The following is a 121,896-nucleotide window of genomic DNA, read 5'->3' as shown; positions in this document are numbered from 1 at the left end:
GTAGGCATAAGATCTGCATACAGCGGCTTTGAGTTTACAGAAGACCAAGCATTCTCCCCATCGTGGGTACTCTGCTTTTGATCTGTATTTAAACTTGACTTAACAGAATGAATTAGTTATGTGAACATGTCTAGTTTATCTTTAAAAGTTGCTGTATGACCCATTTACCCGATGTTCAATTTGCCTTCTTCAATTTCATCTTTTTCTGATGCATTTGTCATAATACAGGTATTTTCACACTTTACAGTAACACAAGGTATTAATTTCATATATATGTCCGTGTCTACTCTAGCAGACGATCTCTGCTGTGTCTTTAGTTCTTTAAAATTGAAAATCAACTAGAATTCGTCAGGCACAGAGGGTGGGGCTTTTTAAAGAAAGGGCCGGGAATCCTCGTGCGCGCATGCGCTCATCCTTGCTGTCGGTCTGGCAAAGATGGCGGATGACAAGGTTAGGATGAGTTTGCGATGAGTGCCGCATGTTGCATAAATGACCTTTTAAAAAATTAACATTAACCTGATAAAGTGTTACGCTTGTCATTGTTTACAAGTTAAGTGGTTGTGGCCTTTTTCGAAAGACGTTAATAACTTTTTTTTTATTATACAACACTGGGGTAAAATTTCAAACTTAAAAGTTTGTGAGCCACATTATGTGAAAACGTCAGATGGCGTGTGACATTTCACGTTCAGTTATTCGAATGTGGCGGCAGAATCCACCAGTCAGACATTTCAGTACAAAAACCGAGTGGATAAGGAAGTCTTTTGAAAGTAATTACTTTTTAATTATGAATTTACTAGTGTGGACAAGCCACAGCTTTATGAGGTTTCGCCGTTTTATTTCTTACCGGGTTTGTTTCCTCGGTTTGTTCCTGTATTATTTGACAAACAAAACATTAACATTCAGTTAGTAATAAGTAAATCAATTAAGTTTCCCTTGATGACAAACAACTCCTACGGCGAACACACGACACTTCATAAAGCAGTAGCGAGTTTAAGGAACGGTGTCGACCTGTACAAAAATAACCTTGTAAAACCGTCACAAAGTAATGAAAACTACAATTAAGTTCTGAATTTGTGATCAGATAAGTTTGTTGTTCATTGAAAGCCAAAAAGGGGATTCCCTTCGAACTGTTACTATTGCAGTTCGACTTTACACACAATGTTGTGAAAATGAAGGTCTGATTGCATTTTGCCCAAGGCCAGAACAAATTTGGACGGGGTGCTGCTAGACTGTGGCAGGGCGTTGGCACACCCATTACGGCTCTTCCTGTATGCATGCCGTGGGTAGAGAGAGCCTGCAGCTCCTAGCCATCCTGAAATTGTACAAAGTGGGTTCAGTAAATGGATGAATGTGGAAGTTTGTTTCAAATCGATCGTTATTGGAGAGGTGTTACTGATACTACGTCTGATTTAGACCTCGTACAAGTATGAGCCATACCTGTCTTACAGGTAATAAGTATCGAGTATAAATTGCTACGTAAGTGCTGCATATGTATCTCGTTTAGATTGTGGTTTGGGAACTGATAAAAAAAAACCTGTTAAAGTGTCTGAAACGTGTCTTCATTATATGCTACACTGCTGCTAAATATTGCAATGGTTAAGAAAAAGAGTGATTAAATTTAGCATAAATAATGTCATTGAGAATAGTAAGGATATGAACGTTAAGACAGAATTTAAAACTTAAATTCACAAATATATACAATTCAGTTTTAGTATGTATTGAACAATGTCCCTCCATTTAAAACCTGTGTAGCTGTTAGGTGGTGATGATGATGTGTAGTCATTAAGAATTGTGAAGGTGTGAAACTGCAGTTACATTTACTTATTTGGCTGATGCCTTTATTCGGGGCGACATAAAATATGTGAGATACAACTGGTTATGTGTGTTTTGTTTCTTCAGTTGGCGCACCGGTAGGTGAAGTATCTTGCTCACAATCGCATAATGTCCAACCTCGGGATCTGAAATCCAAACAGTAATAAGCCCAATAGCCCCAAAATCACACAAGGAATTCCTCAGTGGGCTTTAACAGACCCTGTATGAGAAGCCCAAATTTCCTTAAGAAGATTAAAAAAAAACCCTTGTAGGAGGAAAAAATGTAAGGAACCACATCCTTAGCCACTACATCACACTGCCTGCATAACAAATGTTTTTTCATTTGTATATTTTTGTACAGTAATTTGAGCTCATAAGTGAAATTCCAGGTAATACATATTTAGTATTAATTTAATATTAATTGGTGTGCAAGTAAATGCAACAACTCCATCTTGTTCAATTGCCGTTTGGGAACTGATGATTAAAAAAGGAAAACTTGTAGCCATTAAGAGCTTGGCACATGTCTCCATTATACACCTCACTGCTACTAAATAATGCCATGATTGAGAAAAAAAAAATAATTTAGCAAAAATGTTAAGAGAATTGTGAAGATGTGAACTTTAGGACAGTTAGAATTAAATTTTTAAAATGAGGGGTATATATTTGTGAATTTTGTACTGCATGATGCTTAGCTGATTATGTTGCAGTTCAGTTTTCATGTTTGTATTTTTTGTATTCTTCGCTCATAAGTGAAATTGTGCCAAAAAAGAATATTAGATATTATAAAATGTGACTTAATAAGATTCAACTTGTTACATCAAAACAAAAAAAAAATTGTCACATACAGTTATCCACGGTACAATATTTAGTGAAATGCTTAGCTGTGGAACACACAATATTTTGCATTAGAAGGGCATAAGAGGGCAATAAATAGTAAATACTCAACTCTATAGATGTATCAATATGTTCAAGGTCAGCATTATACTAGTATTTAAAAAAATTATAATGTAGGCAAGTTAACAAGGCATCATAAGTCTGGCCTTGTTTAGTATGTGTGGACAGTGGTGGACTTTTTAAAGATTTTGGTACAACAGACACAGTTACTGGGAACACTGGTGCAAGCTGATCAGCACAGATTTTAAAAGCAAGTCCTGGAATGCCATATGGACCTACTGTCTTCAGGTTGTTCACTTTCCTAAAAACTCTCCTTATGACGTGTTCTGACAAAGTGAGTGCTGTTTCCTCACTGTACAGAGCTCCCATTGCACATGTTATTGGACTGTTGGCTGGCTTCAGCAGCATACACATTTTAGCACATATAGAAAATAATTTTAGGTATTATATGAGACAAGATTTGATTTGTAATCGTCCATCAAAAGAGGTGTTTTATAAAGATACAGTGGTAAACGCAACTTAAAATCACATGGTGATTTATGAACTTGATTGAGACATGTTTGAAACAAACTCAGCCTATTAACATGTGTGAATGATAAGAAGGAGTACAGGAACCCATTTCAAGTTTTAGGGTGCTAGCCAGGTCACCCCTTTTCATTTATGCAAACAAATAAAACAGGTGCTAGTGAAAGTAAAAACAGAACATAAATCAGCATCTCAGGCTCTCAAGTAACTAGTTTCTCTTGTGAGTAGGTTCGGATCTTGTGGGTTTGTCCGGGTCAAAATGAGACACGGTCCTTTTGGTAGTTTTGGGCTTTTATAGCTGGAAGCAGTGGGGTTACTTGGGCTCAAGGCGTGTGTTCTTGCTCCTGAAGAGAAGAGTAGGAAAAGATGATACTGTTGGCGGTAGCTTTTACTGTGCCATGGAGCCCAAGAGAAGAGTTGTCATAATATTCTGGAGGAAATTATGTCTGTGTACTTATAAATAAACCTAGGTAAAAATATCCATTTTCTGGTTATTTTTCATATATATGACTTGATATTGATTCACAAGGTCTCAAGATCAATCTTGTGAATCTCAATCCTGCTCAATTTATTGTACGTAGATTTTTATTAAGGTTTTCTACGGATAAAGAACTTTACTACCTCGCATAGAATGAGAAGGGTCCAGCTGCATGTAGGACTGCATAAAATGCCTTGAAATGTAATCCGTCGACACTTAAATCAGATATGTGGTCTTCCTATGGATTCAAACTGCATCAGTAAAGAAGAACTGTATGAAAACAAAGCCATGTATGTAAGCTGTGCAGCTCGGGTGTTAAGTATTTTTGTAACACCACAAATTTGAGAAATCATTTATCCCTTCGTCTCCCATAAACAATCTCAGTTGACATCCAAATGAGCAGAGCCTAAACAATCCACACTGGAGACAGCGGGTAGCTCTAAGCTTCCTTTTGATTCTCCTTGTGCCCAAAAAAATAACAATCTATGGCAGTTTTTATCTTTAAAGATATGAGGCCCTACACCCAGCATTTCAAATGGCAGCCCACAGGCCAATAATGGCCTAGCCCTTGGTCCCACCAGAAACAAAGAAGAAATGAGAAACATTTCACGAGCCTTCAAAACTCGTACTTAAATTCCTACCGTTGTACAGGCCATGAATGTAACACTCCACTTAGCCTAACAACATTCAACCCACAATGCAGTGTGTGGTGGTTGTGGTGGTAGAAGTCTATGATGCAGTGAACCAGTTATTTATTTATTTTGATGTGTGTGCGACTTATGCACCGCTTCATTGCACTGGCACCTCAGTCGCGACAGCTGGTCGTGGCATCGACTACATATTAAATGATTCTGTAATCATTTGTGTGCTAAGTCTTAGTTGTATTCCAGTTTCATCAAGTGTGTGCAAACATGGGTTTTTACAAATGAATCTAATTGTTACTTCAGCGAAGTCCTCGTTACTGATAAGCACTGTCCTCGCTTATCTCCATGTATTTGATTGGCCCTCCAATTGCATGCTTCAGTCCTGCGGATTCATGGCTGTTAGAAGGATGTCAATTAGCCATTGACACTCAAAGCAAAGAATGAATTCGAAAGACTGCATTTGATTAAAAAAAACATGCAAAAAGTTTGGCATTTTCTTTAAAACTCAGTCAAATTAAGCACCGATTGCTTTGCACGACAGCTTAACTTTTTTGTAGATTGCAGAGCGCATTATTAACTTACTGTTAATATTTTTCAATTTCGGAAATTCTTTGTAATTTTTAAATATATTGGGAATAAAATGCTAATGATGGAGCTGCCAGGTTAAGAGGAAAAGTGGAAGGCCTAAGAGAAGGTTTATGGAGGTGTTGAGAGAGGACATGCAGGTGATGGGTATGGCAGAGCAAGACGACGAGGACCGGAAGTTAGGGAAAAAGATGATCCGATGTGACGACCCTTGACAGGAGCAGCCGAAAGAAGAAAAATAAGCACAATATTATCCAGCACAGTACTCCTGCACAGGTGGCATGATGGATGTGCCACTGCCTCGTAATATGGAGATTATAGGTTTATGTCCCTGGACCTCCCTGCACAGAGTTTGCAAAGCGCTTTGAGTAGTGAGTAAAGCACTATGTAAAGGTAAAGAATTATTATACTTGACGATTTGTCAGTTTCAAATTTTAAATGTTATGGTTTTTCATCAAATAAACAAAACATGTAGTGCTTGGACTCTTGACCTGTATATACCTTCAGAGTAACTCAGATTTGATCCAAATGCAATATGTACATACTGCCACCTTTTGCTTACAAAAAAGGCTCTGCTAATCACAAATGTGTTGAGTTAAAACAAACCTGTGCAGTAGACATTGTCTTCATTTGTGTTAGTCACTGTTGTCACTTGTTATGGGTTTGTGCACTGATAGTTTTGAGTCCTTTTTTATTCTGTTAAATGCACTTTGTGATGTGCCTGGGTCATATATGACCAAAACATTTATTTTATTTCAAAAGGTAAACAAATGTTATTGCTAATATTGTGCACTGTTTTGTTTTTGTGCATTTTGAGATGTGCCTAGGTCAGATATGACCAAAATGTTTTGTTTTTTTATTTTTTTATTTGACAAGTGGGGGAAAAAGGTATTTCCACTACCTCAGATTCTGTTCAAATTATATTTTTTTATGCACTTTTTGTTGTGCCTGTGTCAGATGTGACCAAATTTAAAAGGGAAACGATGAATAAACATTACTTGTTTTTCAATACATTCATTAGAGTTGGTTTAAAATTTATTACCTGCTGCTTACCAACTGCTGCAAATGTCTGGCCCAGCTGAATTTGTAATTGAATAGCCTTGCCCTGTGCCATTGTTGAAAACGAGGGCTTTCCACAAATGATACAGGGTTTTGACCTGCGGCATGCTACACCAACCAGAAAGCAAATGAGTGAAGTTTTTGTACTTGGGTTTTATGAAGATCTTTAGCAAATCGCCACATCTCTCAAGTCAGCAGCACGAGTCATCCCAACTTGCGACAGCTGAACATCCAGGGTAGCAGATTTCTATGTCGCAATCGGATGTCACTACATTAAAAATAATCATGTTGCAGACACTTTGGCAATACCAAAGTGAGTGTGTGCACGAAGCAGCTGATGTGACTATCTCCTTTTTCCATAAGTACGGTATTGATTATATTAGAGGCATTGTCAGTCACAATGGCCGGTTCTTTTCCTTTTATGTTCCATTTATCCAATGCCGTTGTCAACAAGCATCAGCTCTAGAGTCTCATTTTAAAATGCTTTTCCTTTTGTCTGAGGATGCACTGTGTGGACACATTTTCAAGACACATTAACACGACTGGTATAAGTAGGTTACAGAACATATGTGTGTAACTTGAAGGGTTATAGAAAGACATGAGTCTTCCCACGGTATCTTTAATTTTGACTAATTCAGGATTGTTTTAAATGTCCAATAAGGGAATAAATTTGGCTAACAGTTTAGTTGAAGGGTAGTCTAAGTGGAGATTCATAACTCACGAATAGGTTATTGAATAGCATACTTATTATTTAAAAAGCAATGTTTGATTTATATTAATAATATTATTCGCAAGATGATATAGATGTTTTATAAAGCAGATGCCATTGCATTGTATTTAAACAAGGAGCCCCCCATAATATGTGTGGACTCTTGATATGGCAGTACATGTGTTAAATTATGTTGAAAGTTAAATGTCATTCTATGCTTATGTATAATTACGAAGTTGCCTTGTAGACAATGTTTGACTAAAGTGGAACTGAAATTTGTCACATCATATTAACATTCTCTATGCATGGTTAAGTAATCTCTAAAATAGCCCCACTTCTAATACAGTATATCAGTACACATTAATTCACATTGATTAATATTGATATTAAATCGGAGCATTGTGAATTTAAATCAAACCGAATTGGGACATCAGTGCCAATACCCAACCCTACTTATAAATATCTGAGGGTCCATGTGAACAATAAGTTGGTTTGGGTACAAAAGTAACCTATTGTTATATAAGGCTCCGGTTCTGTTTAACAAGGTGTTAGGGACAGTACTGTCAGTGTCTAGTAGCCAGGTTACTATTCTGTGCTGTGGTTTACTGCTTAAAAACCAAAGCCATACACTCAAATGCGCTAAATCAGGAAGGTCATTGCTTCACAGTGTGCTAAGAGGCTGCATTGGGTTATTGTGTAGCTATAACATACACTGGGTATATTGTGTGAGTAGTTCTGAATCTTGGAGTTACATACTTATTTGCGGTGCATTCCTCTTTGCTGCTGGAATAATTGAGTTTGTTTGGGTAATAAGGTATTTGTTTGTCTTTTTTTTTTTTGTGGCCCTCAAGTTCAGTTCGTGGGGGACCCCTTGTGGCTTCAGAATTTTGTTCCAACCAGTTTAACAATCAGCAAGTTAATTTTCCCTCAATCTGATCCTATTGTTTTATTAGCATGTCATCTTTTCTTTGTTCGCTTTCTCTTTTCTGAAAATTACAATAGCTTGAAATTTACATTTTTAAGAAATCCAGAGTGTGTGTTGTTTTCGGTTTCATGTTAATTCATCTTTTTTGAGGGATTTCTGCTGCCATAATCTTAATTAAATGACCCTAAATGCTGAAAGGCTACAGCTTCCTCACTACCAAGATCATGAATAAATTATTTTTTAAATAACCAGAACACTTGCAAAAGTATAATAAAAGTGAAATCATTATAATCAAAATAATCACGTGTTGGAAAACTAAATTATCATACATTTTATATGTATATTTCAACACAAATTTAGTAAATCAAATTTTGTAATTTGTCTGACACCAGAAAATGGACACTGGGAATTAACAGCCTGCTTAATTAAAGCAGGAATCCAGGTAAAAGCAGAAATGAATTTGAAATGAAAACCTGCAGACACCAGTGGCCTCCTAAGAGTGAATCTAAAATCCACAATAATGTCTCAGTAAACATATTTCTTGTGGCTCGATGGTGGTATCATAAACAGAGTATATTTAATGTAACTATTATTGATGTTGTGTTGTTAGAATCTGATTCATATTAGAGATTATTGGATGCGATACTTAATATTATCCACTTATTGTCATTCTAACGTTAGGTGTGCCAAATTACAGTAGATTTCTAGTTCATTAGTTTTATTAAGCAGCAGCTGGTTCTTTGTGATGATTTGCAGTTATTTCCATCAAAACAGAAGTTGTTTTATTGTTGAAGGGAAATGTAAGACCAAAAGTTGTAAAACCTCTGTAAAGACAACCTAATCATATTAAACTACTTAAACATTTACAGGATTCAGACATGAAATCTGTTAAACTTTATAATTAGTGCAAACAATACTAAATGAACAGACATTTTTTTCTAAAATGAAAATAAATTAATCTGGTTCTGTACATGATTCCCTTGTTCCATACTGCAAGACCTATTTTTGTTAAAACTACATTATAACGCGTGTGATTTATTCTTTTGTCTTAAGTAGTAACAATTTGACTTTCATGCCTTTTATTTGTATGTATTTTGAGTTTACAGTGTTACTGGGTTTAAATTCCGGCCCTAGCACTAGGTAGAGTGTTTGCATCCTCTCCTGCATGCTCTCCTTTTCTCTAGTTGTTTTGGTTTCCTCCTGTATTCCAAACTTGTGTGTATATCTTGTGATACTGAATTGCACCAGTATGAGTGAGTATACTGTAGGTGTATACATGAGTACGTCTTGGAACATTAGTACCCAATTCAGCATACGGGTTGCTTTGAACTTGAAGTTTCTGGGATGGCTTCCAGCTCCCTGTATCTCTGTACTGAATTAAGCAATGCATACTTTAAAATATTTGGATGGACATTTTAAATAACTTAATTTTTTTATATAAGAAAAGTGTGTATATGTGCTTTGTCAAAGATAACTTTACAAAGTTATGCAACAAGCTTGTAACGCTACTGTATTCATATTCATAATTACATTATTGTGCAAACCTGTAATTTAAACATGATTTATATTTTCAGAATTCATTGAAGAACTTGAAAGATCTAGCTTTGCTTAAGAACAAGTTGGATGATATTCAGAAGAGAGTAGAAGATGAGGTCCAAGCAGGAATTCCACAGGTAATTTAAAAAAAAAATCTAAAAACATCATTAGTTTATCTGTTTGAATGGCTAAAATATTTATATCCTAAACAGGTCATCTTGCCCATAACTGAGTTGCTCCTTCAAGAAAGCAGGTCACGGAGAACAGCCTGCCCTGCTATTGGAATATTTGCATAGCCCACAAGTCTTGTATAGATGTTATCTTGTTAGACAATTTGGCTTTTATTATTTGCTGACAAAGACCTGAACCTTATTACTTTTACTGCAGCACTGTTTAGTGGAAAGTGCACATTTCTTCTGAAATCAATGAATCAGACATGAGAAAAGTGTATGTTTTTCTATCTATTGTTTCTTTTAAAGGGCTATTGAAGGTTCATGGTAATCAAATTTATCTCATGGGTAAGTGGAAATTCTAAGATTTTAGTGGAGGACAAGACCAAGACATGTAGACACATGAAGGCACCTCTGTTGAGTAGGGACTACTCCAAGATTTTTTTTTTATTTTTTTTTTGCAGTTGACAGAAATTGTTGACATCTTACAATTTTAAGATGAATTAGTCTTTGTGTATATACATATATATGTATATACTGTGTGTGTGCATGTGTATGTGTGAATCCCGTATCATAAAGTAGTTTTTTATTCCTGAGCTTTCAGCTCCTGCCAGGAGCCGTCATCAGAGGGTTGGGGGGATGGGGGTAATGAGGTGGGGTTAGGACGGTGTTGGTCATAAAGTTTTATTTATTATGAGGATGATGTTCTACTTAAGTTTGCATATGCTGGATTTATGTCCAAGTGTCTGTTAATAGTATTTTCGTTTGATAGCCTAGATTCAGCCAGCTCTCTGGCACTTTTAGTACTGGCCTTAAATCTTACTTATCTTACTTGTACATTGTCCTAGTTAAATGTATGTTCGGTTGAATTTGTGTGTCCTTTCTTTCTGACACCGTTTTGATGCTCTTATATATGTTTTGCGATTCTTTTTGATGTTTGTCCTATGTATACCGCTGTGCAAGATCTGCATGGAATGCTATAAACTGCGTATCGTGTCTCTGCTGCTGATTTCTTGTTTTTGGCATTAAAAAGGACAGTGCGCAGATTGTTCGTAGGTTTGTGTGCTATTTTGATGCCTGATTTGGCCGGGATGCGTGCTGCACCTTCTGACACTCCGTGATGATAAGGAAGTGTGTGCCAGGTAGGATGGGGGGGGGGATCGGTTGGAGTCGAATGTTTGCTGGGTTCTCTGGCATCTCCTGTGTAGGCATTGTTTAATGAATGTCTTTGGGTAGCCGTTTGAAGTGAAAAGATGGAAACGATAGCGTCTTTTGTTCATTTTTGTCTCCTTCCTATTACAATGGGTGTGAATTCTTCTGAATAAAGTCTTAATACAGCTTTGTTTATGAGATGCTGGGTGATTGCTGGTGAAGTGGAATATCTTGTCGGAAAAGCATTTTTTTACAGTAAACATTTGTCATCATTGTGGAGTTGTAACTTCTTTCAATATACTGTATATAACTACTCAAAAACATTAAAAGAACACTTTGAAAACACTTCAGATCTCAATGGGGAAAAAAAATCCTGCTGGATATCTATACTGATCTGGACTGGGTAATGTATTAGAATTGAAAGGATGCCACATCGTTTGATGGAAATGAAAATGATCAAGCTACAGATGGCTGAATTATAAAGACACCCCAAAAATCAAAGTGAAAAAATGATGCAGCAGGCTAGTCCATTTTGCCAAAATTTCATTGCAGCAATTCCGTGCTTGTATGCATGCCTGACAACGTTGGGGTGGCATGCACCTAATGAGACGACGGATGGACCGAAATATAATGTCCCAGGGGTGTTCTATTGGATTTAGGTCAGGCGAGCCTTGGGGCCAGTCAGTGGTATCAGTTCATTCATCCTCCAGGAACTGCCTGCATACTGTCACCATGTGAGGCTGGGCATTGTCGTTCACTAGGAGGAACCCAGGACCCACTGCACCACCATAAGGTCCGACAATGAGTCCAAGGATTTCATCCCAATACCTGCTGGCAGTCAAGGTGCCGTTGTCTAGCCTGTAGAGGTCTGACCCACCACCAAACTGCTCATGCTGAATGATGTTACAGGCAGCATAACATTCTCCGTGGCTTCTCCAGACCCTGTCACATCTGCTCAGGGTGAACCTGCTCTCATCTGTGAAAAAAACAGATCCCACTAGAGGATGTCGGAACCTCAGACCACCCGCATGAAGTTTGTTTCTGATTTTTTTGTCAGAGACAATCAAACCAGTGACCTGCCTGCTGGAGGTCATTTTGTAGGCTCTGGCAGTGCTCATCCTGTTCCTCCTTGTCAAAATGAGCAAATACAGGTGGGTCCTGCTGATGGGTTAAGGACCTTCTACAGCCATGTGCTGCTCTCCTAGAGTAACTGCCTGTCTCCTGGAATCTCCTCCATGCGCTTGAGACTGTGCTGGGAAACGCAGCAAACCTTCTGGCAATGACATGTATTGATGTGCCATCCTGGAGAAGTTGGACTACTGTGCCACCTCTGTAGGGTCCAGGTATCGCCTCATGCTACCAGTAGTAACACTCACTGTAGCCAAATGCAAAACGAGTAAAAAAACAGTCAGAAATGATGAGGAGGGAAAAATGTCAGTAGCCTCCACCTGTTAAACCATTCCTGTTTTGGGGGTCATCTCATTGTTGCCCCTCTGGTGCACCTGTTATTAATTTCATTAATACCATAGCAGCTGAAATTGATTAACAAGCCCCTCTACTACTTAACTGACCAGATCAATATTTCTGAAGTTAAATTGACTTGATGCTATACTCTGCTTAAAAAGTATTCTTTTATTTTTTATTTTTTTGAGCAGTATGTAATTGTGTGTGTGTGTATATATATATATATATATATATATTTCCTTGCACAGACTTCCTTGCACGGACATATTCAGCTGATTCTATCAGTCAGATATACAGCCGAACCTCGAGATACGAGTTTAATACGAGCTCGTATAGTGAATTTCTCATATCTAGAACAAATTGAAAATAATGGAAATCCAGTTAATCCGTTCCGCACCCCCAAAAATATCAACATAAAAATCAATTTTACTAACAAATAACACTGATAAATAATATATACAAGTGGAACCTCGGTTTGCAAGTAACTTGGTTTACAAGTGTTTTGTAAGACGAGCTAAATTTTTTAATTAATTTTGACTTGATAAAACAAGCGATGTCTTGCAATACGAGTAGTATGGATACACTTTGTCTGTTGAGCGTCATGTGATCATAACTGAGCTGATGGTTCTCTCTCATGCGCGTCTCTCTCTTTATTTCTCTCGCTCGCGCACGCGTCTCTCTCTCTCCTTATCTCACTCGCGCACACGCCTCCCTCTCTCTCTCTCTCTCTCTCTCTCCCCCTCCTCTTGAGGGCAATATTCTCCGTCTGCATGTCCACGATATTTTTGGATACGCTTATACGGCGAACTGCTACAGCGAAACAATGAAATCACAAGTGCACAAACACGTAGATCCTCACGCTACAGGAGAACAAGGAACACTGAGTGGGCTGATGGGCTGGCAGCGTCAGCTTGGGTGAATCCCCGGATCGGGAAATGTGTCACGCATACCCACAGCCTGGCTCGTGGCTCTTTGCGCGAGCCAATGCTCGTATTTAGATCCAATATTTTTCGCTCATACTTTCCTCTTATCTTGAATTTCTCGTATACAGAGGTGATCGTATCTCGAGGTTCCACTGTATTTGAGAAATATGCTGGTTTTCTTTTGACATTTTTCTTCCTAACCAGACTTTTTCCCAGTGTAAGGTACAATTCAACCACTGGTGCCCTCTCCTGGATGTGCTTGACAATAGCATTATTTATTACTGGCAAAGAGAAGCAGTAATCTCTGAGCATGTTTCCAATCAAGTCCCTTTTCATTGAAGGAACCATTAAGGCATGACATTAATATTTGTATGCTGTTTTTATGTGAGTCAGCATTCAGCACAAAGTGCCTTGTATTACATTTTGAAATAGATAAAAATGTGTGTAGAACTTGAATAAATTGTTTTTTACATCATAACATTTTATTTATTTTCGTTGTGCTTTCAATTTAAAATTTTCTAAATTTGTTTTTCTTTACATCTTGTAACAAACATGGATATACTGTACATTGCCGGTTGTTTTGGAACAATTAAGTTGCCAAACATTCTGACTTCATGCTTTTAGACCAAACTGAAAACCATGAAATGCATGATTTTTTTGTCTTGTTTTCTATTATTCATTTTTGGTTAAAAAAATCATTAGATAAACTACTAATCCCATGGTAGAAATTCAGATGCATGCAGCAGCAGAACCTTAAAAAACAAATCAGGAGACAGACTCTGATGACAAGTAGTACAATCATTCAATAAATCAATCGATAAGTAATTAAATAAATAAAAATAAACTTAACAAGTACATTGGGTGGAAGCAGAGAATTGCCTTATAGCACTGGTCAAAAAAGACCCCTAGAAGTGCTTCTTAACACACCATGGTGGAATAAGCATGTGGCTAAAACGCCGCATGTAGGTCATTTTTCATGAGCACACCCACTTTTGCCATCATCCTCTTTTCCTGAACAGCTTCCAGTGTGTCCAGGGTTAGCAGGCTTTCCTGATAAGTCAGTTCAGGCATTGTGCTTCTTTTGACCTCTGGTTGGTTCCTCAGGAGATTGCAGCATAGAACACCATACTGGGGACTGGTAGAACATTTACAGCAGCTTGCTGCATATATCAAAAGACCGGAGTCTCCTTAGCAAGTACATTTTGCTCTGACCTTTCTTGTACTGCGCCATTGTGTTTTCAGACCAGTCCAGTTTGTTATTTATTTGAACCTCCAGGTACTTGTAGCTCTGGACCACTTAACTTCCACCACTCCCAAAATGGTTACTTGTCTCAGAGACTTCTTGGAATGCTTGAAGTCCACCACCAGAGAACTTTTGTCTTGCTGATGTGGAGTTCCAGGTTGTTATCCCGGCACCACAAGACAATGTTCTCTACAAACACCCTTTACTCTGACTCGTCTCCATTATTAATGTATCATGCATCTCCTCAATTGTAGTAATAATTACATTTTCTTCTACAGCCCTTTTCACAAAGAATATCATTTCAAGCCTCATAAGAATACAGTTTAAAGCAACAACAAAGCAGCGAATTACAAATTAATGTCTTCATTTGGCCAAAAAGACTGTTATCAGATAAGTTATATGTTGGAAACATATTAGCATCTTCTGACAACCATTTTACAGTATGAAATGTTGGAGAAGCCACTGATTTTTTTTTTTTTGATTAATAAACTATATCAATATTCTGTTTTTAAGCACCTTCAAAGATTCTCTTAAAGTGATAGTGTTTGTTAATGATAACCCCCCTAGTACTGTATGTTAATAATTTAAAAGCATAGTAATAGGTAGAGGTTGTACTTTTTTGGCAAAAGTTTTTATGAAGGTAAAAATTATTTAAAAAAGAACTGGTTGTATGGTGTTTGGAAATTTGTAGCATAGCTGAAAATGAGGACACTAATCTTTTACTTTCTGTCACTGAAAAGAGCGATTTAGCTAACAGATTCAGTTCCACTACAAGGAGGCCTGTAGCAGATGTGATTGTAATATAAAGTACATCAAGAGTAGCTGCATGTTTTGTTTAAAGTAGGTGTCTATGGCGGTACAGTCACTTAACAATTGCCACTCAGTCTTGTTTGTAAAGTCCTTTGATTTTTTTCAGTGTTGTCACATTTTGGTGTTTTTTAGCATTGTATTTCCTGACAGTGTATTAGATTGTGCTGCCACTAACACGTTATATTCTGTATAGCATCAACAATCCTGTTTATCTTGCACTTTGATTTCAAAGGAACATCTTGAACTGAGTCTCTCTCTACTCACTCTTACATTTTATTTTGAAATTAATGTAAAATTTAGAGCAACACATTTGGTCAGTATTGTAGACTAACTGCTTGGGAGCAAGAAGTTGAAATATGTCTGTTTTCTTGCCACAACCTTTAAACCATTAGATTCAAAAAGGCTATCAGAGGCCTGTATAGTGTGTTATTTATTTAGTTAGTTAGTTTTACCGATCAGCAGTTTTCTTCGCTGTCCTTTCTGGTTTCCTTATTCATCTTAACTTATCATTTGATGTGAGATATCAAAACTTTAGAACAGTGACCCCTCATCATTGCACTTTCAAAGTTTTGTTCTGTTCTTTTTCAAAAAGGCTCATTATTTTTAGATGTAATATAGATGTATAATATAGATATAAAATATATACTTCAAAAATTAAATTTTATTTTTCAGGATTTGTGTTGCAACCTTTCTCTAAGACTGCACTAGTTAAAGGTGTACTCAATGTATTATAATGCAGAATATTTTGAGAGTTTTTCAGTATATTTGGAATAACTGTACTTTTTTCTACTGCTAATTTAAAATCTTTTTTTCTTGTTCTAGGGTGGGACCTTACTGGCCTCTCCTTTCCTAAAAGGCTTTTTAGCTGGATATGTGGTGGCAAAGTTACGTTTCTCAGCTGTTCTCGGTGTGTTTGTTGGCACCTGCACTGGTATTTATGCTGCACAGAATTTTGACATCCCCAATGTAGAACAAACTGTTAAGAACTATCTCAACTCGCTGAAGAAAGGTCCCAAATAAGAATGAATCTTCTTTCAATCAGAAGTTATGTGGTGTGGCTTGTATATAAATTATGTTTCAGTACTTTCTTTTCAGGGAGTGTCAAGTTTGGGACAAATTGTGCAAAAGGGGTCCAGTTCGTTCTGTTTTTCTAAAAGACTCAGTACCTTTACTTCCTGAGTAAAAAAAATTGCCAAGTTGAACTTGATTGGACTGATTACAAACATTCTTCTTTTGTATATCCAGATTGCTAATGGATAGCTGTACAAATTTATTTTATGAAAATTACTTGAATGTTTTATAAAGCAGCCTTAAAATAATGCAAACATATGCAGACAAATAAAAAAAGGCAGTAAATGTCAGAATTTTACAGTCCTTCAGATGCTGCTCTTCATTTTAATGTTCTGCAATAAAAAGGATCACGTGATTTGACCATGTAGTAACATTTGTGAGAAACACTTTAAAAACTAAAGCCAATAGATTAACAGATTTGTCTTTTGATTTATATTGTATGTTAACTGACCCGCCTGTGTAAAGTGGTGAGTAAGCTAATTAGCCAGAGTGATACTCTCATTTTGAGGATTATAAATCCGTTACAAACGGAGGTCAGTATATTGCTATTCTGCACATTCTATCACTGATGCCATTTATTTGTCATTTGTTTGTTGTAGTTTTGAAATCTTCTTTGTGTCCTTTTTTTAGTGTACCAAAGTTAAATGCACTGAAATAAAGAGATCACTACAATGTTTGTTTTGACCTAAACAAGCTCAAAGTACAGCTAAGTACTAAGCGGTTGCACTTTTTCACTTGCTGTTGTCGTGACTTAATCTGGCTTCTTTGTGCCATGGTATCCCTTGACCTTATGGTTAATAAAGAGCCCATCTTTACTTGGGTTTCTTGGGGCCCTCTACTCTTCTTCATGGTCTTAATCTATGGCTCTCATGCCCCATTAATAACACTTTGCAAAGTCAATGGAAAGATCCCATTTAACCCATCCTCTTGTGTAGTTCTTATTGAGCTGCTCAAATTTCTTGTTTCTCTTGTACTTTTAGTGATTCAAGATGCGCAGTCATTGCGCAAGACTGTCTCTAGGCACCACGTTGCTCCTTATGCAGTCCCAGCTGTCCTTTATGCATTTAACAATAACATAATGGTCTACATGCAGGAGCAAATGGATCCTAGCACTTTCCAAATCCTGAGCAACCTTAAAATCGCCTCAACCGCTGTGTTATATAGTGCCTTTCTTCGGAAAAGACTTGCAAAGGTGCAGTGGGTGGCATTAGGTTTACTGATGCTGGCAGGAGCATGCCACTCCTTTAGTTGTACTAGTCGGGATGAAGAAGGTGAGGCAGAGGAAGGGATGCGACTTCACGTCACTGCCCCGGGCCTCCTGTTTCTCCTGGTGTACTGCCTTGTGTCAGGCCTTGCTGCTGTCTACACGGAGGTCATTCTCAAGACCCAGCGCCTGCCTCTGAACCTGCAGAACCTTTTCTTGTACCTCTTTGGGATTTGTATCAACTATGGCTCCTACCTTGTAACGGGGAGCAATCAGAGCTTTTTTGAAGGGTATTCAGTGTGGGTTGTGATGATTGTGATTACCCAAGTGTGGAACGGGTTGCTTACGTCTCTGGTCATGAAGCACAGCAATAACATCACCCGACTCTTTGTTATTTCGTGTTCCATGCTGGTGAATGCTGTGCTGTCGGTGTTGCTCTTTGATTTGCAGCTCACTCCGCTTTTCTTTTTGACAGCTGCCCTAATTGCAGGAGCTGTATGTTTATACTATTATCACAAGTGATCTAATTGAGGAGACTCTGGTGGGTTACTAGATCTGTTACCGTAATGAAGGAAAGCTGTGTAATCCATTAATTCCGAGCCAATAACCTCAAAGCGTTTTTTTTCTGCCAGTGCTCCTTCTGAGTTGTTTCCTTATTATTAGCTTTGTTTTCCTTTTTTGTGTTACCTGTTACAAATTATTTAAGATGCATGATTGTTGTTTACAGTGTGTTTATTTCCAATATTTATGAATATTGCAAATCCAATACTCTTTTCAAACTGTTAGAATATTCATTTATCAAGGTGCTGTCTGGAACTGACACCCCAGTTATGTTGTTAAGATGATTTATATGAATGAACAAATTAAAAAGGGTACCGCACACGATGTGCTCATTTTAATTTCCCTTCATATTGTACTGCATGTACTCCATTTATATGCATGCTGAGTAACTCATTGTTACTTTAGAAAACAGATGTATTTATATCTCTCAACTCCGACTGTTATTATTTTAACTGTTCAGCTTTCCTCATAGGCTTGTTTGGTTTTTTTTTTTTTCTTTTCCAACATCAAAAAAATTAAAATATTTCTTTATCACATTTCCTGTTTCTGTCATTTTGTCCTTGCATGGGGAGATACCTGAACCTTTTTAGCTAACTGATCATAAATCTTACATTGGTCTTCAATCTGAAAGTCTTGTCAGGCTGAACAGGAGCGCAGTGTATTCTGGGAAGCCTGAAAAGCAAAGAAGGATTTTTGTTTTCCTTCGTTTAGAAAGTGCGGCCTTTGATTCACATGGGGAAAAGAACCTTGAGCTTAGTCATAATGGTTCAGAAACATTCTGTGTTTTGAGTCACTAAGAAGCATCTTGGTGCTCTTTGCTAACAGGAAGGAAAACAAGTAAGCCGAGTGTTTTGTGTGGACCAGAAAAGGGGGATTGGAGTAGTGCTGCTGCCTTTTAATTAGAAATTTATCTTGAAAGAATTCTCTCACAGTTGCTACCTGTTGTGAAAATGGTGCTTTATCTCACTTCAGTTAATTTTTTGACACTTTTTAGAGCGCCGCTCCTTTGCTGTTTGGAGTGAACAATATGGTCACTTGCATGGAGCTTTCCATCTGCTGTTCTTTAAGTGGCTGGACACTTTTTTATTTTAAACTGGAGCTCTGCAGGCAGTGTGGTGTAGTGGTTAAGAAGGGTGTGGGTTCAAATTGCGCTACCTGAAGTAGTCACTTCACCTGCTTGTGCTCCGCCTGGAAAAGCAGAAGAAATGTAGCCAACTGTATTTCAGATGTTATAAGTTACCTTCGATAAAGGCCTCCGTCAAATAATGTGAGAGAAAATCCATGCAGGCAGGAGCAGCAGCTCGCATAAAACTCCATGCCGACAGCAACTGGATGTGTCCTTGGAATACAGAACACTATTTGGACTTAAACTTGGATAAGTGAGGTAGCATTGCGCCACCGACGCTATTTGCAGACATTGTGCAATAACTGGTGTGCAGTTGGTCCAGTATTTGTCGCTTTTAAAGTACTGTCAAGAACTGTCATATTTTCGTCTCTCAATTTTAAAAGAAAATCTTGAGATGGAACTATTGCCAAGAGATTTTTTCAAGTCCCGTGCGCCTCTCAACTATTTACGGTTAACGGCCCGCGTCCGCAGTCCCCTCTCCTCTTATTCATGTGAATGCTTTTCTCAGACGCAGTTCCTATGCTCTCATCTCTTATAAATTTTTTGTTTTCCTCACTTTAAGTTCCCAATAAAATAAGATTTATGTCCAAATCTTATTGAAGAATTTTATCCTGAAAGGGTTATCAACAGAAGAAATGAGTACAAGGGCAATCCTAGCACCGAGAAATGATGAAGTCAAAACGAATTAACTCAAACTGACGATCGGTTACACGGCAGATTGGTTAAATGCTTATCAATAGGCTGTGCTGAGACAGTTGGTGGTGATGGTATGGAAGATGAAAACATCAACTTACAATATCCTGAAGAATATCTACAACCTATATAGAATATCTGGACATAGTAAATTCGTCATTCGATACGGGGGTCTTCCCAGACTGTCTTAAGACTGCTGTAGTTAAACCCCCTACTTAAGAAACATAATCTCGACCCCTCAGCTCTTGAAAATTTTAGACCCATCTCTAACCTGCCTTTCTTAAGTAAAGTTCTGGAGAAGGCAGCCATTATGCAGTTAAATGACCACCTCAATAAACTTGCTATTCTTGATAAATTTCAGTCGGGTTTTAGAACAAATCACAGCACAGAAACTGCACTCGTTAAAGTAGTAAATGACTTGCGGGTAAATGCAGACAGAGGCCATTTATCTGTTCTCATCCTCTTAGATCTGAGTGCTGCATTTGACACCACTGACCATAATATTCTTAGAAATCGCCTTAGTCAATGGGTGGGCCTCTCTGGCAGGGTCTTAAATTGGTTTGAATCCTACCTGACAGGGAGAAACCATTAACACTGTCCAGTCTTCCACCGGTTGAATTACTGTTGAAAGAAGGATGTGTCGTAATGTTATTGAGGAATTTATGTATGAGTGATGGGCTATGCAATAGAACAAGATTAGTTGTATTCAAAACTGGTTGAACAATTCTGACGTAAAATTTTAACAGGCGACAAGAAAGGTAATTTAGTACATCTTCAGGGGATAACATCAGACACCAAAGGAGATCTTGATATGCCATTCGTATTAAAACGTTAACAGTTTCCCATTTGAATAGCTTTTGCTGTGACAATTAACAAATGACAAGGACAACCATTCAAAAAAGTCAGTTTATTTATTAGAAAGAAAGAAATAATATTCACTCATGGGCAGTTATACGTTGCATTGTCACGATGGAATCAAAATTCAATGTGATATTGAGAAAGTTAATTCAAAAAATTGGTTGGTGAGCGAAGCGAGCAGAGGGCAGAGCCCCCAAATTTTAAAAAAGGGCAGAATGGTGGGTTAATCAGTGCTATTTTTAAACCTTTTTCTTTCCCCCAAAGGAAACATTTTTTCAGATTTTGTTAAGAAAATGTGTGACAAAAACCTGATAATGTTTCAAATTTTGAATACTAATAACACACATCACACAAAACCTGATGCATTATTTGTTCATTTGGACCCGACGTATTGAGGATACATATTTTTGCTGCAAAAGTTGGATAAAAGTTTTGGACCATAAAAATGGCCTCTTGGAGTGAGTAGCTGGTGTAACAAAGTGCAGGCCAATAAAATAACAAAACACAAATCTCTTACGCAACTGAAATCAGATTCAGGATGTGACAGATTACTGATCCATACAAGTACACTGGTGCTGGTGTTCATTTTTTTATTTATTTTTTCCATCAAAAAACTGACAGTGTTTCAAAGTTTTATTATCATGAAAAACAAATGAGACTTGAAGTATTTGTACGGTAAAATTCAGACTGAAAAAAAGAAAATGGCACAATATTTGATGCTGCAAGACTGAAGGCCCGTCGACTGCCAATGACAACAACTTGTATATCTATAGCAGATGTTCAGAACAAAACATGTAGCTCATGATGCTTTACAAGATATTTAAGAAGAAAAAACTGCAAGTAAAAAAGGAAAATAATACATTAGAAGTAAATGAGCAGATGAATGAATAATTAAAATATGAAAAGTAATATTTGGGAATAAATCAATACATAATGCAAATACAGATAAATGACTGAGTTAAACTGAAGGAAGGGTGTCTTTTTGTTTCTTCCACGACTAGAGACCTTTAAAGAGTTTCCTGCTCCCTTGTTATTGCAGAAAGCAGCTTGTGGAAGTGGACTGGGACGACGTTTCAAAGCAGAGCACAGTGTGGTAGTTGTATGAACTGTTGGTGTGGTCACTGCTCACCTTTCAAATGTCCCAAAAGCTCACCCGTAGCACCAACAGTCCCTTCTCAGTCGACAGACTCGTTCCCATCAGGTTGGTGGCAGCTTTTGGACTTTCTTCGTTGACTTTACCTGCCTCAGCTCTGCAAATTATAAGAAATGGTGGTTTGTTTAAAGCCTTCTGTGGGGCAACTCTATATTAGATAGATAGATCGATATGAAAGGCACTATATGATAGATAGATACGCTATATTGCCAAAGGTATTGGGACCCCCCTCCAAATCATTGAATTCCGGCATCCTAATCATTTCCATGGCCACAGGTGCATAAACTCGAGCACCTCAACATACAGACAGCCTCTACAAACCAGTTGTGACAGAATTGGTCGCTCTTAGGAGCTTAGTGAATACAAGCCTGGTACCGTGATAGGATGGCACTTGTGCAGTAAGTCCATTTGTGAAATTTCCTCTCTACTAAATATTCCACGGTCACCTGTTAGTGGTATTATAACAAAGTGGAAGCAATCGAGAACAACAGCAACTCGGCCATAAAGTGTTAGGACACATCAAATCACAGAGCTGGGATAGCGCAGGCTGAGGTGTGCAGACGTCGCCAACTTTCTGCAGAGTCAACAGCTACAGACCTCCAAAAGCTCAAGAACAGTGCAGCGTAGAGAGAGAACTTCTTGGGATGGGTTTCCATGACCGAGCAGCTACATCCAAGCCTGACATCACCAAGTGCAATGCAAAGCGTCGGATGCAGTGGTGTAAAGCCCACCGCCACTGAACTCTAGAGTAATGCAGACATGTCCTCTGGAGTGACGAATCTCACAATCCGATGGTCGAGTCTGGGTTTGGTGGTTGCCAGGAGAGCGGGACTTGCATGACTGCATTGTGCCAAGTGTACAGTTTGGTGGTGTGGGGTTGTTTTTCAGGGGTTGGGCTTTGGTCCCTTAGTTCCAGTGAAAGGAACTCTTAATACTTCAGCATACAAAGCCATTTTGGACAATTTCATGCTCCCAAATTTGTGTGAACAGTTTGGGGATGGCAACATGACTGCGCAGGCACCAGTGCACAAGAAAGGTCTATAATGAAATGGATGAGCGAGGAACCTGAGTGGCCTGCACAGAGCCCTGACCTCAACTTTGGGATGAATTCAAGTGGACACTGCGAGCGAGCCAGGCCTTCTCGTCCAACATCAGTGCCTGACCTCACAAATGCTCTCCTGGTCAAAAATTCCCATAAACACACTCCTGCACCTTGCAGAAAGCCTTCCCAGAAGAGTTAAAACTGTTATAGCTGCAAAGGGTGAGCCAACTCCATATTAAAGCCTATGTATGAAGAATAAGATGTCATTAAAGTTCATGTGTGTGTAAAGGTAGGCGTCCCAATACTTTTGGCAGTGTACTACATAATACTGTAGATGTGAAAGGCACTTGCATTGGCACAGATCTTGTTCTTATGTTGACAATGATAACCACAGACTCCAAAGGGTAGAAGAAAGCCGATGTATCTTATGAAGCCCTGAAACCCACCTGAGGAATCACAAACACCTGTGGCGCCAACTGTCCCAAACATTATGGTGTCCTGAAACAGTGGGACCATGTAGCAAAAGTGTTGTCATTTCTGCACAGTGTGACTAAAATGCATGCTAATCCACATACAGGAAAGTCTACAATGTGCACTTTAATCTGTGGAGCAGAGAGAGAGATCAAGGAAAAATGTGTCTTTGTTCCAAATATTATAGAGGGCACTGTAGCTTATATATAAACATCTACGCGTGGAAATGTGTGTGTCTCTGTCTGTCGGGTAAAGGGCTCCACCTCCGAGGATACACAACAAGGCCAGCACATCGGCAAAACGAAACCTCCAAAGAAAGAGTCACTCACTTAGCCACTAATACAGAAGCGTGGCGAGCACATCTGCAAAACGGTATCCCATTTACTTTTCCTTCCGCCGCCGCCAATACATAAACGAGGCGAGCACATCGGCAAAACGAAACTTCTGAAGAAAGACATTTGCTTAGCCAATAATACACAAGCGATGCAAGCACATTGGCGAAACAAAACCTATGAAGAAAGACTAAGTCGCTTAGCTACTAATACACAAGCGATGCAAGCACATTGGCGAAACAAAACCTATGAAGAAAGTCAAAGTTGCTTAGCCACTAATACACAAACTATGCAAGCACATCAGCGAAAGGAAACCTCTGAAGAAAGACAAAGTCACTAAGCTGCTAATACACAAACTATGCGAGCACATCGGCGAAACAAAACCTCTGAAGAAAGACAAAGTCGCTTAGCCGCTAATACACAAACGATGCGAGCACATCGGTGAAACGAAACCTCAGAAGAAAGACAAAGTTACTTAGCCACTAATACAGAAAATATGCGAGCACATCGGCGAAACGAAACCTCTGAAGAAAGACAAAGTCACTTAGCTGCTAATACAGAAGCAATGCAAGCACATCGGCGAAACGAAACCTACTAGGAGAGAGACGCCCAGAATTGTTCCTTTCAATTACCTGACATCTCTTCATTTCAGTTTTTTTTCTGACGATTTCAATAGTTTCTAGGACCCTGGGCTGTTTACTGCACAGGCTTACACAGCTAGTATACTATAATTTTGAAGATATAACTTTGAGTTGAAGAATACCAAACTTATCCTTTAAGAGATTTGAGGATTTTATGAAATAAGCTTCTTTTAGACAGTGACTAAGAGATTTTATAGAAGTGTTAAATATTCTAACATTCTGCCAGTCCAAGCTGATTACACTTTGTTGTGTGTTCACCAGATAAAAGGTCTGGCCCAGGAGATCTTTTTCTGAAGCTAAATGAAATGGATGAAAACTTGTTATGCTAAAATAAAAGAGTACAGGAGAAAAACAATGGAGGACGACTTTAATTCAAGGGAGTTAATGGTCCACAGATCAGCATTTTACACTTCAGCCCCTTTGTTTGACCACAGTACGCTTCAGGCTTCACTAACTTTCATAGCATGATGTCACAAATGGGTCACTCATGTCTTCCCTCCGTGGCTTCAAGAAGACGCCCAATCAGAGCAAATGACTCTCCTAGAGAAGACCCCCACTGCTTCCAGTCAGAGACGTCCCCCAGAAGGAGGCATCAAATTTGGGCCTAAGCCTGCTAAAGGACAGAGCTGCCAACCTGACCCACTCTAAGCTGAGCTGCCTTTACGAGATTAGCCTGCTAAGGCACAGAAAGACGGCCACTGGTGGCCCTTTTTTGTTTTGTGTGTAGGCCATCGTGCACGTGTTTTTCTTTGGTACGAGATTACACAGGGTGGCCCGTCTGGCTCTCCAACCATTCTCCTGGACCATTCTGATTTACTTGACGGATTACAACACACATGATGGCCTTACCGCTCTGAAGCTCGAGATTCTCCAGCTGTAACTTCTGGTTTTGTGCTGACAGATGCACTGCGTCTTGAATGGACTCCAGCAGCAGGCTGTGGTAGCGTTGGGTTAAAACCTCCTTCTGTTTCTCAGTGAGCTCACGAAATGCACGGAACACCTACAAAAAAGAATAACACGGCTGGTATACCACCCCAGAGGGCAACTTTTCAAAGTATTTATGGGATTTGTATACTTTTGGGACTCCTGAGTCACAACACTTATATTAAAGTGCAAATAAATTCCCAGAATAACACACATGCTGTATACGTTTTTATTTTTCTTGATTAAAAACTACAAAGCTATTAACAGAAAGATTTGATAATGTAAAATCTTTAATAATCAACCACTAAAAATTTGTTTTATGTATAAAAGTCATTCACATGAAAGCAGTCAGCATACAGAGTGGAACCTTGGATTATGAGCATAATTCGTTCCAGAAACGTGCTTGTAATCCAAAGCACTCATATATCAAAGCGAATTTCCCCACAAGAAATAATGGAAACTCAGATGATTCGTTCCACAACAAATGATTAATACAAAATATAAATTAAAAATACATAAAACAAATTAACCTGCACTTTACCTTTGAAACGAATCACTGCTGGTGTGAGGGAGACGAGTGAGAGGAGAGGAGAGGAGGAGGAGGAGGAGGAGGAGGAGGAGGGTTATTGTGTGGGACGACTTTCACTCTAACCTGAAGAGTCACTACACTTGGACACAAAATAAAAAATGCTTTTCTTCTTTTTCTCTTTTGGGAAATTACCCACAATCCTGCAGCGAGAGAGCGAGAAGAACCATCAGCTCAGTTGTGATCATGTGACGCTCAGCAGACTAAACGTATACAGTCTACTTGTATTGCAAGACCTCGCTTGTTTATCAAGTCAAAATTTATTAAAAATTTTAGCTCGTCTTGCAAAACACTCGCAGAACAAGTTATTCATAATTCAAGGTTTTACTGTATATATTTAAATTTTTGAGAATCCACTAGCTTCAGGATTGTAAGGTGTCATCACCTCTCTGGGAAGCATCTGGCGCAAGGTAGGAATTGGGCAGGTGCCAAGTCCATCTCTGGGCACATTGGACCAGTTTAGCATATTAATCAAAATAAGGTGCACATTATCATGATGTAGGAGAAAAACAGGTATGCTAAGATAAAAGGAAACATTTTAAGTTCTTGCAGTGACCTGCTCGGGATTCAAATGAAGTCTCCTGGTACTGGGAGGTAAACTCTGTCACACACGTGCGATTGGGAGGCAGCCTAAGGGCCTGAATAATAGCAGTTCCACACCAGACCAGGGGGTGGCGAGGTGCACTGATTTTCTCTCTCAATCCTCTGTAGACCATCCACGGGAAATCCCACACAGTTCCAGCTCCATTGATGACATCACTTCCGCTTTTCGGGGGCTCATTGACGACATCACTTTCCGGTCCCGATGACAACACTTCTGGTTCCACAGTCATTGATGACATCACTTCCGGTTCCCAGGCTCATTGACGGTGTCACCTCTGGACCCGATGACATCATTTCTGGTTCCTCCGTCATTGATGATGTCACTTCTGGTTCCCAGGCTCATTGATGGTGTCACCTCTGGACCCGATGACTTCACTTCCAGTTCCACAGTCATTGATGACATCACTTCTGGTTCTGGGCTCATTGATGGTGTTACTTCTGGTCCAGATGACATTACTTCCGGTTCCAGTCCTGATGATGTCACTTCCTGTCTCGGCCTTTAAAACCCACCATCTTTACAGCCTTGAAGTCAGTTCTGTTTTGAACTTGAACCTGAACACAATTCATCATCCAAATACATTTTACAGCCAGGGCACAATATACGGGTGGCTGCCGCAAATCTTTTTGATGTCTTCTCGTTATTCTATCAGCACATCACTGGATTGTCTCTGTTGTTGTTGTTCTTGTTGGATGGTATTTGCCCCTGACAATTTGGGCAGAATGGCAGGCAGACAATCCCGTCTTACCAGAAAGTTGCAAGTTAATTTCCTACCTTTGACATTCGGTAAAAGTCGCTGCACTTGACACTTTCCAAAATGTAGGAACAATCAGATTGTACAGCACTTGATGGGTTTCACTATGAAAGGTGCTATATAAGATTTTAATTTCAAGAAATATGGTGGACACATTTACTTTGTAGACTCAGATTGACAAGCTTTATGGAACGAACTGGCTTGGCCTCATCATAGTTGTTCTTTTTAACTTTCAGAATTTTTCAAATTTTTATTTAAAGATACCAGAACCGAGTTAAGCTTTACAGAAATTCTTTGAGTTCAAACAATAAAGTGAATTTATCAGTAAGTATTTTGTGCATCTTTAGTTTCCACAAGAGATTTCAAAGCAAAGTTTGACAGTTACATCCACCCAGGACTGCCTTTGTCAGGGTAGCCTCTGCTTCTCCATACCTTGTATTGTAATAAGGAGCTTCAGAAGATGCATGGATTGATAAAAAAAAATTGGTTTTAGTTATTAAGTTTCTTTACTTCTGGGATTCAAGATGAGCTTTAAGACTACCCAGCCACCCTATCATCTTACCTGCATGCTACGCGCTCTCTGCCTGTTCAGAACTTGGACATGTCGGCTGTGGTTCGCCTTCAGGCTTTCTTCTGCTTCATTTCTCTCGAGCCGTAATGCCTCCAGCTGGAGTATTAAAATCTCCTGCTCTCTTCTCAGTTTGTAACTCTCCATCGATCCTCCCCCAATCTGCAAGAGAGATAGTTTTCTTTAAGATGCTGCGGACTCATTTATTTTCATGTAGCTCCTTTTACACAGCATACCGTCGCTAGGTGGGTTACAAAGCAAGGAAGAAGGCATCAAAATTAACCTAAAGTGAAGGTATGTTGGGATGGCACGGTGGTGCAGTGGTAGTGCTGCTGCCTCACAGTAAGGAGACCAGGGTTTGTGTGGAGTTTGCATGTTCTCTCTGTGTTTCCATCTGGTGCTCCAGGTTCCTCCCTGTTCCCCTTTAGTATTATTAATGTGTAGCCTTTGTCAGAACGCCTCAAATCTCACAGACTTACCACTGTTTATAAGGTACCATACTTTATAACTTCTCCCCACCTTCCCTTCTACATTTATAACCTCAGGCAATTAGGTGTAGTAAAAGACAAGCAGGAGTTAAGTTACAATTTAAATAATGTATTATTGATAATATTCATAAATAATAACAATATGCAAAGTACATTTGAATATTGGCAACCATACAACCTGATAAATGCTGATGTGTAGTTTCAGGCGGCATACGGACTTATTAGTTACTTAAAATGTCTCTAGTTAAGTCCTCATTTGTGGTCAGCTCTCTTCAGAACAGGCCGCATTCTTGTCTCAATATGGCTGCCGAGCTGTGCTCTTCATTGTGCTATTCTTTTCAATTAATGGTGTGACAGAGAGATGCTCCTTTATCAGTTGGTAAGAGACAGAGAGTGAGGTAAAGCAAGCAAATATATAGATTTTCTGTCCAACCCCTAGAGCCAATAAGGCGTCATGGTGCTTAAAGGCTTCTGATACAAGCCAGTTCCAAACAGCCATACTTCAGACCAATGGGGGACAGAATACCTTCACACCTGCCCTCCAAACCATATGTTAACGTGAAGCTTGGCAGTTAGGCAGCCTGGCTTTCCTGTGGGGGTTGACTGATACACTTTAGTAGAGAAAAATTATCCAAACTTGTCTGAGGCACTTCACCCAACCCTGTTGTAAAATTACAAAGAGACTCAGTCCTAAAAGGGGAAAGAGGTTCTTAAACCATCAAACCATTGCTGTTATTATCAACTAGCAAAATACCCGCACTTCGCAGCAGAGAAGTAGTGTGTTAAAGAAGTAATGAAAAAGAAAAGGAAACATCTCGAAAATAACGTAACATGATCGTCAATGTAATTGTTTTGTCACTGTTATGAGTGTTGCTGTCATATATATATATATATATATATATATATATATATATATATATATACAAATACATACATACACACACACACATTATATATATAGTACATATATTTATATCTATATCTATATATATATATATCTAATATCTATATATATATATCTATATTTATCTATATCTCTCTCTATATATGTACACATACATACTGTACATACATACACACACACACATTATATATATATATATCTGTATATCTATATATATATATATACAGTACACATACACACACACATTATATAAATATCTATATATATATACTAGCAAAATACCCGCGCTTCGCAGCGGAGAAGTAGTGTGTTAAAGAAGCAATGAAAAGAAAAGGAAACATTTTGAAAATAACGTAACCTGAATTGTTTTGTCACTGTTGTGAGTGATGAGTGTTGTTGTCATATATATATATATATATATATATATATATATATATATTTACACACACACACATAAACATATATATATATATATACATATCTATACATATACACATATATACATATATATATCTACATATATACACACACATATATACACACAAATACATATATATATACATACATACACACACACATATATAAACATATATATATACATATACATACATATCTACATATATACACACACAGCTATTTCGTATCAGTGCAATACGCTGTTTGTTAAAACGGTTGACTCCGCTCTTACGCAATAACAAATCAAATCATTCAGTTGTCTTTGCTCATATGTCATTTTAGAGCTGGACGCCTGGCATCTTTTTGGCCACAGGTTCGTTTCTGTTTGGTGTGAGGTTCTGTGTTGTGGAGATTCTCAGGATGGATTGCAGGTGCTCATCAGTGAGGCGACTCCTGTGTGCTGTTTTGTTAGTCTTTATCACTGAGAAGAGCTTCTCACACAGATATGTGCTACCAAACATGCACAAGGTTCGAGCCGCATGTAGACGGACTTTTTTTGTTCTTCAAAGTCACCAAAGCGCCGTGCAAACTCAGTGCGCAATAACTCTAGCTTCGCAATAACTTGCAGCATCATAAGGTAGACTTGATTAACGCGTTAGTGTTCGCAAGGCAGCTGAAGCGCTGCATTATGGGATCTGTAGTTTATTGTGTTACCAGCGCTTCATATACCCGGCTTTAATAACAATAATACAGTATATAAAATGATCTCGCGGGCTGGATATAATTACGCCGGGCGGATGTGGCCCTGCCCTTGAGTTTGACACATATGGACTAAATAGAACTTGAAAAGATATATTTTTCAAATGTGATCGCAATTCAGATAGAGTTGACGCCAAGACTACAGCCTGCATGCCTCAATGAGTCATCCTCCCTCGCTCTTACTTTTTACCGCTCATCTAATGAATACACTGAGTATGGCTTTACCAAAACAATCATTGATGGCGAATAAAGTATCCATTATTCGAGTATGTAGAGCGGGATATATATATATATACATATATATATACCGCGTATCGCAGCGGAGAAGTAGTGTGTTAAAAAGGTAGAAAAGAAAAGAGAACATTTTAAAAATAACGTAACATGACTGTCAATATACAGTATTTGTTTTGTGAGTGTTACTGAGTGTTGCTGTCATCAAGGATTTGATTATCATTATTTCTTTCAATCAGGTTCGTATTTGTAGGATGTGTTGTGTTCAAGTTACATTCCGTGTTTGTCAATCGTTGTAAAGATGACAGGTTTCATTCATCGATTCGTTTCTTACTGCATCAATAAACAGCTCGTCTTCTTCTTTATCTGAGACCTGACACACTGCATGCACGGGTTTTTTACACTGTCTTCCTTTAGCGGGACATTGACTTTTTCCACCGTGTGCTTTGTTTCCACAGTAGCTGGATTTATGAATATGCTTATCAGACGCTTCATATTTTTGCTGCCTTTTCAATTGTGTAATTCGGTTTTGTTCAGCTCTTTGGAACTGTTGCTTTTATCTGTGCACTGCGCCAGTTCACGTGAGCCACTCGGTGTACATGCATCGAAGGTTCCCAGCTGTGCTGGTGCCATCTCCTGCTATGTCCATGGCTGTATTTAATGTTACCTTAGTCCTGGCACTTAAAACTTTCTCTCGCAGTTTCGCTGAGTTTGTGTCAAACACCACCCTGACCATCTCATCTTCCTCTCCATAAACACAGTCCTTCACCCGTGAATATTTACCCGTGGCAGTTTGCTATTGGATTGCCGCTGACGGACGGCCTTATATGGGCAGGCACTAAATTACAAACGCCAGCGGCAGCCTGTCTATGAACTTAATTTAAAGTGTAGGTTTACATCGTGCTTTGTTTCCGAAGTAGCAGAACTCATGAATATGGTTGTATATGTCACTCGCTCGCTTCTTATTGTTTCGCTGCCTTCTCAATTATATAATGCATGTTTTCTTGAGCGCTTTTTTGAGGTCTTCCTGGTTTTCTATGTACTGCGTGATTACGTGGGAGGCGTGATGATGTCACACGAAACTCCCCCCCACGGCGTTGAAGCTCATCTCCATTACAGTAAATGGAGAAAAACTGCTTCCAGTTATGACCATTACGCGTAGAATTTCGATGTAAAACCTGCCCAACTTTTGTAAGGAAGCTGTAAGGAATGAACCTGCCAAATTTCAGCCTTCCACCCACACGGGAAGTTGGAGAATTAGTGATGAGTGAGTGAGTGAGTGAGTGAGTGAGTGAGGGCTTTGCCTTTTATTAGTATAGATATATAGCAAAATAGCCCCGCTTCGCAGCGTCGAAGTACTGCCTTAAAAGTTTTATTAAGAAGAAAATTAAACCTTTTTAAACTGAGGGAAAATATACCAATAATTATTTGTTAAGGATCTCTTTGTATACCACATTGTGAGTTCGGCCCTCCGGTTGTAATATGACCAAGCTGTGCGCTGAGCTTACTCTTGAGCATGCAACGTACAGTTGGCCATGTGAACAGTAATCTTGAATCAAATCTCACAGCTTGGATTGCTGCTGTCATAATCGTTTGAGTTTCACGGTTTGTTTCAATTACAACAGTATTTGTAGGACTTGTGTTGAAGAGACATTCGGCATCTGTCAAGCGTTGTAAGTATACAACCGGTTTCATTGATAACTTCACATCCAGCTTTTGAAAGTTTAAACATAAACATCAAAGTGTCCACTACTCAAATCGTCACCTGTCAATCTAAGATGTTTAAGAGGCATTGGCGGTTGTCGAAAGGTGTAAAATATTTGGCCATTTCGGTACACTTGAAAGCGACAACCGAACAATTCAGGAGGCAGCCATCAACTCACATGCAGATCCATAGGTGAAGGGCTTAAGCATTTCACTCTTCTAGTGCTCCTGTGTAGTATAATTATCTCCTGTACCGTCATCAGTCCACACCTTGAACCTGTCCCAGTCATTCAATACATAAGACACAATGGATTTCAAGAGTGAGCCTGATATGGCCGTGCAATATGTAACAAAGAGAATGGAAAAGGTAGGTGCCATCTCCGGGCATGGAAACCACTCAGTAAGTGACAGTTCTTTGATCGATGGTGATCACCTCGATAGACATGCTAATGCGGGTACGGTTGGAATGATAAAGGAAATGGGTACCTGAACAATGTAAAGTAAGTCTAAAATACCTACACAATAACTATAATCGTAATAAATGAACAATAAAACAGCGGAGAAACCGTGGATTAAATAAAAAGGCTGTAGTTATCAGCAGGGAGACGTGAATCCTGTGGTGAAGCAAGGAAGGGAATGTAGAGACTGGAGCAACGGACGGCCTTATATAGGCAGGCAGCCAACAATGTGGGAGGCGTTGGGATGGGGGACCCAACGGCACCTTACGCGGTGACCGAGCTGTAGGCTATGGACGTATATATGTACGTAAGTAGGATTGAGTTAGCGTTGGGAACCAACGTACCAAATTTCTTGAAGATGTGCCCATAAGTAACAAAGACTGTTGAAAAGTTCAACATGGCGGCCGACAGTGGCGTCATACCACCAAAATAAGTACCAAATTTCAGCCTTCTACCTACACGGAAATTTGGAGAATTAGTGACGTTGGAAAGTTCAATATGGTGGCCGACAGTGGCGTCATACCATCAAAATAAGTACGTTACGTACGGTTAGCGCAGGGAAGCCGCCTACCAAATTTCGTGAAGATGGGGCCATAAAAAAGAAAGTTCAACATGGCGGACGTTGTTGACCGTTATGATCGTTACGCGTAGAATTGAAACCTGCTTAACTTTTGTAAGTAAGCTGTAAGGAATGAGCCTGCCAAATTTCAGCCTTCTACCTACACGGGAAGTTGGAGAATTAGTGACGTTGGAAAGTTCAATATGGCGTCTGACAGTGGCGTCATACCACCGAAATAAGTATGTACATCGGTTTTGGTTAGCGCAGGGAAGCCACCTACCAAATTTCGTGAAGATGGGGCCATAAATAAGAAAGTTCAACATTAACTTTTGTAAGTAAGCTTTAAGGAATAAGTCTGCCAAATTTCAGCCTTCTACCTAAACGGGAAGTTGGGGAATTAGTGATGAGTGAGTGAGTGAGTGAGTGAGTGAGTGAGGGCTTTGCCTTTTATTAGTATAGATAATGTAACACTAATATTAAATTGCTTTGTCTAAATTACAAATAAAGACATACAAAATATTTATCAACTTGTATGCAAAATGTCACATCACAACACTCCCATGGTTCAAAAACATGCTGGTCAGGTGAATTGGGAACACTTCCCCGGCCCCTTGTGTGTGTGTGCCCTGCGATGGACTGGCATCCTGTCCGGGGTTTGTTTCTGCCATATGCTAGCTGAGACAGGCTCCAGCACCCCCAACCCTATAACCCTGGTCTGGATTGAGCAGGTTAGAGACTGACATGACATGAAGGTACGTTTTTGTTTATTTATTCCACTGTCATTTCTTCTAGCTTGTGTTAGGCACCCCCTGCCATTTTGAGAATGATACTTCATGTTGCTTTAGGTAATTTATTCATCCATCTTACATGTTCAGATAATCCAGTTATAAAAAAGACTCCATACTTTCATTCTCATTCTTCATGATGTTGAAATGTACACTGCTAAACTCAGAAACAATCTCGAGAGCAGTAGGGTAGCCCATTAAATGTAACACACGTTATGTGGTTGGACTACATTTTAAACTAACATGTAGCGTAATGCATATCTTATTGTAGTCAAAATGACCACATTATTATTATTATTATTCCCTCAGCACTGGGTATAAGAATATTTATCCGTACGCCGGTCCTTCACAAGGCTCAGTCACACAGCAAATCAGAAAATAGTTTGCCATATGCAATCCAGAAACCTATAAATAAAATGTCAATTTGGCTAAACACATTTATGAAACACAAGAAAACTATCTCACCATCATGTTAGTTTTCTGATTCACAGTGGCCGGTGATGATGTTTAACTTTTTTTTGTGCAGTTTAATGACTTCTGAGCATTTTGATTACTTATAGTATGACTGGAAATGATGATGATTAAGAAAGTGGATGTGTGCTTTAACCAGGTTATTGACCTTAACCCGATTGTGTGTGTACATTTGAACACACTGAATGATGCTATCGTCACATCATTATAAAGAGTCACACAGTCCCTCACATTTTCTTCCTTGAGTTCCTCTTCCATCTTCTTGAGCTCTCCTTTGATGAGCTGAGTGTGTTGATCCTTCAGCCGAGACAGTCTCTTAACACTCTCTGCATACTCCATTTCCATATCAGGAATATGACAGCCAAGGCCTTCTTCCTGTTCAGAGGAAGCATTTCAATTGATGAAACACATGATAGTAGCAAACAGACACATGTTCACATATCACACTAGATAATCAGTCGCTGTTTAATGAGCCGCTCACCTTGGCATCTTCATTAGGGCGCATTCGCCTTGAGTAATTCTGCACCATCTGCTCTCTCCCAATCTCTTCCTTGAGGTGCTGAATTCGGATGAGACGTTCCTGGTTTTGATCGACCCTCACTTTCCCATCTAGAAAATGAAAACTAAAGTTTCTTTTCTGTTGTCAGTGAAGGAAAGTGAAGACTAGTCTGCACTAACATGGAAACATCTGAAAAATACCCTGTGACGATGTGGGTTCTGGCTCCACACTCCCTTTGATGTTTGGAAGCACTTGAACCCAACACCGTCGATAACGTAACCGAGTGAGCTAGTCAGTGAAGGCAATAATTGAGCAAGGGGTGGTGCAACAAGTGCAATAGTGCTTTTATTTAAAACAGTGTTCCATAAATAGTGCAGTAGTTTCAAAATTCAATAAATAATCCAATAAAAGAACGTGGAGGTTAAAATCAATAAATAGAAAAAACAATCCTTTAAATCGAGAGGTTTAAAATGTTTTTTAGAAAGCAGATTTTTAAAAAACAACAACAACAAGCTTGGTGCCTTCTTTTGTGCTAGCGTCTCACCTGCTTCTCCCGGTTGGGCTTTACAGCAGGCGAGACGCTCTCTGCAGCTGCCCTCTGCTTCTCACTCATGAGACTGGAGACCTCCTGAACCCTGGCTTCAAGCGCCACTCATCCCAGCCTCAGAGACTTGGATTTCCACAACGGCCAGGTCGCCCACGTTGAGGATTCCATCACCAAGTCTCTCGACTTCCGCTGCCTTTCCGTGGCTTCTCTGCGGCCAGTCGCCTTCCCTTGGTCACTCCCGCTACCTGATCGCTCAGCGGGAGCGACATCTAACTCCAACGCCTGGGTGTAGGCCCAACACCCCAGGCCCTCGCAGCTGCCCGCGAGCGCTTGTTCGCTCGCTCGCCCGCTCACTCTTCGCGGCTCTCTCTCTCTCACCGACCTGCCTCCTCATCTGCTCCCAGTAACCTCCGTCCTCTTTCCTTTCCTTTCTTTCTTTTCTCTTCCCTCAGCCGCCTCGTGCTTTTTAAAATGACGCGGGCCACAGCAGCTGCAGCGTTAGCTATGGGACAATCACGAATGTGGGCAGTTCCTCACCTGTGCACTCGGTGAGAAACGCCCACACCCTACGGATCGCCCCGCGGCCCGCTATGGCCCAACGTCCCCTCGCTAAGCCGCAAGCGCAGCGATCATTTATTTAAATAGAATGGCCTTTGCTCAATGAGCTGTGGACCCGCTATACCACATACCCTCGTTTTTAATTCGTGTTGGCCTTCTGACCACACTGAGATGGAATTTCATTTAGAAAACACTTCAGAATTTGAATTTGTTTCACAGAGTAGCATGGATGGGAAAGACGGAGCTTTTCAAAAATGCTGTCATGTGATCAGGCCCTAACTTCTCTTTGTTCTGATAATTCTGTTTGTGAGCTCACTTTTAATGCCAGGATTGTCCTAACTCTTCCTATTAGACGACGGATACTGCACGCTGAAACACTTAAACGTCTTGTGGTATTAAATAAGGCAGCACTCTCAGTCAGTATTTTTTTAAAAGGTTTGCAACCTTATACTTGCCCTTAACCTTTAAAAGAAATTGCATTTCATTGTCTGCCCAGACTAAGTCGTATGTTTTCTCTTTTCCTTGGTCGTGTAGCCTTTTGATTTACTTTCATGTTCAATAAAAAAGCGCAGTGCACTTAGCTGATAAACCGTGTCACGTGTCACCAGCAGAGCAGACAGCTGGCCAGTAGTTCAACGGCGGCAGACAAGAGTGAAACAAACAATGGTATAGTGGTGGCAGTGGATATTAAAATGTCAAATGAGTTCATCAAGAACACGGGGACACCGTTGGAAACTTCTTGAAGTTAAATTTCACACAAACATTAAGAAGTTTTTCTTTGCACAGAGAACAATAGACGCTTGGAATGAGTGACCAAGTAGTGTGGTTGACAGTAAGACTTTAGGGACTTGCAAAACTCGACTTGATGATTTTTAGAAGAATGAAGTGGATAGGACTGGCGAGCTTTGTTGGGCTGAATGGCCTGTTCTAGAGTGTTCTAATAGGTGAGATGCATTGACACTACTTTCAGGTCACTACAGAAGGTCCAGTTGCATACTTACAATTTGAGAAGACACAACAAAAAACAGACAATTGCAATTAAACGACGTGTGACAGGAAAATTTAAAGATAAGTCCAGAATCCATGAGATGCACACTATTCAGAAAACAAAATCACGATCAGTAGCCATTTCATTTCTTTATGAGTTATGAGGAAAGATTAAAAGAGCTGAGCCTTTACAGTTTAAGCAAAAGAAGATTAAGAGGAGACCTGATTGAAGTGTTTAAAATTATGAAGGGAATTAGTAGAGTGGATCAAGACGGTGACTTTAAAATGAGTTCATCGAGAACACGGGGACACAGCTGGAAACTTGTTAAGGGTGAATTTCACACAAACATTAGGAAGTTTTCTTCACACAGAGAACCACAGACACTTGGAATAAGAGACCAAGTAGTGTGGTAGACAGGAGGACTTTAGGGACTTTCAAAACTCGACTTGATGTTATTTTGGAAGGATTATGTGGACAGTAATGGTGAGTTTTGTTGGGCCGAATGGCCTGTTCTAGTCTAGATTGTTTCTAATGTTCTATTGACATTACGCCAAGGGGAAGGGCATGGATGCCAAACTACTTCTTTAATCTTCAGACTAATTCTTTAATCTATCTCAGTTATCGAAATCCTTTATTTTACGTGTTCATCACTTTTGCAAAATTTTTCATTAGTCCAAGTTTATAATGAAGAGAAGAGAAATATCTTTGTTGGGTCAACACGTTGTTGTACAGTATATGTTGTATAGGTCACACTTTTTTGTCCTTATTAAGAAAACCAATTCTAAAGAACAGCACTTGGTACTGTATATGACATGACTGAAGTGTTTAAAATTATGAAGGGAATTAGTCCAATGGATCGAGACGGTGACTTTAAAATGAGTTCATCAAGAACACGGGGACACAGTTGGAAACTTGTTAAAGGTAAATTTCACACAAACATTAGGAAGTTTTTCTTTACACAAAGAACGATAGACACTTGAAATAAGCTACCAAGCAGTGTTGTAGACAGTAAGACGTTAGGGACTTTCAAAACTCGACTTGATGGCATTTTAGAAGAATGAAGTGGATAGGACTGGCGAGCTTTGTTGGGCTGAATGGCCTGTTCTCGTCCAGAGTGTTTTAATGTTCTAATGTAAAAGGTTGATTTTATTCCACAAGCTCAATTGACAAGGATAATTCTTAAACTGATTCATGTTTACAGTAAATAAAATGATATATTCAAAAATACACTTTGAGTCCTATGAAAATACACAAAAGGTATGGGGAAATAACACCCACTGTGTCACTCTCAAAAAGGGAAAAACAAAAAAATGACCTTCCTCTGTACAAAGGGGTACACCTGGTTGAACCACAAAAATAAAGGTCACATATACTGGTCAACAAGCATTGTGCTACTGGGAGTCTTTCACCTTTACTTTAACAAATTTCACTTGCTGACTCCAAATCTGAAAACCGTTTTCGTCCAGCAGCATGTCACGTTTTTTAGTTATGACATTCCAGGACTTGGACATCTAGGGTGACTGGACAGTAAAGGCGATGCATTTCAGGATTTAAGAAATAAGTTTGGTCTCGAGAAAAGTGAAGTCCATGAACTGCTGCTTGACGAGGAGTTCAAAAGGAAACTGAAGCCCACTGAATCAGCACCCTCATTCGTGCGGCTTGTCCAGAATGTTCTTGACAGTCACAGAGCAGAGAATTATACTGAGCTTGTGAAGAACCTGCTGAGAGCGTATCAGCTTACGGGAGCCAGAATGTCGCTGAAGACGTCATTTTTTACGTTCTCATCTCGACTTTTTTCCACCAAATCTAAGCGATGTCAGAGATGAGCATGGGGAAAGATTTCATCAAGATATAAAGGTGATGGAAAAACGATATCGGGGAAAATTCACTCCGAGCATGATGGGTGACTGCTGTTTGTTCATGCAAAGAGAGACGGATGTGCAGTACAAGAGCAAAAGCGATTGAGCACACTGACCTCGCTTTTATACTGAGGTAAATTGACATAAATATGTTCTAAAGTGTCTCTGGTATCGTCTTCTGGTTTGTTTTCAGAATAAACGCATCAAAACAATTTTGGTGGGACAGAGACCAAACTCTAGTGTTGATATATTACGTCCATCCATCATCCAACCCACTATATCCTAACTACAGGGTCACGGGGGTCTGCTGGAGCCAATCTCAGCCAACACAGGGCACAAGGTAGGAAACAAACCCCGGGGAGGGCGCCAGCCCACCGCAGGGCTTGATATATTACATTGATTTTCAAAAGTGTCAAAACGGCAATGATGTGCATCTCAAAAATCTAACGTGCTCACTTAATTCCGATTTCATATATGAAACCAGTGTAGAAAACTTAATAGAGAGCTGCTCTGAAGTTCCCAGTAGCAAATAAAAAATATTTCTTTGTAGACCAGTGATATCAGCCCATCCAAAGAAAAGAAAAATAAATAAATAAACGGATTAAGTCAGCCCACAATCCAATTAATAAGGCTCCTCCACCAGAATAATCAGGAGCCAGTGTGGCCCACAGGAGTACAATCACAGCAAACAGTGCAGCCGACCACTGAGCCACCACACTTCACTTCCGTTGGCTGGCTCTGCTTTCTTGAAGCGCTCATCTTCAGATCCACCATCCCTGACTAACAGTAGAACAGAGTTTATATGGAGGCTTCAATCTTCCCCCAGTCTATTACAGCGCGACACTCAGAGTCAATCACCTCAACAGGGAAAACTGACCGTAAACTTCTCTTACAAAACAAGTGCAGTACCGCGGCACTTAACTTCACTCACAGATTATTAAAACTAAACAAACTAAACCAACCCGACTAAACCAAAATCCAAATAAAATGTGACATCCTCAAACAAATCCTTCTGACACTGCCAACCCAGGTGAATCCGTCCGTTCAAGTCCGCAGACGCCTGGCCATCGTGTTGCTAGGTCTGTGGTTTTCCTGACCAGTTAGATTTTTATTGATTGTCGTCTGCAGGAAATTAGGGTTCTGCGTGTCTTGTTTTTTTGGGCTACTTTTTAAAAAATTCTGCAGTATTTTTGGCTATTTTTCAACCAAACAAATCTTTACCATGTTTTTTATCCATCTGGCAGCCATTCCCAGACTATTTGTTCTAAGATCCACCATCAACACTTTCAAATGACTCAAAGAGGACCCCAAGTACCCAGTACTTGTGCTTTGGTATGTGTCTAAACCTCTCACTCTGGCGCTGCCCCCCAGAACTGGCAACCCTGCATGGCCAAGGCACAATGTTTAAACTTAGAGACACTCTATCTGGCATGGGATGTGCCTGAAAGGCTGTGCATACTGGAAGCGGCTGGGACACCCACCCAATGCTGGCAGGTAAGCCCTCACCCATTTCGCTTTCCACTCACTGTGTGTTAAATCCTACTGCTGAAATGACCAAAACCATTGTTATTCACAATGGAAGTCATGTGCACGACAGCAAGTGCTGCCCCACGTCTCTTTAAACCAAAGCTGTTCATTGAGCAGATTGTAAGGAGCTGGGAGACCCTCAGTGTCACATGACACACCTGTCCAATACTGGTTTTTGGACTTTCAGTGAGGATGACAAACTTTTTCAAAATGATTTGAAAATACTAGATTGGGCGGAAAACTTTTCAAATGAACGCCTCAAATGTATCAGTGTGGACTGAGCCGCTGATGACATCTGAGGACTCTCTCTTCATTAAGGTCTGTGCTTACTGTGATATTCTGGAGTTGTGCCACGGCAAGAGGACTGCACTCTGGCTGGCTTTACTTACTTAGCAGGTGGTCCTCCATTTCCTTTCTCAGTTCTTCTTGCAGCTGTTTGATCTTCTGCTGGGCCCTTTCTTTGTGTTGCTCTGCACCTCCTGTGTTCCCAGCGCACTCTGACTGGGATGACGAGTGCAAACTGCCCTGCAGTGGAACACAGCAAGAATAAAATCAAGCCAGTGGGTTCTAATGTCGCATCCATCTATCTGTTTATCCATGTTTGAACCTTTTTATAATAATAATAATACACTTCATTTATATGGTGCCTTTCCATTGCTCAAGGCTCAGTAGTCCATAAAAATAAATCCCAATCAGCGCTGTTTGATTCAGATCTATCCATCAACTATATATATATATATATATATATATATATATATATATATATATAGGTGTATATAGAAAAGTAATGAGACTGGCAACACTGCAAGCGATCTGGCAACGCTGCACTGTTGTCCTTGATAGAGCACGTGTATCAGTACCCTCCCATAGCTCAGTGCGAGTTTCAACTCCTTCCGTTAACTACGTGATTTTTGTGTCTGCTATTAGCGAAGTTGTGTTTTTGGTTGTGTGTCACGCAAAATGGAACAGCGGAATTTGGAGCAACGTTGTGCCATTAAACGGCAAGTGTGACGTTTGAAAAGTTAAAACAGGCCTATGGGGAACACTCTTTATCCCGAGCTCAAGTTTTTCGCTGGCACAAATAATTTTTGGAAGGCAGAAAACACGATGAAGATGAATACCGTTCAGGGAGGACTTCAACTTCGAAAACCAATGAAAACATCGAACGTGTGAACACTCTTGTGAGATCAGACCGTCGTTTAACATTAAGAATGTTGAGTGAACAATTAAATTTGAACAGATTTACCGTTCATCAAATTTTGACTGAACATTTGCACATGCGAAAGGTCTGTGCCAAAATGGTGTCGAAAAACCTCACAATTGAGGAGAAGGACAATCGAAAAAACAAGTGTCTTGATCTTCTTGACAGAATCGCTAATGAGCAAGATTTCTTTAGTCGTGTGATCACATACGATCCTGAGACCAAGAGGCAAAGTCAGGAGTGGCACACTGCAAACTCTCCTCGACCAAAGAAAGCTCGAATGAGCAAATCAAAGATCAAATCAATGCTGATTTGTTTTTTTGACAAAAGGGGAATCGTCCACAAAGAATTTGTTCCTCCAGGACAAACTGTCAACCAAGTTTTTTATAAAGACGTCCTTGAAAGGTTCAGAAAAAGGGTCATTCGCGTGAGACCAGACATTGCAGACAAATGGATGCTCCATCATGACAACGCCCCATGTCACACTACCCTCTACATAACAGAATTTTTGACCTCAAAAGGCATTCCTGTGGTTCCCCAGCCCCCTTATTCACCTGACCTCAGTCCGTGTGACTTTTTCCTTTTTCCTAAACTGAAAAATGTCCTCAAAGGACGTCATTTCGGGACTTTAGAAAACATCCAAAAGAGTGTAACGGACATGCTGAAGACCATACCGGTTGAAGACTTCCAGCTGCTACCAACAGTGGGAACAACGTCTCCATCGGTGTGTAGCTGCCCAAGGGAACTACTTTGAAGGGGATAACATTGATGTTTGAAAAAAATAAAAACTTTGGTAAATAAAAAATCAGTCTCATTACTTTTCTGCCACACCTCGTATATACTGTATGCAGGGTGTCCATAAAGTCTGTGTGCAATTTAAAATAGTTGTAACTTTGTAAGTACTGTATATATGATGGAAAGAATCTGTAAAAAGGATTAGAAAGAAGAAGCACTTGCATTTTTTATTGTTCTTGTTAATTTTCAACATGTCCACCATCATTACTATTACAAAGGGTGATGCGATTCTGTAGTTCTCGGAAAACATTTTCAAGCTGATTTTCAGTAATACCAGCAATCACATCAGTTATCCTAGCTTGCAAGTCTTTTAAACATAGAGGTTTGGTTGAATAAGAATTGTAATAAGAATATAAGTTTAATGTCACTGTGCTCTGTACTATAATTATTTTATAAATCCACTTACGTGTATAGGCCAGGCCAAAGTTAACACACAGGGGCTCTCAGCATTTAGAATTGCTTAGCCAAGCATAGGACAAGATAGACAAAGACAGCTGGAGGAATGAATAGTCAGCACAAAATCTTCTTTCCTTGTTTGGAAATGGACTATTTACCGACGTGTGGGCCTGCACGTGGAGAAGACAGTATAAAAAGACTTGTACAGCAGCCAAACACTTCGAAGACGATGGACGGATGGGTGATATCGTCATCCGTCCTGAAAAGCCTTCCAGCACAGCGATGAAAAATGGCAGACTGTATAGATCAAGATCCCACCTTGGTATTGTCTTACTATAGGCTTCCCATCTGTAATGGCGCATAAATCGTCAGTAAACAAAGCTACATTATTTTCTCTTATGTGATTTTTACCGCCGTATCACTATGGGAGGGATATCACCTTTTAATATCATATCTATATAGTTTTTGGTTACTTAAAATGTCGCAATTACAAAAGAACTTATTCCAACTAGGGAGCTATCCCCCCTAAAAGGAACACCTGTCCCCATAAAAAGAAATCCAATGGAGTCAAATCTGGCAAACATGGAGGCCAAGAAAATAGTCCACTTCTTCCAATCCATCTGTTAGGGAATTTCTCATGTAGAGAGTGTCTAACATGCAAAGCAAAGTGACAAGGAGCGTCATCTTGTTGAAATACTGTATTCTCTATTAGTCCTAATTGTTCAAGTTGAGGAATAAAGTAATTTTGCAGAATTTCTAAATAGCTAATACCATTAACAACATGCCTTTCAAAGAAGAATGGCCCTATGGCTCGATTTTTTCCCAAAGCACACCCACACATTAACTTTGGGAGAATCTCTTTCATGTTCAACAGACTCCTGTGGATTTTCAGTTCCCCAAGTTCTAAAGACAAAACAAATTATAGGGTGGTCCAGATCTAATTATGCAATTTTCATTATGTTATAACTTATTAAGTTTATTACATAGAAAAATTACCCGAAAAATCCCGGACCATCGAAAAGTGCGTGAACTGACGACATGAAGAATTGTCGTGAACTGGGAATCGTCCCCGTATAAATCAAAGTCATCCAGATGATCTGGATCTGCATAATTAGATCTGGACCACCCTGTAGATACATCAAGCTTTCTAATCCTTTTTACAGATTTTTTCTATGACATATACTTACAAAGTTACAACTATTACAGTTTAAAAGATCGAGCTGCAGCCATCCTGAGGTCTCTCTCACTCTCCTGCCTATCTTCCCCCAGACTCCCTCCGGTCCGTTGGATCCCCTTGATGATGAAGACTTTGTATTCTTTTGAGCAGGAGACGGGGCCGATGCATCGCGTTTGACAGCTGTTCCTTGTGAGGTCAGATCGCCTCTGTAAGAGACTTGTGTTTGTATCTGGCAGAACAGCAATAACGTTTCTACTCCTTGGAAAACCTGCTGAACTCTCCTGTGCCACTTTGTGACCCAGGCTTGACAATATGAAGCAGGGAATCATGATTGCGTTCACAACATTTTGTTATTATTACCAACCTGAAGAGCAGGCTTCCTTTTCCTCATCTCCTCCACTTCTGTTGACCGTTCCTTCTTTATTTCCCATTTCTCATTTTTGAGAATCTGTGAAATGAGCGGCAGAACGTGAGCAGCATGTAGCACTCAGTTCATGGAGGGGGACTTGACTCTACCCCCACATTTCTAAGACAAACATTAAAAAGCATACAGAAAGTATTTATAAGATTCAAATAAAATCAACTTTACAGAGTTAGATTTGGACATGGAAGTGAAACTTGTAACTTAACAACATACTAATTCTTAAGAACATTAATTCTACTTCTCCTACAATATCCTAATGATGAGCAGAGGAGGATAACTGGTGACTTTAAATTGTCCCCATTTAAGTGGGCTTCAGCATGCAAGTGAGTACCCTCTGCAATAGACTGGCCATCTGTCCATGGCTGACTCGGCCTTGACTCCGAATGCTGTCTTTACAATGAATGTGATTTGAATTACGCAGGTCCAGGAAATGGATAGATGTTTTCATTAAGAAAAAGGAGTGAAGTCAATTTTATTATTAGAACTTTAGAAAATCTTTTGATGAGTAGAGGACATTCAGCCCCAAAAAGCTCAGCAATCCTATCCAAAATAACTTCAAGTTGACTTTTGAAAGTTCCTAAAGTCCACCACACTACTTGGTCACTTATGCTATGTGTCTCTGGCTCTCAGTGAGAGGTAAAACTTCCTAACATTTGTGCGAAATTTACCCTTATTAAGCTTTTAATCGTCTCCTTGTTCTTGTTGATAACGGTGACAACTTTGATCCACTGTACAAATTCCTTTCAGAATTTGTAACTCTTCAGTCATGTCACCTCTTAATTTCTGTTTGCTTAAACTGAAAAGGCTCAGAGAGCTCTTTGAATCTTTCCTTATAACAAGTGCCCTGTAGCCCTGGAATCAGCGTAGTTGTTCTTCTCCGGACCTTCTCCAGCACTGCTATGTTCTTTATGTAGCCTGGAGGCCAAAACTGTACACAGATAGATAGATAGATAGATAGATAGATAGATAGATAGATAGATAGATAGATAGATAGATAGATAGATAGATAGAAATGAAAGGCACTATATAAATGATAGATAGATAGATAGATAGATAGATAGATAGATAGATAGATAGATAGATAGATAGATAGATAGATAGATGTGAAAGGCACTATATAACTGATAGATAGATAGATAGATAGATAGATAGATAGATAGATAGAAATGAAAGGCACTATAGATAGATAGATAGATAGATAGATAGATAGATAGATAGATAGATAGATACTTTTAGTCATAAGGGGAAATTCACATACTCCAGCAGCATACTGATACAAAAAACAATATTAAATTAAAGAGTAATAAAATCGCAGGTAAAAACAGACAATAACTTTGAATAATGTTAACGTTTATCCCCCCCAGAGTTGAATTGAAGAGTCGCATAGTGTGGCGGAGGAACGATCTCCTCAGTCTGTCACTGAAGCTGCTCCTCTGCCTGGAGATGATCCTGTTCAGTGGATGCAGTGTATTCTCCATGATTACCAGGAGCTCTGCCACAGATGTTAAACTGTCCAGCTTCATTCCTACAATAGAGCCTGCCTTCCTAACAAGTTTGTCCAGGTGTGAGGCGTCCTTCATCTTTATGCTGCCTCCCCAGCACACCACCAGATGAGGCCTTACCAGTGCCTTATAAAGCTTTAGCATAACCTCCTTAGACTTGTACTCAACACATCAGGGCGCTATATAACCTGACATTCTGTTAGGCTTCTTAATGTCTTGTGAGAACTGCACGGAGGATGAGAGTGACAAGCCTTCTATGACTCCTAAGCAGTACTTTCAAGTTGTAGACCCCCCTACATTTAATACTTTACGTTTACTTATATTAAATTTCATCTGTCTAAGCGTGTATGCTGTTCAACTCCATCTGTGATGATTCAACAGATTCTAGATTACCTGCCAATCCTCCTAACTTGGTATCATCTGCAAACTTAACTACGTTACTGTTTATTTTCCTATCCAGATCATTTATGTATGTTAAAAATTGCAGCGGCCCCAGCACTGAACCCTGCTGGACACCACACTTAACATCTCTCCATTCTAATTAGGTTCCTTACACCATAACTCTCTGATTCCTGTGTTTGAGACAATTCTGCACCCATCTAGACAATACAACTTTACACCTTGAACTTCTACTTCTTTTAGTTTGATGCCCAACTGTTATGTGGGACTTGTGCAGTACCATTTAAATGGTGAAGTCTGGTGGTAGCTTCATTATTCTCTGGGGTTGTTTTTCAGTGAAGGGGACTGGGAAAATAGACGGGTGAGAGAATGCTGAATGGAGCAAAGTACATAGATATCCTTAATGATAGTCTGCTCCACAGTGCTGTCGACCTCAGACTTGGCTGAAGATTCACATTCCAATAGGAAAAAGCAAAGACAACACATGAGTGGTCTAGGGATAACTCTGTGAATATCCTTGAGTGGTCCAGCCAGAACCTTAACTTGAACCCAACTGAACATCTCTGGAGAGACTTGAACATAGGTGTCCACCAATGGCCTTGTTCCATCCTGACAAAACCTGACAGGATCTGCAGAGAAGTATGGCAGAAAATCTCAAAATCCAGGTGAGTCAAGCTTGTCACATCACACCCAAGAAGACTCCTGGCTGCAATCACCGCTAGAGGGGCTTTAACTAAGTACTGAGTAAAAGGTATGAATGCTTGTCTAAGTGTGATATTTCATTTTTTTATTTTTAATAAAATTTGATTCCTAACATCTTATTTTTTCTCCTCCTTGAACCGTCACCTTATCGTGGTGGAGGGGTTTGCGTGTCCCAATGATCCTAGGAGCTATGTTGTCCGGGGCTTTATGCCCTGGTAGCCACCCAAGGCAAACTGGTCCTGGGTGAGGGATGAGACAAAGAGCGGTTCAATAAACCTCCAATGAAAATAAAACTGTGGACGACTTTTCCTTTCCCTTGCCCCCTGGAGCCAGGCCTGGAGGTGGGGTCACTGGGGCCCCCTCTGGAGCCAGGCCTGGAGGTGGGGCTCGATGGCATGGTGGCTCTAAAATCTGCTGCCTGGTGGCCGGGCCTGCACCCATGGGGCTCAGGTCCGGGCACAGCCATGAAAATATGATGAAGAGGTAATGCCCGACTGGGTCCTCCTCCCCATGGGCTCACCACCTATAGGAGGGGCCAAGGAGGTTGGGTGCAATGTGAGTTGGGTGGTGGCCGAAGGCGGGGACCTTGGCGGGCTGATCCTCGGCTACAGAAACTGGCTCTTGGGGCGTGGAATGTCACCTCTCTGAAGGGAAGGAGCCTGAGCTAGTGCGCGAGGTCGAGAGGTTCGGCTAGATATAGTCGGACTCACCTCGACGCACAGCTTGGACTCTGGAACCAATCTCCTTGAGAGGGGCTGGACTCTCTACCACTCTGGAGTTGCCCCGGTGAGGCGCCGAGCAGGTGTGGGCATACTTATTGCCCCCACTGGAGCCTGTGCATTGGGGTTTACCCGGTGGGCGAGAGGGTGGCCTCCCTCCGCCGGGTGGGGAAGGGTCCTGACTGTTGTTTGTGCGTATGCGCCGAACAGCAGTTTGGAGTATCCACCCTTTTTGGAGTCTCTGGAGGGTTGCTAGAGGGCATACCTTCTGGGATTCCCTCGTTTTGCTGGGAGACTTCAATGCTCACGTGGGCAATGACAGTGAGACCTGGAAGGGCGTGATTGGGAGGAATGGCCCCGATCTGAACCCGGCGGTGTTTTGTTATTGGACTTCTGTGCTCGTCATGGATTGTCCATAACGAACACCATGTTCAAGCATAAGGGTGTTCATATGTGCACTTGGCACCAGGACACCCTAGGCCTCAGGTCGATGATCGAATTTGTGGTCGTGTCGCCGGACTTGCGCCATATGTCTTGGACACTCGGGTGAAGAGAGGGGCGGAGCTGTCAACTGATCACCACCTGGTGGTGAGTTGGCTTCGATGGTGGGGGAAGATGCCGGTCAGACCTGGTAGGCCCAAGCATGTTGTGAGGGTCTGCTGGGAACGGCTGGCAGAGTCCCCTGTCAGAAGTAGCTTCAACTCCCACCTCCGGCAGAACTTCAACCACGCCCCGAGGGAGGTGGGGACATTGAGTCGAATGGGCCATGTTCCGTGCCTCTATTGTTGAGGCGGCTGACGGAGCTGTGGCCGCAAGGTGGTGGTGCCTGTCGTGGCGGCAATCCCGAACCCGTTGGTGGACACGGCGGTGAGGGATGCCGTCAAGCTGAAGAAGGAGTCCTATAGGACTTTTTGTCCTGTGGGTCTCTGGAGGCAGCTGATAGGTACCGCAGGCCAAGCGAACGCGGCTTCGGTTGTTGCTGAGGCAAAACTTCGGGCATGGGAGGAGTTTGGAGAGGCCATGGAGAGCGACTTTGGACGGCTTCGAGGAGATTCTGGTCCACCGTCCGGCGTCTCAGGAGGGAAGCAGTGCAGTGTCAACACCGTATATGGTGGGGATGGTGCGCTGCTGACCTCACTTCGGGACGTTATGGGTCGGTGGGAGGAGTACTTCGAAGACCTCCTCAATCCCACTAACATGCCTTCCAATGAGGAAGCAGAGCCTGGGGACTCTGAGGTGGGCTCTCCCATCTCTGGGACTGAAGTCACCGAGGTGGTCAAAAAACTCCTTGGTGGCAGGGCCCCGGGGTGGATGAGATCGCCGGAGTTCCTTAAGGCTCTGGATGTTGTAGGACTGTCTTGGTTGACACGTCTCTGCAACATCGCATGGACATCGGGACAGTGCCTCTGGATTGGCAGACCGGGGTGGTGGTCCCCTCTTTAAAAGGGGACGGAGGGTGTGTTCCAACTATAGAGGGATCACACTCCTCAGCCTCCCTGGAAAAGTCTATTCGGGGTTCTGGAGAGGAGGGTCCGCCGGATAGTGAACCTCGGATTCAGGAGGAACAGTGTGGTTTTAGTCCTGGTCGGAACAGTGGACCAGCTCTTCACCCTTAGCAGAGTCCTGGAGGGTGCATGGGAGTTTGCCCGACCGGTCTACATGTGTTTTGTGGACTTGGAAAAGGCATTCGACCGTGTCCCTCGGGAATCCTGTGGGGGTGCTCGGGAGTATGGGGTACGGACCCCTGATAAGAGCTGTTCGGTCTCTGTACAACCGGTGTCAGAGCTTGGTCCGCATTGCGCAGTAAGTCGAGCCCGTTTCCAGTGAGAGTTGGACTCCGCCAGGGCTGCCCTTTGTCACCGATTCTGTTCATAACTTTTATGGACAGAATTTCTAGGCGCAGCCAGGGTGTTGAAGGGGTCGGTTTGGTGGACTCAGGATTGGGTCACTGCTTTTGCAGATGATGTTGTCCTGTTTGCTTCATCAGGCCGTGATCTTCAGCTCTCTCTGGATCGGTTCGCAGCTGAGTGTGAAGCGGCTGGGATGAGAATCAGCACCTCCAAATCCGAGAGCATGGTCCTCAGCCGGAAAAGGGTGGAGTGCCCTCTCAGGGTTGGGGGAGAGATCCTGCCCCAAGTGGAGGAGTTCAAGTATCTCGGGGTCTTGTTCACGAGTGAGGGAAGAATGGGCGTGAGATCGACAGGCGGATCGGTGCGCATCCGCAGTGATGCGGGCTCTGCATCGGTCTGTCGTGGTGAAAAAGGAGCTGAGCCGTAAGGCAAAGCTCTCAATTTACCAGTCGATCTACGCTCCTACCCTCACCTATGGTCATGAGCTATGGGTAGTGACCGAAAGAACGAGATCGCGAATACAAGCGGCTGAAATGAGTTTCCTCCGCAGGGTGTCTGGGCTTTCCCTTAAAGATAGGGTGAGAAGCTCAGTCATCCGGGAGGGGCTCAGAGTAGAGCCGCTGCTCCTCCGCATCGAGAGGAGTCAGATGAGGTGGCTCGGGCATCTGATCAGGATGCCTCCTGGACGCCTCCCTGGTGAGGTGTTCCGGGCACGTCCAACCGGGAGGAGGCCCCGGGGAAGACCCAGGACACGCTGGAGGGACTATGTCTCCCGGCTGGCCTGGGAACGCCTTTGGGATTCTCCGGAAGAGCTGGAAGAAGTGGCCGGGAGAGGGAAGTCTGGGCCTCTCTGCTTAAGCTGCTGCCCCCGCGACCCGACCTCGGATAAGCGGAAGAGAATGGATGGATGGATGGACATCTTATTTTTCTTTGTCATTCTGGGGTATTCAGTATTGTCCGAGGTGTGGAAAAAATGAATTTAAATGATATCAGCACAAGATTACTACACTGTATAATGTGTTTAATGGCCAAATTCCTTGTGTTTTGTGGGTAGAACCCCAAAGAGGCGGGGTCACCATGACATCACTCTGTGGGAACGCCCACAGCTCCTTTTATTGAGGTTAAGGAAACAGATCCAGCAGATGTTTCATGACTGCTGTGGAGTTTGTGGAGTTAAAATCTTTCTGTAAGTACTGGATTTTGGCTTCTTTTTTCAGAATTTTGCTTACCCAGACCAGCCACTACACTACCACCACCTGAGGCTTCTTGCTCTAATAACAAGACGTACTCCTTGCAAGTTGTACTTTTTTCCCCACACGATGAAATAACCAGCAAACAATAGACAGGAATGTAAAATCAAACATATATTGTAAATGAAAAAGACAACAAATATTCAATAATGTAGATATGTGCGCACAAAACACCACAATCCCAAAGACATCAGTGACTTATTACTATTAAAAAAACACGAATATACAAATATTTACATTGAACCCTCTCTTTGCCCCTAAACAATAAATAAAAACACACAACACAAATACAAACACAGATTATTTAAACGCAGCAATTGAAATGTAGTGATAAATGAGTCCAAAATAAAATCCGGCAGTATCTGGCTGTAATGTTATTGTGCTCCTTTCCGAAAACAAAATCGACCTCATCGTGACAGTCCTGGCAATGGCTGGGATGAATTTGAACCCTGGGGTTCCTCGGTGCTGGCTGTCCTGATAATGAGTGGGATGTTGAAAATGCAAGCAGTGGACTAAAGCAGTGGTTCTCAACCTGTGGGGCGGGCCCCCCTAGGGGGGGTGTGAAGTAACAAAAAAGGGGGGGCACGAAGATGTGAAAAAAAGAAAACAAGAATCAAAAATATGAAAAATACATCTATTGAAACCTAAACAAATTAACTTAAACTACATTCTGATACTAGAAAAATTAATATAGAGTTAGATAAATGTCGATAAAAGTTAAGTAGGTATAATAAAATATGCATCTATGATATGTCATTAATTAAAAAAGAACAAATTGATATTAGTGGGCTCCTTTCAAAAAAAAATTTAGGGGGGCACGATTACAACTGTTATGAAAACTCGGGTCGCAAATTCTTGACGGTTGAGAAACGCTGGACTACAATGAGCTACTTAGATGTGGAGTATTCACCCCCTTGGAAGTTTTCACATTTTACTCTTAATATTATAATAAATCACAGGGGGCTTTTTTGACACTAGTCAACAAATAAATGTTGAAATATCTTTTCACGGTGATCTAAATTAATTACAAATAAAAACAACAAAATAATTGATTGCCTAAGTGATGAGTTGATAAATGAATGGTTAAATGGTCTTCTTTTCGCTCCTCGATTTCTCTCTCTCCTTCTCTTCTTCGTCCTCCTTTGCCTTTCATCCTCTTTTTTAAATATGCAATGTCCCGGATGTATTAGGTGAGTATGACAGGCAATTTCTGTCTCAGGGCTGCAGTCTCTCTCTCCGTCATCCTTCCCCTTTTCATTTATGGGGACAACATTCACTGACGCACATATAATGGACATTACACGGGACGATGAAACTAAACGCACTCAGCACAAACATAGAACATACTATTATTACATAGACTTGAACCTGTTTGCCTTGGATTGCCTTTTTCAACAAATCGTTTTTATTGATGTCTTTTTGGATTTCATGTCACGCTTTTTAAAAAGATACTTTGTTATGTGTTGTTCTAAAAGCCAGAGCTTTGCGGTTTCCCTATCCCTATTGTTGGTATATTTAAAAGCATTTCTGAACTTTTAAAGCCAGCCCTTGATTTTGCACCTAGGTAGGGTTCACTCACTCTTATTATCGATTATTTACTAAATATAACTCTGAACCACCTTCTAATTTTAATTACCAAATTATTTAATGACCAAAGTGGACCCACCTGGAGTCTCAATCATCCATCCATCCATTGTCTAACCCTCTGAATCCGAATAGGGTCACGGGGGTCTGCTGGAGCCAATCCCAGCCAACACAGGGCACAACACAGGAACGAATCCTGGGCAGGGTGCCAACCCACCGCAGGACACACACAAACACACCCAGCACACACTAGGGCCAATTTAGAATCGCCAACCCACCTAACCTGCATGTCTTTGGATTGTGGGATGAAACCCACGCAGACATGGGGAGAACATGAAAACTCCACGCAGGGAGGACCCAGGAAGCGAACCCAGGTCTCCTAACTGCGAGGCAGCAGCGCTACCACTGCGCCACCGTGCCGCCCTTAGTCAACTGCAAATTATCTGACATCTTATTCAATTTCCTGCAAATACTGACCTGCTGCTGCTTGATCAGATCCTTCAGTTGGGCGATGTCTTCTTCACCACAGTCCTCCAGTGCCATTATCTTCATTCTCTGCTCCTTTATAAGGGTCTGAAGGTTAAGGGTGGCCATTTTGGGATCCCATTGACCGATGGTCGCTGAAGTTTTAAAGCTTCTCATTCTCTGAGCCAAGGTCAGGGCTAATGGAATCTCTTTATCATGAAGGCCAGCAACTGTTTAAAAACACATTTTTCATTATGTACATGTATAATATGCTACTGCTTGATTTACAAATACTTATTTAATCCATGTTCATAGATAAAACAGCTTGTAATCACAAATACAAATCACAATGACTTCTGAAGGTCTAGTGTTAAGGGTCACATAATGAATCAAAGATGGAGGCTCAGTCTGTAACCTTGTAATTTTATGTAGCACCTTACAGGGTGAAGCCCATCTCAGTGATCTTCACATATTATCACAATCTCCACACTGGATTTGAACTTAACATTAAAATCAACCTTGAAAATGTCTGGTGACTGGGCATTCAGCTTTATGTTTTGAAACTCTGCTGCTCACAAACACATAAGCTCTAATGTTATCTTCTAATAGTTAATGTGTTGTTTATATTTCTAGAAAGTTTACTCTTTATTGCTTTTTTCATTTTTATCGCAGCTTTAAAGAAATAAGTATTATTTTTGATCAACATTGAATTAATGGTTCATTGTCCACAATCCTGGATTGAAATAAGCATAACTAGAAATGAATGAGTGAAACAGGATTGGTGGTCTGCACAAGTCATTACATATAAATCTGCAGTATTAAAGGACTTTTGCCACAGTTCACTCTGTACAGAGTCGATTGCTAAAATGGAGACTAACAACTCAGAATGCAAGGACTGTCTTCATCTAGTTGAAGGAGGGAATCAGGACAAGACAAAGAAGGGGAACCAAAACTCCACAGAGCCCAGCCTGACTCCCCTTCTGGTTATGTTCCTGGCATTGTGTATAAAAGGGCACAGTAGGCTGTGGTTCATAACCTGAAGAACAGAAACTCTGCCTGAAAGGCTGGTGTCGGGTGAGGAGAGGATGAAGCTTGGAGAGAGAGAACGTGGAGGCAGCCTAGAGAAGGAGGCAAGAGTGTGAGAGGCCTGGACTTAGGGGTAAAGTGGGTTGTGTGGCACTACTTGGACTGTGTAAATATTGTGTAAATAAATGTGTGGTGGTGTTGTACAACATGTCTGCCTGTCTGTGTCCGGCTTAGTCCACAATATGTTCAAGGACCCATGACATCAGGTTTACAGCTCTCATGGGGGTCATATGATACAATGTGGTCGCAGCTCCCCAGACATGCATCATTTATTTCATCCCTAGCAATTTACTACTAAAACATGTCAAAATATTGTAAAATTATTCTATAATGATAATTTATTTGCCTAAAATGTACAGGGCCACTAATGACCCTCAATGCGGTAAAGTGTCAATATTTTTCCCTGCATATTTTAGTGCTGTGTAAAATTATTTCATAATGTCTTTGTATTTCTATATGTTAATTACAGCTGTTTTTCTATCTTGTCATGTTTTTATGTAGGCATTTAGGAGTTTAGGAAGGTAAGAGGTAAGTAAAGAAATGCGACTACACTTATCCGCACAGCAAGCCCTTGAAAGCGCCTCTGTCATTGATAGCAGATTACGAGTCAGGGAGAGGCGCAGTGCAAAGGGATGCTTCTGATTCAATCGGATCACAAATGTCATGGGCAGGAAATTGTAGAAGGGCAGAGCTCAGATGAGGAGAAGAATGAAGGTGAAGAGGCAAGCAATTGCAGCAGCAGCACAGAGTTAAACAGCCACATAAAGCAGCTTCTTATGGAAGCAGAAGTGAACAAAAACACAGAAGGTGTCATCACAGCTGTAGTTCTATTGAGTTGATCATTATTTAGGTTTTTATGAGTTTAGAGAGATAAGAGATAAGGAAATTAGTACACCCAACACTTATTAGCATAAGAAGCCCTTGAAAGAGTCCTGTCATTGATAGCAGATGAGACAGAAAGGCATGCAGCTGGGAGACAAACGATGAACAACAGAGTGAGTCAGAGCCAGTGATACCTATGATGCCATCAGATCCTGAATGTTCTGGGCAGAGCTCAGAATAGGAGGAGGAGGTTGAACGTAAAGGGCGGCTGACAATTGCAGTAGCTACAAAGAGTGAAACAGCTTCTTACAAAATATAGTGGACAAAAGATGCAAAAGATGTTTCTATCACGTTAATCATTATTTAGGTATTTATGAGTTTAAATTGATAAGAGATAAGAAAAGAAGGGTTGCTGATGATTTTCCATGTAGGATGTCATTGACTACAGAAGGCAAGTCAGATACAGATAGAGAATCATGAGGCAAATGATGAACAACACAGTAAGACATTTCTGATTCCATCAAATCCTTTATGCTCTGGAAGATGGATGCAGAAGGAATAATATTAGAGTCGAAGGTCTACCTGAGAATTGTGAAAGTCTAAACCCAGTGAAATTTGTAGTTAAACTATTCCCAAAAATATTTGGAGAGGACTTCAAATCAGACACAGAGATAGCAGCAGCTTACCGCATACGGAGATCAAATACCTCTAAACCTAGGACTTTTGTCGTGCATTTCGAAAAATCACAATCTAAATTTAATGGAATGTCACTTCTCAGACAGAAACAAGAGATTATATTTGAAAATAACCACATTTGTATTTTCCCTGATTTCTCACCCTCAACAGCTGTTAAACATGCCACTTTTTGCAACATTAAACAGTGCTTACAGAAAGCCAATATCAGATACAGCCTTTTGTATCCTGCCAAACTGAAAGTGGATATTCAAGACAAGCATTACATCTTTACCACTATGAAGGAAGCAGAAAAAGAGTGAAAGCTGATCCCGACACTCTTCTGAAATACGATCGTGAGTCGCACACTGTCATGGCATGGCAAAGAAGATATTATCTGCTGTCTGATCCACTTGCAATGGTAATTATACATCCTTTTCCCTTCTCTGCCATTTTGTGTTTTTGTTTTAATTACAATTATATGCTTATACTGTATGTATATATGTGTGGAAGAAATAAAATTAGTAACTATTTTTTTCTTCTAAAGGAGACTGTTTAACATCATACCCTTGGTTTATTGTTATTGTTATTATTGTATTACTATGTTTATCCAGGCCTATTTTTAATACCATTCCCTGGGTTTACTATCTTACTATTTCACGACTGTTGTAGATTATATTTTATGCTTATAGTATTTAGACTTTAGGCTTGTTTTGTTCTGGACGTGCCCTGTCTCTACTTATGTCAGAGGACATGGACTTTGAGAAGTGTGGTCTAGCCTCAAGTGGGGAGGCAAAATGGCGGGGTGGGGGACTAGGAGGTGAGAGAAAGAGAGCAAGCTATATCTAATCTATTCTTTTAATCCTTATAATTATAAGTGCTGACGCAACTATTGGCTTCATGGCAATAACTCCTGGGAAAATTGGAAATTTAGGTCAAAGCTGTCTCATTTTCAGTTAAGACTACAAAATGACATCAAATTCTTTATGTTCTGGGCAGGGAACTATAGAGTAGTAAATCTCAGATGAGGACGAGAAGGTTGAACGTAAAGGGCGGCTCACAATTGCAGTAGCTACAAAGAGTGGAGCAACTTCTTACAGAAATAAAGTGGACAAAAGATACAAAAGCTGTTTCTGTCGGAGTTTAAATTGATAAGAGATAAGAAAAGAAGGGTTGCTGATGCTTTCCGTGTAGGATGTCGTTGACAACAGAAGACAAGTCAGATACATATAGAGAAGCAGGTAGAAGGGAGGCAAACGATGAACAACAGAGTAAGACATTTCTGATTCCATCAAATCCTTTATGTTCTGAGCAGGGAATTATACAGTAAAGTAGAGTGGTAAAGCTCAGATGAGGAGGAGAAGGTTGAAGGTGAAGGTAGGCAGGCAGCTGCAGCAGTTATACAGAGCGAAACAGCACAAGTTTCATCACCTGAAGCAGCTTCTTACAGAAGCAAAACGCAACATAAAACACAGAAAGTGGCGCATATGTTCAATATCACTGGGCTGCAAAAGAGTTGATCGGTGCAGAGTGTGCCAAGAGCCATGTTGCAATTATCACAAAAATGTAACTGTGATCTGTAACTATTGTGCTGAGTAGCATACTATTATTGTGTATTTATATATAAATATTACAAATTAAAAATAATTAATATTAAAAATTGCTTTAAAAATGAAGTAAGGTGTTCAGGGAAGAGGTTTCAATAAAAGTTTGAACAGTCACTGTTATTTGTGACTTGATTTAAATATAAATATATGCCAAGTCTCTATAGACCCTAGATATGTAATGGTGTTTGTTAAAAGTTCTTTGTACATAAGCATTAAATTAATTACATGCCAGGATGTAAAGTAATAAAAAAATGTCATGCCCCTTTGTTTTCTCTGTATGCCCTACATTAACAAGAATGAATAAAACTTTCAAGTTTCAATGGGAAAACTCCAATCCCACAGTACCTGAGGAGTTTATGCAGTATACGAAGAGCGTGTGGCCATTTCCCTCAAAGGCCTGACAGAGCAGCACTGGGAGCAGTTCACAATCGGTAAAGCTGCTGGAACTTTCCTTTAGCTCCATTACTCTCAGCAAGGGGCTGGCACTATTAAAAATAAATAACATTGTCAGTGTAAAAAGAAGCCCCATTTTAGAAGTGACACTTTATGTTATACACATGTGCAAAGAAGTTTCATTATATTTGAAAGGCAAGTTAAAACCCTTTACTGTAAATGGACCTGCTTGCTGCTTTTACTTCCATGTAAATGGATGTTTGGGTAATGGGGTCAAACATTTACTATCAAGTGAAGTTCAAATTTAAATATACGGTGTTCCAAATGTCCAGAAAAGTTCATTTTAGATTGGTGTCTGTATGGATGTGTTTGAGTATCTGAGGAAACCTGTGTACAATGATGACATCCAAAAAAATTGCCCCGTTCTTCAAACAAACCTTGTTACAGGCTCCATGCCTATTGTTTTTGGTCCATTTTGGTCCAGTAATTATCTGCATATCCTTCAAAAACTGTTTGACCTATTGTATGTCCAATGATAACTGCTGTAGACATTGTTCAGTTTAACTGGGATATGTGAAGTGTGCCTCAGGCTGACTGTAGGCTAAAGAAGTGCCAATTATAAATACAAAATAGGAGACACTGTCCTAAAGGAAGCAACCTTCGGAAAAGTTTTAGTGATTTATATTGACACAACACCTTCATCATCTAAGCAATGTGCAGAAGTGATTAAAAAGGCAAAAAAAATGTAATGTTATCCATCCATCCATTTTCCAACCCGCTGAATCCTAATACAGGGTCACGGGGGTCTGCTGGAGCCAATCCCAGCCAACACAGGGCACAAGGCAGGAACCAATCCTGGGCAGGGTGCCAACCTACTGCAGGACACACACAAACACACCCACACACCAAGCACACACTAGGGACAATTTAGAATCGCCAACCCACCTAACTGGCATGTCTTTGGTCTGTGGGAGGAAACCCACGCAGACACCGGGAGAACATGCAAACTCCACGCAGAGAGAACCCGGGAAGCGAACAATCTTTGTTACTTAAGGGCACATCTTCAAGAAATTTGGTATGCGGGTTCCCAACGCTAACTGAATCCTACTTACGTACATATATACATCCATATCCATAGCCTGCAGCTCAGTCACAGTGTGAGGCGGCATTGGGTCCCCCATCCTAACGCCTCCCAAATTGTTGGCTGCCTGCCTATATAAGGCCATCCGTCGCTCCAGTCTCTTCATTCCCTTCCTTGCTTCGCCATGGAATTCACATCTCCCTGCTGATAACTACAGCTTTTTTATTTAATCCACGACTTCTCCGCTGTTTTATTGTTCATTTATTACGATTATAGTTATTGTGTAGGTATTTTAGACTTACTTTACATTGTTCAGGTACCCATTTCCTTTATCATTCCAATCGTACCCCCATTAACATGTCTATCGAGGTGATCACCATCGATCAAAGAACTGTCACCTACCGAGTGGTTTCCATGCCCGGAGATGGCACCTGCCTTTTCCATTCTCTTTGTTACATATTGCACGGCCATATTAGGCTCACTCTTGATATCCGGATGAACATTGTGTCTTATGTATTGAATGACTGGGACAGGTTCAAGGTGTGGACTGATGACGGTACAGAAGATAATTATACTACACAGGAGCACTAGAAGAAATGCTTAAGCCCTTCACCTATGGTTCTGCATGTGAGTTGATGGCTGCCACTGAATTGTTCGGTTGTCATTTCAAGTGTACCGAAATGGCCAAATATTTTACACCTTTCGACAACCGCCAATGCCTCTTAAACATCTTAGATTGACAGGTGACGATTTCAGTAGTGGACACTTTGATGTTTATGAAAGTTTAAACTCTCAAAAGCTGGATGTGAAGTTATCGATGAAACCGGTTGTATGCTGACAACGCTTGACAGATGCCGAATGTCTCTTCAACACAAGTCCTACAAATAATGTTGTAATTGAAACAAACCGTGAAACTCAAACCGATTATGACAGCAGCAATCCAAGCTGTGAGATTTGATTCAAGATTACTGTTCACATAGTCAACTGTACGTTGCATGCTCAAGAGTAAGCTCAGCGCACAGCTTGGTCATATTACAACCGGAGGGCCGAAATGACAATGTGGTATACAAAGAGATCCTTAACAAATAATTATTGGTATATTTTCCCTCAGTTTCAAAAGGTTTAATTTTCTTCTTAATAAAACTTTTAAGGCAGTACTTCACCGCTGCGAAGCGCGGGTATTTTGCTAGTATATATAGTATATAGATATAATGTGTGTGTGTGTATGTATATATATATATATATATATATATATATATATATATATATATATATATATAGATAGATAGATAGATAGATAGATAGATAGATAGATATTTAATGTGTGTGTGTGTGTGTGTATGTATGTACAGTATGTATGTGTATATATATATAGAGAGATATAGATATAGATATATATACTGTATACTGTATATAATGTGTGTGTATGTATGTATGTGTATATATATATATATATATATATATATATATGACAGCAACACTCATAACAGTGACAAAACAATTACATTGACAATCATGTTACGTTATTTTCAAAATGTTTCCTTTAATTTTTCATTACTTCTTTAACACACTACTTCTCCGCTGTGAAGCGTGGGTATTTTGCTAATGTTATATAATTAGAGAAGGTCCAGAGAAGAGCAACCCAGCTGATTCCAGGGCTACAGGGGATGAATTATGAGGAAAGATTAAAAGAGCTGAGCCTTTTTAGTTTAAGGAAAAAGATTAAGAGGTGACATGACTGAAAGGTTTAAAATGATGAAGGGAATTAGTACAGTGGATCAAGATGGTGACGTTAAAATGAGCTCATCAAAAACACGGGGACACAGTTGGAAACTTGTTAAGGGTAAATATTGCACAAACATTATGAAGTTTATCTTCACACAAAGAACGATAGACACTTGGAATAAGAGACCAAGGACTGTGGTAAAGAGTAAGACTTTAGGGACTTTCAAAACTCGACTTGATGTTTTTTTTTGGAAGAAATAAGTGGACAGGACTGGCGAGCTTTGTTGAGCGGAATGGCCTGTTCTAGAGTGTTCTAATATGCGAGCTGCATTGACACTACTTTCAGGTCACTACAGAAGTTCCAGTTGTATACTTACAATTTGAGAAGACACAACAAAAAACAGGCAATTGCAATTAAACGACGTGTGACAGGTAAATTTAAAGATAAGGCCAGAATCCATGAGATGCACACTATTCAGAAAACAAAATCACGATCAGTAGCCATTTCATTTCTTTATGAGTTATGAGGAAAGATTAAAAGAGCTGAGCCTTTACAGTTTAAGCAAAAGAAGATTAAGAGGAGACCTGATTGAAGTGTTTAAAATTATGAAGGGAATTAGTACAGTGGATCGAGACTTGTATTTTAAAATGAGTTCATCAAGAACACGAGGACACAGTTGGAAACTTGTTAAGGGTAAATTCCACACAAACATTATGAAGTTTTTCTTTACACAAAGAACAATAGACACTTGGAATAAGCTATCAAGTAGTGTGGTAGACAGTAAGACGTTAGGGACTTTCAAAACTCAACTTGATGCTTTTTTCGAAGAAATAAGTGGATAGGACTGGCGAGCTTTGTTGGGCTGAATAACCTGTTCTCATCTAGAGTATTCTAATGTTCTAAAAGTTCTAACTGCAAAAATGTAATGTTATATAATTATAACTGTTCAATATAAACTGAGATATAATATGCTCAGACTAGATAATGCACTAGTGAGACCACGTCTGGAGAACTGTGTGCAGTTCTGGTCACCACTCTACAACAAAGACAAAGCAAATGAGAGCAACCAGGTGCATCATGGGACTGAAGAAAATGACTTCAGTGACAAATTCAGAGAATTAAACCTGTTTAGTCTCAAGCATTTCGGACTGTGTGGTGACTTAATCCAGGTCTTTGAAATCCTCACAGGCATTGATAAAGTAGATTCAGCAGAATTCTTTTAAGTTTAACGGTGAATTGCATACTCGGGATTGTCAGCGGAAATGAAGGGGAAGTGCATTTAAGACTGAAGCCTGGCAGCTCTTCTTTACACAAAGAGTTGTGGGAATCTGAGACAAACTACCGAGACATGGAGTTGAAGCAGACAACTTGACAACCTTTAAGAAGGATCTGGATGAGACATGGGGACAGCTTAGCTATTAGCATAAACAAATTAGCGACAAATGGACTGAATGGTCTCCTCTCATTTGTTAAATTGCTTAGGTTCTTATTGATTTGCAAAATTATTGCACAAGTGTTTTTGCGATAATTTATTTAAATATACATTAGATTAGATTAGATTAGGTTAGATTAGGTTAGATTAGATTAGATTAGGTTAGATTAGGTTAGATTAGATTAGATTAGGTTAGATTAGATTAGAACTGAAAATTCCAGGGGAATTTTGTTTTTTTACAGAAGCTTAATAAATAATTACATAAATAGATACATATATTTGCATGCACTCACATACGGAGGCACACACACACTTTCAAAGAAATTACTATGTCAAGATAGATGACCGCTTGTTTGAATTAACAGAGCATATGCTGGATAAGGAAAAAATAAACGAATGCACACACACACACCACACAAGAAGTCTGTAAAGGTTGATGTGCACAGAGACAGTAGTTTCCTTAGCATTATGTTTATTCCCTTTCAATGAGAAAAAATGTTATTATGTGTAACAGAAACATGTAAACACCAAAGGTACAGTAGGAAAAGTGTATGGAGTGTCCACTGCTGTTCTGATGCAGTACACGTCCTTCATGTGACATGTCTTGAAGCACTCACCAACACACAGTCCAACATCCCAATCGGGACAGTAGAAATGTTTTTCTCTACACACTTCTCTTATAATATTTTATCTGTTGCTGGCACATTAGAGGGTAGAATGTCAGTGCCTGATCCACATGATTGATGCCCCCTTGTGTTATTGCAGGCTGCCACAGCTTTAGGCTTAGTGATTCCACATTTCCCCCGTCACAAACATTAACAGTTGTTGAATTGTGAACGGGTGGCACGGTGGCGCAGTGGTAGCGCTGCTGCTTCGCAGTTAGGAGACCTGGGTTCGCTTCCCGGGTCCTCCCTGCGTGGAGTTTGCATGTTCTTCTCGTGTCTGCGTGGGTTTCCTCCCACAGTCCAAAGACATGCAGGTTAGGTGGATTGGCGATTCTAAATTGGCCCTAGTGTCTGCTTGGTGTGTTTGTGTGTGTCCTGCGGTGGGTTGGAACCCTGCCTGGGATTGGTTCCTGCCTTGTGCCCTGTGTTGGCTGGGATTGGCTCCAGCAGACCCCCGTGACCCTGTATTCGGATTCAGCGGGTTAGAAAATGGATGGATGGATGAATTGTGAACAATGCTTAAGGGGAAAATGTCCTTCCACTTGATTGCAGTAATTTTGTGTTTTTGCCACGCTGACGTTTCACACAATGAAATTCCTCAGGAACATCACAGTCTGCATCAGTTTCACTATGCGCGTTTTCACACACGTGTGCTTGGGAGTCAACCAAAGGGACCAGGAAATGTCGATTCCATGCTAGGCCAGGGGTCGGTGGGGTGCACTAAGCCCCTCTCTTTCCTCTCTGCAGGCCAACCACAAGAAATCCCTCCTGTCCAAGCCCTGAGGACGTCACTTCCTGTGAACCACCTACAAAAACCCCTCATCCTCCATACTTAAACAGTTCTGTTTTAGACTCTAACCTGTACTCATTGCATGCAAATGTAAGCCTTTTGCAGCCAGGGAAACTATATAGGCGGCTGCCCCAGACCTTTTTTGTGTTTCCGGCTATTTCTTTCACAATGTCAACATCTTTTGACCAATTCACATTGTCATCACTGTCACTTGATTCAACTAATCATTCAGATGCAGTTTGTCCTAAAACTGGCTTTACATTTTTTCATTTGTACGTCATTGCATGTTTTAGTTGAAGACTCCACCCCACTCATGAATATTGATGAGTTACACAGAATGGCAAAATGCATAGAAATATTCTCTTTTTTTGCAGCAAAAATTGATCTTATCCACTAGATGGCAGCAGAACACTATACCAAACATTTTTTGGGCTTAACGCTGTACATTGGATCATACTGTAACAGCTTAACCCAAGAGACCCTTGAGATGAATCATTTTTGCATAGAATTCTGACCCTTGGGGAACACTTGAGGTTAACGGCAAGGAGGATAAGCCATCCTTGTTCTAATCTCTCTGTCTGTGCAGCTTGTTTACTTTATTTGACCCAATGTGTTTAGTTTCAAATTAAATATTAAGTTGTTCACTTCATTTAAGTTTTAATCTTTTTTTATTTGTGAACATAGCAACTATTACATAAGTTAATGCCCATTATTTTGTATATAATCAGCTGTATTGTGTTATAAAATCTTCTATTGAGTGATTTCTGGCAGTATCACAAGTCAGGTCAGGTCACATTGGGGAGCATACACTGGTACAGAGTGTTGCTGCACACACCACATGAAGAAACAGCTTGGGATTCCAGTTGGCAACTCCCCAAGCAGAAACGCTGTCCAGTCCCACCCTCCAGAAATGACCATCCAAATTACTGTATGTGGGTGTCCGCTAGGCCTGGTCCAGCCTCTCGGGTCCACAACAATAAGGATCCTGCAAGCTATGTCACCCTCGGGGAATCGTGCTACATGGCCGTGGTGCTGTAACTGACACTCCCTCACAATGCAGTTAATGTCCCTCATCTGGGACTCTGTGAGCAACATGCACATTCAACACAAAGTCAAACCAGCGGTACCCAAGGATTCTCCAAAGAGACACAGTACCAAAGGAGTCCAGTCTTCATCTCAGCTCACTGGATATCGTCCATGTTTCGCAACCACATAGCAAAACAGGAATTACCATGGGCCTTATGTATAAACGGTGCGTACGCACAGAAATGTTGCATACGAGCGTTTCGATGTTCAAATTGCGATGTATAAAACCTAAACTTGGCGTAAAGCCACGCACATTTCCACGGTACCTCATACCCTGTCGTATGCAAGTTCTGCACTCGGTTTTGCAGACTGGCGGTACCCAGCATCAAAGCTGTGCTACTGTTCCTGTGTGGTTACTCTTTATTTCTTAGAACCACATTCCTGACGCGGCTTTATAAATACACTGAAACTAACCGCATATTGTTTATTAGTGTAATGCATCTGATTGTAATTAATCTGTAACAATATAATGCTCCAGGAAATAGCCATAGTATTCCAAATACCGTAACTGCTTTAGTGTTGTTACTCTCACTGCACCTTCTTCTTTCAGCTGCTCCCGTTAGGAGTTGCCACAGCGGATCATCTTTTTCCATATTACTCTTACTGCACCTCTCGGAGTATTTCTATCACTGTATCTGAGTGTGAATCACAGCAGCAGCTGATCTGAAAGAGAATTATCAGGATACAGCATCAAGCACACGCTGCCTCATCCACGGCAAAACGCTTCAGAGCCTTTCCTGTACGGACCTCGAGGTTCAGAAACAATTTCATCCCAAGAACTCTAAATACACTCAATCAGTCCGTCGAGTGCTCCTTGTAGAACTGTTTGTACTTATAAGTAAAATCACCTCACCGTAAACTTGCACTACAGTTACAATACTGCACAACCTGCGCCACTTTATAAAGCGCATATTTACATATGATGACGATATCATTTTTAAGATGAAATGCAGCAAAATATGTTGATTATATTATACAGATAAAACTTTAACTTCATTTAAATAATCTGCATTGTTAATAATTAAACATGTGAGGACACGGTGCCGCAGCGCTAGCTGTTCACAGATTGATCCTACCTCGTGCTGTATTCTTGCTGGGCTGGCGCGACACTGGAAGGATAGATGGATAGAATAATTAAACACGTACTACGGAGATATTTCAATGTTCCTTAAAAGTTTTGAACAATTGTCGTTGTAAGCTTACAGATGGCTTAACGTCTGTTACAGAGCTGATTGTGTGGCGATTGGTTATTTGGAGAAAGAAAAGTTAAGACAGGAATTGGAGGTTAGCACGTTTAAAAGAGACAGTACTGCTGCAATAATTTCATCACAATCACTGCGCCACCGTGTTCCCATGTTTAATAACGTGCTTTAACTCCTATCGTCATGAAAAAGATATCACGTATACATCTCAGTATTTTAATTATTCAGAGAGCTGTAATATCACGAAGGTAATGGATTCTGTGTCCTGTCAGCGGAAGAGAAAGCCGGTTTAAGAACCACGTAGTGATTCACACTCATAGAGCACAAAGAAGATCAATTACAAAACAAAGCATTTAACATGCTACTTTAGTTACAATGGGATTTGAGAAACTAGTAAATTAAACGATTTTAAGATGAAGTTTATGATGTTCTACTTTAATGACAAAATAAACCACGTGATTAAAGTGGAAATTTCGAGATTAAAGTTGACATTTTGTGCTTTTTTTCCACTGTGTGCCTATTTTTTTTCTCTGTACCCTAATTAGCTTTTATATGACAATCAGAAGGTGGGCTACAACTCGCCTTTTCACGGCGACTTTGATATGTGACAACTTCTTTTTTATTTTGGGCACCGTGCGACTTTGTGAACTTGAGCTTTCGAGATTCTCCCACACTCTGTCACAAAATCAACTTCCTTTTGTTGATTATATCACTGTTTAAACCAACAAACAGTACGTTTTTCCTTTGCTTCCACTTGGTATTCGCTGAAATTCTTATATTTTCCCCCATGCTTTTCCTATTGTCTTTTCACAGAAGGCTGAGTTTAAGGGCTATTTATATTGATTTGCATATTCAAAGAGGCGTAATTCTGGGAGGAGTTGGGTCGGGACAGCAAGCACGTAAATGAGCGTTACTTTTCACGTTGATTTGGATTTATGTGTTGGAAGAACATGGAAGTTTTCGTACGCACTGATTCCTGCATCTGGATTTTTCTGTGTGTATGCACATTTCCGCTTTTGTGCTTACGCCATATTATAGTGTGAGTTCTATGCAAGGCATTATACATGAGACCCCAGGACTCTAAAGACTTGGACCTTTATCCTTTTACATAGATATTGGGAGCGCCATACACTCCTCTCCAGCAACCTCATGATCCCCAATACTCTCACAATCCATCTACTGACTTCATAGGAAGTGTCAACAGAGGCATGAATTCTGCCGCCAGTATCATTAAAATAAAGTTTACATGGAAGTTCTATATTGACCATTGCATGCCAATTACTTTACTTGTAACTCCTGGTGGCTGGACCCTTTCTTTCAGTCAGTTTTAAGGAAGATGTTGGCAATTGAAGTCTGCTAGGATGCTGTGAGGCATGACCTGCTCCACCTGCTCAGCCTTCAAAATGAGGATATGACACATTGTATTCATGTATGCAGATATATTTCTAGAACGGAAATTAAAATCAATTTGCTATTTAAAGATGTGCTTCGTCTGCAGCTTTTGCCTTTTGCTTCCCATCAGAGTTTTGTGCAAGAAAGGAAAGTACAGCTTAGCTAAGCCTTCTGAAATGTGGGAACTCCCCAACCACAGGGCATGCCAGGTTCCTCAAAGTGGCACTGCCTGGCCCTCTGCATGATTAAAGTTCTGAGCTCTTTTTTATTTCTAGAGGATGTGTTTTTTTTAATTTTTTACAGACATGGTGAACATTGGCTGATGCTTTCATTCATCTGTTGTACTTGTTCATTCAAACTCATTTAGGACAAGGGTTTTGGCAGGAGGTGGTGGGCTGGGGTCACCACAGGACACACACACACACATTTCTCAAATGGCAAGGGGAGAGCATTCCACAAGTGTCACAAAAACATGCTAAACACTCTCTGTGCTGCACCGACCAAACATCTCAGTTTACTGACATCTCAACCAGCTCTGAAGGTCATTAAAGGAATGTAGGCCTGATCCAGCATAGCTAAGAAAGAACCAAGAGAAGTCGGCTTCATTGATTTCTTCCAGTCTGCAGTGGGAACAAGGCCCAACTTACCAAACACAACACAGTCAGGCATCTTTCAGTCATTAAAGACAGGTTAGGCCAGGTTTATACTTCACGCGACGTGGACTCTACTGCTACGTAAGCGTTGTACTGTTCATACTTGCGCACATACTTTACATAAATCTGGAAGATTCCACCAGGTGGCAGTGCAAGACATCATCATGGTAAGAACAGGTTTGGCTTCGCTGTGTTGTGAATTGCATGAAACATCCATTAAATTCTGAGGACACCTTGCCACAATATCTCTGAAAAGGATGTTTAATGATTACATCCATCAATCCAGGGATGTGCCCATTCCAGCTAGCATTGGGCATGAGGCAGAAACAATCCCTGGACGGGGCATCAGCTCATCACAAGGTGAACACAAGCACACACACACACACACACTAGCGTCATTTTAACGTCACCAAATCCCCAAACCTTCATGTCTTTGGAAGGAAACCAGAGCACACGTTGGAAACCCACCAGGAAAACATGCAAACTCCAATCAGGGAACAGAATGGTGTGACCCGACATTTGCGCGATAGACATAATAGCGCCGATTAAAACGCGGCGTCAAAATCGCGAAAGTTTCATTAAATATGAATTACTAGTTTAAAGCATATATGATAATGTTTATTTTAGAAGTCAATATTATGAGACGCGGCACGCAGATAGTCCTTAAGATCACGCCCTGCATATGTAGGAAGAATTGCAGCAAGACGTCTTGATAGTTGAGCGTATTTAGACTTGCTGGCTGCCTGACTGCTGGTAATTCCGCTTTGTATACGACGCGTTATGCCAACCCTCGACTGAGTTATTTGTTCGCGGCATGCCATCAGCAGTTATAACAGTTATAACCCAGCACATAATGTGTACATAATGCGCACGTATACGCGTCCCACTCTCTTGGCCTCTCTCGCAATTTTGTCGTGGAGATTTTGTCGGCGCGCATTTGCCGAAAACCAGTTAACGGGTTTGTCCGCGCTCATTTGTCCGTCGTGGTTTTGTCGGGGCGCATATGTCTTTTGTCAGTGAACCCAGAATGGACGCGACTCTCTGCGAGGTAGACCGTGCCATCACAACATGTGTAATTATTGTCAGTATTCATTATTTAAATGAAGTTAACGACTTATCTGTAAAATGTAACATGCATACTTTAATGCATTTCATCTTGAAAGTGATATTAAGTATAAATCTAAGGATTCTAAATGTGCAGAGAGCTGGAATATCATAAATGTAATGTGTTCTGTGTGTGGTGATTGGTGCTGTCAGGTCAGGAGGAAGTCCCAGAAGCACACAGCGATTAACAACTGGGTCGGTTTTAAGATGACGTTTACGATGGTCTACTTTAATAATAAAGTAAACTATAAGGTTAAAGTGGACATTTCGAGATTAAAGCCAAAATTTCCACTTTAATCACCAAATAGACCTTTTCACTGTGTCCCTAATTTTTTTTCTCTGTGGCTCAAATACGCTGCCATACGTTCTGATGCTGTTGTGAAGGTGCAAAAAAAAAGAAAAAAGACAGCTCAGAAGATGGTATGTGAGACTTTAAAAACGTATCATGTCATCACGTTGTGGAATATGCGACGCTTGAATATAAAAGCACCACGAATGCATTTGTATGCCTGCATTTTGCTTCACCACATCAAACCATTCATTAAACATGGAAGCGCGCACATCGATCCCGGAGGATCCTCAAAGCGGCTTTCTGCCACATGTAGATAGTAAACGGAGACTTTGATGTCACATTCCAACTTTTATCACACTGCACCCAACTTTTTGCTGGTACTGCAACTCATGCACACGTTGCATTCATTTATGAGGACGTGCTCAGAGAATGCATCAAATGAACGCTTGGAACGTGTGGCAGCCATGATGCGTTCTGAGCATAAAGTATAAACCGGCCCTTAGAGCCAATCACACTTTGCTATATCAGACAACCAATGTGTATGTTGAGAACATTTGTGACATGGCAGCGCAGTATTAATAGCCCAGTTATAGAGTCTCTCTGGTGCTTTGTAAGCCCAAACAAAGCCGTTATTAGCCTCTATGGGTTTGTGTGGTCTACCACTTTGTGGCTGAGCTGTTGTTCCTCCTCGATGCCTCCACTTGCCAATTACAGCACTTGCAGATCTAGCAGAGAAGAAATTTCATGTAATGACTTACGGCAACTGCGGTGGGCTGGCGCCCTGCCTGGGGTTTATTTCCTGCCTTGTGTCCGGTGCTGGCTGGGATTGGCTCCAGCAGACCCCGTGACCCTGTAGTTAGGATATAGCGGGTTGGATAATGGATGGCAAAGGTGGCATCCTAAGGCAGTGGCATTTTTAATATTCACTGAGCTCTTCACTATGACCCTTTCTGTTTGTCAATGGGAATTGCATGGCTACATACTTGAAGATATGCACGTGTTAATATGAGGGGTTTTGTAGTGTCATGGATTTTAAAATTGTATGTTTTATTTTATTTTCTGCCCACACAAACAAAAATGAATTTAATCTCACAAGGACAGTTAACATCAAATTGCCTTCTCTTCCTAAATGGTATCACATTAAAGCAAATATTTTGCTCAAGATGGACAGGGTGAGCTTAACACTTAAGGAGATAATTAACATCAAATCATCTCCTCTTTCTGAAGTGTACCTCAATTTTAAAACATCTGTGCAAACAACACAGAAGACCAGGATGAGGCCTCAGGCTGTACTAATTACTTTAAAAACCTGCAAACCGATGGGTACCCTTGGGATTAGGAATTGCAAAATGGTTTACAGCAAGAGAGAAGAAGAAATGCCGGACAAACTTAAAAGATCAAAGACTCTAAGTGAAGTCATTTATTATATTGACAACCAGCCAATAAAATGTGTGTAACATCACATGTTCCGGAATCCCTTGTGGAATTTTAAAATATATATAGCTTGACAAAAACTACATGACGACCAGAGGGCGACTTCAGAAGAAGAAGCAGTGATGGCCCAAGAACGACATCAAGAGAGGTCAAGAAACGTGCGCCCATCTTCATCTGATTGTCAGCTAAAGCATCTAAATGATATTGAGTGCTAGATCAAAAGCCACCCATTCATCTTTGAAACTTTTTTCATAAGATTTTTCTATAGATTATTGTGGCAGATGGCCAGGGCCCTTACCCAGCCGGGACACCTCTATAGTAGAAGGACTCGGGGGAGAGAGCATATTTGGGGCATTACCTCCCCGTGGGTGATAGATGGCTGCCCCACTGGGTCGCACTGACTCCACAGACTCTCACAGGGCTCCAAGGAAGTTTGAGTGTGTCGCAGCTCTGTTGGGTTCTGCGGGCACCTCCAGGGGGTGTTGCAGGAATGGCCGAGCCCTTTGGTGTGGCACTTCCACCACACCCAGAAGTGCTACTAGAAGAGGATCACCGGATACCTGGAGCACTTCTGGGTGCTCTATAAAAGGAGCCAGCTGCCACTACTCTGTGACTCAAAGTCGGGAGGAGGTGGACAAAGCTTGCTGGGAAAGGAGTGGAGGTGAAGAGAGAGATAGAGTGAGAGAGAAGAGAAAGAAAAAGAAAAATGTGTTTTGTGCTTTGTTTGTGCTTTTAACTGTGCTGTGCAGGTGGGAAATGAGTATCTTATCACGGCGGGTGGCCACGTTCGTTGCAGACACTGCATAGCCGCCTTGTGCTCATTACAAAGGCATTTAACTTTTGCCGAAATTTTGCGCTGCATTTTTAGCTGTGTTGTTATTTTCTCTTTCTGTTTTATATTCAATATATATTGGCGTAGCCGCCACTGCAGTCCTTGCTTTTCTTTCCCCAAGTAACCGATCTCCACACAATCAGCTCTGTAATAGACGTTAAGCCATCTGTAAGCTTAGCGCCGATTCTTCAAAACATTTAAGGAACATTGAAATATCTTCGTTGTAAATGTTTAATTATTCTATCCTTCACGACACTCCCAGTGAAGAATATAGATAATTTAAATGAAGTTGAAGTTTTATCTGTATAATTTAATAAACATCTGTCTCGACTAAAACTCTCCAAAATGTTTCCAGGGTGAGATCCAACCTGCGAACGTTGCAACCAAGTCCCAGCCTCAACAGGTCACATGTTCTGGGCTGGCACCAAATTAACATTATTCTGGACAAAAATTTTTAATCACCTGTCAGACAGCCTTGGACTCACAATCCCTCCTAACCCATTAACAGCCGTGTTTGGTGTTCTTCCAGAGGGGTTTAAAGTGGAGAAAGACAAACAAATCGTGATTGCATTCACTACACTGTTGGCACGCAGACTTATTCTGATAAACTGGAAGAACCCAAACTCTCCTCTTTTAAGTCAGTGGGAAACCAATGTGTTATATTATTTGAAATTGGAAAAAATCAAATACTCAGTTAGAGGATCTGTACAGACCTTTTTCAAAATATGGCAGGATCTAATCAGTAATATTTTAAAATAAGTTCATAAAGCACAGAGAATTTTATTTTTTTTTTTTAAATTAGGTATGTTTACAAGCCTTAAATCTAACGTTATTTGGCTTGCTCTCTCTCTCAGGGGTGGGGATCGATCTGTTCTTAACTCAATTTTTCTTTTTGTAAAATCTTGATTGCTTTGTATGGATTGTAATAAAATTAATAAAAATTAAAAAAAAAAAAATTTAATAAACATATTTTGCTGCATTTCACCTTAAAAATGATATCGTCATCATATGTAAATACGCGCTTTATAAAGTGGCCCAGGTTGTGAGATATTATAACTGTAGTGCAAGTTTACAGTGGGGTGATTGTACTTATAAGTACAAACCGTTCTACAAGGAGCAATTGATTGAGTGCATTTAAAGTTCTTGGGATTAAACTATTTCTGAACCGCGAGGTCCGTACAGGAAAGGCTTTAAAACGTTTTGCAGTGGCTGAGACAGCGTGTCCTTGAAGCTGTATACCGATAATTTCTTCCGATCAGTTGCTGCTGTGATTCACACTCAGATACAGTGATATAAATACTCCGAGTGGTGCAGTGAGAGAAATATGGAAAAAGATGATCCGCTGTGGCAACTCCTAACGACAAGCGCTGAAAGAAGAAGAAGAAGAAGGAGAAGTGAGAGTAACAACGCTAAAGCAGTTATGGTATTTGGAATACTATGGCTGTTCCCTGGACCTTATATTGTTACGAGTTAATTACAATCAGATGCATTACACTAATAAACAATATGCGGTTAGTTTCAGTGTATTTATAAAGCCGCGTCAGGAAAATAAGGAGTAACCACACAGGAACAGTAGCACTGCTTTGACGCTGGGTGCCGCCAGTCTGCAAAACCGAGCGGAGAACTTGCGTACGACAAGGTATGAGGTACCGTGGAAAAGTGCGTGGCTTTACGCCAAGTGTAGGTTTTATACATCGCGATTTGAACATGGAAAAGTTCTTATGCAACATTTCTGTGCGTACGCACCGTTTATACATGAGGCCCCTGGATGTCCACGGAAGACAACAGTGGTGGATAATCACAGAATCATTTCCATGGTGAAGAGAAACCCCTTCAAAACAGCCAGCCAAGTGAACAACACTCTCCAGGGGGTCGGCATATCGATATCCAAGTCTAACATAAAGAGAAGACTCCATGAAAGTAAATACAGAGGGTGCACTGCAAGGTGCAAGCCACTCATAAGCCTCAAGAATAGAAAGGCTAGATTGGACTTTGCTAAAGAACATCTAAAAAAGCCAGCACAGTTCTGGAAAAACATTCTTTGGACAGATGAAACCAAAATCAACCTCTACCAGAATGATGGCAAGAAAAAAGTATGGAGAAGGCGTGGAACAGCTCACTATTCAAAGCATACCACATCATCTGCAAAACACGGTGGGGTCAGGCAGTGTGATGGCTTGGGCATGCATGGCTGCCAGTGGCACTGGGACATTAGTGTTTATTGATGATGTGACACAGGACAGAAGCAGCCGAATGAATTCTGAGGTGTTCAGAGACAGACTGTCTGCTCAAATCCAGCTAAATGCAGTCAAATTGATTGGGCGCCATTTCATGATACAGATGGACAATGACACAAAACATACAGCCAAAACAACCCAGGAGTTTATTAAAGCAAAGAAGTGGAAAATTCTTGAATGGCCAAGTCAGTCACCTGATCTTAACCCAATTGAGCAGGCATTTCACTCGTTGAAGACTAAACTTCAGACAGAAAGACCCACAAGCAAACAGCAACTGAGAGTAAAGCCGCTGCAGTAAAGGCCTGGCAGAGCATTAAAAAGGAGGAAACCCAGCATCTGGTGATGTCCAGGAGTTCAAGACTTCAGGCTGTCATTGCCAGCAAAGGGTTTTCAACCAAGTATTAGAAATGAACATTTTATTTCCAGTTATTTCATTTGTCCAATTACTTTTGAGCCCCTGAAATGAAGGGATTGTGTTAAAAAATGTTTTAGTTGCCTCACATTTTTATGTAATCTTTTTGTTCAACCCACTGAATTAAAGCTGAAAGTCTGCACTTCAACTGCATCTGAGTTGTTTCATTTAAAATTCATTGGGGTAATGTACAGAACCAAAATTAGAAAAAAGTTGTCTCTGTCCAAATATTTATGGACCTAACTGTATATCTATGTATGTTTCTGTTAATCTTAAGGTGTGAGAGTAGACCAACCCGGTAATGAACCTGGTGTGTACACTTATCCTTATGGAAAATAAGTAAAGGGAAACACCACAATAATACAGTAGTCCACATACTTCTGGCCATATAGTACATGTTCAACAGAAGTTTAGTTTGACGTTAGTCTGCTGTTCTGCCTGTGAGTTCTTTATTAATTCCAGGTCAGCAGAGGTGAGAGGGGCGGAGTGGTGGCTCTGAGGTAGGGATCTGCACTGGTAATCGGAAGGTTGCCGGTTCAAATTCCATAAACAGCAGAAGTGATGCTACTCTGTGCAAGGCCCTTAACTTGCAATCGCTCTGTCCTGATTATGACGTAAATCTGCATCCAGCGCTGCAAGTAGGGAAGAACATGGGGGTTGGTGGCCACTCCAGCCACCATAAAAAACCTCCCACTGTTCCATTCCATCTGAACTAGTGTGGTGCTGAGGTGTCACCCATTGCATGACTGCACTCAGGTCCTAATCTGGGATCCTGACTTGATTTGTCATGTGGCGGGTGCGTCAATGTGCTGTATCCTAACAGCAAAGAGGTGAGAGGAGACGTCCTCAGTAGAGTCTGTGTGTGGTGTAGTGTTGAGTTAGACAGCACTGTAGGTGAAGATGTACTTTATTGGCTGAAGGCCCAACTGTCTAGTGGGCACACTATGGACCAGGTGAAGGTGCTCTATATTATTATACTCTCACATAGCAAAGAACCAAAGGTTTAGGGTCAGTGTGAAAAGCAAAATGTTTGTCAATTATATTGGAAGATGACATGAAGTGAAGCAGCAAAGGGTGTGCTAGCTGATTTTCTTACCATTAATTCTGATAAGACCTCTGAGACAAGATGTGAAGTACGTTTGACAAGAATACAGAAAAGTGAGATTGTTCTTAATGCAACCAGCCTCTATATAGCGTCTTTAAAACTGAATTGATTCAGAAGACATTCTACTAAATAATCAGTTACACTTTTGAAAAGAAAAAAAAAGAAAAGGAACACTTTATAAGACGTCATTTGGAATCATTAAGTCATTATGTGGTTACCTTAGTGGTTCTTCCACAGCAACACCACCAGCGAGGCTGAAGATTTGCAGCTTGGATCGGAGGAATTCTGGCATTCCATGAGACAAAGGTGCCTTCCTTTCAACCGTGATAGAAAATAGGAAGCTGCATTTGAAAATAAAACAAAGAAATGTAATTGTAAGTCAGTATGAAAGCTCACCGTTACATCAATTGTACCATTGGAGACCCCAAACACAAAACCTACAGCTACAGGACGCTGTTGCTAGAGTCCTGAACTACCACAGGGCAACTCTGAACAGCCCTCGGTAGCTTTCTGTAAGAATCACCCTCATTCATTTTCTAACAAGCTTATCTAATGAAGACTCTAGGAAAGCGCAGATCCTACCCCACAAGCCAAGGTAAGTATCCAAACTCACGAGGACTCACCTCAACCATTTTCAGAATCCCTTTTCAGGAGTATATGGAGCCTGAGCCTACCCAAGTTTAAACGGTGCAGACAGCCAGAGCTAACGGGATGCCAGGCCACTGTTGGGCACACACACTTTGGTGTGTTATATGACACTGTCAACGTAAAAATCAGACTCCTTCTCTGTTTACACATTTTGGCATCATGCAGTCTGGTGCTTAAATCTTTTAAATTTATGATTTCCATCATCCAACAACACTCAATACCTCAGAGTGACGAATAGGATTTCAGATTTTTTTTGCAAAAATGTATTAAACACTAGCCGTACCCTGTGGCTCCGCCTGCGTAGTAGTGAAATAGGACAAACTTTAAAAATGAATAAACAAAAAGGTAAGCAGAGGCAAGGTACACTCCAAAACGCAAAAGCAGACCGACTCCCCACTCCTGACATCACGCTTCCCCCTCCTCTCGGCCCGCAGCCTCTGGGTGAATATATTGCTCCTGCAAGCGAACTATGATTCTTAGCACGATGAGAGAAGTTGCAAATTATAGAAAAAAAGTCAGATCTAAATTCGTTAGGTAGTTCTTTCGTTCACTAGCTAAACGGAAGTAAGGTACGCCTTGTGGCTGGCACATGAGTGAGGAAGGCCCCACTTCTCTCCCTTTGGCCCGCTGCGTCTCTCTCGGATTCGTACAAATAAATCGATACTGGAAGTGAACTATGATACTTAGCGCGATGAGAGAGGTTGCAAAATCAACCAGAATGTTCAAGCCAATTATGGAAAAAAAAGTAGTTCTGTCGTGAAAAGCGGACAGACAGACATACAGACAGATAGACGCTGGATTGTATATACAGGTAAAATTCCATTATAACGAACTCCCAGGGACCTAAAAAATATTTTGTTTGAAACGAATATTTTGTTGTAATGAGATTCTGAATTTGTTACTATAGTGCTTTCTTTAACTTGAGCCCAGGTGTTTGCAATCATTTCAATAGCTTCTTTGACGCTACTTTTAATCTCCTCCTGCCTACAAGTTATGCATTTCCTTGCGATAATATACTTTCAACGATGCCCAAATCCAATGGCTGAAGCTCTGCCGTGCAATTTAGTGGGAGGAATTCAAAGCGAACATTATCTGAATGTGGAAGCATGTTGTGGACAGCACAGTTATCAGTCAGGAGCCGAATCATTATTTCTTCTTCATATTGTGAGGTTTCTGAGCTCTTTTGAGAACCTCCACTCCCTACCCAACGGGAACGGCATGCTGAAGTGCGTCCTGAAATGAGATTGCAGCGTCTGTGGAAGATTTTTTATCTGTTGCTGGGGAAGGGTAATAGGAGGCTCACATTGCTGCAGTGAAGCGCCACAGAAGCAAATCATAAAAGATCGGGGTTGTGCTATAAGTCCCTGTCTTGCACCCCAAAACACGAGGCTTAATCTCAGTACTTTAGCAAAACCAGCTTTATTCAGGTTCAAACAGGAACGGCACAGTTATTTATTGTAGCGTGATCTGACACTCTGCTATACACAGACATAGCAGTCAGACAGGATCGTGGCCGGGTCAGTGATCAAGAAATCCTGTTACAGTATCTGCATTTACAATTTACGTGCTCCTAACCTTGCATCACCCATCGAGATCTTATCTGTTTACTTTGGCGGAGAGACGCAGCATATCTGTGAGCCTGCTTATTGCCCCGTACAGACGCGGAGATCGCACTTCGGGACGCTCTCCGACTTCCTGTCTAGTTGTGGTAGGTACCATGAGAGTTTACATACCTCACATTTTCTTGAACAAGTGCCGCATTAATAGGAATGTTTCTTGAACGAGCATCACTGAACCACATAAAAACGGCTTTTTCAATGTCTTCAAATGCAGAAGTTCACATACATTCGCAACCCGAGATTTTTCTAATTCTTTTGCTCTGTCTTTCAAGAAAGTTCACAGTGTCGATGGCGAAATTCCAAATTCACTGGCAACGGCTTTTTTCTTTTTGCAGCAATCGAGAACTGCAAAAAATTTAAGTTCTTTTTTCTAATATGAACTGTTATCGTTTTTCCGTGTCTGCCGTTTCTATAGGAGGGTGACAATGTGTTAAATTCCAATGGATGTTTTTCAAATATTGATGAGCAACAAGTAAAAGGTATCACTGAAAACCGCAGGAAACAAAAAAGGCAAAAAACAGTATGAGGAAAGTTCGAAGAAAGAAAAAAAATTACAGTGTTTCTGTTTGGGGATCGCTGTGCACAACTGAGCTGCGGCCACAGAACTAGCTGCTCTGTGGATGATTTATTCAGGCATTTCAAGGTCACTTCGTTGTAATGAAAGTATCTACTGAATGTACTTCGTAGAAACAAGATTTCTATAGACTTGTGTCATATGGTGAAGCTGTCGGGACCATAAAAATACTTTGTTGTAATGAAAATTTCATTGTAAAAATATTTGTTATAATGGAATTTTACCTGTATATAGATATAAAGAACTGAAATATCTCACTGATGCAATTTTTCAGACCCTTTGCTTTGTCTCAGGTGCATCCCATTTAATTGATCATCATTTAGATGTTTCTACACCTTCTTTGGAGTCCACCTGTGGTCAACTCAATTGATTTAAATGACTAGGGAAGCCACACACCTTTCTATAGAAGGTCCCACACTTGAGCAAAAGCCATGAGGTTGAAGGAATTGCCTGCAGAGATTAGAGCCAGGATTGTGTCGAGACACAGATCTGGGGAAGACAACAACAACTGTCTGAGTATTGAAGGTTCCCAAGAGCAAAGTGGCCTTCAAAGTTCTTAAATGAAAGAAGTTTGGAATAACCACAGCTCTTCATGAGCCAGTTGCCCAGCCAAACTGATAAGTCATGGGGGAAGTTCCGTGGTAAGAGAGATGACCAAGTACCTGATGGCTACTTTGGCTGAGCTCTGGAGAATGTGTGTGGACATGGGAGAGGCTTTCAAAAAGACAACCATCATCACAACACTCTATCTGGGCTTTATGTCAGAGTGGGCAGATAATGTATGAAATCCCACTTGGACTTTGCAAAAAGGCAACTCAAGGACCCCCAGACTGTGAGAAACAAGGCTCTTCTGCCCAATAAAACCAAGATTGAACTGTCTGGTCATAATTCTGTGGGTCATCTCGAGGAAACCATGCACCTGTCATCACTTGTGCAACACCATTCCACCGAAGCATGGTTGAAGCAACACCAAGCTGTGAGGTTGTTTTGTAGCATCAGGGGCTAGGAAACTGGACAAGGTTGAGGGAAAACTAAATGGAACCAACTACAGAGATATCCTTAATGAAAACCTACTCAGGAGCACTCCAGACCTCAGACTTTGCTGAAGGTTTACCTTCCAACAGGACAAAGCTAAGACAACACAGGAGTGGCTTAGGGACAACTCTGAGAATGTCCAACAGACCCCAACCAAACATCTCTGGAGGGACCTGAAACAGCTTGCCACCAATGGTCTCCATCCAACCTGGCAGAGCATGAAAGGATCTGCAGAGAAGAATGGCAAAAAATCCTCAGATCTGGGTGTGTGAAGCTCTTCATGTCAGACCCAAGAAGACTCCAGGCTGGAATGGCTGCCAAAGGGGCTTCAACAAGTATGGAATAAGGGGTCGGGAGAGTTGTGTATATGTGATATTTTATTTATTTTTTTATTTTTAATAAATCTGAAAAATATCTACCATCCTGCCTTCACTATGTCATTTTGCAGTATTGAGTGTTATTTGATGGGGGAAGAAATGAATTTAAATCACTTTAGTGCAAGGCTGGAACATAACAAAATGTGTAAAAAAGTAAAGGGGTCTGAATATGTCCTGAATCCATTGTAGCTAAACACTACATGCTATGTGTTTTAATAGAGGTTATGGATTGCCAGGGATACTCCAGGATCTTATGGTGTAAACATCTGCTCAATCCAATTCCACTTCTAAAAATGTTTGGTGTTATGCACAATGACACAAAGTTCTCTTAGTATCACAAATGCCTGGTGAAATATGCCATACACCCCTCTAGTAAGCATGGACTGGTGGGTTTTTTTTATCATTCCTGCACATTTTGTCCTTCTGGTGACATGCTGCACTCGGCTGTTACTATCAGAAGACTTTTCTTTAGCCATCAGGTTCCACTTTCGATTTTGCAAATTGCATTACAGTGAAAAAGAAACAAATCACTACCAGTACATCGGAAACATTTCAATTAAAATAAACTGAACATACTGTACATGATTTAATGTGTGTCACAATGTCACAAATGCCTCGAAGTTGCTGCCACATTCCCTCTGACGCATTTTGCCTAAGAGGACCAGCTAATTGAAGTGTTGCAACACACATTGGCATCCAGGCTCAAACCCCCTCCAGGCAGCGGCACCCAGTGATTTGAATAATTCATTTCCTTCTACAACCAGATTGGTGGGGTGGGTGTGGAGGGGCACGATAATTTAGCAGTTGCCTTTCTTCATTGCATTCAGTGGAAATCTCAATTTGGATATTTAGTTGCTAACAGGGATGTAGGAGTTCTTGTTATTTTACTTCAGAAAAATTGCAGAAGAGATCAACAGGGATGTATGCAAATAATAATAATAATCCTTTACATTTATATAGCGCTTTTCTCACTGGTCAAAGTGATTAAGCTTTTTAATGCACTGGTGTGGCCTCATTTGGAGTTCTGAGTGCAGTTGTGGTCTCGAGGTCTACAAAAAAGAGAGCAAGGCTAGAAAACAAAAGTCTTGAGGAGAACAATTAGGCGGATTCTGGGACTGAGAAGTAGGAGCTATCAAGGCAAGTCAAGTTGGGGAGTATGCACTGGTACAGAGCATTGACGCACCCACTACATGACAAAACAACTCGGGATCCCGGTTGGTAACCCCCCAGGCAGACACGTGGTCTAGTCCCAACCTCCAGAAATGACCCTCTTTCTGCCACAGCCAGGAGTTACATGGGAGACCCTTTGGCCTTGTCCAGTCACTCGGGTCCCCAACAATGAGGATCCTACGAGCCGGATCACCCTCGGGTAATGGTGCCACATGGCCGTAGTGCCATAACTGACTTTCCCTCACAATGCAGGTCACGTGCCTCATTCGGGACTCCCTTAATAATGAAAATTAAAAACGAGTGGAGCAGACCCTTAGGCAAACAACACGGAATCACCACAGCCAGGAGTTACATGGAAGACCCTTTGGCCTGATCCAGTCACTCGGGTCCCCATCAATGAGGATCCTACGAGCCGGATCACCCTCGGGTAATGGCGCCACATGGCCATAGTGCCATAACTCACTTTCCCTCACAATGCAGGTCACGTACCTCATTCGGGACTCCCTTAATAATGAAAATTAAGAACGAGTGGAGCAAACCCCCAGGCAAACAACATGGAATCACCAAAGCCAGGAGTTACAAGGGAGACCCCTTGGCCTGGTCCAGTCACTCGGGTCCCCAACAATGAGGATCTTACGAGCCAGATCACCCTTGGGGATACGTGCCACATGGCCATAGTGCCGTAAGTGACGCTTTCTCACAATGCAGGTTATGTACCTCATTCGGCACTCCATGAGCACAACAAAGTCAAACCAACTGACCCAAGGATTTTCCAGAAAGACACAGTACCAAAGGAGTCCAGTCTTCGTCTCACGTCACTGGAGAGCATCCATGTCTCGCAACCATATAGCAAGACAGGAAGCAACAGGACTCAAAAGACTTGGACTTTCGTCCTTTTGCAGAGATATCGGGAGCGCCACACACCCCTTTCCAGTGACCTCCTGACCCCCCATGCTCTCACAATCCATCTACTGACTTCAAAGGAAGAGTCACCAGAGACATGAATGTCACTGCCGAGGTAAGTAAACCTCTCGATGAGGTCGACACTCTCTCTGCAGACAGACACACTGCTGATGGCCATGCCCAAGAAGTCATTAAAGGCCTGGATGCTGGTTTATATCAGGACACTCGCAAGCCCAGACACTCGAGCGCCCTGATCAGAGCCTCCATTGACTCTGCGAAGATCACAGCATCGTCAGCAAAGCTGAGATCTGTGAATCTTTCCTCACCAACAGATGCCCCACAGCCGCTGGACCTGTGAGCTATGAGGAAAGATAAAAAGGAGTTTGCTTTTCAGTTTAAGCAAACAAGAAATGAAACGGTGACATGACTGAAGTTTTTGAAACTAATGAGAGAAAATAGTACAGTGGATACCAGCTATTAATTTAAAGCAAGTTCAAAAAGAATACACACACACACAGACACAAATGGAAACCTAAAGGCCGGTTACATGGCTCGGGTCCTAATCTAGATCCTGAGTTGGTCTGGTAGATGCAGGAATGCACTCTATCAGCATGGGCTCCTAATCTGTCTCTCTCTCTCTGAAGTGAATAAGGAGCCACTTCAACCACCATTAATATGTAGCAGCCACCTGGATGATGAAACGGCAGCCATTTTTGCACCAGTATGCTCACCAACATGAGCTATTAAGTGGTGAGAGAGTTAGATGATGCCATGCCAAGATGATTAGGCCATGGTGGGCAATTTAACCAGGACATCAGGATACACCCTACACTTTACAGTGTATCTTTTATGACTGCAGAGATTCAGGACCTCAGTCTGATGGTTCATCTTAAGGATGACACCATTTTTATAGCTAGGTGTCCCCATCTCTGCACTGAGAGACCACAAGTTAAGCACCCCCTGCTGGCTTCACCAAGTACTGACCAGGCCTGAACATGCTTAGCTTCAGGTGGATGATCTCTTCTGAGCTGCATGTTGTATGGCGGTTGTGCTGCTAAACAAGAGGATCCCAACTTGGGGTAAATTTACCCCAAGTATAAATTTGCCTACTCAGAGGGTATATTTGCTTAAAAAACTGAAGTTGCAAAGATCTCGATCAGTTCCCAAAGACAAAATGAGACTTGCTCATTCAACAATGGTGGCAAGAATATCTAAAATCACATATGAAAAGGATGAAGACGCTTCTCATTGACTGATATGTTCTTATCATTCTGCTCATCATTTGTTGTTTTTCAATAAGTGAAATAGCATTATAATGTACTGTTGCTATTTGAATTCAAAACAGAAATGTTAAAAACAGCATTTTAAAAGTTCTCCTTTGTTGATCGCTTTATTAGATTAGATTAAATAACTTTATTAATCCCAAGGAGAAATTCAGATGCATACAGCAGCGGAAACATAAAAATTAAGGATACAGACTCACAGGACAAATAATACAGCCAAATCAATCAATCAATAAATGTATATCATGCAGAAATTTCAAAATGAACTTAGAGTATATCAGGAAGAAGCATTGAATTGCCTGATAGAAGAGGGCAGAAAAGACCCCTATAGTCGCTTCATGGCAGACTGTGATGGAATGAGCCTGTGGCTAAAAGTGCTCCAAGAAAGCACCTCCTGGAAGGGGTGGAGAGGATTTTTCATGATGGTATCCAATTTTGCTACCATCCTTTTTAATACGTTATGGTAGAAGTTTAAACTCAAATTACTGAACAACACAGGGTGGGGGGAAATTTACTTTCAAGATGTTGCCACAGAGTACAGAGGGTGAAAAAGGTTGGGTACCCCTGCTTAATGCAACTGGGGTGGCGTGGTGGTAGCGCTGCTCCCTTGTGGTAAGGAGGCCAGAGTCCATGTGTTTTCACCCCATGTGTGTGGGTGGGTTTCCTCCAGGTGTTCTGATTTCCTCCCACTGTCCGAGGACACGCAGGTCAGGTGAATTGAACGATACTAAACTGACGCTAGTAGTTGTTTGGTGTGTGTGTCTGTTGGCCCTGTGATGGACCACCAATCTGTCCACATGTTGTTCTGCCTTTGTGCCATATGCTGGATGGGATAGTCTCCAGCCAACCAATCACGACCCTGCTCTGGATTAAAAAATTAGAAAATGACATGACATAATGATGGCTCAACTAAAATGTCAAGTGATTATATTCTTTTTCCAGTGCAAACTTTACTTAAACATCAAATGAGAAATATATGAATGTTTAACAAAGAAAAATGCTGCCAGGCTGGAACTTAACACTTTTATTCTTGTTCAAATGTCACAAAGTCAATGGTCAAGAACTGTCATCTAAGGAGGAAGTGTGGTGTAGTAGTTAAGGATTTGGACTTAAAACAATGAGATTGTGGGTTCAAATCCCACTACTGACACTGTGTGACCCTGAGCAAGTTACTTGACCCGCCTGGGCTCCAATTGGAAAACCAAAAAGAAATGTAACCAATTATATTATAAACTTTAGATAGAGGTGTCAGCCAAATAATCAAATGTATTTTGCAACCAAGGAAATTTCTAAGTTCCTCTATGAATTCAGTTTCACACAAATTGTTTAACTCATCACTATGGACCACCTTTGGCTAAACCCAAGGAGGAATGGACAAGAACACTGGACTAGATGGAGACAACACACATGAACACAGAAAGAACAAGGAAACGACACACAAGCAGAGACCAAGCTGGGATTTCAAATGAAGTCCGAGCAGCACTAACTAGTGCGCCAGTGCACCACAATGCCACCCATGCCAAGATTTAGACATTATAAAGCACATGTCACAAGCAGCTAATACAACACATTGTTTAAAAGTAGACTTCAGTTCTGACAGTGCCCAACAGTGTCCAACAGTGTCCATGATGTACAGAAAACCAACAAATCCAGCATGTTTTGGAAGCAATACCTAGGATGATTGTTTTAGTGAGACATGGGGACACTGTGATGATTGAGGTCTAATCCAGAACTTGTCACCCTACCTGTTTTTATCCCACATTCCTATCCTCTGTCCTAAACAAGCTTTCCAGGCTTACAATACAAAGATCGGAGACTGGGAGTCCAGGCCACTCGATCATCATCATCTAGAAGATGGAGTGTTATCCTCAAGTCCTGCATCAAGTCAGAAGCAGCTCGCAGCTCCTTGCCACACTCTACATGCATTTCCTTCTGGGAATGAATAAATTATCTATCTATCTATCTATCTATCTATCTATCTATCTATCTATCTATCTATCTATCTATCTATCTATCTATCTATCTATCTATCTATCTATCTATCTATCTAATATATAATGCCTTTCACATCTATCTATCTATCTATCTATCTATCTATCTATCTATCTATCTATCTATCTATCTATCTATCTATTTGCTTTAAGGCGGCACTGACCTGTTGACAAGATGTCCAGCGTTATGGTACACATCAAGACTTTCCTGGTATAATTTGTAAGCAGCTTCTGCAGAGCAAACTGCCACTTCACTCAGGTGTTCCAGCACTCTAAAAATAAAAATAAAAAAACATGAAAAGCAGAATGGAGCACAGTTGAGTCATCTTAGTGGAGTCTTTTGTAAGACTGCCATTGTACTTTGCTACCATATAAAGCAATACATGGGAAAGGTGCTATATAAATAAAAGATATTATTATTATTATTATTATTATATTATTATTATTATTATTATTATTATTATTATTATTATTCATTTTTTTGGATCTTACAGCCTTTCAGCTGGTATGAGAACTCTGGCCACTCAAGACACCTCTTGAGAGATGGCATAGTTGAAAGTCTTGGTTAGGTGTAAATTCCAGAATTTAGGTCTAATCAGAATTAGGGTGCCTAGTCTGGGTCATCTCAAAGGAAAATTGTCTGGTGTTAATTACTACTAACTGTGCCAAGGACCCTGCTGATGATGGACGGCATGCATATTGCCGCTTGTTTTTGTAGAATGGAGATGTTAATGTTGGATGAGATCTTTTCAGTTTATCACTTGATGGATTTAGCGATAACCCCAGTAACACCTATGATGATATGTCAGTTCCTCTGTGTCTGTTTTCCAAAGCCTTTTAATCTCTTTTCAAAGCTGGTGGTAGTGCTCTAATTTAATTTATGCTCTTCTTTTGGACCGATGTTATAGTCTGATGGCACCGAGATATCGAATAAAAAAGTTTTATTGGTGGATACATTTGTGTAAATGATGTCTGGGTGGTTGGCATTGACCGTGACATCTGTATCAACAAGGAGCTCCCGGAGAATCTTAATTTGGTATTCTCCAGGATATTATGCTGCTCCAAACTCCATCTCCACTATTGCTTTGGCACTTGGAAATTGGTATGCTTAGCCAGAGTCCAGTGGATATCGCATTTTACCAAATTGTTGTGAACGCCATAGATAGGGCATATTGATTGGCCAGTGTTTCACAAGCACTGACAATGTGATGGATGGTCTCAACACATTTGCTACATGGGTGATACAAACTATCTTCTTCTGGCTGTTTGAGGATTTGTCTTATGTAGCATTTAGTTTTCACTGATTGATCTTGAATGGCAAAATTATCGGCTTCAAGTGACTGCAATATGACTTGCCATTTCATCCAGTTGAATGACCCCTGAATGTCAGCATGTGTTTTCTCAACACAGTTTTGAAACTGTTCATTTATTTCTTCTTCCAGCTATGGTCACGTTTGTTAGTTTTGTGGTTTCTTCATATAATATATAAAGGGTGGTCCAGATCTAATTATGCAGATCCAGATCGTCTGGATGACTTTGATTTATGCAGGGACGATTCCAGTTCACAGCGAAGACGAGTCTTCATGTCATCAGTTGACACACTTCTCGATGGTCCGAGATTTTTTGGTTGATTTTCTATGTAATAAACTTAATAAGTTATAGCGTAATGAAAATTGCATAATTAGATCTGGACCACCCTATATTAGCTGTCTCCTCAGTTAATTGTTTATTATTCCGATTAAGTCTGGAGGAGAATGTTTGACAGTCTTGTTGGATGAAATATTTAGACTTGTCTTGGCACGTGTTCTGCTAGCATGGTCAACCTCATCCTCTCTTCTTTTGAGATACAGGGCATGTTTGATGACTGACCTTTGGTTAAGTGACTTGATGTTCATTATTATTATTATTATTACAATCCAACTTAGAAACACACATTTGGTTATAACTGTGAGGAAAGGCAGCTGTGCGAGGCTTACTCCATGAATGATCAAATCTACGAGTTTTACATGTCAGTTCCTCAACCTCCAACGTAGTTAAAAAGTGACCTTAATTTTATATAGTGCCTATAAACAGCATACAGCTGGATGAATGTCTTCAACAAACTACGGACAACACTATCATACAAACAAGAGGCAGTGAATACAAGACCTCATCTTAAATCCATCATACATGGACCTGTCAGATGCAAATGAAGAAAGTTTTCTTTATTTTACTTTCTGGAAGCATACAGTATGTTATCCTCACTGTTTCAAATCACAAAACCAGATACACTTACAGTATGTGAGTAAAGAAGAAGCCACAATAGAAATGCAGCAGCTGGGGGAATTCCACTAGAATGAAGATGGATGCAACAAGTGACATGAATACATAATAACTAGTTTGAAAATTAACTGGTCACACTTACAGCCCTAGCGTCTCATGCATCGCTGCTGTCACGGTGCATCCTTCAGGATTAAGGAGATCCACACCTCGGTCATCAGGGAAAAACTGTGGACAGACACCAACAATCCAGATTAAACAAAGCATGGATGACACAGCACTAGATGTCAGCATCCTCATGTCCTTTAGCTGCCCCACCCAATCCAATGTGACCTGTAGATGGGACCACTGAGCTCCAAACCCCAGTCATAGTTTCACAGACAAATCACAGTCTCAGTTCATGCTTTTAGTTAATAAAAGTACCTTTCCAGAGGCTTATTTTTGAATTTTTCTGCACAAACAAATTTCAATTTTCCTTTATTCTCCTTTTGTTCTTTACTCCTTAACTCCACTCCACACACCAGCTTTGCCCTTCTCTGTGCCCATCTCTGACTCTACCAGCTAAGCGATAGGCTCTCTCTTTAATTACCTTATCCAGGAGTACTTTCAGTGTTCAATCCATTCTCTCCTGGAAGCACTTCTGGGTCAGGCGGAACCACCCTAACAATTCCCAACAGCTCAACTCCCATGCTGCACTGCGGATGTCCATACCGGGGCCCGTCAGAAGAGATGCTGCCACCCAGTGGAACACTCTATCCATAGTAGGAAGTCTCCTACTGTCCCGTATTTATGGCATCCTGACTTGGAAAGGGACTGCCAATCACCCTGGTCGGGTTGCTTCCCCATTTAACTCGTCCAGCCGCGACTTCTAGAATGTTAGGTTTAAATAGATAATGGGAAGTCTGAAAATTGAAAGTACACTTTATGAGAAGGATTTAGGAGTTGTAGTGGACTTATCATTATCATCTACCAGACAGTGTTCAGCAGTCATTAAGAAGGCTAACAGAATGTGAGGTTATATAGCGCCTTGATGTGTGAAGTACAAGTCCAAGGTGGTTCTGCTCAAGCTTTATAACACACTGGTAAGGCCTCATCTGGAGTACTGGGTACAGTTTTGGCCTCCGGGCTACATAAAGAACATAGCAGTGCTAGAGAAAGTCTGGAGAAGAACAACTAGGCTGATTCCAGGGCTACAGGGCACTTGTTATAAGGAAAGATTCAAAGAGCTCTCTGAGCCTTTTCAGTTTAAGCAAACAGAAATTAAGAGGTGACATGACTGAAGAGTTACAAATTCTGAAAGGAATTTGTACAGTGGATCAAAGTTGTCACCGTTATCAACAAGAACAAGGAGATGATTGAAAACTTAATAAGGGTAAATATCACACAAATGTTAGGAAGTTTTACCTCTCACTGAGAACCAGAGACACATAGCATAAGTGACCAAGTAGTGTGGTGGACTTTAAGAACTTTCAAAACTGAACTTGAAGTTATTTTGGATAGGAATGGTGAGCTTTTTGGGGCGGAATGTGAGTTAATATAGCGCCTTGATATGTGGAGTACAAGTCCAAGGAGGTTCTGCTCAAGCTTTATAGCACACTGGTGAGGCCTCATCTGGAGTGCTGTGTGTAGTTTTTTGGTCTCCAGGCTACAAAAAGGACATAACAGCACTAGAAAAAGTCCAGAGAAGAGCGACTAGGCTGATTCCAGGGCTACAGGGGATGAGTTATGAAGAAAGATGAAAAGAGCTGAGCGTTTACAGTTTAAGGAAAAGGAGATCAAGAGGAGACCTGACTGAAGTGTTTAAAATTATGAAGGGAATTAGTAGAGTGGATCGAGACTGTGACTTTAAAATGAGTTCATTGAGAACACAAGACACAGTTGAATTTTGGGCAAACATAGAGTGACCAAGCAGTGTGGTAGACAGTAGGACTTTAGGGACTTTCAAAACTCAACTTGATGTTATTTTAAAAGAATTAAAGAAGAAAGAATAAGTGGATAGGACTGGCAAGCTTTGTTGGGCTGAATTGCCTGTTCTCATCTAGATCTAATATTGTAATATGGAAAAAAATATAAAGTTTTAATTTATATTAATATTAGCTGACTCTGCGGCTCCGCCCATGTATTAGTGAAAAAACGACAGTGATGAGAGCCCTGCCTGGCTCCCCCCTCCTGGCGCCACACTTCCCCCTCCCCTCGGCCCGCAACCTCTGTCTCGGATTTGCACAAATAAATCAGTGCCACAAGCGGACTTAGCGTGATGAGAGAAGTCACAAAATCAACCAGAATGTTCAAGCAAATTAAAGAAAAAGTCACAATCTAAATCTGTTAAGTAGTTCTCTCATGGAAAACGGACAGACATACAGACAGACGGATGTTGCATTTTATATATACAGTAGAACTGGTCGTAAACCGATTTGGTCGTGAACCAAAGCAATTTTCCCCATAGGATTGCATGTAAATACAATTAATCCGTTCCAGACCATACGAACTGTATGTAAATATATATATTTTTTTAAAGTTTTTAAGCACAAATATAGTTAATCAAACCATAGAATGCACAGCGTAATAGTAAACTAAATGTAAAAACATTGAATAACACTGCGAAAACCTTGAAAAACTGAGAAAACTAACACTGCAATAGTTTGCGCTATTGTGCTAGTAACCACTGGCTAAAAACACTTTTTTTAATGAGTTTTAAGCACAGGGAAAAAAATGAACATTTGAAAAATTTGTAATTTAATAAACAACCAAGAAAAGTAACATGGCAACAATGCACGCTACGAACAGATCGCTGGAAACAGAAGTGAAAACAAAATCAAGCCCAGTGCATTCTTTAACTGCCTTCCTACCTTACAACAACAACAACAACATTTATTTATATAGCACATTTTCATACAAACAGTAGCTCAAAGTGCTTTACATATTAAAGAATAGAAAAATGAAAGACATAATTATAAAAAAATAAATCAACATTAACATCGAATAAGAGTAAGGTTCAATGGCCAGGGGACAGAAAAACAAAAAACTCCAGACGGCTGGAGAAAAATAAAATCTGTAGGGATTCCAGACCATGAGACCGCCCAGTCCCCTCTGGGCATTCTACCTAACATAAATGAAACAGTCCTCTTTGGATTTAGGGTTCTCACGGAAGGGCTTGATGATGATGATGGTCACGTAGACTTCTTCCTTTTAATCCGTCCATCATTGTTGGAGCATCATGAAGCTTTGAGTAGGTGGAGGTGGCGCAGGCCACCACCACAAAGAAACCGGAAAAGAAACAGAAAAGAGAGTAGGGGTCAGTACCGATTTTAGAGCCACCATGAATAGTTGTTATGATGAATTGAACATACAGAGTATCAGGATTAAGTTAAATTACGATTAAAATGAAGTTATAAAAAGGCCATGTTAAAGTAATGTGTTTTCAGCAGTGTTTTAAAGTGCTCTACTGTATCAGCCTGGCGAATTCCTATTGGCAGGCTATTCCAGATTTTAGGTGCATAACAGCAGAAGGCCGCCTCACCACTTCTTTTAAGTTTTGTTCTTGGAATTCTAAGGAGACACTCATTTGAGGATCTGAGGTTACGATTTGGAATATAAGGTGTCAGACATTCCGATATATAAGATGGGGCGAGATTATTTAAGGCTTTATAAACCATAAGCAGAATTTTAAAGTCAATTCTGAATGACACAGGTAACCAGTGTAGTGACATCAAAACTGGAGAAATGTGCTCGGATTTTCTTTTCCTAGTTAGGATTCTAGCAGCTGCATTCTGCACTAGTTGCAAACGATTTATATCTTTTTTGGGTAGTCCTGAGAGGAGTGCGTTACAGTAATCTAGTCGACTGAAAACAAGCGCGTGAACTAATTTCTCAGCATCTTTCAGTGATATAAGAGGTCTAACTTTACTTATGTTTCTTAAGTGAAAAATGCTGTCCTAATGATCTGATTAATATGTGATTTAAAATTCAGATTACAGTCAACAATCACCCCTAAGCTTTTTACCTCCGTCTTGACTTTTAATCCTAATGTATCCAGTTTATTTCTAATAGCTTCATTGTATCCATTATTGCTGATCACTAAAATTTCAGTTTTCTCTTTATTTAACTTGAGAAAATTACTATTCATCCATTCTGAGATACAAGTCAGACATTGTGTTAGTGAATCAATAGAATCGGGGTCATCAGGTGCTATTGATAAGTACAGCTGTGAGTCATCAGCATAGCTGTGGTAGCTCACGTTGTGCCCTGAGATAATCTGACCTAACGGAAGCATGTAGATTGAGAATAACAGCGGACCCAGGATAGAGCCTTGTGGAACACCATATTGGATATCATGTGTCTTCGAGTTGTAATTCCCACAACTAACAAAATATTTTCTCCCTGTCAGGTAGGATTCAAACCTTAATGCGTCCAGCTGTCTCTGGCACTGCCTCTGTGTGTGTGTGTCGTGCTCTCTCTCACGCTGCCTCTCTCTTGCGCTGCCTGTGTGTGTGTGTGTGTGTGTGTCGTGCTCTCTGGCGCTGCCTGTGTGTGTGTGTGTGTGTGTGCCGTGCTCTCTCTGGCGCTGCCTGTGTGTGTATGTGTGCGCACATCTTTCTCGCGCTGCCTGTGTGTGTGTGTGTGTGTGTGCCTGTGTGTGTATGTGTGTGTGTGTGCGCGTGTCTCTTTCGTGCTGCCTGTGTGTGTGTGTGTGTGTGTGTCGCGCTCTCGCTCTCTCTTGCTCGCTGCACAGGAAATGCACAGGGAGAGACTGAACATGTACAAACCGAAAGGGAAACTGGCTTGTTCGTATACCGAGTGAGTGGTCGTGAACCAAGGCAAAAGTTTGGTGAACTTTTTGGTCGTAAACCGAGTTGTATGTGTACCAAGACGTTCATGAACCGAGGTTCCACTGTATAGAGATTAACATTAAGAGAATGTATATATTTTACGACATTAATTTTATTTTATATTGAACATGTTTATGTGCTTTTTCAGTGCAGTTAAATTTCATAATGTTAAAAATGGAGCGTAACATCAGAGTATACCTTTGGTCCACTTGTTTTAAAAATCACCAAACATGAAACTCACTAAAGTGTGTTTTGGGGTTTTAAAGTTTTTTATTACAATGGAATGCCTGGAATACTGCTTCCTAAAGCCTTATTCATACCTCCGTGTTTACCTGTGTTCTTTCCTTCAGCTGTGTAATTCAAGTAATCTGAACCGCATCACTGAAATCATTTCTGTTTATGCTTCATGTTCACATGACCCTGGAGGTGTGCAGTACGCTTTTTAGAAATATGACATGCTAAATATTTTCTATATGACAGCATGCTAAAACAAATCATCATGTACTGCATATCACTGTGTTTTGTCCTTAGAAAAACGCAGTGCATGGAAAGTTGCCGCTGCCAATCCTGTCCCCTGCGCCATTATCTAGCAACCTCCTTATCCTGTTTGCAGTGCAGTACGACGCATTTGGGGTCCATGGCAGGGTGTAGGTGCCTGAGGTAGCGTGGACGAGTGGCTCTGGGGTGCTGATGAGAGAACTGGCCGAGCCCGCATTCATGTGCAGATGTGTGCAGTTCAGCCGATTTCCTTGTTAGCACTCAGGGGTTCGTAATTAAGGCACTACGCCCAAAGAAGTATAAAAGGAGCCTGAGTAGGACAGAAAGAAAAGGAAGGGAGTAAAATTAAAGAAGAGATAGGTGTGAGGAAATTGAGAGAGGAATTGAGATCAGGAGCATTTGGTCCCACAGATAGTGAGAGGATGGCACTTCAGAGTCAGGTCACTCCTGCCTAGCATCCAGGGTTGGCTAAAGGTCTTTTGAAAACGTCCTACAGACACCAAATGATGGTGGCGGGCTGGTGGAGCTGAGCTTGAGTGTCTCACCAGTGACAGGCTGAGGTGAGCTGGGGCTGAGAGAAAATGAAGAGAGTCACACCTGATTTTATCCTGTTGATTTTAACCCTGATCTGGATTTATTTATTTATTTATTTATTTATTTATTTATTTATTTATTTATCTATTGATGACTGACTTTAACTCCCTCTGAAGCACACTGATATTTATAGCTTATTTATAGATTATTGGTTTCTTTAACTTTATTTGGAGTAAAAGCATTTTGCACGTTTTGTACCATAACTTGTTGTAATGTGTCCTCATTCGCCCTACTCCATTTCAGTTTCATAACTATCAATGTCCCAGATTCAAGGACGTAATACCAACTGAGGGTAACCCGGGCATCAGATGCGGTTATGTACACTTCCTGTGATTTTTTTTACTAGAAATCTTTATCGAAATAGTAAACGACAGGCAGACACATGCAGAATGAATGCATAGCAATGCTTCCAGACAGGAAATAAACATGTTTCTTTTTGTATACGTTAGATGGCACAAATTTTGCAGGAAGCGAAACATAATTTTATTTTGCAAATATTTCTGTTTTTTCACCGTAAATTTTATTTTCCATGAATCATTTTGCTCATGCACATCTTTGAAATGTAGGAGGAAAACTGGAGCACCCTGATAAAAACCTCCACAAACTCAAGAAGAGCATGCAGGCTCCATACAAATGGGATTGCAATGTTAAGATTCAAATTCTTGACTTAACTCATCTTACACTCATTTTAGTGTTGCCACCTTAATTTAGTTTATATAATAAAATGAGGGTGGCATGGTGGTGCAGTGGGTAGCGCTGCTGCCTTGCAGTTAGGAGGTTCGCTTCCCAGGTCCTTCCTGCATGGAGTTTGCATGTTCTCCTTGTGTCTGCGTGGGTTTCCTCCCACAGTCCAAAGACATGCAGGTTAGGTGCATTGGCGATCCTCAATTGTCCCTAGTGTGTGCTTGGTGTGTGTGTCTGTGCCCTGCGATGGGCTGGTGCCCTGGATGGGGTTTGTTTCCTGCCTTGCGCCCTGTGTTGGCTGGGATTGGCTCCAACAGACCCCCATGACTCTGTAGTTAGGATATAGTGGGTTGGATAATGGATGGATGATAAAATGATTGACAGTTCAACGATAGAGATAATGGATCCATCATTTGTTTTTAACATTACAACTTTTGTGCTTCCTACAAACATGTGTGTAGAGACCTGAAGATGTCACTTTACAGAATCTTTTTATCCAGTCTAACGGTGCTTGAGAGGATCTCCCAAGGAATACGGGATAAACTTCTGAAATCCTAGTGTGTAAAGCTTGTAGAGACTTACCCAAGAATACCCAAGTGCTGTAAAGAAAATTATTGAATTTGGCCTGAATATTTCTATGAATATGAGATTTCAGTTTTTGCTTTTTAATAAATCTGCCAACCTTTCTGAAAACATGTTTTCACTTTGTCATAATGGGTTCTTGAGTGTATATTGATGGGCAAAAATGGCATTTAAAATTAAATCTAAAACACAATAAAGTGTGCAGAAAGCTTTTTTTAAAGGGGTCTGAATACTGTAATACCAAAGGAGAAAGTTTTAGTAGGTCGATGACGTGGTGGTGAAGATGTTTGCATTTAATTTACCTGAACAAATGATACTGTTATAAGCCACTTCATGTCTGTCACTTGTTCCACTCTTCGAAATAAATCTTCAATTACCTGGCGCAATAAAAATATAAAAGAGTCACAACAAATATAAGGAATAGAGCAAGTATAACCATTTAAACTAGAAGCCTTACCTGGTGTACAATGCCACATCTGTTGTCATCTCCTTCAAGAAGCTCTTTGCTTGAGGTCCCACATGCCACCAATGTCCCATTATATCCAGACATTACATGTTCCATCAGGGGCTGAATGAGATCTGAGTGCACCTCATCCTAAACCAATTTAAAAACGGGTTTTTGAATACATTATGCTTATTTATCAGAGCTAGTGTGTTAAAAAATACCATATTAAGACATATATTGGCTGAACAGTTCAGTGGTTCAACAGTCTCTCAGATGCCTGCCATTTGCATGTGCTGACTACCAGTACACAAAGGGGCAATTGGATGTTCAGCAAGAAACAGGGACAGGCAAAGATCAATGCAGTCTAAAAACACAAAGGGTTATTAAATAAATTTTAATCAATAATAATTAACAATCTAACTAAATAAATGAGCCCATTTTTTAACTGAATTTTAGAAGTGGGCTCCCAGGCCTTATCCTGGTGGCAAGGGGCATAAGAAATGAACCAACGTGGTATGGGGATCAGTATTCTCACTTCTGTTCTTTAACTGTTTTCTCATTTTGGTCATTGTGTTTGGTTGTTTTATTGTTATTTGTTCATTTCACTGGTGATATCACTGTGTCAACATTTGGGCATTTGTATTTTTACTGTTTTCAGGCATTTTGTCAGTCGTGTTGTCTGTGTCAGCTGTAACTGATGTCATTTTGTGAAATGTATTGATCATGACAGCACATTATACCTGTGATATAGTATTGATGATAGATAGATAGATAGATAGATAGATAGATAGATAGATAGATAGATAGATAGATAGATAGATAGATAGATAGATAGATAGATAGATAGATAGATAGATAGATAGATAGATAGATAGATTGAAATTTATTGTGGCCAGGTGGAAATGTGACTTTTTGCAGTTAAATAAATAAATGTAATTATATTATGACAAACAACAAACCCCGTCTCCAATACACACAAGAATGACTAACAAAAAAAAAAACCTCTGCTTGGCTAAAAAAGATCAATTACACTGTCAGGGAGACTCTATACGGGTGATCTCCATTGGTATTAAGGAGCTCCAGTTGCAGTCTTCACACACTTTAGCTGAATAATTCAGTGGCTGATAGTCCTCAGTGTTGGTGTATCAGACAAAGGATGTGTATCATTGTTCATAATGTCACTCAGTTTTGTCTTCATTCACTACTACCTCCAGGGGATGCAGAGTGTGTCTCATAACTGAGTCTGTCTTTGTAATCGCCTTGCGAATTTAGTGGACCTCTCTTGTGATATTAAAGGCCCAACACTCCACAGTGTAAAAAATCACACTGGCCATTTACAGAACATGCAAAGAATGTCATTACTCACATTAAAGGAGAACAGTCTCCTACAACAAAGTAGTCTGCTCTGCCCTTTCTTACATCTCATTAGCATAAATCTCAAAAAAGAAGACAAAAATCATTTAATGCTTTGTGTCTGCCAAAGTAAAATTCAATACTTAGGTGAACTTTTTCTCTCCTATAGAGAAAGACTCATAACTTCTGAATTCTGATCTTTTAGTTCATTTGGTCAAGGTAAGTTATTTAGCTAGTTTTTAAGTATTCATTTGCTCACATCTGGTCTGTGCTTGCTTACCCCCAGGGGCTGTTTCTGTGTGTGTATGCATGGGTGTGTGAGATGCTGCTCTGCACTTTCTTACTGGATTTAGAAATAACTTTATTACACCTATAACTTTACTTCACTTTACCTTCCTGTTACATTTCTAATGCCAACACCACAATACATTAGCTGGCTTTCTTCTAACTACTAAGAGACAATTAATAATTCTCAGAATTAAAGTAAGTGTAGGCAGTGCTTTGTTCTTTTCATGGTCAACTTTCTCCACACGTGTAGAAGGATCTTTAGCACATTTTCTTTCTTTCTTTCTTTCTTTCTTTCTTTCTTTCTTTCTTTCTTTCGTCGCTCTTCTCCTTCTCCACCTTAGTCACACCTTCTGGTTGTGGGCAGCACAGTTTTATCGTCATGGTTTTTGCACACAGGTGCAGAGTTGATAGCAAATTTACACTTTTTGGGTGGCTGGTGATCAGACACCTCCCATAATTAGCAAGCTAAATGCATGGCTTTTACATATGGGTTAGGGTTAGGGTTGGGCACCCTCAACACCCTCAGCATAACTCCAGTACAACATCTCTTTTCCTGGTTGTCTTTCTCCGCACGCACCCAAGACTCTTCAGCATGCTTACTTGTTTTGTTTAGGAACTCATCTCCTTCTCCACCTTGGTCACACCTTCTGTTTGTGGGCAGCACTGCAGTTTTCTCTTCAAGGTTTTTACATAAAGAGTCCAAAGTTGCTAGCAAAATTACAGATTATGGGTGGCTGATGATCAGTCAACACCCATTGTTAGCCACATGAATGCATGGCTTTTCCATACGGTTTATCTCTGCTCATGCACTTGCTATTCCTCAGCAAGGTTTGGGCGAATGGCACCCTTATCCAACTCCACTACAGACATGTCTTCCACCATTCCTGTCCAGTATAGTTGCACTTTGGAGTAAAGGGATTGCTACAACATTTGTTGCATCCAAGCTAGGTTATGGGCCTCCAGAAGTTATGTCCAGATTGAGAGCAGTGAGCCTATTGGAAGAGAGAAGGTTTGGGGTGTGCAAAGCTTATTAAAGGAAGGAACAGACATCTTGCCATTGGTTTCTTAGGTACACATAAGCCCATCCTTTTTGGTTGACTATTGGAACAAAGTTTTGTCCATCAAAGCTACTAATCGCTGAGTTATGGTTCTTTGTTTGAGTTTGGGCATTTAGATGGTACCTCAAAGTGCAATCTCTCTGGGATGCCTTTTAGCTTGTGACAGAACATTTTATCAGATAAGGCATGGAGGCCGGATTCTGAAGAGAGGCCCTGTTAGGAGGACTGAGGCTCTTCAGCATATGTTAACAAAGCCTGGTAGTGGCTTTGTAAGCTTGTGTTCCAGGATTAGCAAAATGGATAACATCAGTCTGTCCCACACTGCACTCTTTGAAAATCACAATAGAAAACAATTAGTAGTTAATTCCATGTATATAAATCATTTATATTTCTAGCTCATTTATTCTAATATGCAGTGGTAGGGTCTTGAGGCCTACGCTGGCAACAGCTCACTCACACCTGCTCAATTGAACCTTGTCAGTCAATCAAGTCCTGGTAGAAAACCCAGAAGAACACAAGGAGAGCGTGAAGATCAATCTTTTATACCAACATTGTTTACTTTAGTCAGCTATTTCATGTACACTATTTTATTAGACTGTAACACAATGGCTCTTTCATATTCTATCAACTTAATATGAAGGCCACTTAGTTAAAACCAGTATAGCAAAAACACACCCATCTGTAAGAACATCCAGTCTTTGGGGAATTCCTCACATTCACATCTTTAAATCAAACCCATCCCTCACACCCCTAACCTGTCAAAGTGATTATCTAAGTCCTACGTTCCTCAGTATTAGAATTAGAATTAGAACAATCTAGACGAGAACAGGCCATTCAGCCCAACAAAGCTCGCCAGTCCTATCCACTTGCTTCCTCCAAGAAAACATCAAGTCGAGTTTTGAAAGTCCCTAACGTCTTACTGTCTACCACACTACTTGGTAGCTTATTCCAAGTGTCTATCGTTCTTTGTGTAAAGAAAAACTTCCTAATGTTTGTGCGAAATTTACCCTTAACAAGTTTCCAACTGTGTCCCCGTGTTCTTGATGAGCTCATTTTAAAATACAAGTCTCGATCCACTGGGCTAATTCCCTTCATAATTTTAAACACTTCAATCATGTCACCTCTTAATCTTCTTTTGCTTAAACTGTAAAGGCTCAGCTCTTTTAATCTTTCCTCATAATTCAACCCCTGTAGACCTGGAATCAGCCTAGTCGCTCTTCTCTGGACCTTTTCTAGTGCTGCTATGTCCTTTTTGTAGCCTGGAGACCAAAACTGCACACAGTACTCAAGATGAGGCCTCACCAGTGCATTATAAAGGTTGAGCATAACCTCCTTGGACTTGTACTCCACAGATCGTGCTATATAACCTAACATTCTGTTAGCCTTCTTAATGGCTTCTGAACACTGTTTGAAGTTGATAGCTTGGAGTCCACTATGACTCCTAAATCCTTCTCATAAGGTGTACTCTCGATTTTTCGACCGCCCATTGTGTATTCAAACCTAATATTTTTACTTCCTATGTGTAATACTTTACATTTACTGACATTAAATTTCATCTGCCACAAATCTGCCCAAGCCTGTATGCTATCCAAGTCCTTCTGTAATGATATAACGGATTCCAAATTATCTGCTAATCCACCTATCTTGGTATCATCTGCAAACTTAACCAGCTTGTTACTTATATTCCTATCTAAATCATTTATATATATTAAAAATAGCAGCGGCCCTAGCACTGACCCCTGTGGAACACCACTCTTAACATCGGCCAGTTCTGATGAGGTTCCTCGCACCATCACCCTCTGCTTCCTGTGTCTGAGCCAATTCTGCACCCATCTAAAAACATCACCCTGAATTCCCACTTCTTTTAACTTGATGCCCAACCTCTCATGTGGCACCTTATCAAATGCTTTCTGAAAGTCCAGATAAATAATATCATAAGCTCCACTTTGATCGTATCCTTTTGTTGCCTCCTCATAGAATTCCAACATGTTAGTAAAACACGACCTCCCCCTTCTGAACCCATGCTGACTGTTCAGAATAACTCCTGTCCTTGTCATGTGTTGCTCAATCTTATCCTTAATAATTCCTTCCATTAATTTTCCTGTGATGCTTGTTAAGCTTACTGGCCTATAGTTGCTTGGATCTGCCCTGTCACCCTTTTATATAATGGGATGATATTTGCCATTTTCCAGTCCTTTGGAATCTCTCCAGTGCACAGTGACTTCCTAAAAATATGTGTCAAGGGTTTATATATGTACTCACTAGCCTCCTTAAGAACACGAGGATAAATATTATCTGGGCCTGGTGATTTGTTTGATTTTATCTTATTTAATAGTAAAGCCAGAAAATGAAGGCATTTTAAGTCAGGCAGCCCAGCCCTACCTGGTGACCTGCAGATCAGCAGTGAGAACTGGCTATTCACATGAAGCAAGCAGCAGTCATTAAAGCATAAAAGCTGGTATCAGCTGATAAACAAAGAGCCACTTTGTCTGGGGCTCACACTGGGACAATAAATATATAAATAAATAAATAAATAAGGAAGAAGACATTGTATACTCCCTCAACTTACCTTCTGAATGGTATTAAAATTTAGAATGGCATCAAATTCAAAAACTCGCTCCTGAAAACAATCAAAACAGAAACTGTGGTCAGCTACACACACACAAAAGTTATTTTCCAAAGACTTGAGCCCTGTTGGGATGGGATTACGAGTTGAGGTGAAGTCAGTGCTTGTAGTGGCCTGACTGGTAAAATCAGTACACACTGGTACTCCTCATTCTTGCCTTATGAGCTCTGGAAGTGTGCAAGTGTGTACTGTATGATCAGACCACATTAGCACATTACTGAAGTTTAAATAACATTAAGGAGAAATAGGAATAATGACACCAACAGGTATCTCAAAAAGTAATCAGTCAAAAGAAACAACTGTAAAGGCAAACATAACAGTATAAATACCACCCCACCCCTATCCACCCACACTCAAAATTTGCCCCATTAAAAAGGTAAAAAGCAAGGCAGGATATCGGGATACACCCTACTCTTTACAAAGGATGCCCAGGAATCTTTAATGACCACAGAAAGTCAGGACCTCGGTTTTACATCTCATCTGAAGGAAGGATGAGGCCAAGGAGAGAGCAGTAGTGACCATTACACTACATTGTCATTTTGCTCCACTATGAACAGTGCAGTATATAAAAATCTTTACTGAAATGCTTTATTTTGTGCAGTATTTTGTAGCGATCAGGTGCCGCTAACATTCACACCTTCAAGCTGACGGTGATTTATTTATTTTTTATAGAGGATCCCAGGGACGCCCCCAGCCTTGGTCAGCCTGCACACACTCACAAACGGAGACAAAGTAAAGTGTGCTGGGAGATAAGGACAATTAAGAATATAATGAAATTAAATAATATAAATGAAAACAATAATACCACCCCTGTACCCCTATGGCGATATAACATTAAACATATAAACACAAACACCACACAGCAAAGTCCATGGAATACCAAACCGGATGTAATGAGAGATGACGAGAGTAAGTCCAGAGATCTGTATGTTGAAAGGAAAGGAAAAAACAGTCCTACCGGTAGACACTGTAAGGGTGAAGACGGATGGATGGTTCAGGAGCGCTCCTATACTTGCGAGAAAGCCATGAATCCACAATCAGTCCTTAGCACACAGGTAGACAGACAATCCAGACCCCAACAATGAATACAATCCAGGAAACAGCGATTAAATATGGTATAATTAACAGAAGGCAGTCCGACAGGTAAATGACACACAAAATAAAATATTCAACACTTATTTCTTTTCCTTGGCCACCTGCCCTCCTTTAAAACTCCTTTGACCACCTTTCACCCCAACAGCCCCTGCAGGGACTGCTGGGAGATGCAGTTCTCACTAATAGTAGCACTGCTACAATTTACTTTACAAAGGTAGAAACACCATAGTGCAGCCTGAGCAAAGCCTAGGAGGCAAATGCAGCCTAAAAATCAGACCCCACTGAGCTAGGATTTCAGAAGCAGGAAGAGGAGAACCACAGCAACCACCAGCCAAGCGGCTCCACAGAAGTTCTACTACAGCACGCCATTTTGTAACATACTGTGTGAAGTGGATGACCCATTGATCAACGCCACTGAGAATTCTAGGAGGTGTGGAAGATCAATCTCGACACAGACAGACACGTAGACTCAGAAGTCCCAAAAACACCCACGTTTATTATTTTTCTCAGTCCTCAGCACAACACAATGCCCAAACCCACAATGCCCAGTCCTTTCCCTTCTTCTGCCTCCTCCATTCCTCTCCTCACAAGCTCTATTCTCTGCCTCCTGACTCCGGCTCCCTCCTCTTTTATACTGCACCGGGAAGTGCTCCAGGTATCTCCCCGATCATCTTCTGACTCCGGAGCTGTCCAGGCGCCCCCTGTCGGTGGCCACGGGCCTCAGCAGGGTTCAGCTTCTAAGCTCCAAGCCCGTGGCCCCGATGCAAACCAGGGGGGCTGCCCTCTTGTGTCTCGGGGGAGCTACTGCTGTTGACATGTTCTCCCCTCAGAAGGGTGTCCCGACTGCACAAGGCGCTAGGCCAGGGATGTTGAACTCCAGTCCTGGTGGGCCGCAGTGAATGCAGATTTTCATTCTAACCCTTTTCCTAATCAGTTTTCACTGCTAATGAACTCCTTTTCCCTTCCTTTTAATAGCCGTGTTTTTAAGGATTCAGTCCTCTCAGTTGATTCTTTTCTTCATTAAATGGCAGCCAAACAGAAATGAGATGTTAAAAAAGCCAACAGATGACCAGCTAAATCGGGGCGTCAAACTCCAGACAGTTTCACTCTAACCAGATTCTTAATGAGAAGCCGATTCTTGCTGTTAATTAAACCCGTTATTTAATTCCATGGCTTGTTGCTGCGCGCATTATGCCACAGAAGACATTCCCAAAACTGTTGAGTTTCTGTTTTTTCTAAAAAACATCCTCACAGTGTTTTAGTGACCTGAGAGATCAACCTTACTGAGACCAACACCTTTCTTTCATGTTTTGGCTCGTTTTGTGTCTCATTATTGTTTGGCTGCTAATTAAGGAAAAATAGACAACTAAGGGGCCTGAGAGTCAAGTTAATCAAAACTAAGGCAAAAGAACTTAATTAATTAGCACCAAAAACTGGTCACGAATTAAGAAGATGGTCTGAACGAAAACCTGCAGCCACTGCAGCCCTCCAGGACCGGAGTTTGACACCCTGGCACTAGGCCGTCTGTCACAGAGGGTAAGAATAGAAAATGATGCCTGCCATGATGCAAGAAGCTAAAAATGTCTTAGCTGGTATTGTACATCGACAACACAGCCTCTGGATAGAAGTGAGAGACACAGAGAGAGACGAAAGGTCCAGTGAGATAAAATATATAAAGAAAGGAAGGGATTTTAATGAGAAAAATAGTCAAGAGAAATTTAGCGATAGACAAGCACAAGGCCGAGACTGAGGGGCTGTGAAAAAGTACCTGGGATGATCGCCTGGCAGAAGGGACAATAGGGATCAGTGGACAGACCGATAACAAAACGATTTTGGGGGGAGCAGAATACTACAAAAGATTTTAAAGTTAAAGGCTAAAGTTTCATGAAATCCATGTTTTAACACTTCTGAATTGTTCTGAGCAGACCCTTTAATCTAAAGCAACTTCCAAGTCAGAAATGCACAGATACAAACCTGGAGGGTTAAAACACAATGGATGAGGCAGCTTAGGTTATTCCAGAGAATCGGCTTCTTTGTCTCACCTCGGCTCCTAGTTCCCTGTACAGCACAGTCTTGGCATCTTCATTTACGATTAACTGGTTGCTTTTCTCTTCTTCTTCTTCTTCTACGGGTAAGCAATCAAAAGCAAATTATGGAATAAACAAAGAAGGCAGCTCTAAATACACAAGTGAGCGTTTCAAATCAACAAGAGAGGGTACATCTGTGTGTAAAGAAAGTGAAGGTAATTGGACAATGGCCGAAAACAATAGTGATTAGTCTTTTAATATCATATGGTGGTGCAGGGGTAGCACTGCTGCCTCGCCGTAAAGAGATCTGTGTTTGCATCCTGGTCCTCCCTACATGGAGTTTGCATGTTCTCCCTGTGTGTCTGTGTGCAATTCCTCCTGGTGCTCCAGTTTCCTCCCACAGTCCAAAGACACACAGGTTTAGGTGGATTGGAGATGCTGAATTGGCCTTTGTGTTTGTGTGTGTGTGTGTGTGTGTGTGTGTGAGTGTGTGTGTGGATGCGTGTGTGTGTGTGTGTGTGTGTGTTTGCATTGCTATCTGAATGGGGACATACGCCTGACTGCACACCAACACAGTGAGGACCTCTGACCAAGTGGGGACCAAAAATGAGGTCCCCATAATTCTGCCCATTATAATTAATGCAAAATTGCTTCCTAAGGTGTGTACCATCAAAATCTACCATGACCCCAAAATTCATATTCCTTTGAGTAAAATTTGTGTGTGTGTTTTGCCGCTGGATGCTCACAGTGTGTAAAACCCCCTACAGACACTTTGCGGTACTGCAGTGTGTTTGGGGCTGGATGCTCACAGTTTTTAAACCCCCCTACAGACACTTTGCAGTACTGCAGGGTTAAGCACACTTTTGGTCACATGGCAGCAACACCGGATGTTCCCATTAGGTGCGTGCATATGGAGGAAAGACCGAAAGGATAAATCACACACTGTTTAAAAAGGTAAACAGTGTTTTAATAAATGTTATGCTAGAGTAAGTAGTTAATCGTTGTTATTATTATTATTATTAGCCAATGAAGATGACGTTTTTATCTATTTAAAGCTTTGTTTGAATAAAAGTTTGTCAGGGTATGTTGTGTTTGTTCGTTTTTAAGAAGACCCTGCTTGTCTATTTTTATATGCCAGCTTTATTATGCATTTCATTTTAAAACACAAATTATGCGTGTTTATATTCGGGAGTTTACATGTATATGTGTACATATATGTGTATATATACATAGAGAGAGAGAGACATATGTTGAAAATGAGAAGACAACGAATAAATCCGGAAAGCGAGGCTATTCGGTATGTGAGGTCATCTTCGGACAAATGCGGTTTGGAAATTAAATTTATCAGTTCCGAGAAAGGTAAGTTGTTTATAACCAGTTTATTTACTTAAATTATTAACATCGCATTTATATTAGCAAAGTACGTTTCACATACTCGGTCGTTCGCAGGACGTGGAGTTTTTACGGTGGACGCATTGGAAAAGGGTGACTTTGTGGCCGAGTACCGCGGTCAACTAATAGACAGGGCTGAAAGCGAGAGGAGGAGGCGAGTGTACCATCCTGCCGCAGCTGTCTTTCTTTTCGACTTTAAATGGAATGGGAAAAGCTGGTGGTGAGCTGTATTTATTTTTCAAATTTATGGTGAAAGTGTACAACGGTCTCTTCCAAAGTTAATATTGCAATAGTTAACAAAACGTCAGAATGAAAGTAAACGGCAGAAAAAAAATAATACAGTACTACCAGACAGTATAATCAGGTTTCCCTGTCTCCGAATAAAAAATAAATACTTAATAAAATACGTTATGATATATAGAACAAATTTGCTTTAACATTTTTTTTTTTAAATGGTATAATAATAACCTGATCGCGCACGTGTAATGCAAACATGCTGTCCGAAGTGGTGGGAATCCTGGAGAAGCAGCTCCGAGATCCGCGTTCTCAGACACCGCAGTAGTAAGCACTTTATTTAGTGGATTCAGCCACCTGCTTTGACTCTCTGTCCGCCCCTCTCTACCTCAGAGGCAGTTCGTATGCCCACTGTCCACCTTTCCTTTGAAACATGCTGGCGGCCGCACACTCGGGCAGATGGACTATAGCAGCCTGGAAACATATCTGAAGTGCTTCAAGTGCTCTGTCTGCGGAGCGATCGCGGAGCTGCTTTTATGTCAGTTTCTCAAGGTAGTCCTTTCCACTTAAGTGAGGAGCTTGTCCTCTCAGGTTCAGACCCAGATGTGCTACACGATTATTTCCACGGAGAACAACTCATTCTAATACATGAGGCAAATTGTCTGTGTATGCCTTAAATATATATATATATATATATATATATATATATATATATATATATATATATATATATATATATATATATATATATGTAATCTTTATGTATGTATTTAAACTGTACTGCTGTTACAGCATTGATGGAGCCAAAGATGATGGCTCTGTTGGAAGAATGATAAATGACAACCACAAAAGTCCAAACTGCAAAATCAAGAAACTGGCAGTAGATGGAATGCCACACCTCTGCCTGTTTGCTTTAAGAGATATTCTTCCTGGTGAAGAAATCACATACAGCTATGGAGATAGACCATGGCCTTGGAGAAAACAGGTAAGAACTGTAGTCTTTATTTATGTATTTAGGATTAGCTTAGGTTGTTGTCACCTGTGAAGTAATTATTTTTGTGTCTGTATGCAGGGAAAAGAAAAAGCCACTATTGTATCATCACCATTACAGACAAATGACAAGGTAACTAAATCTACCTTATTAATGTATACAGGCACTTTATTTTAATAAATTAAGATATTTTTAAAGAAGTACCAATAGTACTGATTATTTTTATACATGCATTGCAATTTGTTACATTGCCTGAGTCTATATACCTTATTGCACTATTTTAGATAATAAAGCTGTGTGATTGGAAGTGGAAATATATTTTTATATGATAATAAATTTAAGAAACACAGATATAGTCCCAAAATTTCAATTAAAGGTATGAAAATGGATGGTGTACACTTAATTATAGGAAACTAAGAGAGGAAAGAATAAATATATGGTAAAATCATTAATTGCACACTCATTGTAAAGATTTTCCTAAACAAGAACATATTAGTATTCATTAGCATAATTTTGATATTTGCACTATAAATTTTCAGAAAACATACACAGTGTATGATTTAGTGAAACTTGTTTCCAACTTTTGTAGCACATAAACAATTCTGAATGAAACATGTGACAGAGAGAAAAATTAAGTGCACACACCAAAAGAATAAATGTTGTTTAAAGAGGAAGAAAAAGTATGGCTATCGTTTTGTGATATCATGTAAATCATGCAAAATGTACAGCCATCTACAAGACCTAGAAACCCAGAAACTATTCAAGTAACTGAAAAGTTACTTAATTTTTATATGAACAATTTAGGTTTTTTTGATGTTAAACATATTCATTGTAATAGGTTACTTTTTGGATTATGTAAAATATAAATTAACCCATATAAAATATCATTTCATGTACATACCGTATAGTGCATATAGAAATGTGACTACTGCTGATTTAGAGTGCAATTTTTCAATCACAGTATCTTTGAATGAGAATTAGGTATTATAAGGAACGGTCAAGTCATATCAAAGATTTACTTTGGGCATTCATACAGTATTTATGACAAAATATATTTAAAAATCCAACAAAGGTTTTAACATCTTTCATCAAGTGGGAAACCAGTAAGTTCATTTTAGTATTAGAAGTATTATTATTGCATGTAAGACTGGAAAGTGATAACAGCATACCTAGTTTTATTATGCATTTGATCAATATTCTGTTTTTAGGGCACTGGGGAAAGGGATGTTGCCCAAAGCCAGATCTTGGCTCAACAGCCTACACTGGCACAAGTAAAAGGCACTCTTGCTATTGATGAACAGGTACAATTCTTTATAGCCTTAAACATTTATTATTAGACAAATACTTTACATCACTTAATGGTAAAATGTTATATATTATCCTTTTATTTCACTAATCATTTAATTATGTTTGCCTTCTCCTCAGAACCCTGATGGAAGAGAGAAGGCCCTCCGTCATAGCTTAGCTGAAAAGACTTCTGAACCTCAAAAGAAAGAAGCAGTTATTACTAATGAGCAGGTACAGTTTTTTTTACTTAATTAGCAAATATAACTAGAAATACATAGTATATACTGTATCTTTTAATGGCAATATGTCTTATTTTGGTTTTAAATTTAATCTGCTACAGTTTATTTCACAAAGTTGTTTTGTTTAAAAATTATATAGACATTACACATAAGATCAGTTAACTGTATTCCTCACTTGCTTTATGTCCACATGATTAGAGTGATCTGAAATATATCTGAATCCTCACAGGAACTGTGTCATTGCTATGTATTTCTTACTGCCCACCCTACTTCACTGAGGTCCCCCTAATGAAAATGACCTGACGTATGTGTGAGAGTCCCCATAAGGGCAGTTACTGAAGATGGGGTTACTTGTGCTACCATCCCCCACTTGCTTTAGGTCCACACAATGGTTGTGACTTAAAATTTGTGTGAGTCCCCACTAGGTTACTTAGTGATGATGGTGTTTCTTGTTCCACTGTCCACCCACTTAGTTTAGGTCCACACTGTGTTTGTGACCTGAAATGTGTGTGAGTTCCCACAAGGACAGCGTCTTGTGTTTTAAATCCTAAAATATCTTTCTACTTCACTGAGGTCCCCCTAATGTAAATGACCTGGAATGTGTGAGAGTCCCCATAAAGGGCAGTTAGTGAAGATGGGGTTACTTGTGCTACCATCCCCCACTTAGTTTAGGTCCACACTGTGTTTGTGACCTGAAATGTGTGTGAGTTCCCACAAGGACAGCGTCTTGTGTTTTAAATCCTAAAATATCTTTCTACTTCACTGAGGTCCCCCTAATGTAAATGACCTGGAATGTGTGAGAGTCCCCATAAAGGGCAGTTAGTGAAGATGGGGTTACTTGTGCTACCATCCCCCACTTAGTTTAGGTCCACACTGTGTTTGTGACCTGAAATGTGTGTGAGTTCCCACAAGGACAGCGTCTTGTGTTTTAAATCCTAAAATATCTTTCTACTTCACTGAGGTCCCCCTAATGTAAATGACCTGGAATGTGTGAGAGTCCCCATAAGGGCAGTTAGTGAAGATGGGGTTACTTGTGCTACCATCCCCCACTTAGTTTAGGTCCACACTGTGTTTGTGACCTGAAATGTGTGAGTTCCCACAAGGACAGCGTCTTGTGTTTTAAATCCTAAAATATCTTTCTACTTCACTGAGGTCCCCCTAATGTAAATGACCTGGAATGTGTGAGAGTCCCCATAAGGGCAGTTAGTGAAGATAGGGTTACTTGTGCTACCATCCCCCACTTGCTTTAGGTCCACACAATGGTTGTGACTTGAAATGTGTGTGAGTCCCCACTAGGTTACTTAGTGATGATGGGGTTTCTTGTTCCACTGTCCACCCACTTAGTTTAGGTCCACACAGTGTTTGTGACCTGAAATGTGTGTGAGTTCTCACAAGGATAGCTATATAAAAGATAGATTTTAAATCCTAAAATATCTTCCTACTTCACTGAGGTCTTCATAACAGGTGTGGACACTTTTTCTATGGTGTCGTTTCTTGTGACTGAAGACAGAGAGGTAGAATTAAAGTTAGTAAAATTCTTTTATTCATACACACCAGGCAAAGGTTAAAAGACAGAGAAGCACAGTCCTAGGACACCACCCTTCGTCTGCCCCGAGGAGTCGGTGTTCAAGATTTTTTATAGGGTTTTTGTCTTATGACTTTTGTTTCACAAGTATTTCACAACATTAGCCTGAATCAGCATTACAAAAGCTAAGGGTTGAGTACATCTGTTGGTCCCTTAGTTTTTTTATGAGTCCACACTTGTGGTTTTTTTGTGTTGAAGCCTAGAAAACAAGACGTAGCACTTATCACGCACACTATGGGCACGCATGGTCTGCATGACCCTTGTTACATACACCAGATTGACCAAGCTGTCTTGTATTTTTCCACACAGGATAACCTGAAATATGTGTCAGCTACATAAAAGATAGCTACATAAAAGATAGATTAACTCCTGCTCACCCCTTACTCTATGTCCCCACAATGAATGTGAACTGAAATATATGCAAGTTCTCACTAGGATTGTTGGTGGTGCTTCAGTACTTCTACCTCACTCAAATTCATTTAGGTTTCCATAATAAAAATCAACTGCTATAAATGCTATTCCTAATAATGATAGTTAATGAAGAAAAGTTGACTCTCCTGTATGTGTTGCACTAATTCTTAAGACCTAACGAACTGTTGTCTTGTCTCCATAGTCAACATTCAAGATTTGGCCTGAAAAATGTATTAAGCATAATCTCATTTCATTTACATTATGTACAGCATACTGTAAAATCTGGTATTCTGTTATCCCTGTAATTGCCTATAATGACACTTAACACTTATTTGAGCAGAAAGTATTTGATTGTAACTGGCCTTTGCAAAGAGTAAAAGTAAAAAACAACAATGATAGCAATAGTAGGAATATTGCTACTACTGCTAATAACAACAGTAATAATACTAACACATCGTAATGTGTGTCCAATGAATATGACACCCAATTATATTTTTACAGACTGAAGACAACAGTGGATCTGACACTGAACCAGTTTCTTTAGAAAAGCGAGAGCTTGATTGTACTGTGCCAAAACTTAAGCGCTCTGACAGTGTTATTGTAAGTTATACCACGATGGCATAAACTTTATAATTCAATATTTTCACTATAAAAATAACAGTGAGTATTTGATAGTGTGTTTTGAAATATTAAGCAATTGCTCATGTATATACATTATTAATAATATAAAACAAATCAATCATTAATCCAATAATGTAGTTTTCAACACCTGTTAATCAGTATGCAGTATAGGGATTTGGTTCTAGATGGCTTTCTTATGTTTTTAATAGGTGAGAAAAGAGATGCTTCAAAACTGTTCCGAGTCATCAGACCACAGTGATGATGACTACATTCCTAAGTCATCAGAAGAGAGTAGTCCAGACTGCAGTAGTGACTGCTTATCAGCACACATGAATGACAAAATAGGTAAAGATGAGAAATCATGCGTCATGTTCCACGTATGATAGACCTATACCTGTTTCCAGTGTTTCAGACTGTGAAATTAAAGAATATGATTCAGTATCTGTAAAAGCAGTTTCTATAAAACCGTGGAGGAAGAGTATATGACAAAAACCATTTTTGCCTTTTCTGTGGTAAGTCCTATTCAAAAATAGCCAGGCATATTGAACAAATTCATCTCAATGAGACTAAAGTTGCTAAAGCTCTCCAGTTTCCAAGAAAATCAAAAGAAAGAAGACTTCAAATAGATCTTCTTCGAAACAGAGGCAATTTTGCTCACAATGTGGAAGTTTTAAAAATGGGGAAAGGAATGCTCGCACCTCGAAGACAACCTAGAAATTGTTTGCCATCTAACGATTTTATGCATTGTTTAAATTGTCAGGGTTTTTTTTTTAAGAAACAATCTTTGACGGCACATGAAACATTGCAAGCTTAGAAAACGTGACCAACCAAAACCTGGAAAAATAGGGTCCAGTCTTTGTGTGCATTTGCTGAACCTGTGCCTCCTGGTGTTGACAGTGGCCTTTGGAAGCTAATGAGTGAAATGATACAAGACAACATTTCACTTGTAGTCAAGAAGGATCCCTGCATTTTACAAATAGCACGACATCTCTTTACAGGCTTTGTTCAGACATATCTAAACATGAATACATTTGTCAGAAGCTTAGAGAGCTTGGTCGTTTGTTGTTATGTGCAAGACAAATAACACCATTGCAAAATATGAGAGACTTCATAATTCCATGTAACTTTCCACATGTAGTAACAGCAGTGAAATGTGTTGCTGGGTACAACCAGGAGAGTGGCACAATGAAAACTCCTTCATTAGCACTGAAGCTTGGCCACAGCCTTCAGAAAATAGCAAATATAGTGGAAGCCCAGGCAATGGTAGAAGGAAATGAAATGATGGAAAAAAATGCTCAAAGCTTCCAAAAATGTATGAAACCCAGTGGAATGAGCTAATTTCATCTGTAGCCCTAAGATGTTTGAGAGAGTCAAAGTGGAATGCACCTCAGCTTTTGCCTTTTACCGAAGATGTGAAAAAAATGCATTTGTATCTTGATGACAAACAAGAAGAAAATTACAAAAATCTTCTAGCTGAGGCCTCTGCAAGAAACTGGGCAAACCTTGCAAAAGTCACTTTAACACAAATTATTTTGTTTAATCGCAGAAGAGAAGGAGAAGTTTCCAGAATGCTTCTAAATACCTTTTGTTAAGAGATGTATCAGATTTGCATGGAGATGTTGCTCTTGCTCTTTCAGAACTAGAGCAAAAGCTTTGCCATCACTTTATCAGAATTGAAATTAAAGGCAAGCGTGGAAGGAGGGTTCCTATACTGCTGTCCCCAGCAATGCACAGAGCAATGAAGTTGCTTGCAGAAAAAAGAGAAGTTTGTGGTGTGCTATGTGACAACAACTATATGTTTGCAAGACCTTCAGCTCTATCTCATTTTCGTGGATCTGATTGTATTCGACTTTTTGCCAAAGAATGTGGAGCAAAAAGTCCTAAAACACTTTCATCAACCAAACTCCGAAAACACGTGGCAACTCTGTCAAAAGTTCTTAACTTGAACGATACAGAATTGGATCAACTGGCTGATTTCCTTGGGCATGACATTAGAGTACACAGGCAATACTATCGTCTCCCAGAAGGCACTTTGCAGTTGGCTAAGATCAGCAAAATTCTCTTAGCTCTAGAAACTGGGCGCCTTGGAGAGTTTAAAGGAAAAAATCACCATTGATCCAACTGGTAATGACCATTTTCTTTCTCTCTATCTGCCTTAGTGTATACATACACATAGCCAAACTTGGCATACTGCATAGCAAAGACAACACCTGTAAATGTAAAATAGTTATGAATTTTGGCAGATGTGTCATGTTTGACATGACAAGGGCACCTCCTCCTTTCCAGCCTCCACTTTGGGTATACAAAATGTTCCAAAATGTATGATTTTGAAGTATGCCTCACATGCTGATAATTTAGTGTACTGTAGAAACCCACTTTTTTAATAAAGACAGACATACTCTGAAATTAACCTAACTTAATGGCCCTGGTCCACTTGAAGTGAACAATATTTAGATAATACCAAACTATTCAAACCTGAATATGTTCATAATTACATTCCTAACTAGTAGACATCTCTACCAGAATTCCTGAGCCAATTTTATTTTTGTAAGCATTTACTTTCCTTCTCAGTATTCAAAGTTCAGTTTTGTATTTGACTATCGTGTATAGTGATGTATTTAAAAGTAGCTCCTATTTTTTCTTTGACTTTTATTAAAAGATCTTTTTTTACTGTAGAAAAAGTAGTGATTGAAAATGAAACATCAGAAAGTGAGGAAGAATTAAGTGATCATGAAGGTGATGCAGGTAAGCTCTTGTAAATTTTACCTTACTTTGTAAATCCATTGGAGTTTAAGTTTATGGCTTTCTAACTATTCCTAAAATAATTTGACAAAATTTTGTTTAATTGATTAGGTTAAATAATTCTTGAAATTTTGTAACATAATTGGTTATGTTGTGTTTAGAAATGCAAGTAAAGCAGATGAAACGAGCACATGGCAAGTTCAGGAAACAAAAGTTAACAGTGTTTGCCAAGGTGAGTACACATCAGTGCTACAATAAAGATTATTTTTTTAACTAAGCTATACAGAAGTTTATGTTCTGCTAATTGGAATTTTGTGGTGCAATTTTTAGGTCGTAAACGAGTGAAGAGGACAATGTGGAAAGAAGAAGAAATAAGAGCAGTGGAAAAACATTTGGCCAAATTTATAAATATATGTAAAGTGCCAGGAAAGAGAGAGTGTGAGGCCTGCATCCAAAATGAACCACAAGCTCTCAAAAATAGAGATTGGCTGGGTGTGAAATTCTATATAAAAAACCGAATTACCTCACTGAAGAGAAAGGTTTAAAACAAGTGTTTCCATTATCAATGCTGTTCATTTAAAGTTTAGTTATGGGAAATAATTTAATCAGTTTACATTAGGTCTTTTCATGGTATTTGAAAGCAACAGTTCCAAAAAGCCAGTTACTTGTTTGCTCTTTAATAATTTGTATTTCATACGTTTATATGCACTTACATAAAGATATACACACGGTTATTTACAGGCTATTTCAATCAAGGACAGTGACTCTAACTTGTGTGGTGCCACCAGGAGACTTGGGCCTTGGTAGCTTTACTCAGGGTAGAAAGCACTGGTGTTGGGTTACTGATTTAAAAGAATTACCAGTAGTGAATCAGAGTAATTATTTCATACTGCAAACTTATAATACAGAAAACCTGCAATATTTACTGATTCCGTACACATTAATTTTAAGTTAAATTGCTTCTTCATAACATACAATTTGATCACACGTTTACAAATATTGCAGTACTCATTAATTCAGATCAATTTCAAATATATTTAAGCAATTACAGCTGAAGCTAAGATGTCTTGAAATAGTGAAATCTAAATATTTCTGGATCAAGCAAGTGTCAAATATCTGAAAGGGGAGGTAATCCCAAAACAAATCAGCTTCAAGGTCATCATGCTGTTTTACACTTAGATTTGGCTTTGTTATGATGACATTGTTTTAGGTTGAGTTATGTATATTTATTGCATATTTAGTATAATGTGAGCAATCTACAAATGTTCTGGCTGAAAGAATATTGTGAATTTGAGTCTTGGTGCTCAGTTTTAATATTTGTTACTAAGAGGTGATGTAACTCAAATATAATGTGTACAGAAGCCAGTAAATATTGTTATTTTTAATATTCATCAGTTGCTTTTTTTCTTACATTGATAAATGAACGTTTAATTAGATGCTTTGGATTAATGTTTTAATTACTTTTTCATAATTAGTACACTGGAGTTGTCAATGTAGAGATGTTTCACAATGGAATACTGTATGCATGGGAGGCTATTCTTCAAAGCCAAGTAGTAACAGTGAACCTTAGCCAGGATGCAGGTGCATTTTTATTTTTCTCATTAAAAAAAGGTTAATTTATAATTAGTTTTATATATATATATATATATATATATATATATATATATATATAGTAACAGATGGTGCAGATGTGTGATGGTCTCCTACCTGTATGGTTGAGCAGCCTGGAGTAATTGGAATCTTTACTGGGATAGATGATGTTCTATTATCTGGGCAGGAGGCCTTCATGGATGGTGTGGATGGAGGCACACCCTGGCCAGGGTGGTTTCTGCTTCCATTCCAGGTCAGTAGGACTTAGTGGAAGGGTGGAGGGAGTCTGTCTCTCAATGCAGTGTGCTACCCCGATGTTCCAAGTGGATACATCCCTCTTTAGGGCCATCCCATGTGTGCATCTATGGGACTGCTTGGGAGTTGTAGTACCTGATGGGCATCTCTGCTATAATATTGACTGCTGTAAGGATGTTCCGTCTGTAGAATAGGTATGTCCTTCCTCAGTCGCTCTCCATGGCAGCTGCCAAAAATCATAGCAGGGCTGCCAATCGGGACTACAATTCTTGGGCAGCTCTACAAGTGCACACATGGGAGTCCCTACAGATGGATGTCACCACCTGATGCTAGGGACACACAGCCCAGAGAAGTAGTCTCCCTGTATCCTTCCCTTAAGTCCTCCTGACCGGAAAGTGAAGCAGCAACCATCCTGGGCGGAATGTGCCGCACCAGTCAGCCATGAAGGCTTTCCAGTTAGTAAAGGGAATACAGTCTATCCCAGCAGGGATTCCAGTCGCTCCAGGTTACTTATCCATACAGGCCTCCTGGCTGGTTCATCTGTCTCATAAGTTAAAATATAAAGCTAATATATTAATATAGATATAAATAAATTAGTATGACATTTTCTTTTTATTCAATGAACAGATTACCTGTCACTTGTAAAGAAAATCACTGTGAACATGTTAGTAAGTTAGAATCGCATACAGTACAAGCCTCTGATCTGATGTATCAGTCTTATTACAGTGGTATCATTTCTTCTAACTCTCAAATAATGTAAATAATGTAAATTAAATTTACTGAATGTTTTACAACATGCTACCTCAGTTTATATGTTAAGATGTTTATGTACTGTTTTTTGTGAGACTGATTTATTTAATAAAATAAAATTAAAAATGTTCTCCAAGACTTTTATTTTGTTTAACATACACATTCCTCTGCTAATGTCAATAATGTCTTGGACAGAACTGTTCAGTGCTGGTGTCCAGTTGTTGGCAAGGGCAAGAGACTTGTGGAGGGTTATGAATGCAATAAGATGCATCTTTTGTTTTTATATTCTCCCATGTCCTGTTTCAGAGCTTTGTGAAAATCAACTGTCAAAAGTTTTAGTAGATAGCTGTACATTTGCACAAAATGTCAATGTGCCCTGATGGACCACGCTTAAAATGGTCCTTTATATGCCAGAAGATCAACAATGCCATCTGCATTTTTTGTATTTTGTTAGCTTCAAGCTTCTTTTATATTAAGCCTCTTCTTGATGAGGACTTGAGTTTAAGATTCATAAAACAGACGTCACTGAGGGCAATATTTCTTAAAGAATTCAATGCTGATTCATAGTAGAAATTCTAGGTGTAAACATTAATAATATGGACAGGTTTGTGTCTCTTGTGCTGTGCTTGTTTGTTTGTTGATTAATGATAGTCAATGAATTGGAGCTGTTACATTCAGAACAAGTATTGTATTCAAATTTTCATTTAAAATTGCTAAAGACCTAACAGGTGTTGAACTGAATAATATCTGGCAATCTACAATTAAGTTAATTTCTTATTCACACACTATTGAAGTGCTTCACAAGTATAACATGATCGTGCTAATATTTCTTTTGGCCTCAGTAAACATCTCTCAAATAGGGAGATTTTTCAGACAGAGCCATGGTTTATTTATTTGTGCAAATCTGTAGCTTAATCAATGAAATTAATGAGAGTGATCGTCTTTTGGAAAACAGTAAAAAAAAATTGCATTATATTATTTTTAGTTTCAAATTAATAAATTACAATGAAGTTTATGTTGGAACTGGTTTGAGAACATGTCTGAATATTATGACTGAATTGAAAGTGGTGGTTGTTTACAGTACTGACTTGATTTTTTAATCTTCATTTAATAGCACATGCTTGTTCAACAAATACACCAATCAGCCACAACATTAAAGTTACTGAGAGGTGAAGGGATGGGAGAAATTATCAAGGGATGTGATACACTAGGCAGCAAGTGAACAGTCAGTTCTTGAAGGTGATGTGGTAGAAACAGGAAAAGAGGGCAAGCGTAAGGATCTGAGCAACTCTGACAAGGGCTACATTGGGATGGATAGATGACTGGGGCAGAGAATCTGCCTTCACTCTCTTCTTCACTTCTCTTCCACAATCCCCATTACTCTGTACTGTTGATCCCAAGTATTTAAACTCATCCACCTTCACCAACTCTACTCCCTTCATCCTCACCATTTCACTGATCTCCCTCTCATTCACACACATGTATTCTATCTTGGTGGTCCTGCTGACCTTCATTCCTCTCCTCTCATATCTCCACCTCTCCAGGGTCTCCTCAACCTGCTCCCTACTATCACTACAGACCACAATGTCATCAGCAAACATCATAGTCCATGAGGACTCCTGTCTAATCTCGTCTGTCAATCTGTCCATCACCATTGCAAATAAGAAGGGTTTAATTAATGAATGTTGTAACTGATTGGTGTAAAAGATGGTTTTTCACAACTTTCATTTTGTTATCTTACGTGAGCTTTATAGTATGGACAGCTATCCTTTATTCTTTTCTTCTATTTACCTTGACCTTGAAATTTAAACAATTGTGAAATTCACCCTGGTGGGATGGGCTGAAGGTGTATTGTTTTATGTTAGTGAAGCAAAAAATCAAAAGAACAGAATATGGGATTAAAATTGATATCTAGAATTGATATGGAGGCTATAGTGCTGAAACTGTATTAAATGTGATATTGAAATTAACAACAGAGCCACCTTTCCATAGTTAATTACAGTGTGTTTTTCTAGTATTCTCTAGATTCACAGTTTCGATTGGTTTTCAATAACTTGTTATGGTTTAAAATGATGACTGCAGTTTCATTTTCTATTAGAGCTACTGAACACTTGGCTGTTTGGTCATTACGATATTATACATGTGGTAAAAGTGAAAGAAAACTTTTAAGTCTATTTTTTACCTTGTTTATTCAGAGTTGATAAAGTTAGGAAAGGCAGCAAAAATAAACTGAATTAGGAATTAAAAAATGTTACTATGGAATAAATGTTCAATAATTTGAATTTGCAGTAAGTACAAACAATTTGTGCATAATCACAGAACTGTTGAGACAAAGGAATTTTTTTTGTTTTATTTCAACTACACTGGCATGAGTGGTGAGCAGTACTTAAATAGCCATATAATTATATAAAATTAACCAGGCCATAAGTTTGAGAAAATATAAGATAACAAATACATACTACAGTATATGAAAATGTCAGAAGTAAATTGAACTATAATCTTGCACAGATTCAAAAGGACAACATTAAAAAAGAAAAATAAAATAATTATGGGAAATGGTTTCAGATATTTGGAACATATAATTTTTACCTATAATTTTAGAGGATAATTTCAAACTGCATGTTTAATATAAATTTCTAAGAAATCAAAAAGCATGCTCACATATCTGTAAAGGAACAATTATTTACTATAGTGTGTTTATATCTGAGAAAATACATATGTAAATCAGTGTCCCCAATATGCAAGTTGTCCCCATACAGTGGTCAATTCTGAGTGACTGTGTGTGTATCCCATTGTCCTAGCTTTACATAAATACCTGAACATGTCCTCATAAGTCGGTAAAAAGTCAATTTGTCCATGAATTTTATTTTGGGAATTTAAAATGCTCAGCATACCTAGAATAAAGCTTTAATATATGTAATTTAACAGGCTAGACCTAGCAGTCTTCAGAATGTGCTGTCCCCACAAATCATGATCCAGTCATGTGTCCTCATTATGTAGACTTTACAAGTATGTGTGTGTGGACGAGTGTGTTTGTGTGTGTGTGTGTATGTGTGTGTGAGTGTGTGTGTGGATGCGTGTGTGTGTGTGTGTGGATGCGTGTGTGTGTGTGTGTGTGTGTGTGTGTGTGTGTGGACGTGTGTGTTTGTGTGTGTGTGTGTGGATGCGTGTGTGTGTGTGTGTGTTCACCCTGCGATGGACTGGTGCTCTGTTCCAGGGTTTGTTCCTGCCTTGTGCTCTGTGGCAGCTGGGATTGGCTCCAGCACCGGCCACAACCCTGTTCAGGACTAAGTGATTTAGAAAATGACTTACTTTTAACATCATTTGTATCATTTGTATCACGTAAAACAGATTTACTCTACTAATTTCTGCAGATTTTGCCTTCAAGCTTTTGTGATTGTTAAATTATTAATAACAATCACAAAATCAACTTGACTGGCAGCATGCTGGCACAGTGGGTGTGCTGCTGCCTTTCAGTAAGGCAACCAGGGGTCACATTCTGTATCCGCCCTGCTAGGAGTTTGCATGATCTCCCTGTGTCTGTGTGGGTTTTCCTCCAGGTGCTATGGTTTTCAAAGACACGCAGGTTAGGTGGAGTGATGATGCTAAACTGGCCCTATTGTGTGTTTGTGTGTGTTCGCCCTGTGATGGACTGGCACCCTGTTCAGGGTTTGTTCCTGCCTTGTGCCCTATGCTATCTGGGATAGGGTCCAGCACCCAAGGTGAGCCTGCTCTGGATTAAGCAGGTTAAAAAATGACATGACATGATAAACCCACTTAACCCTCAAGTTCTCATGAAAAGGCCCCACGATCACAAGGTTGTTCAATCTCATTTTAAATAAATATCAGTTAAATAAATATCAGTATCATATGTGATGAAGACCATGGAGCGGCTGCTGCTTCATCATCTGAGGCCACAGGTCCACCATGCCCTCGATCCTCTGCAGTTCACATACCAGGAGAAGTTGGGAGCAGATGATGCCATCATCTACATGCTACACCGACCCTCTCCCACTTGGACAAAGGCAGTGGTGCTGTAAGAATTATGTTCCTGGACTTCTCAAGCACCTTCAACACCATCCAACCTCTGCTCCCTAGGGACAAGCTGACAGAGATGGGAGTAGATTTATACCTGGTGGCATGGATCGTAGACTATCTTACAGAGAGACCTCAGTATGTGCGTCTCGGGAACTGCAGATCTGACATTGTGTTCAGCAACAGAGGGACGCCACAGGGGACTGTGCTTTCTCCGGTCCTGTTCAGCCTATATACTTCGGACTTCCAATAAGACTCGGAGTCCTGCCATGTGCAAAAGTTCGCTGATGACACTGATATTGTGGGCTGCATTAGGAGTTGGCAGGAGGAGGAGTATAGGAACCTAATCAAGGACTTTGTTAGATGCTGTGACTCAAACCACCTACACCTGAACACCAGCAAAACCAAGGAGCTGGTGGTGGATTTTAGGAGGACCAGGCCCCTCATGAACCCCGTGATCATCAGAGATGACTGTGTGCAGACCTATAAATACCTGGGAGTGCAGTTGGATGATAAATTGGGCTGGACTGCCAATACTGATGATCTACCTATCTATCTATCTATCTAAAACAATGGCCAAAGTGTAACATGCATGAAATATGTATTGCAACACATACATCGGGGCAAATTCTCTGAAACATCATCCCATGTATGGTGTTTAGCAATTCAAGATGTGTCAGTTCATTTTTAAAGCCAATAAGTATATCTTCATCAGGAAGCTTCATTTGAAATCATAGTCAGTTGTTAAATGGCCAAATATGTTGAAAGCTAGCGCCGTTACAAAAACAATGAATTTCTGCACAAACCATCCTGGGCCCCTGGGCTGATGGGACGGTGTGTGGAGGACCAGGTATTCCCATTCCAATAAAGTTTTCTAAAATAGGCTAAGAGTCCAATTCAAAACAGACATTGGCTGGAACAAAAACCAACAGCCAGATGACGTCTGACATATTGAAATGAACTTTGTTCAGTACTGTAAAATATACATCTACTATAAAAGGAAACATTTTCAAATCTGCTAAATCCAATTTGGTGACAAAGGACATTAGACTCAAACAGCACTGGGTGTAAATCAGGACACATTCCTGGATGAGGGTTGGTGCCAGTCCACTGCAGGGCTCAATTATGCAAAAACCCAATTAGGAAGAGCCAATTAGCTTAAATCCTAGTGGCTAGAGGTAAAGCCACACAGGCACGGAGAGAACATGCAGACTCAGAACCAAGTGGGGCACTCCAACTGATAGCATTACTAATTCTTTACATTTACAGTATATAGCACTTTACATAGTGAGTGGGGAGCCACTTCAACCACCACCAATGTGCAGCATCCACCTGGATGAAGCAAATGCATTCATTTTGCTCCAGTGCGCTCACCTCACATTAGCTGTTAGGTTGTGAAGGGTGAGTGAGATAGCAAGTTAGAGACAGGGGATGATTAGGGGGCCATGGTGCACAATTTAGCAAGGATATCGGGATACAGCCTACTCTTTACAAAGGATGCCCAGGAATCTTTAATGAGCATGGAAAGTCAGGATCTCGGTTTTACATCTCATCTGAAGGAAGGAAAGATGAGACCAAGGAGAAAGCAATGCTAACCATTACACTACATTGTCATTTTGCTCCACTATAAACAGTGCAGTATATAAAAAATCTTTACTAAAATGCTTTATTTCATGAAGTATTTAATTTACAAAAGGTAGAAACACTATAGTAAAGGAATCCAGAATGTTTTGTAAGCATGGCTTCTCAAAGTGGGCTCCAATTACCTGTCCTGTAGGAAATTCCCAGCAGCACTTTCACAGGCACTTTATTATTAGGGATTGAGAGCTGTGAACAAAAGACAAAAGATTAAAGTGACAAAAGCTGTGTGAAAGAAGCTGAAAAGAAGTTCAGTTTACTAATATGACACGATTTGGGTGTTTCGGTATAACAATGGGATAGCACTGCTTAGCCCACAGAAAAATTTTACTGCTCAAACGTTGATCTCTGATAGCTCAGGAGACTTAAAAGAGATTTTCGTTTATGTTTCATTTTAGAATCAACTTTGTCACAGATGTTTCTCTTAAAATCCCTTAGGAAAAATCGCTTTAGACAAAAAGGAGACCTGAGATACAACTGAGGTATGAGGAGTCAAAATTTAGCATTTGGTTTGAAAAGCATGGTGTATTTTTGTGAGATATTTTTCAAGATTTTATATTTTTTACTTATTACACTGCATAACAATTTTTTTGAAAAGTATTGCTTCCCGTGACAGGTACCTACTGGATATGCACAAATGTAGTTTTGGTTTTACTGCATCACGCAGGAACTCTGAGACACAGACATTTATATGTTTACTGACAATAATGTATTTAGTCACGTTTATGTTTTGCATAAGCTATTAAATTCAACAGAATTAAAAGTGTTTTGCTTCTGATTTTCTTTTGTATTCAGTGTCTGGTGCATCACATTGCAGTGTCCAACAGTAGTCAGCAAGCATTGACGGATTCCAGATGCCCTGGTATCATCTCTCCATAGTAGCAATGTCCTGGTGAAATCTTTCACCCTGTTCATCACTGACAGCACTGATATTTGCGGGGAAGAAGTCCAAGTGTGAGTGGAGGAAATGAATCTTGAGTGACATGTTGCACTTCATCGTCTTGTATGCTTTGAGAAGTTTGTCTACCAGCTGAATGTAGTTTGGGGCTCTGTAATTACCCAGAAAATTGTCAACAATGTCTTTGAAGGCTTTCCAGGCATTTTTTTCCGACCCAACTAACAGATCTTCAAACCGTTTGTCATTTATAACATGTCTGATCTGGGGGCCAACAAAAATGCCCTCTTTGATCTTGGTGTCAATTATTCTTGGTAACATCTGACTTAAATAACGAAAACCTTCACCTTCCTTGTTCAGTGCTTTCACAAAATTCTTCATGAGTTCCAGTTTTATGTGAAGAGGAGGCAAAAATATCTTTGCCGGGTCGACAAGCGATTCATGTGCCACATTTTTCTGTCCTGGAACTAACTTTTTACAGAGTGGCCAGTTCTGTTGAGAATAGTGCGATTCTTTGGCACTCCCATTCACAGATGAAACAACAGTACTTTGTATAGCT

The 121,896-nt window shown here is 40.2% G+C and overlaps 3 protein-coding genes across 3 annotated transcripts; 2 read left to right on the top strand and 1 right to left on the bottom strand.

Annotated features, from left to right (window-relative positions):
* Nucleotides 1-392: 392 nt before the first annotated feature.
* LOC120542311 (SLC35A4 upstream open reading frame protein) lies at nucleotides 393-16,672 on the top strand. The gene is made up of 3 exons (XM_039774673.1): nucleotides 393-450; nucleotides 9,206-9,304; nucleotides 15,752-16,672. Exons 1-3 carry the CDS (start codon nucleotides 436-438, stop codon nucleotides 15,947-15,949), a joined length of 312 nt encoding a protein of 103 aa, XP_039630607.1. The 5' UTR covers nucleotides 393-435; the 3' UTR covers nucleotides 15,950-16,672.
* Nucleotides 16,673-16,752: 80 nt separating this feature from the next.
* On the top strand, nucleotides 16,753-18,113 carry slc35a4 (solute carrier family 35 member A4). The gene has a single exon (XM_039774671.1). It carries the CDS (start codon nucleotides 16,773-16,775, stop codon nucleotides 17,724-17,726), a length of 954 nt encoding a protein of 317 aa, XP_039630605.1. The 5' UTR covers nucleotides 16,753-16,772; the 3' UTR covers nucleotides 17,727-18,113.
* Nucleotides 18,114-21,031: 2,918 nt separating this feature from the next.
* On the bottom strand, nucleotides 21,032-86,893 carry LOC120542731. Its single transcript, XM_039775369.1, has 12 exons — nucleotides 86,739-86,893; nucleotides 84,499-84,606; nucleotides 74,953-75,075; nucleotides 57,244-57,383; nucleotides 52,724-52,941; nucleotides 44,181-44,264; nucleotides 40,637-40,772; nucleotides 34,751-34,878; nucleotides 34,501-34,644; nucleotides 27,509-27,676; nucleotides 24,931-25,081; nucleotides 21,032-21,692 (listed from the first exon to the last, which is right to left on the bottom strand). The coding sequence occupies exons 1-12, from the start codon at nucleotides 86,891-86,893 to the stop codon at nucleotides 21,640-21,642; spliced, it is 1,608 nt and encodes a 535-aa protein (XP_039631303.1). The 3' UTR covers nucleotides 21,032-21,639.
* Nucleotides 86,894-121,896: the final 35,003 nt, after the last annotated feature.

Source organism: Polypterus senegalus, chromosome 13, assembly GCF_016835505.1.
Source record: "Polypterus senegalus isolate Bchr_013 chromosome 13, ASM1683550v1, whole genome shotgun sequence".
Classification (NCBI taxonomy): Eukaryota; Metazoa; Chordata; class Cladistia; order Polypteriformes; family Polypteridae; genus Polypterus; species Polypterus senegalus.
The sequence above is the reverse complement of the archived record's forward strand: the minus strand, read 5'-3'. Positions and strand labels throughout refer to the sequence as shown.

What these genes read in the sequence shown, in the direction of transcription:
- LOC120542311 (XM_039774673.1), top strand. An exon ending in TCCAAGCAGGAATTCCACAG is followed by an intron (nt 9,305 to 15,751) that starts GTAATTTAAAAA and finishes TTCTTGTTCTAG; the next exon opens with GGTGGGACCTTACTGGCCTC.
- slc35a4 (XM_039774671.1), top strand. Translation starts at nt 16,773, where the DNA reads ATGGTATCCCTTGACCTTATGGTTAATAAAGAGCCCATCTTTACTTGG.
- LOC120542731 (XM_039775369.1), bottom strand. Translation starts at nt 86,893, where the DNA reads ATGAGGATGCTGACATCTAGTGCTGTGTCATCCATGCTTTGTTTAATC. An exon ending in ATACTGCATAAACTCCTCAG is followed by an intron (nt 52,942 to 57,243) that starts GTACTGTGGGAT and finishes GTTTTTAAACAG; the next exon opens with TTGCTGGCCTTCATGATAAA. An exon ending in GCCCTAATGAAGATGCCAAG is followed by an intron (nt 34,645 to 34,750) that starts GTGAGCGGCTCA and finishes TCCTCTGAACAG; the next exon opens with GAAGAAGGCCTTGGCTGTCA.